At 44.2% G+C, this 144,053-nt stretch overlaps 2 protein-coding genes, 1 long non-coding RNA gene and 1 pseudogene across 4 annotated transcripts; 2 read left to right on the top strand and 2 right to left on the bottom strand.

The window, feature by feature from the left end:
* The first annotated feature begins 20,746 nt into the window (after positions 1 to 20,746).
* Positions 20,747 to 23,230, top strand: LOC136626928 (vang-like protein 1; annotated as a pseudogene).
* A 48,838-nt stretch (positions 23,231 to 72,068) lies between these two features.
* S100Z (S100 calcium binding protein Z) lies at positions 72,069 to 110,926 on the bottom strand. 2 transcript variants are annotated; one of them, XM_066601883.1, is made up of 3 exons: positions 110,840 to 110,926; positions 78,523 to 78,681; positions 72,069 to 72,304 (listed from the first exon to the last, which is right to left on the bottom strand). In XM_066601883.1, exons 1-3 carry the CDS (start codon positions 110,858 to 110,860, stop codon positions 72,146 to 72,148), a joined length of 339 nt encoding a protein of 112 aa, XP_066457980.1. In that variant the 5' UTR covers positions 110,861 to 110,926; the 3' UTR covers positions 72,069 to 72,145. The 2 variants fall into 2 exon arrangements, with proteins under 2 accessions (XP_066457980.1, XP_066457982.1); XM_066601885.1 differs by lacking the exon at positions 110,840 to 110,926 and adding an exon at positions 78,864 to 78,974.
* Positions 110,927 to 116,489: 5,563 nt separating this feature from the next.
* Positions 116,490 to 125,804, bottom strand: F2RL1 (F2R like trypsin receptor 1). The gene is made up of 2 exons (XM_066602862.1): positions 125,659 to 125,804; positions 116,490 to 120,670 (listed from the first exon to the last, which is right to left on the bottom strand). The coding sequence occupies exons 1-2, from the start codon at positions 125,720 to 125,722 to the stop codon at positions 119,598 to 119,600; spliced, it is 1,137 nt and encodes a 378-aa protein (XP_066458959.1). The 5' UTR covers positions 125,723 to 125,804; the 3' UTR covers positions 116,490 to 119,597.
* Positions 125,805 to 125,815: 11 nt separating this feature from the next.
* On the top strand, positions 125,816 to 141,045 carry LOC136627621 (uncharacterized). Its single transcript, XR_010792812.1, has 3 exons — positions 125,816 to 125,899; positions 137,987 to 138,134; positions 139,800 to 141,045. It is a non-coding gene; the product is annotated as an uncharacterized lncRNA (long non-coding RNA).
* Positions 141,046 to 144,053: the final 3,008 nt, after the last annotated feature.

Genomic DNA, 144,053 nt, shown 5'->3' with positions numbered 1-144,053 from the left:
CAATCACCATTGGTCTGTGCACATAAATACTAGCTCCTCTTACTAGAGGGTGCTGGTCATTTTTTATTATCCTTTTCCCACTCAGTACTTGGTGGTTTGTGTCATGCATGCTGCTTGTTTGAGTTGCTTTCCCCCACCTTCCCTGAAGATGGTCTGGACACCTGATCTCTCAGTGTGCATGTTATGCAGGTCCCTTCTCCCTTCCCTTCTATCATGTGCGACCTCCAGATTTTTTTTGTCCTGTATGTTGTCAGGTAGGTGATATCTTATAACATGTTCCTTTAACCTCAGATTGGTGTCTGATGCTCTTGTCCCATGTTTGGTGCGTGGACTAGCTCCTGTGTTATTTATGCATGCATGGGGTTCTGAGTGGGATTTCCTTCTGTTTGTGAGGTGTGCCGACTTCAGATATGAACAATGACTTGTACTATGTATGTCTGAAAGTGTGGACTGCACTTGGTATAAACAGGATCCTGTTCAGTGCATTTCTGAAGGTGTGGACTATGTCTTGTTCTGTGTAGTGTTCCTTTTCTGCTGCAGTCACTTGGTGTGAACAAGGTCCTGTTCAGTGTATGTCTGAAGGCGTTGACTACACTAGGTAGGAGCTGTCCTATTAAGTGTGTTTTGTTGTATTTCCCTTGTCGGGTGTTCCTGCCTGTTACCATATAGGGCAACCACTCTGCTTAGAGGCAGGGTTCCCTTTTAGTGGTTTTAGTTGTCTTGTTAGAGCAGGGAGTCATAAGACAATGAGGTTCCTTGATGTGAACTTGTGAGCTTACTTATTCTGGCCAAAATGCAAACCAATACCTTTTAATCATATTTCTCAACATCTGTTACATTTGTGGTTGTTTATATGCACGTTTGGTTTATGTATAATTGTTGGCATCCATGTGAGTGCAAATTCTTATTCTTTCCCTTTCCCGTTCAGTCATATTTAGGTTGCGCCCATGTAGGTCGTTGTTCCCATAGCCTGCATGGAGTTAACAACGTGTTTTAGTTTTTATTGGTTCTATTTTGGAAAACATTTAAGTTATTAACTTTAACATTTTTGGGGGGTAGATGGGGAATCTAAAAAGCTACAGTTTTGTCATTCTTTTACTATCTTTTAAATGTTTTTTTCTATTATTTACCATACAGAAAAATAAAAGTTAACTTAATTTTTTTGGTTGTTGTTATAATTGAGTCGGTGTCAAATATGATGTTTTTTCAAGAAGACTAATTTTAAAGAAAAAATATTTTTTCATTATTTTCTATCTTTAAACATTTTTTTGTACTTTTATTTTCGTCCTGTTATGGGACTTAAGCAGCATCAATAAAACTCTTTTAAGTCCACTAAGAACATACATAGCATTTGAAAGCATTTTTGCCTGTTAGTCCTCGGTCAGATGGGCGTTTTTTCGCGTGATTTGTGCATGCGATCTGCGCATATATAGAACCATTGCTTCGCAATGTGATCGGTCACATGGCCGCTTTTTATGCGGATGTCCGATAAATTATAGGACACGAGAAATCGCAGATAGGCGCGATCTGCGATTCCTTGTGTTCTATATACGCGCTCAATGGGGCCGGCGGCAGCAGCGCCGACCCCATTGAGAACATATACTACAAAAATCATTCAGGACAGCTATTGAATGACAGCTGAGAGCTGCCCCTGATTGGTCCCTGCGCTGAGCCAATCAGAGGCAGCACTCACTTACCCATTTATGAATTCATGAATGGATGAGTTAGAGCTGCCTCTGATTGGTGAGGGCTGTGACCAATCAGAGGCAGCCCATTCAGCAGGCGGGGATTTTAAATCCCCGGCTGCTGAATACTACACAGAGCAGTTCAGGAGAACTGCCGGCCGGCCGCGGCTGTACTCCGGCTGCAGGGACAAGGTGAGTATATATATTTTTTGTATTTTTACACATTTTAGGATGATTTTCAGGGAAGGGCTTACATTTTTAAGCCCTTCCCGAAAATTCATCCCGCCCTTGCCGGCAGCCCATTGCTTTCAATGTAGCCGGCTGTATTGCCGGCTCCATTGAATTCAATGGGTGAACATCATTCTTCTCTGCCACAGCTGTTACAGCTGTGGCAGAGGAGAATGATTTGTGTAGTATATGTTCTCAATGGGGTCCGCACTGCTGCCGCCGGCCCCATTGAGCGCATATATAAAACACAAGGAATCGCAGATCACAGATAGGCGCGATCTGCGATTCCTCGTGTCTGCCCGTTTCACCAAAAACGCTGCTAGCTGCAGATTTTTCGGCGATTTTTTGGCCCCGGTCACGCGATTTGCGGATGGGCATCCGTCATGCAAATCGCGGCAAAAAACGGTCGTCTGACCGAGGCCTTAGGCTCTGCCTCTGATTACTAGGGTGTGGGGATAAGAGCAGGTAAAGGCATGTAAAAGGAGACTCCTCCTCACAGTGATGTCTGTGGTGACAGGACTAGCGCATCATTGCAGTGAGAATCTTTGAGAAAGCATGAGTGTAACACTATCCACCTGCTTCACTATTTCCCTAAAGTTCATATGAACTCTGAAAATCCCCTTTTTTTCCCAATTGTGTCAGGCAGAGGTGTAACTTGAAGCTCCTGGGCCCCAGTGCAAAACCTGTAACAGGGTCCCCAACTATAATGTATTATTCATTGTACTGGGCTCCCTATATGGATAAGAGAGGCCTTATGAGCCCCCATAAGGCTCCTGGGCCCGGGTACAACCGCATCCTCTATAGTTACGCCCCTGGTGTCAGGCATTAAATCTTTGTAAGCTAACTAACAGAATATACATTTTTTTCTTATCTTTCTTTTGTTTCTTATATTAAAGATTCTACAGATGTGATATGCCATATAGAAGGAATGCAGAGGATTTATGGTTAAGAACTGCAGATGCGTCATCCCTCTATACAATAATGCCTCACAATGGAGGTACTGAAGCTGTTAAAAAGAACTATGATAGGCACTGTAGCCTATTTAAAGTACAGTTTTCCTCTATCTTGTATAGATTATTTACTTCCTCATCATTTCTTTTTGTTGGAAAATGTTTTTTTATCTGGAAACAAAGAACATGGCGATGGGGGGTAAAGTTCGTCCCCTGTTACTCCAGCCTTTTTATATGTAATTTGGAGATGTTTTTCATCTATGGAAGGCCACTAATACAAAATTGTCAAAAAATAATCAAGCGCCTAAAAGAAGTTGTCAAAATAGAATGAGACTTTGTGTGATTGTAACGTTGATATAAGTAAATGACTACAATATCAGAGCAAAAGGATAATTTATTGTAGAAAACTGAACACTTGAACAGAGGCTCTAGTACCCTGTTGTACCGCCTCAAGCTTGGATACAAGATGTGATATGCACGAAAAGAGAGGGGGTCCAGCGTAGGATAAAAATTCTTTCTTTATTGAAAAATCCAGACTTAATCATATAGTCTATGATTAACCCTTTCCAATCCACTGACGTCTGAAGACATTCTGATTGAAGCCTGTGCAGCTCCGATGTCGGAAGACGTCCGGCAGGGTATTTTTACTGTTTATTTTTGGCCGCTCTATTGTTGGGGGCCTCTCCGGTATGTCACATACTGCTGTAATGGCTCTAGCCAGCAGATGGCGCCATTGTAAAATGGCAGAAAGAGAAAGCCCTCTAGGAAATCCTTAATCCAAAATTAGATTGCAAAGGGTTAAGGGTAACATGCTTGCCTGAAACATATATAATGGCATATGCTTCTTGTTCCTCTGTTTGTCTGGATTTTTCAATAGAGAAAAAGAGTTTTTATCCTTATTTGGACCTACTCCCTTTTCCTGTGCATCTGTTGTAGTTTCCAGCCAGTCCTTGCATGGGAGTGATTGCAGAGGAACTGGTTTCTGGTTTGCATTCTTCAAGATGTGATACAGACGTGCATAAAGGCATTCAGGTTCTGTATGGTACCCTGTGGCATATTTGTCCACATGTGTTATAACTGAGCCTCTAGATCATGCAGACTCTTAGGCTGTCGAAGTTGACGACCCAGATGGTCCCATACATGTTTTATTGGAAATAAAACTGGTGACCAGGCAGCCACGAAAGTGTGGCAATGTTGTGGAGGTATTCTTGTGACACCTTTGCTGTGTGCGGCTGAGCATTATCCTACTGGAAAATGCCTCTTGGAAGCCTCCATGAGAGACAACACATGACTGCAGAATGTCCCGAACATATTGCTGAGCTGTCATTGTCCCTCGTACCACTACTAGGGGTGACCGACTGCTGTATGCGATGCCCCCCAGACCATCACACCAGCAGTGGGGACAGTGTGCTGCTCCACAGCAAAAGTAGGATTGAGGTGCTCACCCCTAGGTCTTCAGACATGAACACGGATGTCATTAGTGCCCAAACTAAACCTGGATTCGTCACTGAAGGCAACCCAGTTCCACTCTGTAGCATCCAGTTTTGTTGTTCATGACTTTACTGCAAATGAAGACTACGGTGGATGTCAACAGCAATACATGTAATGGACACCGTGGGACCAAATGTCCTTCAGCCAAAGAACCTGGAAATGGTTTCCGACAGGCATAGCGGCCTGTAACGATGGTACCACCTGTCTCTGGATGGTGGACAACGAAACAGTTGGAGCTGCTTGTGCTTGTCAGAAACTCAGACAATCTTTCCTACTAGTGGTCTGTCGAGGGTATACTCAGCCCAGCCCATGTAGTAAAATTTGATGCAACAAGTTATCTTATCTGAAAACAACAAAAGCTATTTTAGTCAAGGACGACTGAAAAAACAAGGCCATATTAAACAAGGGCATATTACGTGCCACAGTTTAACACGCAATCAAGTTTAACGTAAATAAACGCATTGTCATCTGTACATAAACAACTGTCTAGGGGTCTGGAAAATGGAGAGAGGAGTTGGAACAATTTTTGTTAGTGCTGAACTGTAATAATTGGGATGTAACTTCCATCTGGAGTATTAGCAAGAATGAGATTCACTTCTTTGATCTCACTGTTTTTGAGAAAGGGTAGAAGGGGATATGTGGTAACAATTCCAAAGGAATAGTTACCTTGATAGTGGGAGTTGTCATTATTTCTCTTGGATTAAAAAAATATCCCAAAGAATCAATTTCTAAGGATGAGAAAAAAAATTGTACCTAAGAGGAAGTTGTAGAAGAACAAAAGGGAATGCTTAGCAAATCTTTTTGACCACGGAAATCATGCCTCCCCTTTTGCTAATCCTTGCTCACTTTTAGAAAAGTGGTGAGTGGGATGAAAAAAAAGTTAGTCACAAATTTTTACGCAAGTACAACTTGTTCAAAAGTTTGAGATTTTTTTAAAGCTCGAATACTGATGCAGGTCATTAGATAAATTACATCCATATAGGAGAGATGTCAGAAAAGAAATAATTGTTCACAGATTATGGAAAAAACACTAATAGAGGTGCAGACTATTGTTCGAGAATTATTGTTGGGTCGCAAATAAAAAGTGACATCTGAAAAAGAAAATTTTTTCAATATTACTAGGGATGACGAGAAAGTAAGAAGAATTTTGACATCACGTTGGCATATGTGAGCGATTAAAGAGACCAGGAGTATTTATTTAGAAGGAAACAATCAATTAGATACAAAATGCTCTTCAGTTATAGTAAGATTTCTGCACTGAGGAAGCCAGACACATTAGCTGTATTTTTTTTCCAAAGAGTGTGAGGTCTGCAAAACCCTCAAATTAACAGAGCAGACTGTATTTTGTTAGAGTAGAAAAAAAATAAGAGGGGCATCAAATGAGAGAGAAAATAGAATGCAATTCTGTGGCTGTCCGGTACTGTTAGAATGTGCCTGTCATCTGCGCTACATGGGATGAACGGGGAGACGTCTACGGTTAGCATAATATAATATTTGAACCCACTTTGCAATGGTTCATGGTCCCTCAGTGCTTGAAAGAAATGGGAATTTGCCTCACATGCAGAACCTGTAGAAGCTCTTTTTTATAAGTGGAGATTCAAGGTTTTATTTTGTAACTTTGCAAATAAATACCAGGAGCTTTCTTTAACCCTTTCCAATCCAATTTGTATCCTGGTTTTCCTAGGGGGCTTGCTCTTTTTCTGCCGCTATAAAACGGCGCCCTCTAAGGGCTAAAACCAGTATTGCATGAGGTGACACGTTGGATAGGCTCCGAGAGCAGAGAGGCTGGCAATATACAGTAAGAGAACCCCGACGGACATCTTCCAACATCGTAGCTGTACAGCCTTAAATCATAATGTCTTTAGACGTCAGACAGTGGGTTGGAAAGGGTTAAAAGCTGGGTCCACACAGTGATGTTTTGTCATTCTCCTGAAATTTCCCTGAATGCATTGGTACTGCTGTCTAAGGGCGCCTACCCACTGGCGTTGCCGATTTTCGTGCGTGAAAAACGCAGCGTTTTTCGCGCCTTTTTCGTTAATTTCCATTGACAATCATGGGTTCATTAAGAGAAAAATAAGGAGACATATGCAACTGACAGTTCCTATGTGAAAAATTGCAACGAAACGAAAAAAAAAAACCCAAATGGACAAGAACACATTCTATGCTAATTGCTCTTCAGAAAAAACGCAAAACGCAATTTAGCATCGCAGGAAAAAAAATTGCCAGTGGGTAGGCACCCTAAATAAGAATATCAAGTGCAGGAGGAGACGGCGGGTGAGAACACTGTGGACTTTTAACATTAGTGGTGGATTTGTAGTTACTACCATTGGGAAGAGCAAGCACTCTGTTTAGATGTGCTAATATAGGAGAAAAATGGGTGGAGACGGTACCACTATTCTTGTGATTGGTTGGGGTACTATCATGTTTCCTCCTGAAAATAAGACACTGTCTTATATTAATTTCTGCTACAAAAGAGGCACAGTGTCTTATTTTCAAGGGTGGGGGGTTTATACTTACCTGGTCCGCGGTGTCTGGGTCCCTGACGCTGCTGATCTCTGGCGGCGATGCAGCAGGTTGCAGTGTCTGCTGCGTTCACACAGAACTCTCCTTCTGGCAACAGGGCTTTGAATACCTCGCCTCCAGCAAGTGAGTGCTGTAATTGGCTCACGAGCGCATTGGCTCAGCCAATCAGAGCCAGCACTCGATGAGCCAATCACAGACATTCAGTGATGTCATTCACTGAATGGCTGTAAATGATCAAGCACCGAGCTCTGATTGGTTGGCCCTTGATCCAGTCACAGCACTTGCTTGCTGAAGACGAGGTATTCAGAGCCTCGTCACCAAAAGGAGAGTTCTGTGTCAGTGCAGAGGACATGGCAGCCTGCCACAGCCCCGGGGACCAGCGCAAGGGACTAAGACACCGCCAGCTAGGTGAGTATTGATGTTTTTATTTATTTTTTTGTAATTTGCTAGGGTTCATTTTCGGGAAAGGGCTTATATTTCAAATCCTTCCCCCGAAAATAGGGGGAGGGCTTATTATCAGGGAAAAACGGTAGCAGTGGGACCGGCACTGATCAGACAATTATCCTCTATATATAGTTGCAATCAGAATGATTCAACCCCCCTTTGCAATAGGTCTAGTTGCCCAATTTACAAACTTTCAGCTGTTTACAAAACAGAGAACATTAAAAAGAACTAAGGCCTCATGTCCACGGGGAAAATCAGATCCGCTGCAGATTCTCCATGGAGAATCTGCAGCGGGTCCCTCCTACCCCGCGGACATGAGCGCTGAAAATAGCAATAAATGAGAATTAACTCACCTCCCATCCGCTCCGTTTCTTCTCTTCGCTGCGGCGTCATCTTCTCTGCGTCGCGGACGGATCTTTTTTCTTCGGCTCGGTGGATGCGCATGATGACGCCGGCCGCGATGGAGAGAAGATGGCGCCGCGCGAAGAGAAGAAACTGAGCGTGTGAGTAAATCCCGACTTTTGTCTCCCGCGGATCCGGACGGCTTCCATAGGCTTTAATAGAAGCCCGCGGGAGCCGTCCCCGCGGGAGACCCGCATGAAAATGGAGCATGGTCCAGATTTTTTCATGCTCCATTTTTAAAAAAATCCCTTTTATTGACCATCCGCGGGTATTTATCTACCCCGCGGGTGGTCAATGCATCCCTATGGGGTGCGGATCCGCGGGCAGGATAAGAGTTAAAATCCGCTGCGGATTTTAATTCTTATTTTGCCCGTGGACATGAGCCCTTAGCGTAACTAATATAGCAAGAGGCTTCTCCAAATTCAACACAAAGTGCCACTTTTAGTGACCACTGCAGTCTCAGGGCTCAGTCACATGGGCGCCGATCCGCCCGTGTTTCTGGGCGATAAGACGGCCGTACTGCGTGCAGGCGAATCTCCGCATCACCAGCTCCATTGCCGGACATACGTTCTTTTTTCCAGCTGGTGCGGAGAGTCATCCGCACCTGCAGTGCGGCCGTCTTATCATCTAAAAACACGGGTGGATCGGCGCCCGTGTGACTGAGCCCTCAGAATTCAGGGGGCTGAATAATTCTGAGAATGCAGTAGTCATAAAAAGGGGCATTTTGTGTTGAATTTGAAAAAGCCACTTTTTATATTAGTTGTGTCGAGCCATTTAAATTATTTTTGTTAGTTTTTGCAGAGAACTGAAAGTTTATAAATTTGGCAAATAAACATAATTTGCAGCAGGGTTGAATAGTTCTGTTTGTAACTGTGTAAAGGGTGGATATACACTATAATGCAAATACCAGATAAATAACCATGTTACACTTGATAATGCTGGTAATAATGTTGTGTCCTTGTATCATACAAGCCTTGCAGAGCTAGTTCCATATGACGCAATGTATGTTCCCTGCTTGGTAAAAAACAAAACTCTTCATTTGGTTAATATTTATGTGATGCAGACAGATGTTGGGAAACTGCCAGTTTGGGTCACTGACCTGTACTTATTATGGTGTACCCATTATATTAATTTATATTGTACTCTGTCATTACATCATGGGTAACAGGAAGTATCCATCCCTGTAATCACGAGTTATGATTAGTGTTGTGATTAGAGCTATGCGTTCTAGAAAATACATTGCAAAAGCCCCGGGAATCCAAGTGTTTGTGTGTGTGCCTGTTCCTGAGCATTGCCGGCAGGTGTCTGGATGGTTTTTATATATTAGATATTTTATGAAATTGTTGTAAGGTTTGCTTTGTCACTTTTCATTAACATCTCCTATGGACTCCAGCAGAGGCGTAACTTGAAGCTCCTGAGCCCCAATGCAAAACCTGGAATGGGGCCCCCAACTATAATGCTTTATTCAAAGTACTGTGCTCCCTATATGGAGAAGAGAGGCCTTATGGGCCCCCCAAGGCTCCTGGGCCCGGGTGCAACCGCATCCCCTGCATCCTCTATAGTTACGCCCCTGGACTCCAGGAATGACATGGACTATGGGACTCATGTATGTCACCGTGCTTGCTTATAATGTTCTTCCCTTTAGATTCCCAGACCATGTTAAAGTCATATTGTACAACTTGCTCTGTGACTGGCTTCTTGAATGTATTATTAACCCCTTTTTTGTGCATAAGGGGTAGTTATGGGGATCAAATCCTAGTGCTGCATGTCAAAGAATTTACCAGCGCCCAACAAATTTGCTGTCATAATACCAGTGACAGATGACTAGAGCGTCATATTTCTCAGTATAACTGTATTTGTGTTCTCCGATTCTTTCAATACGTATCTATATCGGGGAAAAAAAGTGTGCATTAAAGGGGTTCTGTCAGAAAAAAAAAATTTGTACTCACCTGTGCATTATGGGGCCGGTCACTGGGAGGCTGCCGCTCTTCTTTCCCTCCGTCAGCCGTCCGATCACAGGGCAAAAGCATGCAAAGTTCCAGCTTCTGCCCCTGCTCCGACCACTGCCGGGCAGCAATTCCTGCCACCCGGGTCAGTGGTCGACCCATCACAAGTGACGCGTTGCCCGCTGATTGGCCTAGCTGCATGCTGTCCTTGGAGAGCCGACGGCGAGTGCACATGCGTCCCCCTTCCCGGCGGGCTTGCGCACTCGCCGTGGACTCTCCGAGGAAGGCAGAGGATAGACACGGCCAGGTCGACGAGAGCGTGCAGGAGTTGCTGGAGCCGACTCCTCATGCGCCAGGTAAAGGGACACTCACACGTGGTGGATTTTCAATACATACCCAAAATCCACAGCATATTTTGCGCTGTGGATTTTGGTGTGGATCCTCACCATTTCATGTGGATTTTGACACAGATCCGCAGTAGGTTTTACCCTTTCAATTGAACAGGTTAAGTCTGCTACAGACCCACATCAAAATCCACACCAATAATGTGGATTTTGGTGTGGAATTTTCACAGTGGAAAATCCACACCAAATCTCCTACCTGTGAATGCACCCTAAGTCTGATAACATTTTATATAAGTGCAAACATGATGTGAACAAAGCCTAAAAACTACCAATATTAAAGAGGTTTTCTGGGACTTAACTATTCAACACCTATCCTCAGGATTTGCTACTGATCAGCTTTTCCCCAGACTCATTGTGCAGACAAAGACCAAAATAGATGGGTCTGTCCACATTGCAGTAGTCCAAGTTGGTATTGCAGGTGCAGTTGTCAATGAAATCAGTCAGTGCAGGCACTTCAGTAACAGAGGTTTTACCAGTGAAATGCCCATGTTAATTGGCTGGATTTTCCAATAAAGTTCACAGTGTCTTTGGTATTGTATGGTGAATCTGTTTTCAACTTATAGCGGTCTGTAAAGATTTAACAGGGTATATTGAAAATATTTTATGCTGAGGCCATTGTAACTTGAGGGATCATTGTGTATGTAGACTAGATAGATAGCTAGATTAGAGAGTGTCACAGCTCAACGGCTTTGACAGGGTCATAGTATACCGACCGTTATGCAGAAACCTACTGGTGGTACAAGGTCAATCCGAGCCACATTATGACACTTTTTTGGTTATACGTTCGTTATCCTGGAGTTCTCCCTTTGTTGATATAGGGTCATTGTGTTAGGTTCTAGTGCAGTGCAGCACCTCACAGGTGGGGGTTTATTGAGCTGGCTGGGTGTAGATTTCTCCAGCCAACCAGTCCCCCAGAGTCTTAGACCCTTGTGCGTTGGGTGCCTGTGTCTCCGGAGGTACTGTTGGTATTAGTTTAATATTTCTCCACCAGAAGTATGGGTGGAGACATTGGTTGGCCGGGCAGAACGCTCAGGTAACGCCCCCAGCTGGGGATTGGCTCCTGGAGACATTGCTGCTGCCAATGTGGGCTCCATCTTGGCAAATGAATGAGGTCGGCTGCAGCACACACCAGTGGCTGAAGGAGGCAGTACGCTGGCAGTGGAGAGCCCTGTCCTTCCTCACAACCCACCCATCTCCATCAGTTATCCACTTAAAGGCCTTGCCCACCATGTCTGGCCTACTGCAGAAGATGCAGTGCGAGGTGGAGAACTGATTGGGCAGCTGTAACCGCCGAACACCCACTGACGGCTGTGGCAGGAGCCGGCTCCTGTCATCATCGGCCAGCTTGCAGCACCGAACACCCACTGACGGTTGTGGCAGAAGGTAGCTCCTGCTGCTGAGAAATGAGAGTCGGCTCTTGTGTGAAGTCAGGTGCTGTCTGACCACTGTCTGTGAAGGTTTACTCAATGTAGGTCCAGGAGCCAATCCCCAGCTGAGGGCATTACCTGAATGTTCAGCCCGGCCAACCCATGTCTCCACCCATACTTCAAGTGGAGACATATTAAACTAATACCAGTACTGTTAGGGTGTACTGCTGGAATCTGTTGTTCTACACGGGTTTCCAGCAGCCAGGTGGGGTTGCTTGAGCTGGCTGGGTGTGGATTTCTCCAGCCAGCCAATTACCATTGGTATGCTGCTCATATAAAGCAACTCCTCTGTTAGAGGCTGCTGGGCTTTCCTCTATATGTTCAGGGTGCTGAATATGAGGTACAGACAGCCCTGTTCAGGGTGCATGGTGTTCAATGTTGTATGCAAATCCCTGGTGTGTTGGTGTGAGCTGCGTTCAGTTCTGCTGTGTTTGTCATTTAGGTCTAGATAGCTTCTTCGGTTCCAGAGCGGGGCCGTCCTTGTTGGGACGATCGCCCCGCATGCATGCAGGTTTCATGTGGAAGTTGTCTCGTTAGAGTAGAGTAGGGACCCGCGAGACAAAGAGGACCCTTGAAGTGAGCTTGCGGGCTTAAGTATCTTGGCCAAAATACGAACCAAAACCTCGCTTTGTATCTATTTACATCAGTTTATGTGTGCAGGTATGTTTGGTCATGTTTTGGGCATTTGTCAGTCAGTGTGTTATGGCTGTCCATGAGTTATGTCCAGTATTTCCATGTTCCGTTGGAGTTTCCCCAGTTCATGAGTGTGAATGACATAGCACATTGATAGTCGTATCTTGAAATTCCTCTAGGTGGCTTGTGTTTTCCATGGCTGGTGAATCTATTTGAGAGAGGTTTTTTTAAAAAATATTTCAGCCACTGCTCTTAGAAGTTGCTGATTTTCATCTCTTGTGGATGAAGCTGGTCTAGTCCTTAATTCCCTAGTTGCTGCCATCCAGATCAGGTTAAGAAGTTTTTCTATCTTAGTGTTATTCCTGCCATTGCTCCTGCTGCCATTAGTTGTTACCATCCGATTATTGACATTTCCTGTCTCTACCTAGGGTCAGTGCAGGTGGCCCATGTTTGGGACATGAGGTTGTCTTTATCGGGATGATGTCCTCATTTTAGGTAAGGTTTCTTTCCCTACTTGGCTGTTAGGGCTAGATTCCCTTAATCTTTTTTCCTTAATTGTGTTTGGTGGTGGTTTTAGTTTTATACATGGGACTTGTATAAAATAACACTGGAGTTTATTTGTCCTGTCTGAACACTGTATTGCGTCCGTGCTGATGCGCGGTGCGTAAACCTCAGTACAGATGTAAGAGATAGATAAGATATGATATACATATTTCTATGCACAGAATGTCTTCTTTATTTTAGACAGTAGTGGAGAACAAGCAATTGCAACCAGGCCCCCAAGGTCCCCCTTATCACCATAGCTGGGCCCTCCCCCGATGCCTCTGTTTCTCTATCCGGCCAAGCAATCAGATCAGACAGACTTCATAAATCATCATTCATGTTGCTTGTCAGATTATGTGGTCCCGAGCGAAGTGTCTGAGGTTTGGGTTCACCACAAACCGAACTTTTAGCAAAGTTCGACTGGTTTGGCATACTCAAGACTACTACTTGCACCAAATTCTGAACTTTAGGCAGGTGCCTGGAAAGAAAAAAAAAAAAGCAAGTTGTGAACATACATTATTTGAGCATCTATGGCTCTTTTAGTATCAAACCTATAGCCCCATTTTCTACAAGCGCAATGCAAATAGTGCTTTTTAAAAAAAATTTAAGTGATCCTCCAATCCTGGACCAGCAAAGATGGCCGAACCGCTTTTCTAACTACTTGATGCACACTGTGCTTTAGTATACATCATTAGTCTAGACATTTCAGGCTGCTTCTACTGGCTAGTGCTGCTGACATGGGCAGCAGTGGTAATCAAAGCAGGTTTAGGGTCTTAGACTAACAATGCATACTAATGTACAGTGTGCATCAGGTAGTTAGAGAAGCGGTTCAGCCATCTTTGTTTGTCCAGAATCGAAAGGTAGCTTTAAATTCATGGCTCCATTGCTATAAGCTTGTACTACTAAGTTATAAATATTGCACAAATGTTCTGCACACTCTAGATCTCCAATTATGGTAAACTCATCACATCTGTCTTTTCTTTCTCATTTTTTAACCCATGTTACCATAGAGATAAAATTGATTCCATCAATTATGTTTTTTTTCTTGTAACAATTGACGCACTTCTATCTTGCGGTGAGCAGTAATAACTGTGGTGGGATAATAATGGCCATAGTGGGAGTTTTTGGTTCGTTACAGATATACTCATGATCCCTCTGCACCATATAATTATAGATGAGAGACTTCTTTGGGGGTCAGTGAGGTAGGCTACATTTATATAATTATATTTGACATGCCCAACCCCATCCCTGAATGTTAGAAGACAGCAGCAGAGGTCTTCAACGGGAGAGGAAAATGAGGGTGCATGTCATATCTCAGTGCAGAAGATAGCCCAAACACAGAGTAGGTTTGCTTTTCATAAGTGAAAGTGGCATGATTTTTGCTGTTGTATAGATTCTTATACAAAGTCCTGTGGAGTCACATGGTAACTTCATAGTTACCCTGCAACATTAGAGTCCTGCGTCGAAATCTGCCCATGGGAACATCTATCTTTACCCGTTTACTCGGGGGGTGACTCTTGGACACTTTACGCGGTTCTGTTTTGTACGGCTTCTTTCAGTTGGATCATTTGCATGTTGGTGTCAACTTTGATAGTATCAAGCCAGGGAGTTCTTTGGATGCCAGGTCTTCTTTTGCCGCTGACCATTCCAAGCATTATAGATGTTTCTAATGAATTATCCCACAATATGTAGCCGAAGTATGAGAGTCTCTGTTTTGTAATTTTGTTTTCTGATGAAAACTTTGGTTTAATGCGGTTTAGGACTGTTTTGTTCATGATCTTGGCAGTTCAAGGAATTCGTAAGAGTTTCCTCTAGCACCAAAGTTCAAAGGCATCAATCTTCCTCCGGTCTGTTTTTTTCCAGTGTCCACCTTTTGCAGCCATAAGTTGTAATTTGGAAGATGATTGTATTGACTATCCGGCATTTCATCGCAATGCTTATGTCTTTGTTTTTCCTGATCTTATCCATGCTTAACATTGAGATGCAATCTAGCGCAATTTGTCATTGTATTTCAGGTACTGATCCTCCATTGTGGTCGACTTTTGATCCGAGGAAGATGAAGTCTTGAACTGTTTCGATTCCTTCATTATTGATTGTTGATCTTTTTTTGTACCTGTTACTGTCATGATCTTAGTTTTGGGAACATCTACAAGCCTCTTAATAGATTTGATGAATCTGTGGCAGCTCCATGAGTAGGACTGAAATTCATGCCAGCTTTGAGCTGAAGTAGGTTTCAACTATACTTTATACCAGATTCTGGCATAAATTGTAGTACTAATCTAATGGGTTGCAAGCAACTATGCCCCCTAATTCTAGTCACCACCCACTTTTTCAAAAAGTGACAGGACCCAGCATAAGCCCCCCAAAAGTTGCTCTAAGATAGCGACTTTTTCATGTTAGAGTTCTAACATAAGATGTGTATTATATATGCCTCATTATATGTACTTAAACGGGTTATACAAAGATTACAAGAGACCCCCACTGCTCCCAAGAATGGGGTCCCATGCCCCCTGTTCTCCTCTTTGAGGGCTTACTGCACCACCCACACTGTGAAGGAGACTGAATGGAGCGCTGGTTGTGCAAACGTGCTGATGTTCCATTCACTTTTAATGGGACTGTGGAGACAGACAAACGGCAAGTGCTCAGGTATTTCAGTCAATTCTATTGGAAATGAATGGAGCGCTAACCACACATGCTTGGTGCTTTATTCATTCTGACATGACTGCATGGGGAGAAGTGACCACCCTAGTTATGGCAGAGTGGGACATAGGGCCCCTTTTCTCAAGATTGGTGGGGGTCTCAGTGGTGACCCCTACCAATCAGTAAGTTATTACCTATCCTGTGGATAGGGGATAACTTGTAATCTTGGTATAACCCCTTTATTCATTCATTTCTGCTAAAAAAAAAACTTGAACAAAAATGAAAAATAATCAATTGAACTGATTCAATATGGCAGTTTTTGTCTAGAATTATACAATCATAGCATTGGAAGGAACCTCCAGGGTCATCGGGTCCAACCCCCTGCTCTGTGCAGGATTCACTAAATCATCCCAGACAGATATTTGTCCAGCCTTTGTTTGAACACTTCGATTGAAGGAGAACTTACCACCTTCCGTGGTAACCTGTTCCACTCATTGATCACCCTCACTGTCAGGAAGTTTTTTTAAAATGTAATGTGTATCCTCCCTTTCAATGTCATCCCATTGCTTCTAGTCTTTCCTTGTGCAAATGAAAATAGGCTTATTCCTCTGCACCATGACAGTCCTTCAGATATTTGTAGACAGCTATTAAGTCTCTTCTCAGCATTCTTTTTTTGCAAGCTAAACATTCCCAGATCCTTTAACCGTTCTTCATAGGACATGATTTGCAGACCGTTCACCATCTTGGTAACTCTTCTCTGAAATTGCTCCAGTTTGTCTATGTCTTTTTTAAATTGGGGTGACCAGAACTGGACACAGTATTCCAGATTAGGTCTGACTAAGGAAGAGTAGAGGGAGATAATTACCTCACGTGATCTAGACTCTATGCTTCTCTTAATACATCCCAGAATTGTGTTTGCCTTTTTGGCTGCTGCATCACATTGTTGACTCATGTTTAGTCTATGATCTATTAGTATACCCAAGTCTTTTTCACATGTGCTGCTGCTTAGCCCAATTCCTCCCATTCTGTATGTGCTTTTTTCATTTTTCTCGCCCAGATGTAGGACTTTGCATTTCTCCTTGTAAATACCATTCTGTTAGTCACCACCCATTGTGCAAGCTTTTCCAGATCTTTTTGAATCCTCTCTCTCTTTTTTCTCTCTCCTCTAATGTTAGCTATCCCTCCTAGCTTTGTGTTGTCAGCAAATTTGATCAGTGTCCCCTTAATTCCCTCATCTAGAAGAAATATTGTACATGGTGACTTTTAGACAATGCACTCCAAAGTATAGGAAAATCAGATGAATTGATATGCTATTTTCAGACACATATAAGTTCAGTGCATATATAATGGTAGGCACCTGATCCCTAGGTGATCCAAAAGAGTAGCGTCCTTATGTCCCTTTCTTCTGCTTTTGGATGCAGATGGATGCCGGAGATGATATGTGCTGCTATGCATGCCAGCAAGGTCTGATGGTTAGCTGATTGGTTCCTGCAATCAATCAGCTGGCCCCATGATTTTAGAGAAAGCGCTGAGGTACTGAAGGTGTTAAGCTGAGCAGGAAAACAGAATGCCTATATGCAAGTGTGAACATATTCTTAGGCCAAAGGTACCTGACTGTATGTGAGTTATATCTGAGGAACTTGGGCGCAACTGACATTGGACAATACACGGACATCCGTCCATGTGCTGTTCAATCTACACGGATGCGCACATTGCATGTGCTTGAGAAAGTACAGGCTCATAAAATGGAAGAATCTGTCTCAAAATGGCCGCTAGATACAAAATGGAGCATTATAAAATGTAAATAAGCTTGTGTGTAGTGAAACAATAATTCAAGCAGAAATAGCTTTAGAGCATGAGATTCGGTACAATGTCTAATGATGTGCCTCTGTTCTTTTTCATGAGAAACAAGTCTGGACACAGTTCTTATCAGAAGAAACCCTCCCACGCCTCCATTCGGAGACTTGGACAAAGGAACTGACTGTACTACAGCCACCTGAATCACAAAGTGAATACAAGGGAGGACCAGGGAGGACCAGATAACGCTGGGAGAAACAGACACTTGAGAACATAACAGATATATTCTCACTACGCTGATTGCTGAACAATATATGATTCCTAATGTTTTTCTAACCCAATAAGATTAACCCCGTGACTAATGATGTATTCCTTTCCTGTACTAGAACTATACCAAGTCAATAAACGCTCAGAGTACGCACGCCTTAAGCAGAGTGAGCTGTATATCTGCCGCGGCTCAACTCTACGTATCTGTGGGAACTAATAACTATAAATTATATAGTTTTTGGCCTCCTTGATGCATCCAGGTATGAACTAATTTGGACCTCAAGACTTGAAAGGTTATGTGGCCGCGCAGCGGTCCTTAACAGTTGGCGTAGTCGGCAGGATTTACTGATTGACTCTTGTGTCACTCATCGGACGACGACATCGGACTGGGAGGACATATATCCACTGTGCCAAACCAGAGGACTGATCAACCTCACACACAGCCCGGTAAGTGTCATATTTATTATATGATGTCTGCCGTTGGTCTGTTTTGGCTCAGTTGATTGACAGACTCCTAGGTCAGTCGGATGTTTGATGTTTGACATCATAGTTGTCATCAGTAAAGAAGTTTACCTCAGGTCTTGAGTGGTCTATGACACCAGGGGACAGAATCTTTTAGGACGTTATAAATTGTATTATTGAGCATACTTCTCAGGGACTTCAGATCCCGGTTGAGAGACGGCTTCGAGGGTTTAGTTTATCGAGCATACTTCTCAGGGACTTCAGATCCCGGTTGAGAGACGACTTCGAGGTTGAGCATACTTCTCAGGGAGTGATTGAGCAAACGGCATCAGACGTGACAATTGTGATTACGTGATTGAGCATACGGCTTCGGACTCCCGGTTGAGAGACGGCTCAGAGTTTAGTTTCGGAACATGTTTAAATTAAGGTACCTGACAGTGGTCTGTTTGATCCTGTCCACTTGGTGTCATGTAGAGGAGGAAAGGAGTATGTGAAGAAAGTCAAGAAGTTATGTGAAACTGTTGGTATAGTCATTGAGCAAAAGGCTCAGGCACTTAGAGATATACTTCCCAATGTGTCATTGAGCATAGGGCTAGGCATACCCAGTTGGTAGTATGTAGAGTCAATAAGTAATGTAAAGTTGAAGTAAGATAATTGCAGTTTCAAGATAGCGATTATTCATATGCTTTGAGTTGAAGACAAAGGAAGGCAGCCCTTCTTCACCATCTGAGGGCACCGCCCCGGCCGTGTCATGGATGATGTTTTTCTCCCCTTTGCTCTGCCCCTAGATGGCCGTGTTGTTATTGGGGCCAATACCAGTCGATATATCTTGATACGTGTCTAGTATGTAGTATTCCTGGACCCTCCCGTCACCATCGCCCAGTCAGGCCACACCTTCGGTGGCCATTTCAGTGCCAGCCATGGCCCAGCGGCCATTTTAGCATCTGTTGCAATAATACCTTCAGTTACCGCTCAGACGTCATCTTAGCTCCGCAGCAGAAATGAGCTGGCTTCTCATCTCCCATCTATGTATGTTTTTACCCGGCATACCAATTCTTTGCACTGCAATGATGAGTGCCTTTTCTGAATTTTGCATAGGGATATTCAAATCCCCTGCATCGCGCCTGCAAACAGCCTTCTCCCGATTATCTGTCTGCAGTCTGTGTTTAGCACCCCCATCCCAAGTAGGTTTGTGCTTAAAACTGCCCACAAATGTAGTTGTTGCTGAAAAAAAGAAAATTAAAAATAGCTGATCTGCAATATCTAGATCACCTATTTCTCCTCCTCCCCCCTTTGAACCAGGATACTCAATTGGAAGAAGAGTAATCGGGTTCAAAGTAGTAGCAACATTGGAAAGAATGAAAAGAGCACTTTGTAGCCGGATCTGACAGGCCAGAGATAAGTGCTTGGGTTGCACTTGCGTGAGTATGCTCCGAATGACATGAGGGGGTGAGGACCACTAGGGAGGGTGTAATCCAATACCAACTCAGAAGGTTTGTCAACGATTGCCTGTACTGTTGCCACCGCACAAACACATGAGGGAGCTTCTCGAGCCATTGGATCCAGCCTCATGGTGTAGTATTCAAGTGGCCGTGGTCGTCCTCTGTGCTTTTGTGTCAACACTGTCGTCACATGGCCAGAAAGTTCAGTACAGAAAAGAGTAAAGGGTAAAGTGTAGTTGGGAATACCCAAGACTAGAGAGCTGCTTCAGGGGTAAGAGAGAAAAGAATGATTGAAAGACAGTCATAGATTGGTTGCATGAGAGAGGAAACCGAGTGGATCCATGGGCGGCAGTATGAAACAAGGCCCAGAAAGGTGCGGACTTTGGCAACGGATGTAAGTACAGGTATGGCCGGGACAGCAGCCTTTTGTTCCTATGTCAGATGTCCAGTTCCTTGGGCTAAGCACTGACCCAGGGAAACAACCTTTGTTTTGCAGAACTGGAGTTTGTCTTTAGAGGCTTTACAGACATTTTCTGCAAGAAAAATTAACAGTGAAATTGTGGCCTGTTGGCAGGCTTCCAGATCTTCAGCACACAAGACCTACATGCGGTAGGTGGCTGACTGACACCTCATCAGCACACAGCGCCTACATCACACAGCGCCGACAGCACACAGCGCCTACATGCGATAGGTGCCTGGCTGACCCTTTAGTGTCTTTTCTGGACTGGAAAAAGAGGGGTGTTTGTTGGAGCAGTTAGTTTACAAAACTCTTCTGAACCGGCACCTGAGGTCTCAACCCGTACCGATCCATCCGGTGAGAATTTGATGGATGCAGATAAGGCCTGTAAGATATCAGTGCCAATAACAGAGACATGAATTACAACAGGGCAGAATAATCTACAAACACCTATTAAGATTTGGAATGTGACATTCTTCAAGCAAATTCATTATTAATCTGATCCTGCCTGCAATGTCTCATCAAATTTGAGGAAACAAAAAACTTTTACTAGCTGCTCAAGATTCTCAACCCCTCCCATTACGTACTTTATAGTGAAATTTATATAAACTCTTCCATATAATATTGATCTCTATATATACAGTACCAATATCTGTATACACTGCTCTCTATACAATAATGCTAATCCCAAGATAAGTAGTATTTGGCATTTAGTGCTTGTACAGACAGTAGTTACCTGGTGATGTCTTTTCAATGTCTCAGTTTTCTTTATGAAGGACATTTTCTGTCTTCTCCTTTGTGTATGTGACGATTGTCTTGGTGATATTCTAAGATAAGACATCACATTATATCGACATGAAGATCGGCCTCTAGAAATACTGAGGAAACTGACTTTATGAAAAGTTAGAAAATGCCTCTGAAATATAATATCTGCCTTTCATGGGTCAGAAGGGTTGCAGAAAGCTCCCTAAGAGCAGGAGCTCTGCTGGCTTCTCCACAAGAACCTGCTTCAAAAGTTTTTTGTGAGCTGAGGACCTTCAACCCTGATCCTTGAGCTGAGGACCTTCAGTCTAGACTCCATGAGCTGAGGTTTTACAACCCTAACCCCGTGAGCTGAGGACCTTCAAAACTGATGCCATGAGCGGAGGATCTTTAACTCTGACTCCATGATCTGAGTACCTTCAGTCCTCACTCCATCGGCTGAGGACCTTCATCCTTGTTTTTGTTCTTCTGCTGTTCGAGGCCACAATCTCCATACGTAACTCACTGAAATGGAAGCTGGATACATGCACAACCAAGATGGAAGTGAGAGGAACCATGATGGACACAAATCTGTTACCATTGAAGAACCAACAAATGAAAATGTATTACCTGCTGAGGACTCTAAAAGACGGGAAGAGGAGGATGAGGAGCAGGATGACAACTGGGGTGAGACGACCACGGCGGTGACCTCTGAACGCAGTGCATCCCTGGAGGAGTTAGTTCCTAAAGGAGGACACCAGGAATTTCAGAGCAGTAGAGCCAATATTCGGACTAAGATGGGCTTGTACATGTTCTGTGTCTTGTCTGTACTCACCTTCCTCACCCCACCACTGTTCATCATGCTGCCCCAGGTTCTATGGGGGTCTGAGCTGGTGCCCTGTGGGGTTATCTGTGAGGGGCTTTATATCTCTGTTGCCTTTAAGCTGCTGTTTATCGCCCTGGGGTCTTGGGCTGTTTTCTTTCGAGAACCTCGATATGTCCTGCCACGCCTAGTAGAGTTCCGAGCCCTCCTTCTTCTGCTACTCAGCCTTTTCCTAGTCTCCTATTGGCTGTTCTATGTGGTGCAGATTCTCGGCCAGCAGGAGCGGAACTTATTGGGTGTGGTCCAGTATACGGTGTCATTGGTGGACACATTCATCTTTATCCATTACCTTACTGTAGTTCTGCTGGAGATAAGACAGCTGCAGCCCTTCTACGTCCTCAGGGTTGTACGAAGTAGTGATGGGGAGGCCCGCTGCTACACTATAGGGAGAGTCAGGTATGTTGCTTCAGAATAGAATAAATATACAATATATGGCTAAATGTATGTGAACCTCTAACCATTACACCTACATGAGATTTCTGGATATCGCATTCCAAAGCCATGGCCATTAATATGGATGTTTTCCCCTTTTGTAGCTCTAGAAGTCCCAACTCTTCTGGAAAGACTTCTTCAAGGTTTTGGGGAGTCCATGAGAATTTGCTCTACATTTGCGCCTTCATGGATGATGTTGGGGGAGAAGGCTTGGCTCACAATCTTAGTTTTAATTTATCATAAAGGTGTTGGATATTATTCACACGAGCATTTTTACGCGGCTATGTAGCCGCGTTTTCATGCCCGGCTGAAGAACGCGACCATCTGAGGCATTGGATTCCAATGCATTCATTCACATGGGAGTTTTGCGCCACTAACAACCGCCTGGCATGAAAAAATAGAACATTTTTATCATGTTATCCCAGACAGGTGATGATTTTGATTGATGTGTTTGACCCCATTCAAAACAATGGGGTTCATATTCGTGCAAGATTTGTGTGTCTCCAAACGCACAAATCTCCCGCGATTTTATCAGCCATTTGAAAGTGGCCTAACGCTTTGGAAAGCATTCTTACTTTGCAACTTTTTTTCCACACCTGCCTAAAACATTTGCACAGCACTGTATATAGAGATCTTTATTTATTGGTTGTGTATCTGGAGTGTGTAGTAGATATTAGTAACTGGTGTGTCACGTGTGCTCAGTCTACAGAGATCCGCACTGTTCATCTTAGAGAATTACTATAAAGATTTTCCAGCTTTTACCCCAAGTCTTCATACCAAGAAACAAGAGCAGAGCCTTGATGGCAAAGGCTTCGAAGACAGCAACATGAGCCAATCGCAGATTCTGATCCCATCATCAACCAATTACAAGGACAGATACTATGCAGATATTGAAATGGAACACAAGATACGCAGACGACGTGCCAGGTTGGTGGTTACTGTACACAGGTCTTTCTCTGAGGTTCAGCGCATGGACAATAGGATAAAGTCTGGACAAGCGATAGATGCCAGAGAGGCCGCACAGAGCATCTTCCCTCTTATTGCCCAAAGCCTGCAGCGCTACCTCTGCTTAACGCAGCAGACTCACCTGTACAGCATGGAGAGTATAATAAAGCATCTCACACTGTGCCTCGTGCACAACATGTCCCCACAGGCCTTTCTGGAGCAGTATCTGCGCCCTGGGACCCAATGTGAATACTCTGGAGCCCAGCCAGCTCTGTGGACATTAGTGAGCGAAGAATCAGTCACACGAAGCCTGAAGTCCAACCTGACATTCTGCTCCGCAGTTCTGACACCCAACTGGTGGTGAGTGTGAGTGCGATTCCCAGCCTGACACTCACTGAGAACTTCATCCCACCAAACTCTCATCGCTTCTTAGTGCAATTGTATCCTCAGGTGCTGGACACCAGCACCATATCTCCAGCATAAAGTCTGCGGCCATGTGTGATGCAGATATTGACTGGGGATAAAAGTGTTTTTTCTCCTTCTGCATGAGACTTTACTTGCTTGTGATGTGGATGCGCAGACTGTGGAGTTTGAAAGAAAGTGTGAAGAAAGACGCAATCAGCCAGTATCAAAGGGGTGGAGCTAGATGATGTAAAAGTACATAATGGGAGGGGTTGAGAATCTTGAGCAGCTAGTAAAAGTTTTTTGTTTCCTCAAATTTGATGAGACATTGCAGGCAGGATCAGATTAATAATGAATTTGCTTGAAGAATGTCACATTCCAAATCTTAATAGGTGTTTGTAGATTATTCTGCCCTGTTGTAATTCATGTCTTTGTTATTGGCACTGATATCTTACAGGCCTTATCTGCATCCATCAAATTCTCACCGGATGGATCGGTACGGGTTGAGACCTCAGGTGCTGGTTCAGAAGAGTTTTGTAAACTAACTGCTCCAACAAACACCCCTCTTTTTCCAGTCCAGAAAAGACACTAAAGGGTCAGCCAGGCACCTATCGCATGTAGGCGCTGTGTGCTGTCGGCGCTGTGTGATGTAGGCGCTGTGTGCTGATGAGGTGTCAGTCAGCCACCTACCGCATGTAGGTCTTGTGTGCTGATGATCTGGAAGCCTGCCAACATGCCACAATTTCACTGTTAATTTTTCTTGCAGAAAATGTCTGTAAAGCCTCTAAAGACAAACTCCAGTTCTGCAAAACAAAGGTTGTTTCCCTGGGTCATTGCTTAGCCCAAGGAACTGGACATCTGACATAGGAACAAAAGGCTGCTGTCCCGGCCATACCTGTACTTACATCCGTTGCCAAAGTCCGCACCTTTCTGGGCCTTGTTTCATACTGCCGCCCATGGATCCACTCGGTTTCCTCTCTCATGCAACCACTCTATGACTGTCTTTCAATCATTCTTTTCTCTCTTACCCCTGAAGCAGCTCTCTAGTCTTGGGTATTCCCAACTACACTTTACCCTTTACTCTTTTCTGTACTGAACTTTCTGGCCATGTGACGACAGTGTTGACACAAAAGCACAGAGGACGACCACGGCCACTTGAATACTACTCCATGAGGCTGGATCCAATGGCTCGGGGAGCTCCCTCATGTGTTTGTGCGGTGGCAACAGTACAGGCAATGGTTGACAAATCTTCTGAGTTGGTATTGGACTACACCCTCCCTAGTGGTCCTCACCCCTCATGTCATTCGGAGCATACTCACGCAAGTGCAACCTAAGCACTTATCTCTGGCCTGTCAGATCCGGCTACAAAGTGCTCTTTTCATTCTTTCCAATGTTGCTACTACTTTGAACCCGATTACTCTTCTTCCAATTGAGTATCCTGGTTCAAAGGGGGGAGGAGGAGAAATAGGTGATCTAGATATTGCAGATCAGCTATTTTTAATTTTTTTTTTTCCCAACAAGATTCTGATCTATTTGAAATAGAATATCAGCATAATTGTCTAGCAGTGATGCAACAAGAAAATTTAAGTTTTAAGAGGTTACTGAAACCCCTGTTAACAATGCATATTTTGAGTTGTTTTTTATAGATGGTCCCAGGGTGAGGATGGACGACTCCACACTGGATATGCAGTGATCACACAACAAGATGTCCTAAAAGCAGAATGCCTCCGCATGTCTCAGTACAAGAAGCAGAACTGAAGGCCCTCACTGAGGCGTGTAAAGTGGCAGAAGGTAAGACGGCAAACATTTACACTGACTCCCGGTATGCATTTGGCATAGCTCATGATTACGGCCCAATATGGAAGGCCAGACAGTTTTTTACCTCAGCGGGACAGCCAATTAAGAATGGTGCCGCGGTGCAGAGTCTCATGGAAGCCCTACTACTACCTGACAAAGTGGAAAGCTCACACAGACCACACAGCAAAGGCAGCGGCCCTCAGGCCGTGGAAGAAAAGAAGAATTTGACAAAAATCTTGGACATTGATAAAAACTTTGGACTTTGATAAAAACTTTGGACTTTGATAAAAACTTTGGACTTTGATAAAAACTTTGGACTTTGATATGCTAAAGACTTTACAGTTACAAGCCAGCAATGAAGAAAAAAGACAAATGGACTAAATATGGGAGCAACAGAACAGGGCGGCGTATGGCAGACAGTCAACAGAACTTGCCTACCACAGTCCCTGTGCCCTGTGATGGCCCAGCTGACGCACAGAAAGACGCACCTCTCAAAGCAGCAATGATTTCGGCGCTTGAACGAGGATGGGTGGCTCCTGGGTTTTCTGTAGCTGCTGCATCATTTGTCCAATTTTGCATGATCTTTGCCGTAAGCAGCAGGGCAGAAGTAAATTTGCCACATAACACTTGCCTAGACCATTCTACCCATTTCAGGGATTGCAAATTGGCTACACTCAGCTCCCACTTGTTGGGAAGTAGGAATATGTGCTTGTTGTTGTTGATGTTTTTCTGGTTGGAGACCTACTCTGTTACCAAAGTAAATAAGCAGGTAACCGCACAGAAGCTCATGAATGAGATAATCTGCAGATATGGGGCACCGGAAGTGATTGAGTCAAACAAAGGTACACACGTCACAGGTGAAATAATGCAACACATCATGTCTGCTCTGGGTATATCCCAGGCTTTTCACACACTCTACCATCCACGGAGTAGTGGGAAAGTAAATCCAAAAGGCAATGGAGGAAACGGGCAAATCTTGAATTGAGTGTCTTCCATTAGTTTTTCTTTTTCTACGGAGGGTACATGCCACAGTGGCCGAGTTTGGGAAATGATTCTCTTGTTAATTTTGTCATAGGTCTCTCCAAGGAATTGTCAATAACGCATTCTGCAGTCTCTGCTTTTCTCCCAGGTCCTACAGACGAGCGTCACACACCTTTAACTGCTGTACACTAGCCCCCTGTTTTAAATTAATACAATCAAATGTACAATAAGACTACACTGAGGGTGAGAATCCAACACCGCATCGTGCTAAGAGAGAAATTGACGATCCAGGTGGCAGGTTTGATCCACATGTATATATATAGATGCAATAGGAGTGCCAAGGGGGGTGCCAGATGAGTTCAAGGCCAGACCCCAGGCAATGGCTGTATGCCTATAATACAATAGAGCGATTTACCCCCATATGGAGCTGTCTCAGCAGAAGCAGGGGTGACCACTCTAGTCTCCCAGCCATTAGAATAGAGTAGCATGTGTGTTGTAGATCCCTTCTGTGTCCATCAGGTCTTCATGTTTAGTTAGTTAGGATTAGTCGTCGGGGAAGGGATTAGCCCTTGCACAGCTGACCAACAATGATAGGTAGGGCATAGATCATAAGCTAGAGATAGGGAAAGCAAACTTTACCCCGCCGTGTAGAAGTCATAAAGTATCGTTTATTTTGAAACAGTTCCTAGGGGGGATTGAGAAAGTACAGGCTCATAAAATGGAAGAATCTGTCTCAAAATGGCCGCTAGATACAAAATGGAGCATTATAAGATGTAAATAAGCTTGTGTGTAGTGAAACAATAATTCAAGCAGAAATAGCTTTAGAGCATGAGATTCGGTACAATGTCTAATGATGTGCCTCTGTTCTTTTTCATGAGAAACAAGTCTGGATACAGTTCTTATCAGAAGAAACCCTCCCACGCCTCCATTCGGAGACTTGGACAAAGGAACTGACTGTACTACAGCCACCTGAATCACAAAGTGAATACAAGGGAGGACCAGATAACGCTGGGAGAAACAGACACTTGAGAACATAACAGATATATTCTCACTACGCTGATTGCTGAACAATATATGATATTTAATGTTTTTCTAACCCAATAAGATTAACCCCGTGACTAATGACGTATTCCTTTCCTGTATTAGAACTATACCAAGTCAATAAACGCTCAGAGTACACACGCCTTAAGCAGAGTGAGCTGTATATCTGCCGCGGCTCAACTCTACGTATCTGTGGGAACTAATAACTATAAATTATATAGTTTTTGGCCTCCTTGATGCATCCAGGTACGAACTAATTTAGACCTCAAGACTTGAAAGGTTATGTGGCCGCGCAGCGGTCCTTAACATGCTAGTCTCATCCGGGAAAAGACACAAAAATAGGACAAGCCACCAATTTTTTCACACAGGCTATAGTGGGATTATGTGCTGTTCGTAAAATACACAGACAGCACACGGCCATAAAATATGGCCGCGTGTCTTTGGACTAACGATGTATAAAGTTATAAAACAATGTGTCACTAATTGATTGAATTATTTCCAAATTTTTGTCACTCTAGAATGAAATTACCATAAAAGAAAAATAAATGAAAAAACAAACAAGCAATCATATTTATTTCTAATTACTCCTGAGGAAGAATAAGCCATAGTCTATGGTGACGTGGGAGTAAAGGGCCCACTTTCCCTACACAATATAATCAAGCAAAAGGATTAATTTTGAAACTCCCATCCATGAACTGATTACTGAGTTGTAATCAAGAATGGACGGCATAAGAATTGTCCTGAAACATATAGAGAATATTTTCTAGTTATTTCACATAATCTTGGCATCACATGAAATATGAATCAACATTTACAATTATGCTGATTGTTATCCTGCACTGTTATGCATCCATTTACATACTATATGTAATGAGTGCCCCGTCGTTATGCAAAATCTTAGACTGAAACTTTGTTCTTGCAATTATAGTAATTGAGTGCAAATAATTAAACCCTCTTCTGCCATAAAGAGAAGAAAATTGCTGTTGATTAATATCCCAGTTAGATCAATAATTTGAGTTATATCCCTGGCAGCATCATTCACGTCATGGTGACTGGTCCCTGCAGAATATTATTGAGCTACTAGATTTATGGTAAGGGGATATAGTGGATGGTGAGTCACATATCAATGTCTTGCAATCGTAAGGTCAGAACTAACTGCGTACATTTGTTCTAGTAAAGCAGCTTGTAAGCTATAATATAACTAATTCCTAAGGACTATATGTGTGGTCAACATTATTGGCACTCCTGAATATTAAGGAAACTCTGTCAGCTACTTTGAGCCCTATAAGGTAAGTTTATGGGGTAAAAGTAGCTGATTCGCTGAGTCTGGGTATGTACGTTTTAGGCCTCATTCGCACAGGCAATGTGTTTTTACGCTGGTTGCATCACGACCGAAAATCGCTGAAGAGTAGCCGTGATTGAGTCCCGATATTAATTAGCGTTTTCTCATCCATTCACACGGGCGTATCGTGTGAAAAATACGCAGCGGCACAGAATTCCGTAGGTCAGCAGAAATCCTCGGAATGACTTCTAATGCTTAAATAGAGCCATCTGTCTTCTTTTCCGAGAGCCGGATGCAGGTAAACACCCTCCCCCTCCCTTTCTTTCAGCTCCCGTAGGAGTCTATGCGAGTTTCCAGCATTTTTCGTTAAGACCTATCTCTTGATGCAGCGCTTTCGCTTTGCAATTTTTTTCATGCACCCGAAAATCGCCCACGTGAATGAATACATTGGAACCCAAAGCTAGGATTTTTTGCCTACATTTTATCGCAGTTAAATAGCCGCTGTGGGAGTGCAGTACACAGAAGGGCCTGTAGAGGGCTGCAAACAGGACGTCTGGTACTGCAGAGAAAGGGTTACCACCTGTGGGTGAAGCAGGGACTAGATAGAAGCTCAGTTTCTAACAGACTCATAGGAGGAAGTTACAGCTTAGCAGAACCAAGTTTGGACCAGTGGAGGAGGAGTGATGCTATGTCAGGCACTTGGAGTCTGAGGTCTGGTGTGGACCAGTTTGAGACCCTGTGGGTGGTAAACCCTGGACTTTGTACATCAATAGAGATGAGTGAACGTACTCGGTAAGGCCGATTTCGCAATTGAGCACCACGATTTTCGAGTACTTCAGTACTCAGAGGCGTCACTCCCTCTCCCCCCCCCACTCCCCTCTGCAACCCCCCGCTCACCCACAGCGCCCCCGAGTACTTTTCACCCGAGTAGTGAAGTACTCGAAAATCGCGGTGCTCGATTGCGAAATCGGCCTCACCGAGTACGTTCGCTCATCTCTATACATCAGCTGTATGATATGCTGAATACGTTTGCCATGCTATATTTGCTCTGGAATAAAACAGGTAGGTGCCAGATTTAACGAAAGTCAAGTCTCCTGAGCCATTTTTTACACATGTGGTAGCCGTGCACGCACCAAGACCTCGGCAATCCAGAGGCTAGTTAACCTTAGCTTTCCACACCGCATAAAAACGCTCCTGTGAATAAGGCCTTATACTTACTATCCCCGCCGTTCCCCCTGTTATCATTGCTCAAACCCACCGCTGCAGTGCATTGAGGTTTGCAGATGCATAGAATGCGATGACTACTTAGCAAGCGCCATAGGGGAATGAAAGGGAAGTAAGTATAAAACTAATATCGCCCAACTCAACACGTCAGCTACTTTTGAGCCTGTAAGCTTAGTTTATAGGGCTCAAAGTGGCTGACACAGTCCCTTTAAGCACACCATATGCAATATCTCCTGAAATAAACTATATAATGAAACAGCTTGGATATACAGTTGCCATCAAAATTATTCAACCCTTTTTACAAATTAGGTTTATTTGCCAAATTGACAAACTTTCAGCTCTTTGCAAAAAACAATCAGTTGCTTTTATAATGTCTTTCTTTAAGCAGTGGGGCCCTCTTGGCCTTTACATGTAGACCCTTGTTTCCTTCAGTGTGCAGCGCATGGTACAGGCTGAAACCACCACTCAGATGTCTCCAGCTCAGACTAAAGTTCTCTGGATGTTGTATATGGTCTCTTTGCAACATTTCAAACCAACTTTCTTGGGGTTTCTTATCAATTTTTCCGTTTTCCACCATATCTTAGAAAGTTCAGACTGTCCCATGAGTAGTAAACCTCTTAGTAAGCTTACAAACTGTTGAGGCTGGGATACTTTAGAGATAGTCTTAGGCCCCCTGTCCACGACCGTGAATTTTCCGTCGGTAAATTGCCGACAAATCACGCAGGCTAAAGCTTTCCATAGCGTTGCTATGGAAAGCGCCGGCCCCCTGTCCACGAGCGGAGAATCATTGCGATTCTCCGCTCGCAGCTGGCATGCTGCGAATTGCCCCGATTCTCCGCGGTAAGCCTATCTGTTAGATAGGCTGACCTGCGGCGAACCGTGTGCCGGCTCCTGCGGCGGAGATTCGCCGTGGGATACTGCAACGCCCGTTGACAGGGGGCCTTATCCTCTTTAATGCTACTTTTAGACAAGCCGATTTATCGTTTGAATGAGTGAATGATAACAGAGTTCGTTCGTTCACTCGTGCAGCCTGTTAAGGGAGGCAGATACATTATTGTTCATTCAAATGAGAAATCTTTTGAGAATCGTCTTTCACATTCGATGTATAAGTGAATGAGAACAACTAAATGAACGCAGTTTAAATTGAATAAGTGAACAAGCCAGTGAGGATTTTTATGCCTCCATAAAATGAACGGCCAGCGAACAATAATCGCTTAAGCAAACGATGAATAATTATTATTCATCATTCAGTCATTGGCTGCATTTAGAGAGAAAGATTATCCTTCACTTTCGCTCTTTTGAAGTATTTTTTTTAAACGATAAGCTGTCTGTTTGAATGCAACCTTATGCTGGCTTCACACGGGTGATAAAATCTCACACAAATATGAACTCCATTCTTTTAAACGGGGTCATACATATGAGCGTTTTTTTACCCTACCCGGCATGGCATTGCGATGTGAAGCTATGTGGGAAACAAATCGCTGGCCCCATTGAAAGCAATGGGAGAAACTCCGCGATCCTCTGCTGCGGCTGTGACAGCCGTGCCAGAGGATCCCTGTATCCCTGAAGTGATGCTAGGCTGTTTTCCCATGAAAACACCTTGCATGCATGGGGATTTCAGATGAATGGCGAGCGCAATATGGGGTCGGGAGTCATGGCTCCATATCGCGCTTGCCCACGTGAAGTTAGCCTTAGACTGCTTGTGCTTGGTGATAACATTGCTGGCCTGCTCAGACACCTCTTTTCTTTGTCATTGTGAACTTTGGCAAATGTTACATAGACAAACAAGAATCCTTCTGGGAAAATGTTCTATGAACATCTCAAACCAAACTAGAGCTCTTTGACAATACATACAAGTGTTATGTTTATAGATAATTAAATGAATCCTATAAAGAACAGTGCACCCTACCTACAGTTACACATGGTGGAGGATCCATAATGTTGTGGGGCTGCTTTGCCGCCTCCAACAATTGAGGCCTTGATTGTGTTACAGGAACAAAGAAATTAGAGGATTATCAGAGCATCTTAAAGTGAAATGTGTTCTTGAGTGTAAGAAAATGACGTTTGAGTCGAAGAAAAACAGATATTCGCATTTTGACTTTCTCTTAAAAAAAAAAAAAAAAGGTAAAGGTGGTAGAATCGCTGAAGGAGAAACATCACCTAGTTCGAGAGTGCTTCAAACCCCAAGAGGAAGGTGTTGATATTTATTATACTCATGAAATAAGAGTACGTAAGTCAATCTGAGGTTATTAAACATCACCCGCCTGACGAAGGTTTTTTTGTTGCATCTTCTGGTGCATGCTACTCACAACACATTTCTAGGCTACATCAAAAGGATTTGTAGCCAAGAACATGTATCTGTTGATGTACCCACAGGTTTTCCAAGAGTAAAATCTATGTCAAAAGTGTCCTTTTTGGGGGGTTGTTAAACAAATTTATCTTTACTAAGGTTATAAATTAGCTAAGAACATGCAAGAGAAGATATAAGTGCTGAAAGCAAAGCCCTCAGTTCAGCCCCATTGATGGATCTCCTATTGAGACTTAGACTGCAATGTCTATATACGGCAACATGTAGAAGCTGTAGAAGACAAATGGTGCCAAGTTTTTAATTAAATCACATCGCAAAAATGATTCCCAGGCCAAAATACATGCATTAAAGTAAAAATATATTGCCCCCCTCAAAGATATTCATAGTCTTTAATTGGTTCTCTGACTCCGACTCCCCACTTTAAATAAAAATTACCAGCCCTATTGACTATCTTTTGTCTTTCTATACTGCTTTATGTAGTTTCTATTATACTGATAATGCCTTTTTGGCTTTGTTCTGGTGCTCATTGTGAGAGTCTTTGAACTTTCCTCTGCAATTCGATATCTTCATGTCTTTGTCTTACACCACCGGGATCAAAAATGCCAAAGAAACAAAGAAGAATGTAGTGTCTGTTGAGAATCTTATATCTTCCTACAGAAATACTTCATAATTAACTGACCATAGGAGCTGAACTTTAAAGGGGTTGGACCAGAATTACAAGTATTCCCTATCCACAGCATAGGGAATAACTTACTGAAAGGTTGAGGTCTCACCACTGAGACCCATACCCATCAGCAAGTTATTCCCTATCCTGTAGATAGGGGATAACTTTTAATTCTGGTCCAACCCCTTTAATGATAATCATCATACATACTATACTAGAACAATCGCTTACAGTACAGCACAGCCCAGTCACCGAGATCAGTAACAAAGTATATGTGCAGCAATTCTCATGACTATGCTTGCCACTATGGAAATGATCATTTTCACTGTTGAAATTTACCATATTTCCCTATCGTGAAATATATTAGAATGTGCTCAGATTGGGAATTGAAAATCTGAGGTTATCTTTTGACTAAATGGTTAGATTGTTCCATAGACGCATAGTGAGCGAGTAGTAGTACGAAGATGACCAGATTTTCTCATGTACCGTTTCACAGTCTGAAAGGATAGCCACCAATTTCTCATTAACCATAATCCATGCCAATATTGTTTTACTAAATCAACACGAACTGATGTTTTCCTCCATGAGCGAGCGATTGCTGTATGTACAGCTAGAAAACAAAAGGATATCCACTTATGAGTGTGTTTGGGGATGTTAGAAATACGTTTGCCCAGTAAAGCTTCCCAGGACGATTTTTGTAACAAAATGTTAATAATGGAATATATAAGGGTGTATACCTGAATCCAGAACCTGTGGAGCCTAGGGCAGTTCCACCAGATATGTAGAAAGGTTCCCTCCCTTCCGCATCCCCTAAAACATAGACCTGACATCCCTGAAAAACATGCTGGAGATTCTTTTAGGAACAAGGTACCAACGCATGAGAAGTTTATAACCCGCTTCGGTAATTGATTTGTTAATAGAAAGTTTTGCAGTTGATATTGCGATTTTATGCCACTCTGAAATTAGCAATTCCTCACATAGTTCCCCTTCCCATCTCCTCACATAAGGGAGTTTGACCTTGGGAGTTATGAAGTTGGAGTACAATTTGGCAATTTTTCCAGGGCCCCTGGCATTCGTGTTACAAAGGCTTTCGAAGATAGTTAATTCAGCCAGATTTTGCCTATTTTCGGTAAGGGCCAATACATAATGCTTAATTTGCTGTAGACAGAAAATCTATGCATTTGGAATGGAATGAACAGCATGAAAGAACTCAAAGTGTCTGAAGACTAATCTATCCATAAAATCAATTATTCTGGTGAGATCTCTGGCTATCCACCATCCAAAGTCGGTTTTGTTTATACCAGGATTACCAAATATATGGGACATAGGAAAGTGTTTAGATGTTAGGCTATATCTATTTGATTTTATAATCTATCCCAGAGAGCCAGGGAGGAAGACAGCTCCGGGTTCAGGATTGCTGTTTTGTATTCCTTTCTATGGCAAAATATGCCTTCCAATGAATTGGGGAAAACTGCCTGTTTCTCGATAGATATCCATTGAGGTTAACTGTGCTAGTTGAGCTGTGTGGTAATTATTAGTGATATTAGGGACCCGCAAGCCTCCTGCACTTCGAGGTGCATATAGGGTAGACTGTTGGATACACCTGGTTTGTTCAACCAGATGAAGGTCAATAATTTAGATTGTAAATGTTTCAAGTCTGCTGCTGGGATGGGAATGGGCAAAGCACAGAAAAGATATAGGATTTTTGGAAGCCATGTCATTTTAATGACAGATTCTGGTTTTGAGCGTGGCCAATGAAACTGCGTACCTCATTGAACTGCACTTCGTATGACTAAGGTGGCTCGCAGGTGGTCATGTGCAGTACAGTTTTCTTTGTATTGCCCACGATGTCGCTTAGCAATGACGCGGATATCCGCAGCCCATACGCCGGGTCAGGCGGCCGTCCACATGGATTCCACGTCACAATATAGCATGTGTTGGGTCCGTATGGCGCTAGAACACCAAGCCATGCATGGACACTTGGCGGCATTCACACTGAAATGCAAAAGCATACACAATACTAATGCTGAGACAGACTATACCACTCCAGGCAATAAAAGATGTAGAATCATGTCCCTTACTAATTAGCAAGATGGTAAAACCCCTGCCTAAGTGCAGAGTAAGTGTCCTGATAAGGACAGCCCCACCTTCTTCACCTAGGACCTGACTATCCCTAAGAAGGCACCTCGGCAGATGCACTAAACACCACAAAGCAACTGTAAAAAATGAACAAAGTAAAAGGAGAGAAAACTAGCAATTAACTAAATGTAGATTGCTTTCACCCTGGGTAGAGGCTCCAACCAGCTCCAAGTACTACCTCCAACTTGAACTGACAAACGACCAAAACATTCACCTTGCATACCTGCACACATAACCAGATGGAATAGCTATAGAATGTGCAAGGTACAGTACTTAAGCCCAAAATCCCACCAACAAGGGTCCTTATTGTCTCGTAGGTCCCTACTCTAACGAAACAACTTCCACATGAATCTTGCCTGCATGCGGGGGGATCGTCCCAATAGGGACGGCCCCACACTGGAACCTGAGGACCTAGCTTGCCCTAGATGGCAAACAATTAGAGATGAGCGAGCATACTCGCTAAGGACAATTGCTCGATCGAGCATTGTCCTTAGCGAGTATCTCCCTGCTCGGCAGAGAAGGTCCGGCTGCCGGCACGGGTGACAGGTGAGTTGCAGCCATGAGCAAGGGGGGGGAGAGAGAGATCTCCCCTCCGTTCCTCCCTGCTCTCCCCCGCCGCTTCCCGCCCCCCACTGGCCCCTGAATCTTTGCTCCTGAGCGGGCAGGTACTCGCTAAGGGCAATGCTCGATCAAGCAATTGCCCTTAGCGAGTATGCTCGCTCACCTCTACAAACAATCCATACAGAACAGAACACAGTTCACTCCAACTCACAAGGGAATGCATAACACAGAACAGGACTGTTCACACCACATGTTCGGCCACCTGCAAATTTTATTTATTAAGAAAAGTGATTATATGTGATTATAATAGTGTATTATATAATGTATGACCAGTTGCTCACACAAAGTGAAATTGGATCATTGTTAAATGTCTAATAGAGAAAATAGGAAAATGATATCCCATTCACAGGTGATGGCAGTGTTGTTCGCAGACATTTTTGTTCCTTTGTTTTGCATAATAAGATCATACACATTGAATTTGTTTGTTTTTAATTTGTTTAAAATTTGCAGTAAATTAAAATATTTTTTTTTTCAAATAAAAATACAGCAATTATCTGCATGTCATCTGCAGTAGCCTCAGGCAGCTCTCACATAGCCCGCTTTTTACAACGTTTAACGTAGTGTTTCAAATGTTGCGTTAAGTGCTGTAAAACGCTCCCATTGCTTTTAATGGGACATCGCAGACTAGCGTTAGAAACGCCATGATTTTTGAGCGCTGTCTGCTCTCTTTTCATGCGTCCCCGCTTGTCTTCTGCATCCATACTGGGTATGGAGAACAGAGCTGGACCGCTCTGTTCTTCATACTCAGCCTGTCATCAGGGAGCAGGATACAGCTAAAACAATAGTATCAGCTGTATCCCGCTGTGAATTCCTGATAAGGCTGATCATTGTCTTTTAGCATGCTAAAAGACTACGATGAGCGACGGGGTAACGAAAACTGCACGATGTAAGTGTAGTTACACACAACAATTATCGCTCAAAAGACATTGTGTCTAAATGGGCCTTTACTTGGATTCATGTATATATTATTTAAATACCAAACTAATAAAAACTAAACTGCAGTGAAGGACTTGTCATGTGTAAATTACATTTGCAGAAGGCCAGATTCACACAAGTGTATGCATACTAACGCGTGCATTTGCCCTGCATTTTTTGCTGAATGGGCGTTGCGTATTTCCATATGCAAGAGTTTGTTTTTTTTTACTGTACCTTTTGCACTTGCACAAAAGCAGGTTCAATTCTCTCAGCCTTTGAAATGGCCAATCAGCTTAATGAGTTCAATATGTGTTCTTTCCCTGTGCAAATGTGCAGGAAAATAAAGCATGCTGCAAATTTTTTTTTTTTTGTGTAACCAAAATGTGATGGCAGAATATGCACATCTGAACAAACCTACTGAAATCAATGGGTTCTCTTCACTGCATATTGCGCAGGCAAATACGCATGTGTGAATCTGGCCTAGGGGTAATTTGTTAAATGCAAAAAAACTAAACACACACACGCTTGAAATAGCCTGCTGTATTTGCATTAAAGAGAACCTGCCATCACCTTGGAGCTCCATAAATTACATTATGGGGCTCAGGCTGCATCCGAACGGGCTACAAAATCTCACTACAAAACATTGTTCATGTGAAAGAACTAGAGATGAGCGAGCATACTCGCTAAGGGCAATTACTCAATTGAGCATTGCCCTTAGCGAGTACCTGCCCGCTTGGAAGAAAAGATTCGGCTGCCGGCGGCGGGCGGGGAGCTGCAGGGGAGAGCGGGGACGAACGGAGATGAGATCTCTCTCCCCCTCTCTTCCCACCTCCCCCCTGCTTACCGCCGCGGCAGCCGAACCTTTTCTTCCGAGCGGAGAGATACTCGCTAAGGACAATGCTCGATCGAGTAATTGTCCTTAGCGAGTATGCTCGCTCATCTCTAGAAAGAACCCATTGGAAACCATGGGCCTCACATTGTAGTGAGATTTTGTAGCCGTGTGGATGCAGCCTCAAAGGTGAAAGAATGAGGACTTTAGGAAAGTATGCTTTTATACTCACCGGGTGCCCTGTTAATGCGCTGTGCCCCTCTGAAGATGCTGCTCACACAGAGTGACCCTTTCAGAATGCTCTGTGTGCGCACTCTGACATTCATCTATGTAGACGATCTTGATCACAGATATTGGTGTCCTGCGGTGTAAATCTGCTTTGTGTGAAAGGTCCCTAATAGGTAGAAAGTGGAGGCAAACGATTGTTACAAGACAGCCATTGTCCACAGGGATTCAAGGGAAAGCACTTTTGATCTGATAACGAAAATCAGTAGTTTTTTCACCTGCAAGTAAAGCCTCAGGCTCGTTAAGTACATATAAATTATTCTCCTTTATCTCTGCTGCTGTGCTCACTTGAACTTCTTTTGCTGAATGTAAGACCTATATCTGCTAACTCCGTTATACTACCTAACCATTGTATTGTTAAAATGAATACATTGACTTTGGTGAGAGGTGTAGTGGGAGAAGGCTGTGAAGGGTATGGCTTTTCCTTAGGGAGAGCACCCAGTGAGGAGACTTATAAAGCTATCTTTGCTCCAAAATTTATGCAAATGTGAAGATGGAACAATACCTGTACAGCGCCACCTATTGAAAAGCAGCATTCTTGCAAGTCAATGTCACATTCTTTAACAAGTCTTGGAACAATGACTGGGAATATTAGTCAGCCAGAGTCTTCTAAAGAAAAGGCTTTATGCTATACTGGGACCAACTCAAGAGCAAACATAATGGAGGATGTCATATATATGTCACTATATCATATATGTTCCTGAGCAGCCATTGAAAGAAGAATACGATGGGATAGCGCCTTGTGCAAATGACAATAGGTAAAAATAATTGGTATTAGATAAATGATAAGGGTAACTTACCCTCCTCAAAGAAGACTGTCACCACACCTGAAGTCCAGGTCTGCAAAGAGATACGAGTCTTGTGCACATAGGCATCCAAGGATAATAGGAGAGCTGCAGGGCAGATCCAAAAATGGCAGTTTTTGGTCAAAGCAACGAGAGAGAGTAGAGAAAAATCCTGCACTCAACGAGAAACGTATTTAGATAGGATTATCCTATCTAAATATGTTTCTTGTTGAGCGTGCGATTTTTTTTTTCTACTCTCTCTCATTGCTTTGACCAAAAACTGCCATTTTTGGATCTGCCCTGCGGCTCTCCTATTATCCTTGGATGCCTATGTGTACAAGACTCGTATCTCTTTGCAGCCATTGAGTCATTCTGCGTGTACTGTCTACCTCAGCTTATTTCAGTCAGGCCATGCATCCACCTATATGTAGAACTATATATTAATGATAGTAAATAGTATAAGTAGATAATATGTACTATATGCAAGTAGTAAGTAGATATTGGGGATGTTTAATCCAATTCTATAAATAAATTGACTTTATGATGGATTATACTAAAAAATTTGAATAAGCTAAAACAGTATCTTGAGTGAGATTTGGTACCAGTTTGGTAATGGACCATACTGGGCTAGAGCTGATGCTCGTTACTAGTGGCTGGGCATATAGCATCAAAGTATGGAGCAGCTGGTGTCTTAGCAGGGACACATTCCTTTGTGAGCCAGCAAAGTGTTACTGGCTAAACTCTGTTGTTGGGTCTTATCACCATCTATCTGTGCCATCTATCCTTCACTGCTTTGGACTTTTGGTGAAATCACCTATAGCAAGGATGACTGGGTAACATTCGAGAGCTGGGAAAAGATTGTTGCTGGCACCACACCTTTGCTTCCTCAAACCAAACTTTTCTAGACATCTAATACAGTCCTTTACAACAAAGTATAGTAACACAGCTTGGATTAGTGGCAGCAAGGGAATTGTAACTTGTCCCTTTTCCTCTCTCACATCTCTTAGTAGAAATCTCCCACTTTTTTCTTCTTTTTGGGCAAACTCACTTCCAGTATTGACATCAGTTTCTTTCAGACGGACCATCGGCAACCTCTTCAATACCTTTCTTTCTCAAAGCATTTTTAACACACTTGGGCACACCACTACATGTGGAGGGTCTTAGGTCATCAAAGGTTGTACTGAAGGCTCCATCAATGTAAACAAAGATGCCTTAATGTGCGGGGAAGGAAGTACAATGGTGCTTACAGAAATAGATTCACAAAGTAAAACAATCAGTCACTAATAAGATAAGTTAATCGCCTCTTGCCTGAGAAGCAGATGTCTCAGAAGCTTTAATGTTCAGAGCCATATGTAGTAAATATTCCCTGTGGAAGAAATCATATCAGATGGAGCAAATGAGGTACAAATGTGTTTTAAAACTGATTATTCTCCTTGGGGATTCTGTTGGAGATAGTAAAATAGCGCTAGTCCATTTAGACTCATAGGACATATGGAGGTCCATTTAAGGTTCTGTCCTATTTATATAAAAAGAACCATATACATCACATAACAAAAGCTTACATATGTGAGATTGGGGTGCGGAAACTAGAGATTACTATCATTTCAGGGAATTGTCAATGTTTCCTGGGGCAGACTTTCTTTTAAATTGATATACTTGAATTGTAAAGAATAAATAACTTTATTAATAGAGTTTGCTGATGCTTATCCCTAATGATAGTCCAGCTCACATATTTTATGACATTTCTGTGGAGGACAAATAATAAATCTGTAAAAAAAAGGCAGCAGCATTAGATGATATCAGATGATAGATACTTGATTGAAGAGGTTTCTCCGTCACCATTAATATACAGTATTTTCCACCTTTGTGTTTACAATTCCATTAAACATATATTTCCAGAACAAGTGATCACCTATAGCTAGAATATAACTTTACAGATTTTTCTTGCACATTAAAGATCCCAACTACCTGCTGATCAAGGAACTGAAAACATGGTCCCGTTTGCTTCCCCTCCCTTTGTTGAGGATGTTAATTGAGGTCTAAAAGATTGTACTCCACAAATCATGAAGAGAGAACCTGTCCTAGTCATATGTCACCACTAGAGATGAGCGAACGTACTCGTCCGAGCTTGATATTCGTGCGAATATTAGCGTGTTCGGGATGCTCGTTACTCGTAACGAGCACCACGCGGTGTTCTGGTTACTTTCAGTTTCCTCTCTGAGACGTTAGCGCGCTTTTCTGGCCAATTGAAAGACAGGGAAGGCATTACAATTTCCCCCTGTGACGTTCAAGCCCTATACCACCCCCCTGCAGTGAGTGGCTGGGAAGATCAGATGTCACCCGAGTATAAAAGTCGGCCCCTCCCGCGGCTCGCCACACATGCCTTGTGAGTTAGCTGAGGGAAAGTACTATCGTGCTGGTGCTGCTGTAGGGAGAGCGTTAGGAGTCAGTGTAGGCTTCAAGAACCCTAAAGGTCCTTCTTAGGGCCACATCTACCTGTGTGCAGGCTGCTGCTAGCAGTGTTTTTTTTTTTTTTTTTCTCAAAATCGGCAGTGCAGAGCATTGCACCCGGCATTAGGGACAGAAGTGGTGCATAGGCAGGTAGAGTGTTAGGAGTGAGTGTAGCCTTCAAGAACCTCAACAGTCCTTTCTAGGGCCAAATTTAAGCGTGTGCAGTACTGTGCTGGCTGCTGTTAGCAGTGTTGCATTTTTTTTTTTCTTCTAAAAATCGTCTGTGCAGAGCATTGCACCCTCCATTGATACTACAGGGACAGAATTGTGTAGGCAGGGCCACAACACAGTTATTGTTCATTGAATATACGCAGTGGGTCCTTCCCTTTGCAAAAAAGGAAAAGAAATTATATTTGGCCTGCCTGTGTCAGTCCTAAGGTCTCCGTGTACGTGTGTGCTGCGTGGACAACGTACAAAAATCAGACGCAACCAGCTACGGTTTACTGCAGGCTTGCGCCATTGTCTTTCCTGACTGGCAAATACCTGCTCTGCTAGAGTTAATAACTCTGCTACACTAAAGTTGTGTGTCACTTTTTCAGGGCCACACTACAGTTCTAAAAGTTATTGTTCATTGAATATACGCAGTGTGTCCTTCCCTTTGCAAAAAAGCGAAAACATTATATTTGGCCTGCAGGCTTGCGCCAATTTATTTCCTGCCTGGGAAATCAAATCACTGGTAATACAGCATGCTAAGGGGTAGGGGTAGGCCTAGAGGACGTGGACGCGGCCGAGGACGCGGAGGCCCAAGTGAGGGTGTGGGCACAGGCCGAGCTCCTGATCCAGGTGTGTCGCAGCCGACTGCTGCGCGATTAGGAGAGAGACACGTTTCTGGCGTCCCCACATTCATCGCCCAATTAATGGGTCCACGCGGGAGACGTTTATTAGAAAATGAGCAGTGTGAGCAGGTCCTGTCCTGGATGGCAGAAAGTGCTTCGAGCAACCTATCGTCCAGCCACAGTTCTGCGCCGTCCACTGCTGCAAATCCGAATCCTCTGTCTGCTGCTCCTCCTTCCTCCCAGCCTCCTCACTCCACTACAATGACACATGCTCAGGAGCGGGAACACTCCCAGGAACTGTTCTCGGGCCCCTGCTCAGATTGGGCAGCAGTGGTTCCTCTCCCACCAGAGGAGTTTATCGTCACTGATGCCCAACCATTCGAAAGTTCCCGGGGTCCGGGGGAAGAGGCTGGGGACTTCCGCCAACTGTCTCAAGAACTTTCTGTGGGTGAGGAGGACGATGACGATGAGACACAGTTGTCTTGCAGTGAGGTAGTAGTAAGGGCAGTAAGTCCAAGGGAGCAGCGCATAGAGGATTCGGAGGAAGAGCAGCAGGACGATGAGGTGACTGACCCCACCTGGTGTGCAACGCCTACTCAGGACAGGTCTTCAGAGGGGGAGGCAAGGGCATCAGCAGGGCAGGTTGCAAGAGGCAGTGCGGTGGCCAGGGGTAGAGGCAGGGCCAGACCGAATAATCCACCAAGTGTTTCCCAAAGCACACCCTCGCGCCATGCCAACCTGCAGAGGCCGAGGTGCTCTAAGGTCTGGCAGTTTTTCACAGAGACGCCTGACGACCGACGAACAGTGGTGTGCAACCTTTGTCGCGCCAAGATCAGCCGGGGAGCCACCACCAACAGCCTCACCACCACCAGCATGCGCAGACATATGATGGCCAAGCACCCCACAAGGTGGGACGAAGGCCGTTCACCGCCTCCGGTTTGCACCGCTGCCTCTCCCCCTGTGCCCCAACCTGCCACTGAGATCCAACCTCCCTCTCAGGACACAGGCACAACCGTCTCATGGCCTGCACCCACACCCTCACCTCCGCTGTCCTCGGCCCTATCCAGCAATGTCCCGCACAGTCCAGCCGTCGCTAGCGCAAGTGTTGGAGCGCAAGTGCAAGTACGCCGCCACGCACCCGCACGCTCAATCGTTAACCGTCCACATAGCCAAATTTATCAGCCTTGAGATGCTGCCGTATAGGGTTGTGGAAACGGAGTCCTTCAAAGCTATGATGGCGGCGGCGGCCCCGCGCTATTCAGTTCCCAGTCGCCACTACTTTTTCCGATGTGCCGTCCCAGCCCTGCACGACCACGTCTCCCGCAACATTGTACGCACCCTCACCAATGCGGTTAGTGGCAAGGTCCATTTAACTACGGACACGTGGACAAGCACAGGTGGGCAGGGCCACTACATCTCCCTGACGGCACATTGGGTGAATTTAGTGGAGGCTGGGACAGAGTCAGAGCCTGGGACCGCTCACGTCCTACCCACCCCCAGAATTGCGGGCCCCAGCTCGGTGGTGGTATCTGCGGCGGTGTATGCTTCTTCCACTAAAGCACCCTCCTCCTCCTCCTCAACCTCTGTCTCGCAATCTAGATGTGTCAGCAGCAGCAGGACGTCGCCAGCAGTCGGTGCGTGCGGCGTGGCAGCACAGCGGTGGGCAAGCGTCAGCAGGCCGTGCTGAAACTACTCAGCTCAGGAGATAGGAGGCACACGGCCCACGAACTGCTGCAGGGTCTGACAGAGCAGACCGACCGTTGGCTTGCGCCGCTGAGCCTCCAACCGGGCATGGTCGTGTGTGACAACGGCCGTAACCTGGTGGCGGCTCTGCAGCTCGGCAGCCTCACGCACGTGCCATGCCTGGCCCACGTCTTTAATTTGGTGGTTCAGCGCTTTCTGAAAAGCTACCCACGCTTGTCAGACCTGCTCGTAAAGGTGCGCCGGCTCTGCGCACATTTCCGCAAGTCCCACACGGACGCTGCCACCCTGCGCACCCTGCAACATCGCTTTAATCTGCCAGTGCACCGACTGCTGTGCGACGTGCCCACACGGTGGAACTCTACGCTCCACATGTTGGCTAGGCTCTATGAGCAGCGTAGAGCTATAGTGGAATACCAACTCCAACATGGGCGGCGCAGTGGGAGTCAGCATCCTCAATTCTTTTCAGAAGAGTGGGCCTGGTTGGCAGACATCTGCCAGGTCCTTCGAAACTTTGATCAGTCTACCCAGGTGGTGAGCGGCGATGCTGCAATCATTAGCGTCACCATTCCTCTGCTATGCATCTTGAGAAGTTCCCTGCAAACCATAAAGGCAGCCGCTTTGCGCTCGGAAACAGAGCCAGGGGAAGACAGTATGTCGCTGGATAGTCAGAGCACCCTCCTGTCTATATCTCAGCGCGTTCAGGAGGAGGAGGAGGAGGAGGATGAGGAGGATGAGGAGGAGGGGGAAGAGACAGCTTGGCCCACTGCTGACGGTACCCATGCTGCTTGCCTGTCATCATTTCAGCGTGTATGGCCTGAGGAGGAGGAGGAGGAGGAGGATCCTGAAAGTGATCTTCCTAGTGCGGACAGCCATGTGTTGCGTACAGGTACCCTGGCACACATGGTTGACTTCATGTTAGGATGCCTTTCTCGTGACCCTCGCATTCAACGCATTCTGGCCACTACGGATTACTGGGTGTACACACTGCTCGACCCACGCTATAAGGAGAACCTTCCCAGTCTCATTCCCGAAGAGGAAAGGGGTTCGAGAGTGTTGCTATACCACAGGACCCTGGCGGACAAGCTGATGGTAAAATTCCCATCCGACAGCGCTAGTGGCAGAAGGCGCAGTTCCGAGGGCCAGGTAGCAGGGGAGGTGCGTAGATCGAGCAGCATGTACAGCCCAGACAGTGCAACAGTCTTTAAGGGCCTGGCCAGCTTTATGGCTCCCCAGCAAGACTGTGTCACCGCTCCCCAGTCAAGGCTGAGTCGGCGGGAGCACTGTAAAAGGATGGTGAGGGAGTACGTAGCCGATCGCACGACCATCCTCGGTGACGCCTCTGCCCCCTACAACTACTGGGTGTCGAAGCTGGACACGTGGCCTGAACTAGCGCTGTATGCCCTGGAGGTGCTTGCTTGTCCTGCGGCTAGCGTCTTGTCGGAGAGGGTGTTTAGTGCGGCTGGGGGAATCATCACAGATAAGCGTACCCGCCTGTCAACCGACAGTGCCGACAGGCTAACACTCATCAAGATGAACAAAGCCTGGATTTCCCCAGACTTCTCTTCTCCACCAGCGGACAGCAGCGATACGTAAGCAATACGTAGGCTGCACCCGCGGATGGAAGCATCGTTCTCTCTCACCATCCAAAACGGGGACATTTCTGCTTCATCAATCTGTGTCTAATATTCCTCCTCCTCCTCCTGCTCCTCCTCCTGAAACCTCACGTAATCACGCTGAACGGGCAATTTTTCTTAGGGCCACAAGGCTCACTCATCTAATTTTTCTAAACAATTTTTATATGTTTCAATGCTCTTAAAAGCGTTGAAACTTTAACTTGAACCAATTTTTCGTTAAACTGGGCTGCCTCCAGGCCTAGTTACCACTTAAGCCACATTAACCAAAGCGATTAATGGGTTTCACCTGCCATCTTGGTTGGGCATGGCCAATTTTTACTGAGGTACATTAGTACTGTTGGTACACCAATTTTTGGGGGCCCTCACCTACAGTGTAATCATAGCAATTTGTATGTTCTTCGCCTCCACTCATTGTACAGAAGTGTGTGTGGGGTTGGCCTACACTTTAGCTACATAAATGTAACTTGGGCCTTGGCTATACTGCAGCTACTGAAATGGAACTAAGACTGCGCTCCCACTATACTGCTGCTTCGGAATTGTTACTGGGGCCTGTCTTGAGTGCTACTATTACTGACATGGAACGAAGACTGCGCTCCCGCTATACTGCTGCTTCGGAATTGTTACTGGGGCCTGTCTTGAGTGCTACTATTGCTGACATGGAACGAAGACTGCGCTCCCGCTATACTGCTGCTTCGGAATTGTTACTGGGGCCTGTCTTGAGTGCTACTATTGCTGACATGGAGCGAAGACTGCGCTCCCGCTATAATGCTGCTAGTGATATGTTAGTGGGGCCTGTCCTAATGCTACGGCTGAAATGTTACGAATTCTGGGCTCTGCCTATACCGCTGCTAATGGTATGTCTCTGGGGTGTGGAAACAGAGGCTTCCCAAAGACATGATGGCGGCGAGGCCATTTCCCACCAACGCGGTTACTGTTAAGGTGCATATAACCATGGACACGTGGAGAGGACACGTAGTGCCTCAAAAACATCCCCCTCCTCCTCCAACAGGGAAAACATTCTTGGCAAATGCCTTTGCATTGGTTCGTCTGGTGGCAGTCCAAGAATTTCACCTTTACCGACACTACAAGAGAGCCCCCCCACCATCCCCCCGCCACGGCCCACTTAATCCTGGCCACATTCCGAAAACCAACAAAATAAAACCGCGCTACTAGGTCCGCAGTCACCACCACATTACCACCAACGCAGTTACTGTTAAGGTACATATTACCAGTCTGACTGGGGCATGCAGAGACACCTTGACAGAATGAATAGTGTGTGGCACATACTATTCCCCATTGCTATGCCCACGTGTGCAGCTCCTGATGGCGGTGGCACAGGATTCTATTTCTCATTGCTTCTGTACAGCATTGTGGGCTATCGCCCCACCACTTTTAAAGAGGGTCGCTGCCTAGCCGTGCCAACCCCTCTGCAGTGTGTGCCTGCGGTTCCTCCTCATGGCAGACGCACTTCTAAATAGACATGAGGGTGGTGTGGCATGAGGGCAGCTGAAGACTGCGCAGGGACACTTTGGTGTGTGCTGTGGGGGGGAGGGGGGGCGGTTGGTCAGCATGTAACCCAGGAGAAGTGGCAGTGGAGTGTCATGCAGGCAGTGATTGTGCTTTGTTGGAGGTAGTGTGGTGCTTAGCTAAGGTATGCCATGCTAATGAGGGCTTTTCAGAAGTAAAAGTTGTTGGGAGGGGGGGGGGCCCACTCTTGCCGCTATTGTGGCTTAATAGTGGGACCTGTGAACTTGAGATGCAGCCCAACACGTAGCCCCTCGCCTGCCCTATCCGTTGCTGTGTCGTTCCCATCACTTTCTTGAATTGCCCAGATTTTCACACATGAAAACCTTAGCGAGCATCGGCGAAATACAAAAATGCTCGGGTCGCCCATTGACTTCAATGAGGTTCGTTACTCGAAACGAACCCTCGAGCATCGCGAAAAGTTCGTTCCGAGTAACGAGCACCCGAGCATTTTGGTGCTCGCTCATCTCTAGTCACCACTCAAACAATAGAAATGCATCCCAGTGATGGAAGATGTCAATATAGTATTAAGAAATTAATCAAAATGCTATAAGGGGGAATACTTTCCAAAAAAAGGGACACCTCATGTCTTTTCAAATGTAACTATTGGTGCACAGAGACATTAATAACATTGGTGCTCGGTTCAGTAATTACAGGTGATATGTCAGTCCAGCCACACTGGTTGCATGCACCAAAGGCCGGCACTGACACTTAATAAATGGGTTATCTTAATGTAGTTTGAATTGCTTTATCAGACCAAAAATAAAAAGGCATTTAAGAAAGTGAGCCCCTAGATGTACTGTAGGTGTGGGATGAACCGAAGTAAAAATAAAGGATAGCTGTATATAAGGAATGGCTTTACTCCAGTCATTTCAGTGCAGCACTGGCCTTAGGTTAGATGGCATCCTTTACAGAATTTTTTTTCAGCCTCCCCTCTTCATAATAAAAAAAAACTATATATATATATATATATATATATATATATATATATATATATATATATTGCACTGATAGGTAATTGTCCTGCATTGTGCTTGTGCAGCAATATAGCAGCATACCCACTCTAGAATAACTCAGTGAATGAATATTGTACCAGAAGGAAGCTCATAATATAATTACAACAGCAGAACCAACTTCAGTACATGGCTACAGTACCAGCACCAAGCTTATAACATAAATACAGCACCAGAACTAAGCTCTAAAATGTATAACATAAATACAATATGAACCAACTTCAGTACATACATACCAAACTCAGAACATAAATACAGCATGATCCAACCTCCAATGATGATTCAACCAGAACCAAACTCAATACCAAAACCAAGCTCATTACATAAATGCAACCCGAGTAACAAGCTCATAGCATAAATACAGTAGTAGTAAGTGATTGTGTTCCGTGAGAACCCCAGGGCTAACAGTAGTGCCTTGGAACATCAGAGTGGAGGAGATAAACCCAGAAGGAGGATGATTAATGTAGCTCCACAGGATGCCGAAGCACAAAAGAAGATCCCCTTCCAAGGCAGACCTAAGGTGGGCAATTGCCCCAGTCTAGATTCATTTGGTGCCCTACCTACAAGCTGGTGGCCAGTGCCCTGTCAGATCGCACAAGTTTCACATAGCTGAAGCTGGCTATGCTTCAGTAGTACAAGGGAGGAGGACATGCAGTGACTTCCCTCCATCGGCTTAGTGGTGGAAATAGAGATTTGTAAATGTTGCAGTGGGTTAGTAGTTCAGAACAGATTGTTCATGTAATCATGTCAAGTGCTATTTTATTGGAACCCATATGTATAGTCATCAAGCTGTCTGGCCTCTGTGGGGTATGTGGAGGAACTCCAGATGTAATTGAAGAGCTCATTTCCAAAACATGTTCAGCCCAAAAGTACTAAAAATGACTTACGCCCATAGATGCTTTGCTTGTAGGCTACTCGATCAAATTGAAGAAATTTATTTAGGAAATTAATTTCCTGTGGTAGAGAAAAGACTGAATCTTGTATTTTTGTATATTCTAATATAATAAACAGTACTCTGTTCTTTGGTTCTGAATAATGATTACATATATTATAACACAAGCTTAGTGTACGGCACTGACAACTGATTGATCAGCTGTGACACTAACCAGAGGAGGTGAAAATATATTCATCGATTCTGAATAGTAATTACATATTTTATCCCCACATAAAGAGGAGAATCTACTCAAGAACAAGATCAGCCCATAGACTCTTGTCTTGGTTAAGCTGAAACCTTTAGTGCTCAATAATAGACAACCTGCATAATCATAATTTTCTATTTGCAGTCCATAGGGACGCATATAATATGCAGAACAAGTCAACAAGTGCGCATCACACAAGTAGATTTGTTGCTCTCCAGAAAACTCTGCAAAATGAGCTGTCATTGGTCAGACCACATATGGTATATTGTGTATAGTTTTGGGCACCAGTACTCAAGAAGGACATATCAGAGCTTGAGCGGGTACAAAGGAGGGCAACTAAAGTAATAAATGTACTTGGTGAACTACAATACCCAGAGAGGTTATCAAAATTGGGATTATTTATTTTAGAAAAAACATGGTTGAGAGGCGACCTAATAGCTATGTATAAATATATCAGGGGATAATACTCTCTCCCATCATTTGTTTATACCCAGGACTGTGACTGTAACAAGGTTTCTTTACCGACATAGAAGGGGGTTCTTTACTATAAGAGCAGTGAGACTATGAAAACTCTCTGCCCGAGGATGTGGTGATGGTGAATTCGATAAAAGAGTATAAGAGGGGCCTGGGCGCCTTTCTTGGGTGATACAATATTATATGTTGTTATCATTAATAACTTCAAAAGGGCTTTTGATCCTAGGATTATTCCGATTGCCAGATTGGAGTCGGGAAGGAATTTTTTCTCTTAAATGGGAAAAATGATCTTGTATCTTATGTTTGGATCAAGATTGGGGGATAATAGGCGGAACTAGATGGACATATGCCTTATTGCACTTACCTGCAAAACATAGGACATGGGTGCACCATAGGTCCGTGGTGCATGTCATTATGCCCTAGCGGGGAGTCGCCTTGTCACTGAACACTGTGACAGCAATGTCGCAGTGTTCAGTGACAAGTGTACTCCCCGCGGGAAGTAAAGAATCCCCTGCCACCCTGCCACAGCTGTGGCAGAAGATTTATTTATCAATGCAGGGCTGACGAATTCCCCTGCCACAGCTGTTACTGCTGTGACGGCTGTAACAAAGGATCACAATGTTCTCCCATTGCTTTCAATGGGACCAGTGCTTCTGCAGCCCCATGGAAAACAATGGGCTGCTGGCAAGCCCTGCAGGGATTTTTGATGAAGGGCTTTAAATATAAGCCCTTCCCTGAAAATCATCCCTAGAATGTGTTAAAAATAAAAAATATATATACTCACCTCTCCTCAGCTGCCGGGGCTCAGGAGCATCCAGCTGTGTCTTTTTCCTGCACTGCTCTGAATCTCTTTCAGCAGGTGGGGATTTAAAATCCCTGTCTGCTGAAAGGGCTGTATCTGATTGGCTGAGCGCCCAGCCAATCACGGGCAGTACTCAGCCATTCATTGAATGACAGCTGAGTGCTGCCTGTGATTGGTCACAGCACTTAGCCAATCACAGGCAGCGCTTGGCCATTCATTGCTTTCAATGGGGCTGCGGAAGCGCCAGTCCCATTGAAAGCAATGGGAGAACATTGCGATCCACTGTGGCAGGGGATTCTTCACTCCCCGCGGGGAGTTCCCTTGTCACTGAACACTATGACAGTGCTGTCACAGTGTTCAGTGATGAGGGGACTCCCCGCTGGGGAATATTTACATGGTAGCGACGGAGAGGTGAGTATATATATAGATACATATATATATATATATATATATATATATATATATATATATATATAAAATATATATTTAAAAACATGTTTTAATTTTTTTTACACAAACCAGAGATGATTTTTAGGGAAGGGCTTATATTTCAAGCCCTTCACTGAAAATCACTGCAGGGATTGCCGGCATCCTATTTCTTTCAATGGGGCTGCCGGCAGCAGCCGCGGCCCCATTGAAAGCAATGCTGCACGGACCTACTTTCACGCGTGTTTGTGCACGTATGTGGGTGCGCTGTTTTGTGTGTGCCTATGTACGCACACGCTCGTGTCAATGCACCCTTACTGTGGGATTAAGCTCTTCAATTATGTGTTAAAATGGAGAAATATGTAAATTTGAAACATAAGAAATGGCCTCTTCTGCATAGTATATAGATTTTATTTATGGTACGTTATCACATAATGATGGCTCAGGTGTGCATGCTCTTGTAATAAGATATCTATAAAAGAAGTGTATGGAGCCCTACTGTGTATCCATATGCTTCATGTGACACAGTATTATAGAGGTATTTTCAACCAGAAGCAGTGATAGAATATCTATGTAATATTGGTGTCTCATTGAGAGACTTATAGTAGCAAAATAAGTGCTTGTGGCTCTGTAATGTGGAGCAGAAGGGACTCTATGTGTCACCATGAAGGCATTGTGCACTGTAATGTGTATCAAAGACCTTGTAGACTGACCAAATCCTGGCAGAGTATTACCAATCATTGCCCTGCATAAACCAGACAGCCATCAGCTGTTAAATGAACAAAAGCTAGTTTGTTGACCGAATTCAACTTTTTGTGGACCCAAAAATAATCGGCATTTCTTTCACAATAACCTGTTTATCTCAGTGCAAGACCTGCAAGAGACACAAGGTCTACCACAGCTAAATAAAAGGGCTTATGATGTTATCACGGATTCAATATCTTTCTTCCAAACAGATATTCTTAACACAAATCACGTCTTCCTTATCCATAAGATCTTTGAGAAAGGCTTTCCTTTTTAAGGCAATCATTTCTAAACTATATCATACACTCACACATGATAATGAATACCCCTCATATATTAAGAGCTGGGGAAAAAAGCTCGACATTTTATTGCCACCAAACGAAATTAAGACCATTTTAAAGAATTCGCATTCAAACTCAAAATCAATCAGATACCAAGGGCTAAGTTATAAAATTATCTCCAGATGGTACAAAACCCCAAAGCTCCTCCATAAGATCAAACCAACATATCCCTCGCCTGTTGGAGATGTCTTAAAGCAAACAGTGCTAGTGGTACACTATCATGTATTTGGTTCTCATGCTTGTCTCTACGCCCATTTTAGCGTGAAGTACAAAAGATCTTTGGGTTTGAAATAATACTTGCACCAAAACTTCTTCTACCCCCATCCAACACGAGGGAATAAAATACAATACTCCCATTCCTTCTAGACGCAGCTAAAGTCTTAATCCCTATGCTGGAAAGACACAACCCCCCAGTATCCAAGAATGGCTCAACAAGGTTTGAACATTAAGTAGCTTCGAAAAAACCCGACTCCTCCGGGATGGAAGAATCTTGCAATACCTTAAAACATGGTCTGAATGGCTCTCCTACTGGAATAAACAGTTCTGATCACACACACAAATGCTTACCTATTTCTCAGTACACCTTCTCAACCAAACACAATTTACTACATAATTTTGATAATGGATCACAAAGCAGAGACCGAAACTCCCCGTTGTCTCCTCCTCACTTTTCCCCTATTAAACCTTGTTTGTTATCTGTATTCTGATTCTTTAATATTGCAAGTACTACATACTACATGTAAGAAATGGAAACCTTTTTGTACTATTACACCTGTAACCCACCTCCCCGTGTTCCTTTCTGTATCCTCCCTAAATACCTTAAATAAAGAATTTAAATATAAAAATAATCGGCATTGAAAATTGAATGGAGCGGAAATGATTGTATTAGTGAATATTTCGATAAATACAGTTTTTATCACCTATATAAAAGGATGATTGGTTGATCCTACAAAAATCCATACTATTGGGTGCGGAATTTGCCTCTGCAGATCTACTGTGGATTTTCCCCAGCGGATTCAATCCATCTGTACATACCCTTAAAGAACTCTAAGAGTTCATGGCCATGTCTACACTTGATAAGCAGGATAACGTCACAGATTTTTGAGCCAAATCGTTTTAGATAGATTTTATGCCATAAAAGTGACGCATAGATAATAAGATGTGGAATATTACTGTCATTTATATGACTGGATCATACAGCGTTGTATAATGTCGTGCTGTACATGTAAAAATATACATAAAATCACATCTAGTAATAGCACAAAAATAGTTGTGCTATCATATAAATCATACAAAGCATACGTCTGAGCATTCCAGGAGGGACCTGATTTATTACATGGCTATCTGGCTCATTTGCTACACATATTTTTTTGTGTTTTTTTTTTTCCTTCTGGGATTTGGAAAAAAACCTGTTATCGTCAGGGGATTAGCAAATTTTCTGTGCCACTGAAGTGAAAATGATGCAATACACAGCACAACTCACATCAAAGGGCTTCCTTCAATGGTCGCTGACGCTCCCCCAGAGCTGTGCTTGAATTTTATTTTAAAGTTGGAGAAGCATTTTTCTCCTTCACTGGAAATAATTTACTTCTTAACAACTTGATTATTTAGAAGCTTTTACTTATTGTCCAGAGAAGAAAAGCTCTGGATATTTCATCTCGGTGAACCTCAGCCTAAAATGGATGGCCTTTGTGTGCCGTAGAGCACAAGATTAATGCTGCTCGTTCCTCATCTAAAAATACACCATCCAGTCAAGTCAAATTCGTCTTCTAGATTATTATCTGAAAAGTGTGATGTAAAATTGAAAAAAAATTGCTGCAAAAGTTATTTCCGTAATTGATTTTGAGCTGGATATGTGCCGTGCTATAAATAGTCAGAATACCGTGTTCCGCTGTTGTTCGTTGTCCGCGGAAGCGATGAGGATTTATTTATCAGGCCGCACGTGTCTTCTTCCGGATGATGAGTGTGCGGAATGTGAGGTACACTACTCTTCCATCCCTATCTGCAATGTAAACCTCATTTTATAACCGCCATCAGATAGTTCTAAATAATGAATCAAACTGCCACGACCAGAAGTGTAAGCAATTGGCCGTCTGTCAGCTGTTGTTCAACTACAATTCCCTTCGGATGAAGGTACGGTGGCTCAGATCCACACTGCATCATAAGCACCCTGATGTTCCCTAGTGTTCTCCGATATACCATGTTGGTATTCATTAACTCCTTAAGGCAGAGGCATAGCTAATGGCTTGTGGGCCCGGATGCCAAAGTTTAGCGTGGGGCCCCCTACAACTTTACTCTGCATCGTTGGGTCTCTTTTAAGAAGCTCATCGCTACAACACTAGCAGGTGGGGCACTGCTAGAATCTTTAAAAAATTAGGCAAAGTCTAAATATAGGGGGTCCCAATGCACAATCTGTAATACGGCCCTACAATCATCCATAAAAGATATATAGTGAGAGATAGCGCCTCCGGGCTGGGTGGTAAGCCGAAGGTTATGAAGTTGCCATCCAGTTGCCATCTATGCGCCAATCTATCGAATTCTGGCAAGTGCTTCTGTCAGTCCGTATTTAATTACTAATAGCCATCTCAGTTCCTACCTCCCCATACTGTAGCTGTCAATATCACGATCCAACACTGACATCATTACTGTGAGGTTCCTGATGAAATGTCAACATCAGACATGGAAACGCGTCAAACCTAGATTAAGAACCATGAACTCAACCCTTTCCAATCCACTGTCTGACATCTAAAGACATTCTGATTGAAGCCTGTACAGCTCCGATGTCGGGAGACGTCCGGCAGGGTATTCTTACTGTAGGTTACTGGCCGCTCTGTTGTCAGGGGCTTCTCCAGCATGTCACATACCACAGTACTGGCTCTAGCCAGCAGATGGCGCCATTGTATAATGGCAGAAAGAGAAAGCCTCCTAGTAAACCCTGAATCCAAAATTGGATTGCAAAAGGGTTAAATTAAGTAATCATTCATGATGTGTGACCTATCATCTATAACATTGTGAATAGACCCGCTCCATAGTTGTACTGAGTGAACATCTGGTCTTACCACTGAAGGCGAGTATTCACTTAATTTAAATATTCGGAGGAATAGTTTTTTTTAATCAAGCTATACCCACTCCGAGTGATTGGGTCAATCATCCATCGACCATCACTCTGTAGTTGGTGTTTGAGCAATACTCTCTCTGGCTATTATATCTGGCAGAGCTTTGATCAATCTCTGCACTGATACTGACTGTTCCAATCTGACTCTCTCATATACTCATCTCATGCGCTTGGACCAATTATATCTAGAGCGAATAACACCTGTGCAGGACACCAATAAGACAACCACTCACACTGCCTCTTGATAATGAGGGGGGTGGCTGCTTGGCGTATACTTCCACACATAGTGGATACAGGGTGCTAGACCATTCTGATATCTGTAGCTCACCATGCAGACCAGCAACCTATTAATGACGCCATGATAATCTCGCAGGTTGCCCTGCACTTCCAACAGTGAACCACATTGGTACTGCCACCCTGGGCTCCCCCTGGAGTCTTAATGCCACACTGCATGTGAATGATAGATAATAAATGCAAGGCATTGGTTGAATGTTGGCCAAGATACATGAGCCCACTAACCACTTCACGGTTCCTTGTGTTGTAGTGGGTCCCTACACTAAGGCCTCATGTCCACGGGCAAAATAATAATTAAAATCCGCAGCGGATCACCCGCACGCGGATCCGCATTCCCATAGGGATGCATTGACCACCCGCGGGTAGATAAATACCCGCGGATGGTCAATAAAAGTGATTTTAAAAAAATATGGAGCATGAAAAAAAATGGACATGCTCCATTTAGGTGCGGGTCTCCCGCGGGGATTGCTCCCGCAGGCTTCTATTGCAGCCTGTGGAAGCTGTCCGGATCCGCGGGAGACCTAAAATCAGAATATACTCACCTGCTCCGGATCTTCCCTTCTTCGCGGCTTGATCTTCTCTGTGTCGCGGCTGGATCTCTTTTCTTCAGGCCGCCGCAGAAGGGAAGATCCGGAGTGTGCGAGAGGTGAGTAATTGCTATTTTCAGCACTCATGTCCACGGGGCAGGAGGGACCCACTACGGATTCTCCATGGAGAATCCGTAGCGGGCCTGATTTTCCCCGTGGACATGAGGCCTAATATACATGCATCACAGAAGGGGAAATGAAAAATTAGAAAAGAATTATATCTGAAATCGGTCCAAGACTCCTTCAGATATCAATTTAACCATCGGGGTAAGAGAGATTTATTTTATTTTCTTTGTGTGTGATATATGTGAGTCTGTTTGTGTAGGCCGTGAGATTTTAACCATTATTAATAAAGTATTGTAGTTTTAGTTTGTCTATTACTATAGATTTGGGTTATATAGACACTCTCTGCCTCAGTCAAAAGTTCTCTTTAAAGAAACTGTCCATCTTTAAATGCCATCTTTTAAAAATGGAATCTAAAGTCTAGAATCTTCTGCTGATTAATATCTTAATATACCTTCCTATGCAAGTGAGCTGTGAAATAATCTTCCACAGCGCACCTATTTGGAGGTAGTTACCCTATGATTCAATATCCAAGATATCATTTTATTGATTATATTATTATATATTTTTAAGAATCTTTCTCATTCGACTTGTTTAAAACTATCATTTTGGTTGCAAGAACTCTAGAGCAAACCGCTGACATTACTCTACTCGTGGGATAAAAGGAGTCACACAAGTTTTCCTACTTTAAAGTAAGAGCATAGTTCGAGTGTCAGATGCGCTGCCGCTTGTCCCCATTAACCTGTAGTTACATGTAATTGATTTAGAAATGTAGGTTTGCAGTTCAACATTTAACACAAATGAGAGTCAGATAAATTCAAGAGTTAAGCAAGAGTCTTTATCCAAAGTCATCATCCAGCCTAACCCCATGAATTTGTTGTCTGACTTACATTATATTGTTAGAGAGGTGATGCCGGAGTATCAGGGTAAAATTTCTAAGTACAGCACCAATCGGGCCCACCCCACTTGCCCCGTTGCCGGCGGTAAAGAAAAAAACACCACACAGGGAGGTCTGGTATCATTCCTCACACGGGACATGGCTGCGCTGTGCCGACGTGCTTTATTACAGATTACATGAGATCTTATACCCTTTGTCCCATCCCCAAGGAGGTGATGGGCTCATAACCATATATGGGAAGTCCGGATTTGCGGACTGAGACAGTGAAAATCATATAACAGTCATTATCTTGATACTGGCGCCTCTGGCTTACGTACAGAAAATCACGTATTCAATTAACTCCAGTGCAAAGAATCACCCACTCAATTCTAAGAAAACGGCCAAACATGTATTCTCCATATATGGGAAGTCCGGATTTCTGGCCTAAGACAGTGAAAATTATGTACATTTGAACATCTTGATATCTTGTTCCAGCGCTTCTGGGAAATCAGCCAAGTACATGCGTCCTTGTGTCTGGTTCCGTATCTTCTCTGAATTTCTAGAACATCTCTCTCAGCCTTCTAAAGCCTTGGAATATCTGATGTAAGGCGACATATAAGTTTTTTTCTCATTTGGAATTGAATAAAACTTGCATATAGGTATAAAAGTATAAAGAACATATGGCAATATATATATATACCCTCACAAACCCCCCTAAAAAACTTAATATGGAGATCAAGCATCAGACTTTGCACTCTTCCTCGGTCGTCTCTCCCTTGCGTCAGGGTTTCTCCACTGCCCGTAAGTCCCTACTCCTAAAAGGGAGGGATCCCTACCTCACCTCAGAAGGAGGCCATGGATTCCCTGGGCTTATTTCCGGGCATCCATACCCTCTATCTGTACGAGTTAACACCCCACAGGGTGTGCCCTCGCCGGAACCTAAGGTCTTCTGCACTTTCCCTAGGCAAATGGGAAGTCCACTGACAGTCCATCTTAGGAGACTGAGGCGGCGCAGTACTAGTCCATCTCTCCATTCTTCTGGTAACGTATCTGGTTGGCATTATCGGAACTGGCTCTTCATCTTTTTTCAAACAAGGGAAACATTGGTGTCACATTGTCCAGTCCCTTACTCATACTCTTTTTGATCAAAGGGATAATACACATACAGGAAATTACATACCCCACCTCTTTCTGCTAAAACCATATCCAGGGCCACTCTATTTTGGAACGACATGGATGCAGTGGGCCCTAACTGGTCACCTAACCCTTGTAAAGTATGCCTGGTGTAGTTTACAAACCTCTGCTGATTGTAATAGATATAATTCATCCAATCTACATTCTTATTAACAGTGACAAAAGCAAATAAGGACTCAAAACCTGCTTTAACCTGATCTCTAGAATTAAATTAATCTGGCACCCCCCTTGGCACTCCTATTGTATCTATGTATACATGTGGATCAAAGTTACCACCTGGAACGTTAACTTCTCTCTTAGCACGATACGGTGTTGGATTCTCACCCTCAGTGTAGGCTTCATATTGCACATTTGATTGTATTAATTTGTTCTGAAACAGGGGGCTAGTGTACAGTAGTCAAAGGTGTGTGTTAGAGGAATTGTACCACATTATAGCATTTAAAGGATATGCAGGATCATTAGTTTTTTCAGTGCGAAGTGTGGATCCAAGTGGGCTTTCCTTCGAGCTTGACTGCAGTTGGGGTGGTGAGCAACATCTGGTAAGGACATTCAAACAGGGTCTCTCGCTCAAACTTTTTCACATAGACCCTGTCACCTGGTTTCAGATTGTGACACTCATCTGTAGGACCTGAGAGAAAAGCAGAGACTGCAGAATACATTATTGACAATTCCTTGGAGAAACCTATGACAAAATTAACAAGAAAATCATTCCCTAAACTCTGCTACTGTGGCATGTACCCTCCGGAGAAAAAAAAAAGAAAAACTAATAGGAGACACTCAATTCAAGATTTACCCGTTTCCTCTATTGCCTTTTGTATCTACTTTCCCACAACTCCGCGGACGGTAGGGTGTGTGAAAAGCCTGGAATATACCCAAAAACAGACATGATGTGTTGCATTATTTCACCTGTGAAGTGTGTACCTTTGTTTGACTCAATCACTTCCGGTACCCCATATCTGCGGATTACCTCATTCATGAGCTTCTGTGCGATTACCTGCTTATTTACTTTAGTAACAGGGTAGGTCTCCAACCTGAAAAGACATCAACAACAACAAGCACATATTCATGCTTCCCAACAAGTAGGAGCTGAGTGTAGCCAATTTGCAATCCCTGAAATGGGTAGAGTGGTCTAGGCAAGTGTGGTGTGGCAAATTTACTTCTGCCCTGTTGCTTACGGCAAAGATCATGCAAAACTGGACAAATGATGCAGCAGCTACAGAAAACCAAGGAGCCACCCGTCCTTGTTCAAGCGTTGACATCATTACTGCTTTGAGAGGTACGTCTTTTCGTGCGTCAGCTGGGCCATCATGGGGCACAGGGACTATGGTGGGCAAGTGCTGTTGACTGTTCACCATACGCCGTCCCTTTTTAGTCCATTTGTCTTTTTCTTAACTGCAAAGTCTTTAGCATATCAAAGTTCAATGTTTTTATCAAAGTCCAAGTTTTTATCAAAGTCCAAGTTTTTATCAAAGTCCAAGTTTTTATCAAAGTCCAAGTTTTTATCAAAGTCCAAGTGTAGTCAAAGTCCAAAGTTTTTATCAAATTCTTCTTTTCTTCTTTCTTCCACGGCTTGAGGGCCGCTGCTTTTGCTGTGTGGCCTGTGATGGCGTTGCCTCTCGCTTCTTTGGTGTAGGAATTGGTGTGAGCTTTCCACCTTGTCAGGTAGAAGTAGGGCCTCCGTGAGACTCTGCACCGCTGCAACATTCTTAATTGGCTGTCCTGCTGAGGTAAAAAACTGTCTGGCCTTCCATGTTGGGCCGTAATCATGAGCTATGCCAAATGCATACCGGGAGTCAGTGTAAATGTTTGCCGTCTTACCTTCCTCCACTCTACACGCCTCCGTGAGTGCTTTTAATTCCGCTTCTTGTACTGCGACATGCGGAGACATTCTGCTTTTTAGGACATCTTGTTGTGTAACCACTGTATATCCAGTGTGGAGTCGTCAATCACCCTGGTACCATCTATAAAAAACAACTCAAAATATGCATTATTAACAAGGGCTTCAGTAACTTTTTAAAACTTACATTTTCTTGTTGCATCAATGCTAGACAATCAGGCTGGTATTTTATTTCAAAAAGATCAGAATCTTGTTGCAAAAAAATGTAAAAATTTAAAAATGGCTTGCAAAAAATTTTTAAATGGCTGACTTGCAATACCTAGATCACCTATGCCTTCTCCTCCCCCCCTTTAAACCAGGGTACGCAATTGGAACAATAGTAGCCGGGTTTAAGTTAGTACAACATTGTAAAAAGATTTGATGGAAGCAGATAAGGCCTGTAAGATGTTAGCACCTATAACAGAAACATGAGTTACATCGGGGAAGAATAATCTACAAAACATCTATTCATATTTGAAATGTGATATCCCTTTAAGTGAATTCATTATTAGTCTGATCCTGCCTGCAATATCTTTATCAAATTTCAGACAGGAGAAAAAACAAAACAAAACAAAAACTTTTACTAGCTGTTCACGCTCCTCACCCCCTCCCTCGTGCAAGAGGAGGGATGAAACATTACTACGTACTATTACATCATCTAGCTCCACCCCTTCGATATTGGCTCCTTGCGTCCTTCTCAGCTCCATTTCAGCGTAACAGTCCACACGTCCACATCTCAACCAAGCAAAGTCCCATGCATGGGGAGGACTTTTATCCCCAGTCATTATTCACATCACACATTCCACCACAGCTTGAGCACGGGTCACTAACTCTCATCCATCCATGCTCTCAAGTTTGCTCCGTCACCCCCTATTGAAGGTGTACCAGTACATACAGATGCACAGACAAAAAAAAGTTTGACAAACAAACATACATCAGTTGAAAAACACCGAGGTGAGTGCTATAATTTTATAAAGTACATAATTCTATTGAGATGAGATTGTGAATGAGCGCTATCTTTGACAAATTATGTGAAAAAGTTTGCTGAGTGACTGAAATATTCTATATTTCTTATCTACTGAAGCTATTATATGCTGTATTAAACACTGAAGTGTTTTAGTTTCTGTGACCCTGAATTTGGAGTGAATTCTGAAAGCCCCCCTTTTTAAAACAAACCGTTATCTCTCCGCGAATATGAAACACAGACTGAATTGTTGTTTTAGCTTAAACTATTCCCTGCATTTTGAAATCATAATTACAGCGTAACATGTTCTTCATTTTCAACCCCTGTATAAGTAAGAATATATGTTTTAGAAATTGCTATATTTCCCTGCCTACTAAGACAGTATAACTAATTAAATTCATTTCAAGCCTTCATTCCTTTACAGCAAGCAGAGATATTATCCAGGGTTATTATTGCATTCTTTCTCTCGCTTCGTTATCTCTTGACCTTGAAGACTAAACAGACTGAACACAAGCTCGCAGCTACATGTCAACAAAACTCTTCTCCCCTAAAAGCAAGCTCAGTTAACTATTTGCACATACAGTATATATATATACACATATATATCCACCTAGTATGGATTATACATATTATCTATTATCTATCTTGTATTATACACATTTTCATCTCTTTCTTTGCCAACAAATCACATGCATTGTAACTTCCTTATCGACTTGCTTGTTACTAATACTTCTCTCCCTTACCTAGCTGCCAATATAACCTTTAATAGACACTCTCCTGACGCCCTCTTGATCACTTACTGTACTTTTCAACATTTCACTTACGGATACTTTCTTAAACTAATAATGTGTACATACAACTTTCTCTGACTGTCTCTCTCTCTCTCCTCCTCCTCCAGCACTATCTAGCAAAACCTGATCTTCCAAGGCACCTCTGGGTCCTAAAGACCTCCCTCCCAGACACCATTTTGTAATCTGCCATGCGGGTCGGTGTCACACATTTTCATTAGAGTTTTCTTACATTTTACAGATTCATCCACACGGCGGCAGCCCTTGAGGGGCTCTGTCTTCTTTAATAAGGTCTTACGCATATTACAACAACAACAATAATAATAATAATAACACGCTCCATAGAGTGCATCCTTCTGACCCGAATTGTCAGCCCCTTATATATGGCAATACAACCGAAGGCATCTTCTTCTTATGGAACCAGTCCCAAAGAGTACATCCCTCTCCTCAGCTAAACCATTAACTACTAAACTAAACTAAAACGGAGGGTTCCTTCGTCAATGGGACCTGTCTTACAGAGTGCTTCCCTCTCCTCTAAACCATTAACAACTAAACTAACCGAGGGTTCCTCCTTCTGTGAGACCAAATGAAAAGTAAGAGGAAAAAAAAATTCTGCAGATACAACAAACAATCAAACAATCTCCACTATCGCTAAAACGCTACGGACTTCAACTACAAATAGACTACAGACTAGTTTCTGGGTGACCGATTGGTGCGCATATCACGGTCAGTGGTCCATGACGGCAAACCCGGAGCCCACACGAGTTACCGTGTAGAACTCTTAACCCAACCCGTCCGGTCACAAACCACAGATAGTCCCTCCTGCTGCAAGACTCTCAGCGTAAAACACAACATAAATATATGTTTGTCTTACCTGGAGTTCTAAGTAAGTTGATCAGGCTCGGTTTGCAGCAGGACGGTTTCTCCGCGGCGTGGATCCGGGTGGAATGCGTTGTAAGCTCCGGTTTTGTCGCCGCACGTTCGGGCACCATTTATCAGGGTTAAATTTCTAAATACAGCACCAATCGGGCCCACCCCACTTGCCCCGTTGCCGGCGGTAAAGAAAAAAACACCACACAGGGAGGTCTGGTATCATTCCTCACACGGGACATGGCTGCGCTGTGCCGACGTGCTTTATTACAGATTACATGAGATCTTATACCCTTTGTCCCATCCCCAAGGGGGTGATGGGCTCATAACCATATATGGGAAGTCCGGATTTGCGGACTGAGACAGTGAAAATCATATAACAGTCATTATCTTGATACTGGCGCCTCTGGCTTACGTACAGAAAATCACGTATTCAATTAACTCCAGTGCAAAGAATCACCCACTCAATTCTAAGAAAACGGCCAAACATGTATTCTCCATATATGGGAAGTCCGGATTTCTGGCCTAAGACAGTGAAAATTATGTACATTTGAACATCTTGATATCTTGTTCCAGCGCTTCTGGGAAATCAGCCAAGTACATGCGTCCTTGTGTCTGGTTCCGTATCTTCTCTGAATTTCTAGAACATCTCTCTCAGCCTTCTAAAGCCTTGGAATATCTGATGTAAGGCGACATATAAGTTTTTTTCTCATTTGGAATTGAATAAAACTTGCATATAGGTATAAAAGTATAAAGAACATATGGCAATATATATATATACCCTCACAGGAGTACATGGTGTATGGATATACTACATAAAGTTCAGTTAATCCATAGAGAGTGATGAGAGGAGTGAACTCCCAGCAGGAGAAATAGTACAATGATCCAGTCTTCGATAATTATCAGAACACGTATTCAGACAGATCTGAGAGTATTCAAGAACATAGAGCAGTATACTGCAGTATTTGTATTGTGTCAACCCTTAAAAAAGAAGCCCCTGTCCCAATTTGGAATCTGAAAATGATTTTTTATGTTAAACATTTATATTCATTTAGTGCTTTTTTTTTTTATTTTCCATGTTACCGTCACTTCTCAGCGGTCAACTTATTAAGATTACAATGTAAGGTAACCCCTCTATTAAGGTACATTCACACATGGCAGATTTGATGCAGAAAAATGCAACGCTCCCATTCACCTGAACAGGAAGTGCAGAAATCCATGCATGGGGTGCATAAACAACCCCACTCAGAAGAATGCAATTGACTTGTAGTTAAAAAAAAAAATCGGCAAAAAAAAATGCCATTTGTGACTATACCCCCATAAGGCTTCCTTCACGTGAGACTTTTTAGAACATTTTTTCAGGCTTGTGAAAAAAAATGCCATGAGATTCATGCTTATTTTGCAAGTGATTTTTGGGTGGCCTTTTTTTTAAATACACACATGCTCTATTTCAGGTATATTTTTCTTCCTATTAGAGAATTCTATGAGAAAATGCTGGGAAAAAACCCTTAAACTTAGAGCATGCTGCATCAGAAATAAATCTCTATGGACCCAATAAAGGCACACAAAGTGAAGAAATAAGGCTTAGGGCGCATTCAGACGACCGTATATCGGCCGCGTATTCACACCGGCCGATATACAGCGTCTCTCTCTGCAGGGGGAGGAGGCTGGAAGAGCCAGGAGCAGTGCTCTGAGCTCCCACCCCCTCTCTGCCTCCTCTCCACCCCCCTGCACTATTTTCAATGAGGAGAGGCGGGACGGGGGGGGCTAATTCCTGGAATTTAGCCCCCCCCCCCCCCCGTCCCACCTCTTCTCATTGCAAATAGTGCAGAGGGGTGGAGAGGGGTTGGAGAGGAGGCAGAGAGGGGGCGGGAGCTCAGAGCACTGCTCCCGGCTCTTCCAGCCTCCTCCCCCTGCAGAGAGAGACGCTGTATATCGGCCGGCGTGAATACCCGGCCGCTATACGGTCATCTGAATGCGCCCTTAAAGCAATGTTCGTAACTTCCTCTTGACCTACAACTAGTGGTGGTGTCACACCTGCATGGTGTTGCCGCTTTTCTGCTCTATTTGGGGAGCAGAAAAGGGGAATCCTCTCAGCTGAACGTCTCTGTCCCAGTACGGAATTGAACAGCCCTGAATGGTGTTTCCGCTCAGCTGCCCGGCTCTTAGATGGAAAAAAAAGCGATAAGTAAACGCAGAAAAAAACACAGCATCTTGACACAAAAGGCCATGAGTGAAACCATAGGGATTTTCTTCACTTTATAAAAAAATATACTTTTACTTACAGTACAAGTGGCATAATTTAGTGAACATAAACCCCCTGCAGCGATCATGTGTCATACTTTCTGAAATCACCACAGCAGCCAGTAATGAGCTGGAGAGGTCATATATCAGTACATCATGTTGTCCCAGACTACTTCAGATTAGACTCTGTAGCTAAACCATAGTCACAGATCACAGCTCTGTCTCAATAAGAGCCAAGGAGCAAGATCTGAGACAGAATATATAGCAGTAATCATCACCTGTAGTGCTGACTTACATATCAATTATGAGCTTCTGACTTGAGAGTTGCATTCAATCACTACAAATAAGGAAGATGGAACAATACCTCTGCAGCGCCACCTATTGGATGGCAGCATTCCTTCAAATCAATGTACGACTTTTTAACAAGTCTGTAAAAAGATGATTGGGAATAGGAAACCAAGCCACAAAACCATACACAGACAGCTATTTCGGGGTGTTTGCCCCTCATCAGTGTGCAGTAGATTTCTGGCTTGGCACTGAAACTATAGTACATATCCCTGGTGTAACTATAGGGGATGCAGGAGATGCAGTTGCACCCGGGCCCAGGAGCCTTGGGGGGCCCATAAGGCCTCTCCCCTCCATATAGGGAGCCCAGTACTATGAATAAAGCATTATAGTTGGGGCCCTGTTTCAGATTTTGAATCGGGGCCCAGAAGCTTCAAGTTATGCCTCTGCTGTATATGCTGGTCACAAAGTGTCCCACTGCTGGAACACTCAGTGCTAATATCTGTGGGGAAACCTGGCAATAGGTCTTCTATTTACCTGCAGCACCACCACAGAGGAAATGAAGCATTACACGGTGCCCATTCAAATCAGTGGGTTGTTTGTGTGATACAGGATAGGACGGCTCCGCCAGAGAGGGACGCTCTTTGCAACCACTCTGGTGCAGAAAGATAGGTCTTGAACAGGGACCACTCAGTGTCTAGGACATCCAGCTATGCATCTGCTGAACTGCATGGCTTGTGAATGACCTATTATTGCGTCTTATGTCCTGTATTTACTGAGTACAAATTTCTCAGATGATCATTTCTTTAGAGAGAAGACAGCGGTATAATTACTGAAACATGTCCGTTACATCCTTGTGCCGTAATCACTCTCCCACAGGGAGCTTTACACGGACACTGATTGCAAATGACAATCTTCAAGCAGCCATTAATAATGATAATAGTAATTAATTACACGGACAACAACAGATTATCCCTTACCAGAATACATTGGGTAATTACATTGAGATGTGAACTATCAGTTAATATTGTTTATATAGAACCCCAATTGCAAAAAAGCTGCGACGCTGTATAAAATACAAGCAATAGAATGATTTGGAAATCTCATATAATCATGTTATTCATGACTGACCATAGAATAGTATCAGAAAGTGAAAGTGGGACATTTTTCCATTTCATTTAAAAATATTAACTCATTTTGAAATTGATGACATCTTAACCCCTTAACGCCCAGTCATACGCCTTTTTACGGCGCCTGTTTATGGGCCTTATTCTGATGCATGTACCTATTTACGGTGCTGCATCATAGCCTGGCACTTTTTCAAAAGTGAGGCCTGGAGAAACCGCCAATGCCCACTCTTTAATTCTTTACATGCCACAGTCAGTGTGTCTGCAGCTGTAAAAGAACTGATAGAAGGAGGGAACGCCCTTTGTCACCCATTGGACCCCTACAATGTGATCACACTGTCCTGATGGGTTGATATGGCACCTGGAGGCTTGATTATAGCCTCCAGGTCTGCCAGCTACGGTGACCTATGAGGCTCAGCCTCTGACTGAGCTTCATAGGCTTTATAATGCCCTGCTATACTCAAGTACAGCAGTGTATTATAAGAACAATAAAAGACAGTGATATTCAAGTCCCCTATTGGGACAAAAATAAAAAGTAAAACAAGTACAAAAAAATAGAAAAAAAATTAGAACATCAAAACCCCACCTTTCCCCGTTTACTCTGTTAAAAAAAATATATATATATCACTCAATCGATTGCTGAATGCTGTTATTGACTGTAGCCCCTGTGATGTCCTGTAAACTGGGCGGGACTGCAGCTGTAACAGAGACTGAAGCGGGGGACCAAGCAGCCACGTGGGACACCGTGGGAGCAGGGAGAGGTAAGTATATCACCATTTGTTATTTTACTGCATGGGAAAAAGGGTTATCCAGAGCTCTTACAACTTGGACAACCCCTTCATATGAAATAGAAAAATGTCTCACGTTCAACATCTGATATGTGTTCTATGTTCTACTGTCTATAAAATATGGTTAGATGAGATTTCCAAATGATTGCATTCTTTTTTTCTTTACATTTATTTACATTTTATGCAGTGTCCCAACATTTTTGGAATTGAGTTTGTTTTACTTGCATTTTTTTTATCATTCTGCACGTTAGCAATGAAATAATTTATTATATCTATATTTATTGATTTGTTGGATGAATCTTACTAATGGGTCAAAACATTGCTAAAGCCTCAATTATTTTTTTCAATAATTCAATTACAGTATTTCATTATAATATATTACATTTACCTAATAATTAAGGTGAACCTGTCACGTTCCCAGAGCAGCATATATTAAGTTATGGTGCTGTTAGAGAGTGCAACAGGGAGCCGGGAGATGTATTTTTTTATACTCACCCGCTTCCACGATCTATCAGCGCTCCCCTCTGAAGTCTATGGGAGAGCATGTGCACGGGACTCTGAAAAATGGCAGATATTGGTGCCACATGCCAACTTCAGAGGAAAACACTGCTGGATCGTGGGAGTGGGTGAGTATAAAACATACCTCACCCGTCCCTGTCAAATCCGCTAACAGCACCATAACTTAGTTTATCGTGCTGTGGGGACGTGACAAGTTCCCTTTAGGGCTAATGCCCACGACCGGATTTCTGCCTCCTTTGGAGCGTCGGAAATCCGCTGCGTTGTCCCACAGGTTCTATTGAACGTAATAGCTCAATGTTCACGCTGCGGAATTCCACTGTGGAATTCCGCAGCATGAAAGAAAACGCAGCATGTTCTATTTGCGGCGTGAATACACGCGTCCGGCTTCCATTGTAGCCAATGGAAGCTGGCCGCCACGCTATACTTCTGTTGTTGCACAGCCGAAGTATCGCGTGAATATGCACTCCGCCCACCACCAGCGGCGTCATCCAGCACTGCCGGCGCATCACGCGCTGTATAGCGCATGCGCGATGGCCCTCCCTGCGAGACACGTACAGAGGATCCGGAGTGGTGAGTATGGGGGTTTTGGAGGGCACCGTGGCAGACTTCACTGCGATATTCCGCTGGCGGAGTCCGTCACGGCTGTAGACATGAGGCCTAAAGTACAACCCCAATTCCAAAAAAGTTAGGACGCTCTGTAAAATGTAAAGAAATGTAAAGAAAAAAAAGAAACAACGTAGCAAAATTACCATTTGGGGTCATCAAACCTTGTATAGCAGGGGAGTCAAATTCATTTTCACCGAGGGCCACATCAGCATTATGTATTTGACCTTCACAGCACAAAAAAATCACAAGCTTTTCGTCTGAAGGATCCCTAAAGTCAATTGAATTGCGTAAAGTGGCAGTGAACTTACCTGTGTGAACGAGCTCTAAATGTAACAGCTCATGGCTGTGGAGCTTAATGCTCTATGATGGGGTTTCTCCCCATCCCCCTTTTTAGCACTGAACTTCCTACCTTGGAGGGTGGCTAGGGTGCCTGGGTAGGGCTGTCTGAGTTGTACCACCACCACTGAGTTCCTGAACAGAGCGGTGTGGAGGTACGCACCAGAGCTCAGAATCCAAGATGGTACCCACTCTTTGTGTTGGCGCCGCCCCCTGTGCCAAGCGCTGGCTGCGTTTTCCAAGGAAAGTAGGGAGGAGATGGCGTAGAGGGCCATATTCGGTCCGCAGGCCTTGAGTTTGATGCATTTGTTGTATATGTTGTTAAAGGTGTTAAATATTAATGATGTCTCCTTAGGATATGTCATCAATATTAGAGTGGCAAGTGTCTGACTCACTGCACCACCACCAAACAGCTGTTTGAAAATGCTGTGGCTTCATCTTCAGCCACGTTCAGTCATCACACGGCCTTTCTGAAGCTTAGTTTCATTTAAGTGAATGCGACTTAGCTGCAATGCCAGGCACAGCCACTACACGATGAATAGCACTATGCCTGAGCACCATGGCTCTTTCAAATAGCTGAACAGTGGGGGGTGCAGGAAATTAGACCCCCATTGATCTGGAGCCAAGAATAGGTCATCAATATAAAAGTACAGGCTACGCCATTAATATTATCTATAAATATGCTTTTTGAGATGACTCAAAGCATTGTACAGTATATGCATCTATATATATATAAAGAAGTGAAGTCTGACCTGCAGAGATCTTTGTATTTAGCCCCTGAAGGACCAGGGCGTTTTGGTCTTAAGGAACCAAACACTTTTAAGGGATTTTACTGGCCTATTTTTTTGTTTCTTCAGCTATCAAAGTTATTTTTGCTGCATTTTTTTCTGTGACAGGTAGGTCTTTTTGTTAATCTGTTTTTACTGGGACTTTTTTCGTTTTTTAGTTTTATTAGAGATAAAGCTTCTGCCTTCCCCTCTGGGTCATCGACTGACTAACAGGAGCTTTAATTCTGTGTCATATTTTACTATTGCCTGGGATTAAAACTCAAAACAAAGTGCCGTAGGTTTATGGTGTTTGGTCCGTAAGGGGTAAAATCAGTTTCAAAAACTCTCTTAGATCCTAAAGGCACGGTTCACAGTTTTTCCGTCCAGAGGCTTCCAGTGTTTTAATTCCACTTTGTAACAAATCAGAGCTATTTTAAAGTGAATGGAAGTTCTACTAAGTTTATTGCATCATTTGCATAGTCATTAATATTCTGCTTAACCCATTCACTGCATTTACTGTAAAGATCCCCTGACAAGCAATTTAAGCACAATTTCAAGAATAGGAAAAGATTACTTGCCTGTCATTGCACTACTGTAGCATCACCTGTGCCTATGGCACAAGGGAACCGTTCCTCATGGGTGAACTTCCTAAGGTTTAACTCATTTACTACTAGAGAAAACTGATTTATGTTAATATATTCTTTTTATAACTATAAATCCATTCAGATTTTCAGAATATTTCCACATTAACTGCCAGCTTGTAGAGTAGAATCGAGAATAGAATGTACGAGGGAGTACCCAAAAGAAACTAGAATCCTCTTCTGGTGAGAGGGGCGTTACTAGCACAGGCTTCTGTTGCTCGGTGAATGTTTGAGGCGGTACGCCAGCCGATGTCGTTGAGGAAGGTTGTGTTTGGCTTCAGTGATTTCTGTTTTTTTTCAACAAGTCGTTCAGTTTTTTGCCTATTTTGTGATGGCGGATTCATACAACACGTGAAGTGAAAAGTGAAAACAATGCTCTTTGGTTCCTTTTGATATGCACTAAGAATTTGTAACACAGGGTCAGACAGTTAAGTAAAGGTTTTATTTGAAAGTTGACCGGTTCTTCTGTAATGACAACGCACTTGCTCACACAGGGCGAAGTGTTAAGCAACTTTTGCCAAAAAACGTCATAATGCCCTTGCCTCACCCTTCATCTTCACCCGATCTCACTATGTGCAACTTTAAAAAATTTCCTCAGGTTAGAGACCTCAAAGGAAAGTGTTTTGCTGATGTTAAGGAGGTAAAAAAAATGACACAAGTACTAAAAGACATGAATGATGACGACTCTAAAAAATGCTTTCAGCAGTCCGAAAAACTTTTGGACACGTATTGCTTCAAGTGGAGAGTAACTATGAAGGAGACTGAAATTTCAAAATGTACAAATAAATAGGTTATTTTTAATAAATGAATTCTGTTTCTTTTGGATACACCCTCGTATTTAGGTCTCATGTACATGGCAGTTTTATGGTTCCCTATTGTACACCTGTAATAGTGCACCCACAGAGGTGCATGGAACCCTACTGTATCTCCACATGCTTCTGATTTCCAACAGAGGATACATTTTTCTCTGTCCAACCAATGCTTCTTGGGGAGAATATCTCTGACTTCCAGCACCCAATAGGACCTTACAGCAAAACATGGAGACCCTGCAGCTGTAATACTAAACCATAGGGGACTCTGTGATGTACTGCACTGACTTTGCCATGTGCATAAGGTCTTAAAAGGACTCTGTCACCTACTTTTAGCCCTATAAGTTAAGCTTATGGGCTGAAAGTAGGTGACCTATGGAGTCCAGGGATGTAAGTCTTATACTTACCTTCCCCATTGTTCCCTCGATGTGAGTGCTGAGAGCCGCCGCTGAATGCATTGAGCAGCAGTGCAGCTGCTTGACCTCCACTTCAGTCATTTAGGAACTGACTAGACATCCGAACTTAGGATGAGTGGGGGTCTGACCCCCACTGATCAGCTAGTTATCCCCTTTCCCATGGATAGGGGGTAACTTTTTCCAACTGGAATACCCCTTTAAACTTATAAAGGAACGGTTTAAAATTTTTCCGTAAACTAATAATTATATCAATCAGCTATAACATTAAAACCACCTGCCCTCCCACACCCAGAGATAGCTGAACGGATGAAAACGTTTAAACATAAAGAATGTAAAAGTGTGGAGAATGTGAAAGGCAGCCTAGAGGGATTGAAGATCTACATGCCTTAAACATCTACATAAACACTAGGGAGAGGCGTCCTCACAGCTAACTTTCCTACAATACATTAGACAACTTGCCAACACATTCTCCACTGAATACCAGGTAACTTGTTTATGGTTACCCCCTTTCCTATGTGAAGCCTTATAATTCCCCCCACTGGAATCTAGGCAACTGCTACAAACAGCAAGAATGTTCCTGCTATATTGCCATCTGCTGTCTTCTAGCTCATTGTTGGGACAGCTGTAATGCAATTGTCCCACAGCTGATTCATTAATGTGGGTCAGTTGACCACACTGCTCAGCCTAGGCTGCTTTGGGGAAGAGTTATTTATTGGCTAGCCCCTCTTTAAATAGTTATGCTATCTGCAGTATGTTATTGGTTATTGCAGTACCCATGTATATTAAAATCCAGTAGTCCTTGTTTAGTTCTAGTACCTTGTTAGTGTAGTACCTTTTGTTAGTGTAGTGTTGTTCCTATGGTTTTGTCTTGTTTTCTTACCTTGTAGTTTTTGTTTGCTCTTTCCCTGTTTTTCTGCCTAGTCTTGTTACATAGTTTAACTTTGTATTCGTTTTCCAATGTCCTCTCGTTGTTTCTGAAGGAGAGGGTTTCAGATAGTGCTGCTGTGAGGGATATCGGAAGGTTACTCAGGGACAGTGGTGCCTGGTGTTAGAGTCAGTATCAAGGATGGATTAGGCAAAGACTTAAGGAGGGTTAGGTATTGCCAGGTTATGATTTCTGTTTTCATGTGCCATCTGTCCCATTAACTGACTGTCATCATCATCCAGTTACCAACGCTGTTCTATTCCTCTCATCTACTGGTAAATTCTTAGTCTTGCATTTGTGTGTCCTATTTGTTTTGATACATGCTTATATATTTTATATTATGACTGTCTGGTTGTTATACAGTTTTGCTTTACTGTAAGTCCCAGGGGTATCTGCATACAGGGAGACACCATTAGTACCCAGGAAAGGCAACTGCTATAGGTGACGTCAAGTTCTTCATTAAGTGTCTAGCCGCATGCTGAAGCTATCAATTGTAGATAGCGAAATGCGTTGCCTATACCCTTTATTAAATAAATAATTTCATACTTACCTAGCCTGGATCCTTGGAAACATGCTGGACAGAAATTATTTTATCCATTTGGGTCAAATGCCATTTTTTTCAGTGCAGGCAAACCAGAATGCTCTGGCTGCTGTGATAAATTACTGCATCCCAAATGGCATCTGCAAAAGTAAGAATAAGTTCTAACAATGGTAGATGGAAAGATTTTACTAAATTTGATTGTAATTGCAATAATTTGTTTCCAATCCTCCCAGAACAATGGCACACCACTGATCTTAGCTAATCAAGCAACTGCAATGACAGAAATGATGGGATTTAGTATTTATTAAAACAATTATTGACATGGTATATCCATACTGTTGATGCTTTTCTCTGTTATACTTTGGCAATCGCTGCCTGCTGGAGTCACAATCGTAGCGCCCAAACAATATTTATTTTCCTTTTTTCCTCAGCTGCTCTTCAAAGAAGTCATTGCATGCCACGGTCAGGGCTGCCACCAGTACTACGAATTCATTGAAGTCAACTTCGTTGTCTTTGTTGGTGTCCAGATCGTTCATGATCTTGTCGACCAGCTGTGGATCTTTTTGACACTAAAAGTAAAAAATAATTAAAAGTCTATGAGGTTAGCTATAATTTGCTTGAAATGAATGTCACCCCATGAACACAATTTTATGGGTCCAAAATGCTGTGCTGAATATATTCTAATACAAATTCGTATATCGTATATCAGTTGGAGCTCAGTCTTTCTGATATAGAGCTCTGTATCAGAAATCCTCTATATACACTAGACATAGATTTATAGGCGTTCTAAGACTTTTACTATTGACCTGTCTTCAGGATAGTTCGTCAATAGTTAGAGATAAGCGAACGTACTCGTTTCGAGTAATTACTCGATCGAGCACCGCGATTTTCGAGTACTTCAGTACTCGGGTGAAAAGATTCGGGGGGGGGCGGGAGGAGGCGTGGTGGCGCAGGGGGTAGCAGCGGGGAACAGGGGGGAGCCCTCTCTCTCTACCTCTCCCCCCCATTCCCCGCTGCAACCCCCCACTCACCCACGACGCCCCCCGAATCTTTGCGCCCGAGTACGGAAGTACTCGAAAATCGCGGTACTCGGGTGAAAAAGGGGCGTGGCCGAGTACGCTCGCTCATCTCTATCAATAGTTGATTGGCAGGGGTGCACCGCTCAAGATCCTCATCAATCAGCTGATTGCCCAACCAACTGTCAGTACGGACAGCACTAGAAATAGCATTTTTAAAATTACAGTGCCCCAGTTTAGTACTATCGACACAGCTGTCATTGAATTCAATGGGACCTGTGCCTTTAGTATCAAATGGTGCTGCTGAAATGTTGACTATGCTATTTGCACTGGCAGTAGGCCAGGCGATCAGTGGAGATCCTGAGTGGCAGACTCCCACCGATCAACTATTGATGACCTATTCTATGGATAAGTCATGAATAGTATAAGTCATGGAAAACCTCTTTAAATAACTAAATTCTGGCTGCCACTTGGGGGAGCTTAGATACTTAATGCACATTTCTTCCACATTGAGTGCTGTATTAAAAACAAAAAAAAAACACTGCAAACTCAAAAAACAAAAATGCTGTATATGTAGTAGTACTCTTTTAAACTTCACTACAAACTTTACTGTATTTTTAGGCAACTGCATTTTTTACAAAAATGCTGTAAAAAAGCTCCAATGAAAGAACAGCTGAAAAACTCAAAATGTTGTGTAGATCCAGTCTTGTATAGATAGTGCAGTGCACTTATCAATGGAAGCCCTGATAGTTGGGTTGGTACAGGTACAACTTTACCTACAGATAGAAATTCAATTCATGCAAAACTGAACGAAAACTTGTGAAAAAATAGCATATTATCAGTTTTCTGCTGCACTTTTTAAAACTACTCTCTAATCACAAACAAATCAAGATGGCTGCACCACTTCTGTGACTCCTAATGTACACTGTGCATAGGTAGTTCATTTGAAACCTGAGATACTACACTCTGCTCTGATTGGCCATTGTTGTTAATGTGAGCAGTGCTGACCAATCAAAGCACTGTGTAGTGTCCAAGACCAGTGCTGATTATAGGTTTGATGGTACCCTGTGCAGAATTATTTTTGTGGCCCCACCCTTGAAAAAAAATATATATATTACACTTAAAATAGTCTGCCTGTATTTTTCTTCTGGAGAAAGCTACAAGGTAGCAGCATACCTACACCAGAACAGCTAAGTGAATAAATACTGTACTAAAATCAAGCTCATAATATAGTATATCCCCACAACCAAGTTCACCACATAAATACAGGACCAGAACCAAGCTCATAACATAAGTATAGCACCAGAACCAAGCTCAGTACATATACAGCATCAAACTCAGTACATAGATACAATACCTGAACCAAGTTCATAACATAAATACAGCCACAAGACCAAGCTTATAACGTAAATACTATAGCAGAACTAAGCACTTGTCCTGCAGGGCTGCTAATAGGCTGAGAGCAGCGCCTTGGAATATCAGAAAATACCAGAGAAGCAGAGACATAGCTAGAAGGAGGATGAGTCATGTAACTCCCCAAGACCCTGCGGCATGGTGGAAAAAGATCATCTGTCTGGGTGGACCGAAGGGGCTGAATGCCTCCAGCAGGGGCATAACTATAGAGGATGCAAGGATGCGGTTGCACCTGGGCCCGGAAGCCTAAGGCCTCCCTCACACAGGGCGTTTTATACAGCGTTTAGCGCTGCCTTTTCAGCCCAGCACTAAACGCTGTACAACACTCCCATTCATTTCAATGGGGCTGCTCACACAGGGCTGAAAACGCAGCGCCTTCCAACGCTGCGCTTTGACAGCGATGCAAGTCCTATTTTGGGGCGTTTTCAGCCCTGCGTCGCCCATTAAAATGAATGGGCAGCGGTTTTAGCACTGCTGAAAACGTGGCAACAATTGGTGCCGCATTTTGGGCAGTGTTAACCGCTCGCCGATTTTCAGGGTGAGGGCTTGCAATAGAAGCCCTACCCGAAAATCTGTCCCAGCTGGCTAGGTAGAGAGAAAAAAAGAAAGTTAATACTCACCTAGCCGCTGCCGTCTGAGTCACGGCCGCTGGTCTCTGCCGCTGATCCGGGCTTCCCCTGCATTCACAAGTCTATTGCCGTAGGCCAGGTTTGAGAACCCCGCCTCCGGCAATAGAGTGCTGTGGTTGGTTATCGGCACGCTTGATGCCCAATCACAGCCCTTCATTGACTGTCTCAGCCAATCAGCGACGGCAAGCTCTGATTGGCTGAGACAGTCAATGAAGGGCTGTGATTGGGCATCGAGCAAGCACGAACAACCAATCACAGCACTCTATTGCCGGAGGCGGGGTTCTCAAACCTGGCCTCCGGCAATAGACTTGGGAGTACCGAGGAAGCCCAGATTAGCGTCAGAGACCAGCGGCCGCGACCCGGACTGCAGCGGCTAGGTGAGTATTACTTTTTTTTTTCTTTTCAGAATTCTTGGCTGCTTTTTCAGCCGAGCTGAAAATGCAGCCAAAACGCTGGCATAAAGTATGCCAGCACTGCTGAAACGGGGCAGAATCTGCAGTAACGCAGCGTTGAAAAACGATGCGTTTCTGCAAACGCCCTGTGTGAGGGAGGCCTTAGGGGGCCCATAAGATCTCTCTTCTCCATATAGGGAGCCTAGTACTATGAATAAAGCATTATAGTTGGGGGCCCTGTTACATGTTTTGCATTGGGGCCCAGGAGCTTGAAGTTACGCCTCTGGCCTCCAGCCTACATCCACCTGATGTCCCCCCTACAAGTTGGTGGCTGGCGCTGTGCAACCGCACAGATCACACATAGCTAAGGCAGGCAATCTCAGGTAGTCACAGAAGTGGTGGGGACATATTGGTTTGTCCTAGATCAGAGGGTCACTTTAAATGTCTAAAAATGAAAGTGAAAATTTAAAAAGTTCCAAAATAATGCAAGAATAGTAATAATACAAAATGCAATTACAATAAAAATAAAAAGTGAAATAAATATTAAAAAGTCCTGGTCTTCAAGCACCACTAGCTGTAACCAGCTTTTGATCGTGATAGTACACTACTGCCCATTCCAAAGTTTATATCAAGCTACTGTATGCTTTAAATAGATGATTTTCTTTACCACCCTATAAATCATCTAAAAAATATAGGAAGAAAATTGACTTTTCTATAAAAAAAAAGTTACTATTACTATATCAATTCTGCAAAAGTTGTCCTTCACTTCCAAAACATAATACAATGGCTAAAAGGCAATTAATTTGTGGTCCAAATCAATTCACGTCAATGCCTAGTAATGAATGAGCCGCTAGTGAGAATGACTCATAAGTATATGTTGTCAGAAAACATGAGCCATGCACTGTGAGTAATGGAAAGTTCTCTTTACAGATCAATAGCAATGCTACTGCTTAGTTAAATGGAAGCAGAAAATGCTACAAGCAAGATAGAGCAGATTTTAGTTACACTTCAGTCTACAGCTGGATGAAATTGATAGTGTTGCTTCCCAAGAGGCTCTGAGGCAGCTGAAGAACATTTTCGCATACAGTATGCGCAGGTTGGAGAGGCGCTGTCTGCCAATGGCAGCAAAGTGTATTCAAACCTTCCTCGCATGGCGTATAAAATAAGGATTTTAGCCGAAGAATTTGCATGTGGCGACTGCTGCCGTCTTAGGTGACAGAACAATGCAAAGTGTGTCACGCAGGAATGAACCCCCGCATTATACTCAATGCGACCTAGGCTTTCTGTCTCCGCAATAGAAAACCCACATGCAAATACTGTAGTTATAGCATATTAAAGAATATTGAACTAAACCGTCGTAAACCATCATGGGATTTTCCTTTCAAATACAGAATTCCACTGTTTTCTATTTTCAAGCCAAAGGATTCAGTTACGAACACCTTAGAATATCCCTCATTGAGAAAACTGACCAAACTTAATATTTAGGAAATTACGGTATAATATTACATTACGCCAAATTTACTGACCGACCGATCATATTTGATCTTTGTAGATTTCTACACATTGCAATGCAATGCGGGGAAAAAATCCTCATGTGTATGACCTGATTCAAAAGAATGGGGTCATATTTGCGCGTCTCGCCATGTACACAAATCTTGCGTAATTTTATCGCCCGTGTGAAGCTGGCCTAGCAGCTTATTTACATGTGCAATATTTCAACCTGACTGCACATGGACAACACACTGACCCATTACTGACAATAGAGAAAAGAAAGCAAAGCAACAACATAAATGGGTCAATGTAGCCCAACAGGTAGTCATGAAAGTATATCTATGGGTAATACTGTGAGGTAAGGCTCACCCCCCAGAGATCCAAACAGGTAAATATTCCAGCAGGTCAGGGTAGATGATAGAACTGCTTATTAGAGATGAGTGAGTATACTTGCTAAGGCACATTACTCGAGCGAGTAGTGCCTTAGCCGAGTATCTCCCCGCTCGTCTCTAAAGATTCAGGGGCCGGCGGGGGAGAGCGGGGAGGAACGGGGGGAGATCTCTCTCCCCCAGCTCCCCGCCGCAACTCACCTGTCACCTGCGCTGGTCCCCGAATCTTTAGAGTAATGTGCCTTAGCGAGTATACTAGCTCATCTCTACTGCTTATCCATGAATTCTTGAAAGATGCCAGGTAGATCCAGATATATACGTTTATTCTAACAAAAGCAACTCTACGCATTTCGGGGTATTACAAAGTCCCCCTTCCTCGGAAAATTAAGAAGTTAAAGCATACAAAAACACAAGATTTACTTTGACACTTGACACACCAAACATGTGGAAACCTCTCAGGTTTATAAAAGTAAGCTTTTTGCTTGTCTTTGTTTCATATCTTGAGGAAGAGGGAATTTTGTAATGCCCCCTAAATTCATATGAATCACCAGGATAATCAGCTCCATCAGCTACACTAACCTATTCGGTGCCTGTCCGGATCTCTTGGGTGGTGAGCCTTACCTACCAGTATTGCTTCCTCCCATAGATGTACTTTCACAGTAACCTGTTGGGCTACATTGGCTCATTTATGTTGTCTTTTTTCCATTCAGAGCATTATTTTGCTTTGTTTTCCCTGTTTGGGCTGACGGTTGAAGAGGCGACTTTCATCTATGGTTTATGATTGGGGATATCCCTGGACCATTTAATTTTCAGATATTGGGAAGAAATATAATTTAAAGATCTTCTTGGATATGGTGAAGTCTGTTGCCCTCTATTTTCTAAGGTATTGGCACCATTGAGTCCCTATTCCCATTGTGTTTTCCATTACAGAAAATGAGACTAAACAAACGTGCGTATTTCTGCACGGGATTTATATAAAATGCAGCATGTCCTATTCTAGTCCAACTTCTTGGATGACCGTCACTATTCAAGTCAATGGGTGTGAAAAAAACTGACTGCACATGTTGGACATCCCTGTGGGCTCAGTTCGTATTACTGATCATTGCTTAACAATTCTAGAAAACAAATGGACACGCTTCATTTTTTTCACACTAGAAAAAAAAAGGATGACACAAACTCCAAAAACGGGCAAACACAATGCATACAGATGTCACACAGACTTACATACATATTAAAATTGGTCACTTTTTCTTGCACCGAAATTGGACATAAATATAGTCTATAACTATGTTCACATTTGCACTGGAGGCTCCCTTAGAGTCTTATATTTGTGAACAGAGCCCAAGATCAGTATTTGCATGCCAAATCTTCACACCGTAAAAATCTAACCCTTTAAATGCCATGCCATATTTCGAATTCTGCTATTGCAATGAGTATATTTCTCTGTGACTACTTACAGCAAGAAAGTCTGTCAGCTCGCTCTGCAAGAGTTGCTTTAGTTCTCCTTTGTTCAGCTTGTACTTGTCACCTTCTTTGCCGGAATAATGGTGAAAGATCCGGATCATGGTATCCATGGCACCTTCCAACTGGGTAGTAGGCATGATAAAGATGAGTGTCTAAAAAGGGTGAAAGACAAAATATTGAGGGTGGAGTGAGTACATGATTAAAGGTATCCTAGTTCTGCTCCACCTGCATTAAATTTAATTTGCAATATGGGTAACTGAGGAAGTTATTCTTCAGATGGAATTCAAGCTGTGCAAAAGGCAGAGACAAGAGACAAACAGACTAATCTTCATACCTGTGCGTCCGCAGCAAGAAATAAAACAGAAGAGGATAAGTAAGTAGAGAAAATCTCCGTGGCTCGATTATTTATACTGTCCGTTTTAACCACAGGTATTCCCAAAATGTAAAAGCTTCTGGATCACCAATGAGGACAGGTGAGAATCTTGCGTCAGTCCTCACCCAGTGCTGATTGGTTGTTGACATAATGCACTTTCATCACCTGGATATTTGAGGAGTTGTAGACCTAGTATAGCCGTCATACCTATGACTGCCTGTAGTACCTGGCGGGGAGGAGACATGTCACTCTATATCTGGTCATTGCAGCAGGTAGGAAGTTATTGCAATTAGTTGCTAGGAAGCTCAGGCAGAGGAAAATGGCCAAAAATAAACCTGAGTAAGAAGGGAATACATTGTAATTGGTACTTTTCTCCAGGGAGAGGGAGGCTGCACACATACAATATGATGTTTCATCTTACATTTCAGGTAAAATATCCAATAATAATGTATTCAAAACATTTATATATCTTTTTTATTTTTTTTTTGCACTAAAATTAATTTTATCTGTAACACAAAACGTGATGGGGACCGTGTAGTATGTAGTGTAGCTGTAGGACAACTTAGATAATTATATAGACTGAGCACAAAACAATTATCAAGCTTTAGAAATTACGGGGGGGGGGGGGGGCTGGCCTGGCACGGCCATGGTGGAGTGAGGACGCTGCTCTCAGAGCTCCCGCTCTTGGTGGTGCCTTCAGCCACCACAGCATGCATTTTACAGTGAAATAGAGCCACCATGGGCAGCAGTAGGAGGAGTCGCTCACAGCAGCACCTGCGAGCGCAGACAGAGCCTCCTGCCAGCCGGGGGATCGATACTTTTTCCATCGGCGGGCAGTGGGCTGCGGTCTGGTCACAGACGAGGAGAGGAGTAAGATGGCACCGGCAGCGTGCGGTAGGAGATGCCGCCGGCAAAAAGTGCATCAGTGAAGTGGCACTCAGCAGACTGGAGCTCACCCCATCTCCTCAGCGCTGACACTCCGGAAGACAGCAGAGGCACCGGAGACTGCAGCCAGCAAGGAGGCAACAGCTGCGGTGCTTCCAGATCCTCAGTACTTATCCCCACATGGCAGGCTGCAGCCATAGCGCTGGGGCATGAAGAACTGTTCTATAGAGTCTGTGGGCAGGAGAGACCAGGTATGATTGTGGGGGCAGATTGGGGAACCCCTCCACAACCATCAAGAGAGGGCTCCCACCCTGGTCACCCCCCAAATCTCCACCAGCTCTCCTCAGATTTGCCTGCTGTGCCCAGCCCAGAAGGACTACCACCCCCAGCCTCCTCCACTCCACAGGCTGTGTTTAAGGGCCCCTTGGCAGCTCCCTCATAGGCAGCCCATGCTCAGCCTGCCTGACCAAGCCCGGGACATTTCCCACCCCCCTTGGACTTTCCCCCCCTCCAAAAATCTCTGCTATAGGCTCATTCACCAGTCGTAGCTATTCCTCACCCAGACGCTGCCATGCTGAGCAGCCAGGGACCAGAGATACAGCAGGGAGAGGCGCAGCCATCAAGCAGGTTGTGGGACACTCCCTCTACTTCATCTCAGCGATCATGATCATATGATGTCCAAGTTCTGTAAATTGAGAGTGCAGCTGCAGTCTATTCCTACTAGAGAAGACATGGTAGCCTATGTCTCACACCTAGAATCTGTGTACAAGTCCAAAATTTGCTCTGTCCATCAGGATGTTCATCACCTGGGTGAAAGGGTCTCGACAACTGAGGGTGATGTTGCTTCTCTTGCCGATAAAGTGGAGTACCATGAGCCCACTCTGGCCACCGTATCTCACCAGCTACATTATCTGATGGACTCTATTGACAATGAAGAGAACCGGGGGCGCAGGAACAATATCCGTATCATAGGGCTCACTGAAGCTATAGAACTCCCCGGGTTGGAAGAAACTGTGCGACAAATCTTCAACGATTTACGGGGGTCCCCCAGATGCCTTTTTAGAACTTGTAAGATGCAATAGGGCTCTCAGCCCATGTTCCAGAGATCCAGAACACCCGCATGATATGGTCTGCAGGGTCCATGGGTTCCAATTGCCATTATGAGGGGAGCTCGAGAGCAACGGGCAATACTGTATGAGGGGTCACAACTTCAGATCCTGCCTGACTTTTCCAGAATCACCCTGGCCAAAAGGAAAGCTCTTTGTCCACTACTGGAGGAACTCGCGTCCATGACATGGCTTACAGCTAGGGATTCTGTGGTGAACCGTCTGCAGGTTCACCACAGAGGAGTCACGAGGCAGCTGAGACATCCTGGTGAGGCTCCAGTCTTCTGCAAAGCGCTTTGACTCGCTGTGATCAACATTGCAGGCTAACCCACCTTGCCCACCTTACCCATCAATAAACTCCCTCAACAACCGCACAAGGTCCCTGAAGAAGACGTCGATGTCGGGAAGGGTTGAGGCGATGATCGGTCTCCATCGGGCTCTCCACGCAACTGACCAGCACAGATTAAAGGAACTCTGCCTTCACATTCTTCTGACATATGTATCATGCTGCCAGTATCACTATTATATTTACTGTTTATCAGTGAATGCTCTTTAGTATGTTGTACATTGATGCTGCAGTTGTCTTGTGGCGGGCTGGGGGGCACCTTCTGGGGGGGACACTGCGCCTTTGATAAGCGTGTCCTAGACTGGGGGGCCTGGGACTATCTTTAGGTCACTCCACGTGCAGTTCTTTCGTTTGTTTTTACTACCCCTTCACTCTCCCTTCTTTGGGGTGCAGGCATCCCTCTCACTTTTGGGAGTGGGCGGTTGTGCGCTCCAGTTAAGTAGCGGCTTCCGTCCTCTTCGGCTCAGCTGCCACTACCATGGTTTTAGGTTCACCCAAGTAACTGTCTTTTGTATTACCTGTTGCTTTCCCTATCATTGTTTGTTCCTCCCCTCTATCACTACCCCCCTCCTTTTTCTTTTTTTCCCCCTTTTTATTTTTTTTGTTCTTTTCTGAAACCCTTTGTGGCCTCCGCCGTGCTATAGCTGCCGTCACCCAACATGTCTAAACTAAATTTCTGCACCTTTAATGTGCGGGGTCTAAATGTGGCGCAAAAGAGGAGTCAGGTTCTGTACCATTTACGTAAACTAAAATCTCATGTCTCATTTCTCCAGGAGACGCACTTCCGTGCAGGGCATTTTCCAGGTCTGAGAGATAGGCACTTTACAGCATGGTTCCACAGCACGAATACGACAACTAAGTCAAGGGGAGTGTCGATAGCTATCTACAGAGCAGTACCTCATGAGCTCCTGGACACAATGACTGATCTTCGCACTCTTGCGGCATGGTACCTCGATTATTTTATTCTAAATATAGTAAAAGGGGTTTTTGAACTTTTATTCCTTTTTTTTAATAATTAGAACAACTTTTTTAAACTTATTTTTACTTTTTTTTTTGTCCCCAAGAACCTGCGATGCTTTGATCACTCCTGCAGTATGATGTAATATGATAAACATTACATTATACTGTGGTCTGACAGGCATTCTATCAAGCAATGCCATAGACACCGCTTGATAGGAATTCTGCTATGACAGCCCTGGGGCCTTTCAGAGGGTCACCGGCTGCCATGACACCCGCACAGCAACCCACAATCTCATCGAAGGGGACATATGGGACCCCCGAACATAGGATGGGGCATTTAACTGCAGCTGTCAGAATTGATGGCGGCATTAAAGAGTTAACAGCTCCAATGAGCCACACAGCTTATCGGAACTGTTGCGAGCGGGTGCCAGCTGTAAGAAACAGTTGGCAGCCGTGATGTATGGAGCGAGATTACCCGCACTCTCCCTTCATAACACCCTGAACGTGCAGGACATACTGTACGTCCTATAGCACTAAGGGGTTAAAAAGTTGCATATATTCCAAAATGGTGCCAGTGGAAACTGCTATTCGTCCCACAAAAACAAGATCTCACACAGCTACGTTGGAGGAAAAATAAAATTCTTGCCCGTGTGAATACACCCTTAGAAAAACATGTCTGCATACTTTCAAACACAGTGCCATACCTGTCCATGGACATTGTCTCGCATTGCAGCGCTGCTATGTTTCTTTACTGCAAAACCTCTTTGAGAAGTAATACAATGTTTCCCAAAAATAAGACACTGTCTTATATGAAATTTTGCCCCATAAGAGGCACAGTGTCTTATTTTCGGGAGGGATGTATCCTCACCTCGCAGCCGGCATCTGTGTCCCCCGCGATGATCTCCTAGGCGCTGTGGCAGGCTGCTGTGTAATCCTCCCTGCTATCAGAGGATTCTCTCTCAGGTAAACGGGACTTTGAATTCTTCTGGCTTCAGCAAGTGAGAGCTGTGATTGGATCGAGCTCCAGCCAATCAGAGCCGGTGCTCGATAAACCAATCACAGCCATTCAGTGATGCCACCTAGTGTAGCTAGGGCTTATTTTTGGGGAGGGCTTATATTTCAAGCCCCCTGGAAACCAGGGTAGGGCTTTTTATCGGGGTAGGCCTTATTTTCGGGGAAGCACAGTATGGAGTCCAGTTAATTGTCCAGTGATTGAATACCTCCCGTCCCCCTCTTTCAAAAACATCTCAAACTATTCTGAGTATTTTTTCTCACTGGAAATATACTTGTAAACTGTACACTGCAGTAGCTCCTTCATACATTACATAATGTGTCTACAATAGAAAACTGGTAATTCTGCATAGCCGCGGGTTAATGTATATACTGATTGTAACGTGACAAGCAGATCGTGTATGAATTCCCCCTGGAATCATCAAGGCAAACTTGCCTTATCCCCAAGTGATTCTGTTACTAAAAGAGGAGCCATCATGGGAGTATCAAAGTAAAAGTAGAATATTACTGTACAGATGTAGATGAAATTGTAATCTAGTATCGCACATATCACTAGTGCTGGCTTTGTATTAGATGGCACCCTGTGCGGAATTTCTCTCTACCATCCTCCCCACATCATAAGAAAAAAAAATGATATATATGGCAAGTAGTCCATCTGTACTGTGCTTGTGTAGAAAACAGCCAGACACCCATACCAGAACAACGCAGGTCAGGTACATTCTCTTCAGTATATACACAAGGAGGTGAGGTAGATTCTACTCAGTATATAAACAGAGATTAGGTAGATTCTCCTCTGTATATATACATAGAGGTGAGGTAGATTCTCTTCAGTATATATACATAGAGCGGAGATAGCTTCTCCTCAGTATATACACATAGAAGAGAGTTAGATTCTCCTCAGTATATACACATACAGGGGAGGTAGATTCTCCTCAGTATATACACAAGGAGGTGAGGTAGATTCTCATCAGTATATAAACAGAGATGAGGTAGATTCTCCTCTGTATATACACATAGAGGTGAGATAGATTCTCTTCAGTATATAAACAGAGATGAGGTAGATTCTCCTCTGTATATATACATAGAGGTGAGGTAGATTCTCCTCAGTATATCCACATAGAGGTGAGGTAGATTCCCCTCAGTATATCCACAAACAGGTGAGGTAGATTTTCCTCAGTATATACACATAGTGGTGAGGTAGATTCTCCTCAGTATATACACATAGAGGTAAAGTAGATTTTCCTCAGTATATACACATAGAGGTGAGGTAGATTCTCCTCAGTATATACACATAGCAGGGAGGTAGATTCTCCTCAGTATATACACAAACAGGTGAGGTAGATTCTCCTCAGTATATACACATAGAGGTGAAGTAGATTTTCCTTAGTATATACACATAGAGGAGAGGTAGATTCTCTTTAGTATATACACATAGAGGTGAGATAGATTCTCTTCAGTATATAAACAGAGATGAGGTAGATTCTCCTCTGTATATATACATAGAGGTGAGGTAGATTCTCCTCAGTATATCCACATAGAGGTGAGGTAGATTCCCCTCAGTATATCCACAAACAGGTGAGGTAGATTTTCCTCAGTATATACACATAGTGGTGAGGTAGATTCTCCTCAGTATATACACATAGAGGTAAAGTAGATTTTCCTCAGTATATACACATAGAGGTGAGGTAGATTCTCCTCAGTATATACACATAGCAGGGAGGTAGATTCTCCTCAGTATATACACAAACAGGTGAGGTAGATTCTCCTCAGTATATACACATAGAGGTGAAGTAGATTTTCCTTAGTATATACACATAGAGGAGAGGTAGATTCTCTTTAGTATATACACATAGAGGGGAGGTAGATTCTACTCAGTATATACACATAGTGGTGAGGTAGATTGTCACAACTATGTGTATGATTAAAAAAATGTGCTGCAAGGATGTGCAAAATATGTGTGACCAAAGCTCCGTGCCCATTGCTTTTAATAGGGCCGGTGCTACAGCAGCCGGCCCCATTGAAAGCAATGGAATGCAGGCAACCCCCACAGTGATTTTCGGGGAAGGGCTTGAAATATAAGCCCTTCCCTGAAAATCATCTCTAGCTTGTGTAAAAAATATATGCTCCTCTCTCTGGCGCTTGACACTTGGCTCCCCAGCACTGTACCAAAGTTCTTTCTTTCTGAAAGCGTTGTGACTAGAGATGAGCGAACGTACTCGTTTTCGAGTAATTACTCGATCGAGCACCGCGATTTTCGAGTACTTCCGTACTCGGGTGAAAAGATTCGGGGGGCGCCGGGGGGCGGGGGGAGGCGTGGCGAAGTGGGGGGTAGCAGCGGGGAACAGGGGGGAGCCCTCTCTCTCTCCCCCTCACTCCCCGCTGCAACCCCCCACTCACCCACGGCGCCCCCCGAATCTTTTCGCCTGAGTACGGAAGTACTCGAAAATCGCAGCGCTCGGGCGAAAAAGGGGCGTGGCTGAGTAGGTTCGCTCATCTCTAGTTGTGACCAATCACAGGCAGCGCTCAGCTGTCATTCAATGAATGGCTGAGCGCTACCTGTGATTGGCTGACCGCTCAGCCAATCAGACACAGCAATTTCTGGAGGTGGGAATTTTAAATCCGTGCCTGCTGAAAGAACTTAAGTACAGTGCTAGAGACCAAGCGTCAAGACACGACAGCGGCGGAGAGGTGAGTATATATATTTTTTTATTTTTTACAGCAGCTAAGTATGGTTTTCAGGGAAGGGCTTATATTTCAAGCCCTTCCCTGAAAATCACTGTGAGGGTTGCCTGCATCCCATTGCTTTCAATGGGGCCGGCTGCAGTAGCTACTCTCACGTATAAAGTAGCCCTGTTAGTAGCAATTACATCAGCTGGACGAGTGGGAGAGATACAGGCCCTCTCCCATAAGACTCCCTATATGTTGATCCATCCAGACAAAATAGTATTTAAGCTAGTTCCCTTTTTTCAACCCAAAGTCCTAACTGACTTTCATAGGGGGCAATCAATAACTCTCCCTTCCTTCTACCAGGAACCTGGAACGAGAAGGAACAATTTAGATGTCAGGAAGGCAGTACTAGCTTACCTAGAGGCAACACATTCCTTCAGAAATGCTGATAACCTCTTTATTCAATTTCAGGGCCCGGACAGGAGAAAGGCTGCTTCTAAGGATACAATCGCCCAATGGGTCAAACAAGCTATTCAGGAGGCCTACAATTCTCAGGGCGTTTTTCCCCCTGAAGGACTGATAGCCTACTCCACCAGGGCCATAGCTTGCCTCCACTGAACTAGCAGAGCCGCCATGTGGTCTAACAACCATACTTTTGTAAAACATTATAGACTAGATCTGGAGGCCGGTCAAGATACGGCCTTCAGAAGGAAAGTTTTACAGGCGGTAGTCCCACCCTAAGCCCTTCCTTTTGATCTGGTATTCCTCCATGTCTATGCGGTCATGATCATAGAATCATATCATAGAATAGTAGAGTTGGAAGGGACCCCCAGGGTCATCGGGTCCAACCCCCTGCTCAGTGCAGGATTCACTAAATCATCCCAGACAGATATTTGTCCAGCCTTTGTTTGAACATAGGAATGACAAGGGGAGCAGAGGATTTTATCCTACCATTAATTCCCTATCTTGAAGTCAACATGATAGCATACGAGCTTTCCCTCCCCGCCTGTACGTTCTTCAAACCTTCCCACATGAGATTAACGTATCTGTTTGTTTTCTGTTTAAAGGTGTTTGAGCACAATAAGGAACACCCTCTGGTTAAGGACGTAGTCACTGTAGTTATTTGGGACGCACTGGTGATGGGGGGGGGGGGGGGTACTTTAGACTCCTGTAGAGTCAGGAAGCAGAAGAGTATAAGAGGACAACCTCCATGTGTATGGTGTCATGATGACTTCAAGAAAGGGAATTAACGGTAGGATAAATTCCTATGATTTTTGTATGCATTTGTGCACCTAAGGCACCATAGGAGTCTTGCGCACCTGATCCCCCCCAATATTGCATGGGGATATCGATAACACCGGGGATTAGGTTTCACAGCCTGTTTAATCATGTGCAGGAGTGCCCTGTGCAGATGTGAATGGTTCCCGGCAGCGCAGAAGGTACAGTTAAAACTCTGCGCGGTGATAGTTGCGCTATCCGAAGCGTATCTGCGCCTACACTTGTCTGCAGGGGCCCTTGGTGATGTCATAAAATCTCGCAAACTCACAGCAACTAAACATTGTATATTTGGTCACTGCATTAAAGAATAACAGCAACAAAGATTTCCCGTGTGAAGCCAGCCTTATCATTACATGGTGGATCTTTCTTGGCTATTATGTGTCTGCTTCTGGGGGCTATCATTAGAATAGATGAAAGAACAATAGGTTCTGCGACAGATCCAGTCTTACAGACAGTTGTTCATGTCCTGGATTTGTATTCAGCTGGGATTTGCAAAGATGGATTAGTGTGCGCCAGTTATAGCGATGTAACTTAGCAGCAGGCTGCACCTTGTATGTACACATTACCTGTGTGTTCAATCATGTGAAAGTGTTGGGCAGAATAGAGACAGAGGAAATCTGGGATAACTCGGTCCCATATGTCTTATGGATAACGGACTGCCATCTGTCCCAGGTCATGTCATGTTAAAAATTCACTCCAACATATATATGAAAAGACTTTCTGCTTAGCAGGAACCTGACACCAAGCTAGAGACTCCATAACAAGTCATATTACAAACATGGTAACCTGATGTATACACGCACGACAAACACTGTGTTCTGTACACAATTCTGATAAGAGGCATATGCCTAAATTGTATGTAGGAGTATATATGCATAGGACCGTATTTACAGCTTATGTGGCACTATACATCAAGGCTCAAAAGGTCTGCATCTGGTCAATAATAAAGTCGTAAAATGTTCATAAAAATTCTTAAAAATAATACACGCCATGAAATATTTAAAAAAGTGCCATGTAGTACTTAGTTGTCATGGCCACCAGCTGCAGAGTGACTATCGGGTCCGGGTTGACATCAATTCAGGGTCACGTTGGATTTTGAGTGTCCGGGGTGACGTCGGATTTGGGTTGTAAGAAACTTTGAGACTTTTTGCACCATAGACATCAATGTAAGTTGCATGCAACCTCTGCACAGATCACACAGCATACCTACAACACTCACCCACAATGCTCCTTCTTAAATACTGCTGTGTGTATGCCGAGAAGCAAAATTACACTATCTTAGGGCTTATTCACAGTAGCGTATATCCGCAGCTGTTTTCACGGCCAGCCGATATATGCTACCATCTGAGCTGTCTTCCCCCTTCCCTCACTTGCTCTCTGTCTCTCTCCTCCTCTCCTGCTGTTTGCAATGGGAGGGGGCAGAGCTAAGCTTAGTTCCGCCCTGCCACCTCCCATTGCAAACAGTCGGATGGGAGGAGAGAGGCAGAGAGCCGGTGAGGGGGAGGGAAGGGGGAAGACAGCTCAGATGGTAGCGTATAGTGGCCGGACGTGAAAACAGCGGCCGATATACACTCCTGTGAATAAGTCCTTAATTTGCACACTGCATTGTGCCCATGTCTAAGATAAAAAACAAACAGTGGGGCAGATTTACTAATACTGTCTAACTGAACAGTGCAAACTTAGACTAGGCAGTCCTACAATGCTCTGCTGAATAGTAAATCTGTTGAATCTTTAGGCGGTCTACTATCAAATTATATCAGTTGGTTTATTTTTACACCAAAATGGCCCCAAAATTTTGCACAATTTTTGGTGCACAATATTGGATTTAGATCTTGCCCCTTTTTAAGAAGCCACACCCCATTGTCGGATGAGACCTAAAAAGTGCACAAACCTGTCCAAAAACACATAAATGTGGTGCAAACTCTGTAATGATCAGCTGATCATTCCAGATCCGGCTCTCGGCACTCCAGCACACAGCTGTTTTTCTCAAGAGAAGCTGCAGTCAGTTTGGGGAAATGTCGCATTACATGGCGGATATTCAGTTGAATGAATGTCCATGTAGCAATACAACAATAGTTTGAGTCCTCCAGAATGGGAGCAGCTCGTACATAGCGCATTTCCAACCTAGCTCATACAGAGAGGTTTTGAGTGGCGGGAGTAAGGACGTATAGAAAAGGGTTTGTCTACATAAGAGAATCCCGTTTTGATTGGCTGCTTGGCATCTCAGTTTATCACAGTTGAGCCTCAGGAAACTGCAATCTAGTGAACACATTTCCTCATCGTTAATAGATACTTATACATTCATTTTATTCACATTTTATATACTTCCTCTTTTCTTCTTTTACTTGTATTAGGAATTACAAGGTTGATTCTTAGACTTTCATAAACGAGAAGGAAATGGCCCAAAATAACTCATAGGAATATTGTATGATGAAAGTATACAGAAAATACCTTTATACATAATATCTGATCTGATTCAACTATTTCAACTACCTGAGGCTCTGTGGTGTATACTCAGGGGGCAGCCAGTCGTGCCTTTCAGTTCTAGCCATTTGGGATTTGGAAACAGAAATATTTTTTGTACAAATCCACGATAAAGAGAATGTACAATTTTGTATCCATCTTTTACTACTCCAATGCATCTAAAATAAAAACACAAGCAGCTTTGCAAATGGCCCTGCTGAGGGCTCCCCTATTTTGCTGATCCCCAGATGCTGGACACAAGAAACATGTAAATTGCACTTGACCATCATTAACTCTTGACATTAATATTAATTATTATTATGTAGACACTTAAAGGGGTTGTCTCGCGGCAGCAAGTGGGGTTATACACTTCTGTATGGCCATATTAATGCACTTTGTAATGTACATCGTGCATTAAATATGAGCCATACAGAAGTTATTCACTTACCTGCTCCGTTGCTAGCGTCCTCGTCGCCATGGATCCGTCTAATTTCGCTGGCTTCTGGCGTTTTTAGACGCGCTTGCGCTGTGCGGTCTTCTGCCTGGTGAATGGGGCCGCTCGTGCCGGAGAGCTGGTCATCGTAGCTCCGCCCCGTCACGTGTGCCGATTCCAGCCAATCAGGAGGCTGGAATCGGCAATGGACCACACAGAGCCCACGGTGCACCATGGGAGAAGACCCGCGGTGCATCGTGGGTGAAGATCCCGGCGGCCATCTTGGTGAAGGAAGAAGTAGGAAGAAGGAAGACGTCGCAGAGCGGGGATTCGGGTAAGTAATATATATATATATTTTTTTGCCACATCCCTTGGGGTTGTCCTGCGCCGAACGGGGGGGGGGGGGGGGGCGCGAGACAACCCCTTTAAAGGAGGTTGTATTTGTGCATGGGTGGAGGATTTATATTGGACATACAGTACTGTGCAAAAGTTTTAGGCAGGTGTGGAAAAATTGCTCCAAAGTAGTAGAAATAGAAGTGTTAATAGTTTTTTTTGTCAATTAACAAAGCGAATGAACAAAAGAGAAATCTAAAACAAATTAATATTTGTTGGGGCTGCCCTTTGCCTTCAAAACAGCATGATTTCTTATATGTACGAGCATTGCACAAAGGATTATAGTCAGGTGTATGATTAACCAATTATATCAAACAGGATTATGATTTAATGATGTAGGTTGAAACATAGTCATGAAATGAAACAGAAACAGCTGTCTATGAAGCTTAAAGGGGTTGTCCGGCCAGAAACATCATGTCTCATTACTTCTGTTTGCCCATTTCCATGCACTTTGTAATATACATTGTGCATGGAAAATGAAGCAAACAGAAGTTTTGGACTTACCTTTAGGGGTGCCCCCCCCTGTGTTGACCCTCGGTTGTCCTAGGTTACGACAAGAAATCTTCTGCATTTCTTGTCGGGCCGGCTGCAGCTCTCGTCGGCGCTGGAACGCTCCTCTTCCCTTCCGCGCATGCGCAGTCCTTCTTTCTTCTGCCGGGACCGCGCTCTTTACCTCTTCATCGCAGCGGACGCGCGCCGCCGGTCGGCGCATGCGCAGTACACTCACTTCCTGGTTTCATATACCAGAGCGGAGTGAGTGTCTGCCTGCCGCTGTCGGGACCGTCGGGACTTTAAAAGTATGTGAAAGGGGAGAAGGGGAGTAGGGGAGAAGGGGAGAAATGTTGGAGAGATGGATGGATGGATGGATGTGTGCACGGGGGGGGGGGGGGGGGGCAGTGATGTGTGTGTGGTGTGCACGGACCGGCTGACAGAAGTCCCGGGGGAAGGGGGGGGGGTGTGGAGTGGGAGAGATCGATGGATGGATGGATGGATGGATGTGTGCAGGGGAAGGGGGGGGGGCAGTGATGTGTGTGTGGTGTGCACGGACCGGCTGACAGAAGTCCCGGGGGAAGGGGGGGGGTGTGGAGTGGGAGAGATCGATGGATGGATGGATGGATGTGTGCAGGGGAAGGGGGGGGGTGCAGTGATGTGTATGTGCATTGACCCGGCTGACAGAAGTGTGGGGGGGGGGTCATTGTGAGAGGGGCACTATGAGGGCATGTGTGTGTGGGGAAATGTTTTACTTTACTTTAGCAGGGGGCGGGGCCTGGGCGGGGAGGACTGTAGAGCAGTTCAATAGAGGTGGGCGTGTCGTGGGCGGGGCTAGGACGTGAGCTGAGGGAAATCCTGCCTTTTCATGTCTTACTACCATCGGGAGCGCGCACAAGAGGGGGGGGGGGGGCGCAGGGCATGTGAGAAGGCAGCACAGAGGCGCCATCTTTGAAAACTGCAGAGAAGATCAGTCTAAGGTAATAAACTGACATTGCAGCTGATCTGCCGGCCAGTTTGAGCCCTAGTATGCTGTCTGTTACTATCCTTACTGAAAGGGAAGCAGCAGCATTATAAAAATTTTTACCCTGTGTGGCCGGACAACTCCTTTAATACTGGGTGAGGAACAGCCACACTTTACTACAAGGTGAGGTTGAGAAAGACAGTTTCATGTGCCAGGTCATACACCATGGCAAGACGATAAGGCAGTTATGCAGCATTAGTAAGGATTACTCCAAGTAAAGATTTTAAAGCAGACTGGGGTTTCAAGTTGTGATATTCAAACTCTTTTGAAGAAACAGAAGGATTTAGCCAATATTGAGGACTATATACATAGTGGCCATCCTAAGAAACTTAGTGCATCTGATGAAAGACACATCATGCTTACTTCCCTTCGAAATCAGAAGATGTCCAGCAGTGCCATCAGCTCAGAACTGGCAGGAACCAGTGGGACCCTGGTACCCCATCTACTGTTCAGAGACGTCTGCCCAGAAGTGGTCTTTATTGAAGAACTGTGGCGAAAAAGCCATAACTTTGCTGTAGAAACAAGGCCAAGCAGCTATGCATGAAAACATAGGAAATGGGGTACAGAAAAATAGCAGCAGGTGCTATTTTTTTTATTTAAAAAAATGAAAAATCTGTGTACTGCTAGTTTGCCCAATACATGACGTTTATATTCAAAAATGTGATGTTAGCCTTAGGCATTGCTCTACTAGATGCCTATTATTCCTAACAATTGAGGAAGTTAAAACAATTCTATAGTTAGGCCACTTTTCACATGGCCAAGAAAATAGTGAGAGATTTGTGTGTTGTGAGATGCACAAATCTCGCACCAATATGAACCCAATTCTTATGAATGGGGCCATATACATGAGTGGAATTTTCCCACAGTGCAATGCGAAAAAAATCGCAGCATGTCCTATTTTTGGGTGTTCCCTCGGAAGGCCTCTTCCATTGTTTTCAATGGGGTCGTGATACGATGCAAGGTTTCCTATTGAAAACAATAGGAAACACTTGCCAATCTTCCGACGTGCGTGAAAGAGGCGCTGGAGGATCACTACGTCCCAGAAGCGATGTGAGGCATTTTTGACACAAAACAGCCTTGCATCCGTGAAGAAATCTCACGTTCCCAAGTGCGATATGGGGACGAGTTTCACAACTAGATATCGCGCCCTCTGGTGTGAAAATAGCCTTGATAGAATAACTGACTTCCATTGGGAGATCACAGCTGTATTGATATCCCAACTGATGTCAAAAGATACAGAAAAATGGCTGGAAGCGCCTTTAATACTGAATTTATGTTCAGAATTAAAAATTGGTTGATTAAAAATCGAAAACTTACCGACTTCCCCATAATTTTGTGTTGCCAATAGCAACCAATCACAGCTCAGCTTTCATTTCTTACATTATGAGGTAAAATTAAAGCTGCGCTGTGATTGGTTGCTATGGCCAACGCAGATTTTCTTTTGGACAGCTCTCATAACAGTGCAGTGCTTGGCTCATTTTTGTGGCCCACTTTGTATATTCCAGTTCTGATATGCATAAAATCGCAGGGTATATCACCTAGTATTATATATTAGAGAGTTGCCTATTTGGAAATCACAGCAGAATCCTTTGTATGCCCCATTCAGTACACCGCCGGCAAACCCAGACTGTATATAGCACCACCTTTCTAGATTTGATGAGTTGGATGCTGGTAACTACCTAGAAGAAAACTGAGTCAGTACAATATATTTCCGGGTAAGCGGCAACCATGGCTACTGGCAGACGGAGCTGAGCTCATCCCTGCTGGTTTTCCACCTATGGAAAGCATGAAGACACCAGGGACAGGCTGAGGATTTTCTCCAGTGAGTTCAACCTTTCCTTGTTATCCTACCTTCATATGCGCGCGAAGCAAAAGAGAAAGATAAAGTAGCACAAGAAAAACTTAGGCAAATCTCTGCCAACTAGTTATGTGGCCGAAGGTTGGTCAACTCCCAAAGATGCAAATCTCCATGACATGAGGAGTAACAACCTGCAGAGCTGACTGACACTACTATGGGCCTTTATGCATCCGGCGCAATGCTGCAGCTCCTACTTGGTAAAGGTTTGATGATGCTATGCAGGAGTCATTCTGTAGGATGAGGTAAAGCTTAGGGTGCTTTTACACTGAGCGGGAAATCGTTCGCAGAAGCAAATAATTGCATAATTTGCTCCTCTGATCAGGTGGTCAATTTAAGCCCTTAGTGATGGAACCAAATTTTGGAAATCTGACAGGTGTCACTTTAACAGAATAAGGCCTCAGTCACACGGGCGTTTTTTCCCACGATTTGCGGATCGCATGATGGATGCGCATCCGCAAATCGCGTGACCGGGGCCGAAAAATCGCCAGAAAAAATCTGCTCCTAGCCGCGTTTCATTAGAAACGGGACGGAGCAGTGCAGCGCTGTCCAGCACATTGAATTCAATGGAGCCGGCAATACAGCCGGCTCCATTGAAAGCAATGGGCTGCGGGCGATCTCACGTTGAATTTTCGGGAAGGGCTTAAAAATATAAGCCCTTCCCTGAAATTCATCCAGAAATGTGTAAAAAGTAAAAAAAAATATACTCACCTTTTCCCGGCAGACGGAGTTCAGCCGCAGCCAGCCGGCAGTTCTCCTGAACTGCTATGAGTAATATTCAGCAGCCGGGGATTTAAAATCCCCGCCTGCTGAATGAGCTGCCTCTGATTGGTCACAGCCCTCACCAATCAGAGGCGGCTCTCACTCACCCATTCATGAATTCATGAATGGGTGAGTGAGTGCTGCCTCTGATTGGCTCAGCGCAGGGACCAATCAGGGGCAGCTCTCAGCTGAATGACCGGAGAACTGCCGACCCTCCGCCGCTGAACTCCGTCTGCCGGGACAAGGTGAGTATATTTTTTTTAACTTTTTACACATTTCTGGATCAATTTCAGGGAAGGGCTTATAATTTTAAGCCCTTCCCGAAAATTCATCGTGCGATCACCGGCAGCCCATTGCTTTCAATGGAGCCGGCTGTATTGCCGGCTCCATTGAATTCAATGGGCAAACATCATTCTTCTCTGCCACAGCTGTTACAGCTGTGGCAGACGAGAATGATTTGTCTAGTATATGTTCTCAATGGGGTCGGCGCTGCTGCCACCGGCCCCATTGAGCGCATATAGAGAAGAGAACAGGAATCGCAGATAGGTGCTATCTGCGATTTCTGTTCTATAATTTATCGGACGAGCGCATAAAAAGCGCTCATGTGTCCGATACCATTGCAAAGCAATGGTTTTATAAAGTCGCACATCGCATGCACATGCGCAGATCGCACGGAAAATCGCCCGTGTGACCGAGGCCTAACTCAGTAAAGGTTTTGCATATTCAAGTGGTTCTGACATTGTTTTTTCGCCACATACTGTACTTCATTTAGCCCCCCTGCACACGGGCGGAAATTCTGCGGCGGGATTTCCTGCAGAATTTCCGGCCCTGGACGCCTGCATAGGATTGCATTGCAAAACCCAATCCTATGCAAATCGCGGCATGCTCTATTTCTGTGCGGGTCTCGCAGAGTCCCGCACAGAAATGTCTCTCCCAGCGCCCCGGCTCCGTTCTGCGCATGCGCCAGCTGGCCAGCAGCCGAAATAGGAAAGTCCCGCAGCACACCTAACACATGCACTTCAGTGCAGAGGTTCCAGTCTGTATATGCCAAGCCACCTGTGGGGTCATGAACCAAACCCCAAATAAATGCAATGGTATCCAAGGAGGCGGCAGCATCAACGGTGTAGAGATTATAAAAAAAGGGTTTTATTGCTCCATAAAATGGCCACGTTTCGACTTAATCTAAGTCTTTTTCAAGCTGGCCAGCAGCCGTCGCATCAAAGAGCCAGAGCCACGGGGGAGGTGAGCACCGCACTGGTCCCTGCAGGCAGCCTTAGGTGGTAAAAATAGACTGATAGAATTGTGTATATTTATTAAAAGTGCCAAAATTGGGAAAATTTTTATTTTTTTATTTTTTCACATTTTCAACTGTAATATCTCAAATATGTGCAAACATACTGTACAAAGTTTTGATAAGATATATATTTGCATCTGTTTACTTTATTTTGGATGCACTTTAAGTTTTTCTTCAACCATTTAGGAGACATACATATTTACTGAGGGGAGTCATGAGTATTTTGCCCCTACAGTTTTTTTCAGGAGTTAATGCAATTTAGAGGAGAAAAAATAACATTTTGCAAATATGTCATTTTATAGACATGTTTTTGCTATAGTGCACATGAAAATGAGGATTTACACCCCAGAATGGATACCCCTGAAAATTACAATTTTCATTTTTTTGGCAATTGTGTAATCTTAAGAACTGTTTTTTTTGTACAGCATACATATGAATGAAGACTTTCACCTTTGTCCTGTGTTCAGAAACATACCCAATGTGGCCCAAATCATATGTCCATATGCACAACGGGGCCCAAAATTGAAAGGAGCAGACGGTGGCTTTCAGAAAATAAATTTTACTTCAAGGTGCTTCAGACTTTTTCCCACTTTTAGAGCCCTTGGGCAACCAAAACCATGAAGAACCCGCACAAATCACCCCATTTTGAAAACTAGACCCCTCAATGGATTCATCTAGGGGTGTACTGCAAATCTTGACCCCACAGTTTTTGGAAGAATCCAAGCAAAGCAGAACGAAAAAATTACGACTTTCATTTTTTTAGCAACTGTGTCCTTTTAAATCAGTTTTTTTTGTACAGCACACATATGAATGAACACTTTCACCCCAAAATGAATACCCCTGTTTGTCCTGTGTTCAGAGACATACCCATTGTAGCCCCAATCTGCTTGTGGCCGTACTCTTCTGTTTGGCTGCACAATGGGGCCCAAACCGAAAGGAGCATCAAACTGTAACTGTTTTTGAAGGTTTATGTGATCGCCATTATCCATTGGATAATGGCGATCACGTGACCGAAAACCGCTTACCGCGGCCCTCAGTCACTGCCCCAGACTCTCGGCTACCTTTAGTGGCCAAAAGAAAGGAGATTTTAAATTTCCCGACCCTCCCCAGCTTCTGCGCTTGCGTCTGCCATTTTGGCGACGGGCGATTGCGCTGAAGCTGGGGAAAGGTCCGCGGATAAAGATCCTGTCGGAGATATTGACGGAGGAATTAGGTAAGTAATTTCACCTCCCCTCATGGATCAGATCTGTGATGGTAGGTGAAACTATAACTTTTTTTACTTTTACGTGATCGCTGTTATCCATTGGATAGCAGCAATCATGTGACCAATAACCACATACTGCGCCCCCCCCCCCCCCCCATGAGATCTCCAGCCTCTTGTCTAGGTTTGATAGCCAGGAGCTGGGAAATTTTAAATTACCCTGGCAATCTGCGGCTTCTGCACATGCGTCCGCCATTTTGGATGTAATCAGTTTATATTGGAGAGATGTATTTGGCAAAAAGCACGAGAATTCTAGCAGAGATTGTGCCAAATATGGACATTTTGGAAATGTGTCTAAAAACAGTGTAGCTAAGAGGGGTCATAAAATAAAGGTACGAAGCCCAGAAGACCAACGAAGGCATCCTGCGCTACCTGGCACCAAGACATTAGCAGCAGATCCTTTAAGTCCAGATATTTTTACTATGGCAGAGCTGCTGTGTACAGCGTTCAGTGTGTCTGCCTGCGTCGCTACTATGCTTTTAGTGCAGTAACAACATAGACAAAGCAAGCCGATGACGTCACCACTTTCACTTTCCCTCCTGCTGGCATAGAACACTATGTGCACAGCGTTCTACCACATTTTTGACAAAGTTGAAACCGCTCCCCATTCATTCCAATGGGTGATGCATCACGTTTAAAACGCTGAAACGCCTAAAAATAGAACAGACAGCGCACATAAAACGTGGCGGCAGGAACACTTCGCTTTAGCGCTTGTCTGACAAGTCCCATTGAAATGAATGGAGGCGTTTTACATCGTTCAGCGCGGCTAAATGCTGTAAAAACCGGTCTGTGCGAGAGCAGCCCTAGGGACCTTTCACAAGAAACGGATTTAGTCATCGTATATACTGTACATTCCTGCGTCAGTATATTATATCTATGGGGCTCATATTCTGCGCCTGTTAAAATCCACGCGTCTTCACTTCAAAACTGCAAGATTAAATTCCACAACATGAAAAACGTTCTGCAAGACGTTCATCATAACGCATTCCGATATTAAAAACGTAACACAATCCACGCTGATTGATAAAATCCATATTTGCGCTGTGTCCAGTGGACAATTCCAACCTATATGAGAGGTCCCTAAATTGTGAGCTGGAGCCTCTATGGAATCAGACTTTTTTTAGGGTGAAATCATATCTCTTTAATGCAGCGGGAAATAAATTCATCTTATGGAGGCACACAGATTGAATATGACTGCATAGCGCTGGACCGTAGAGACTCCATGTGTCAATGTAAAGGCACAGCCTGGTGGCTTTGCACAGCAGGTTTAGTATTTGCAGTCGGGCACATTTGTAATCTCTCTATGGAAATAATAGGATGGAAAATAAATAAAAGAGTCAAAATTGGAATATACTGCACTAATTTCTGTCAAAATTGTTCTGTTTAATGAACTTGTTCCTATAATTTTGCATGTGTTTCTGCTTAACAGTCAATTTATATTTGATGGGCCTTTTACACTTTCTGAATTGTGTTTCTCATACATTATTATTAATCCATTGTGATTTGTGTTGCTAACTTTTGCTTTTCTGCTTGTTCTGTTGTAGCTCTACTGCTCCCCCTACTGTTGGCTTCAAGGAGTGTTGGTGTAATGTATAGATTTATACAATAAGGGATTCTATAAAATACAGATTATAGTAGTATCCATGCTTCATATATAATGTAACCGTCTTGAGATCTTGCCATCACATTACTGCGACAACTATGGCTTCAATCAACTAAAATGCATCTTGAAATCATTTTCCACATTGTTGAATAATTTCAAAGTCATTTCAAATTATGGTTCCATGACCATTTTTCCATGAGGAAGAGAGAGAGGAAGAGAGAGAAGGAGAGAGAGAGGGAGAGAGAGAGAGAGAGGAAGGAAGAAAGAGAGAGAGAGGAAGGAAGGAAGAAAGAGAGAGAGAGGGAGAGAGGAAAAGAGAGAGAGAGGAAGGGAGAGAGGAAAAGAGAGAGAGGAAAGAAGAGAGAGAGGGAGAGAGAGGAAGAGAGAGGGAGAGAGAGAGAGGAAGGAAGAAAGAGAGAGAGAGGAAGGAAGAAAGAGAGAGAGAGAAAGGAAGAGAGAGAGAGGGGGAGAGGAAAAGAGAGAGGAAAAGAGAGAGAGGAAGGGAGAGAGGAAAAGAGAGAGAGAGAGAGAGGAAGAGAGAGAGAGTAAGGAAGAGAGAGAGAGAGGGGAGAGAGAGGAAGGAAGAAAGAGAGAGAGACAGAGAGAGGGAAAGAGAGAGAGGAAGAGAGAGAGAGGGAGAGAGAGAGAGGAAGGAAGAAGGAGAGAGAGAGAGGAAGAAAGAGAGAGAAAGAGGAAGAGAGAGAGGGGGAGAGAGGAAAAGAGAGAGAGAGGAAGAGAGAGAGAGGGAGAGAGAGAGGAAGAGAGAGACAAAGAGAGAGAGGAAGAGAGAGGGAGAGAGACAAAGAGAGAGAGAGGAAGAGAGAGGGAGAGAGAGAGGAAGAGAGAGAGAGACAGACAGAGAGGGAGAGAGAGAGGAAGGGAGAGAGAGAGAGGAAGAGAGAGAGAGCGAGACGGAGAGAGGAAAAGAGAGAGAGAGGAAGAGAGAGGGAGAGAGAGAGGAAGGAAGAAAGAGAGAGAGACAAAGAGAGAGAGAGAGAGGAAGAGAGAGAGAGACAGACAGAGAGGAAGAGAGAGAGAGAGGAAGGAAGGAAGAGAGAGAGGAAGGAAGAGAGAGAGGAAGAGAGAGAGAGACGGAGAGAGGAAAAGAGAGAGAGAGGAAGAGAGAGAGAGGGAGAGAGGAAAAGAGAGAGAGAGGAAGGGAGAGAGAGAAAGAGAGAGGAAAGAAGAGAGAGGGACAGAGAGAGGAAGAGAGAGGAAGAGAGAGAGGAAAAGAGAGAGGGAGAGAGAGAGGAAGGAAGAAAGAGAGAGAGAAAGGAAGAGAGAGAGGGAGAGAGGAAGAGAGAGAGAGAGGAAGGGAGAGAGGAAAAGAGAGAGAGGAAGGAAGAGAGAGAGAGGAAGAGAGAGAGAGGGAGGAAGGAAAAAGAGAGAGAGAGGAAGAAAGAGAGAGAGAGGAAGAGAGAGAAAGAGAGAGAGGGGGGGAGAGGAAAAGAGAGAGAGAGAGGGAGAGAGGAAAAGAGAGAGAGGGAGGAAGAGAGGAAAAGAGAGAGAGGGAGAGGAAGAGAGAGGGAGAGGAAGAGAGAGAGAGGGAAAGGAAGAGAGAGAGAGGGAGAGGAAGAGAGAGAGAACGAACCAAGAAAAAAAAAAAGCTCGGGACCCGGCGTCCCACATACAAAAATGCTCGAGTCTCCCATTGTAGTCAATGGGGTTCGTTACTCGAGTAGAGCTCTCGAAGTTTACGAAAAGCTCGACTCGAATAATGCGGACCCGAGCATTCGGGTGTTCGCTCATCTCTACCTGCTACATATAATTAAAACAAATGGCAGAAGGTCCACCAAAGTGCTGGAAAAGTGTATAATTAACTGCACGGATGTATCTTTTTTTTTTTGCTTATCGTATATAAAGCGGAAACTATAAAACCTTCATGATTTAGATCCATATGCTGATTCACTAAATACCTACAAGACTAATGAGCCGGAGCGACCAGCAAATGTACAATACTTTCAAACTCTTTATTAATGTTTCTTTGGCCGGATTCACGCTGCTGTTATTGCGCACGCAAAAAGCTTCGAATACCACTGATTTGAATGGGTTTACTTACATGCACAATTCTGTCATACAAAAAATACGCAGCATGTTCTATATTCTTCAGCATTTGCTTTAATTGAATAAAATTACCCGTTTTTGACACCGTAACCTGGAAGCTGCCTTCTACTTCTTTTGATGATCTATATGGTTGGGTAATTAGGATATATTCCTACAGAGGAGGTGTGTATCCATGCTCTTCATACATTTCATCTCCGTTGTTTGCATATTACCCAGAGGAGCATAAATGGCCTTTTAAGTCTCCTCACTCACCGTCCAGGTGCTCTCCCTAAGGAGAAAAGATAGCGTTTCTGACCCCCATCCCAGGCCTCTCACTAGCAAAGTTAGAATCCTACCCTACACTGATGAAATGCCCTGAAACAGCTGTCTGTACATGGAGTCTGACTTTGCTTTCAATTCCCAGTCATTGCTACAAGACTTGTATAAAGAGTCTAAGGCTGCATTCCCACGAATGTATATCGGCTTGGTTTTGACGCCGAGCCGATATACATCATCCTCATGTGCAGGGGGGGGAGGTAAGGATGGAAGAGCCAGGAGCAGGAACTGAGCTTCCGCCCCTCTGCACTATTTGCAATGGGGAGAGACAGACCGGGGCGGGGCTAATTCCTGAAACTTAGCCCCGCCCCTGTCCCGCCTCCTTTCATTGCAAATAGTGCAGAGGGGCGGAGAGGAGGCAGAGAGGGGGCGGGAGTTCAGTTCCTGCTCCTGGCTCTTCCATCCTTACCCCCCCCCCCCCCCCCACACGAGGACAGCGTTTATCGGCACGGCATGAAAACCGAGCTGATATACGTTCGTGGGAATGCAGACTAACATTGACTTTAGGTATTGCTGTCTTCCAATAGGTGGCGCTTGGGAGGTATTGTTTCATTTCCCTTAACATTTGGTGTGCTGTTCAGCTTTCTTTATGGACCTGTGATCATTGGATATAATGGTACTGTAATTAAGTATATAGGGTGGTGGAGCTGATGTCTGCCGGTATATGGCCACTGTATGCGCCATTGCAGATTTACTGCTGCATTTGCATTACACACTACAAAGGGGCCTACTGAGACTCTTTCTCCCAAGTACCCACGTAAACCTGGAGCTGGCCATGTTCCTGACATTACACACTGAACACACTGGTAGCTCATTCACAACTGCAAATGTACATTTCATTTTTTTGCTTCTTTCTTTAAAAAAGTAATTAGATGAATACATCTCAGAAGGAAGAGGAAGCCATGAGACAAGCATTACAATGACACCTTACAGTTATTTTCATTAAGGGTTAATAGCTATACACATAATAACCACAAGGTGTCATCACAGTAATATATAACATACAGTCTATGTGAGAAGTAGTATCAGATAGATTTATCTGCCATTGTGCATACAGAGCCAATATCATCAACAGAGATGAAACCCTTTACATTAGTCCCTTCCCCAGTGGGGCGCGCCATTTCATTTTCCTGATTTCAAATACATAGTAAAGTCGATTTCATAAGCAGATAATTAATTTCAGTATGTTTTTTGTAGTGTGAAAGGAAACCCAGGCACATATGAAGGTATAGCCTAGATCAGAGATGACGGACCTTTTAGAGGCCACGTGCCCAAATTGCAACCCCAAACCCACTTATTTATAGCAAAGTGCCAACACATCAGGAGCGGGGCTTATCACAACATATGATTTTACCTCCATTGTTATAAAAAGGACAAGGCCGCTTCAAAATAGACAGCGAGGAACACACTGTCTTTTACCTAGCTGGAGGACAGGACTACCATTGGTGCAGAGGCCACTGTTGGGGTCACTATTACTACTGAGGCCACTATGGGGGGGGGGGGTCATTATTACTACTGAATCCACTATAGGGGACACTATTACTACTGAGGCCACTATGGGGGTCACTATTACTGCTGAGGCCACTATTTGGGTCACTATTACTGCTGAGGCCACTGTGGGGGTCACTATTACCTTTGAGGCCACTGTGGGGGACACTATTACTACTGAGGCTACTATGGGGGACACTATTACCACTGAGGCCACTATGGGGGTCAATATTACCACTAAGGCCACTATGGTGGACACTATTACCACTAAGGCCACTGTGGGGGACACTATTACCATTAAGGCCACTGTGGGGGACACTATAACTACTGAGGCTACAATGGGGGACACTTACTACTGAGGCCACTGTGGGGGGACGCTATTACTACTGAGGCCACTGTGGGGGACACTATTACAACTGAGGCCACTATGGGGGTCACTATTATCACTGAGGCCACTATGGGGGATATTATTACTACTAAGGCCACTATGGGGGGACACTATTACTACTGAGGCTACTATAGGGGACACTATTACTACTGAAGCCACTGTGGGAAACACTATTACTACTGAGGCCACTGTGGGGGACACTTACTACTGAGGCCACTGTGGGGGGACACTATTACTACTGAGGCCACTGTAGGGGGACAATTTTACTACTGAGGCCATTATGGGGGTCACTATTATAACTGAGGCCACTATGGGGGACACTTTTACTACTGGGGCCAGTATAGGGGACACTATTACTACTGAGGCCACTGTGGAGGACACTATTACTACTGAGGCCACTGTGGAGGACACTATTACCACTGAAGCTACTATGGGGGTTACTATTACCACTGAGGCCACTATGGGGGACACTATTACCACTGAAGCTATTATGGGGGTTACTATTACCACTGAGGCCACTATGGGGGTCACTATTACCACTGAGGCCACTGTGGGGGACACTATTACTACTAAGGCCACTATGGGGGGACACTATTACTACTGAGGCCACTGTGGGGGACACTATTACTACTGAGGCCACTATGGGGGGCACTATTACCACTGGGGTCACTATGGGGGACAATTACCACTGAGGCCAATGTAGGGGACACTATTACTACTGAGGCTACTATGGGGGACACTATGGGGGGTCACTATAACTATTGAGGCCACTGCGGGGGACAGTATTACTACTAAGGCCACTATGGAGATCACTGTTACTACTAAGGCCACTGTGGGGGGACACCATTACTACTGAGGCCGTTGTGGGGGACACTATTACTATTGGGGTCAATATAGAGGACATTATTATTACTGAGGCTACTGTGGGGAACACTATTACTGCTGAGACCACTATGGGGGACACTATTGCTACTAAGGTCACTATGGGTGACACTATTACTACTGAGGTCACTATGGGGGACACTATTACTACTGAGGCCACTGTGGGGGACACTATTACTACTGAGGCCACTGTGGGGGTCACTAGTACTACTGAGGCCACTGTGGGGGTCACTAGTACTACCAAGGTCACTCTGCATGTGGCAGCATACCTCAAGCGAACTTGTGGTATGTTTACACATGGCAGAAATACTGCAGAATGTCCGCAATGGAAACTTCCGTGTCAAATTACGCAGCATTTTGACTGGAAACCAGCCGCGTATCTGCAGCTGTTTTCGTACTATGCGGCGCTCCCCTCACTTCTTCCAAAGGCTTCACGTTGGCAGCGCTCTCCGACTTCTGGGTTCCCAGTGGTCTGGTCTGGCGCTGGTCATGTGATGATGCTCAGGTGAGGCTATTACAGGCTGCTGGGTAATGGAAGTTGAGGAGCGTTGGCACTTTGCAATAAATTAGTGGGTTTTGGGTTGCAGTTTGGGCAGTTGGCCTCTAAAAGGTTTGCCATCCCTGATCTGGGCTATACTTTCATATGTGCCTGTGTTTCCTTTCACACTACAAAAAACATACTGAGATTAATTATCTTCTTATGAAATCGCCTTTACTATGGATTTGAAATGGGGAAAATGAAATGGCGCGCCCCACTGGACAAGGGACTAATGTAAAGGGTTTCATCTCTGTTGATGATATTGGCTCTGTATGCACAATGGTAGATAAATCTATCTGATACAACTTCTCAGACATCCTGTATGTTATATATTACTGTGATGACACCTTGTGGTTATTATGTGTATAGCTATTAACCCTATATACAAATAACTATAAGGTGTCATTGTAATGCTTGTCTCATGGCTTCCTTTTCCTTCTGAGATTTACTCCTCTACATACGTAAAAAAAAAGAAGATAAAGGTGTGAATGAGCCACCAGTGTATGTAGTGTATAATGTCTGCAACAGGGACAGTTCTAGATTTATGCAGGCCGAAAGAGTCTCAGTAGCCCCCTTTGCAGTGTGTAATGCATGCGAGGCCCGGGTATAGACACCAGCTCTACACAGGTGTCTATACCCGGGTGTCTACACAGGTGCAGACCATGTATTTGATTACAGTACCGTTATATCTAGAGATCTCAGGTCCATAAAGAAAGCTGAACAGCACTCCAAATGTATGAAGAGTATGGATACACACCTCTTCTGTAGAAATAATCCTGATTACCCAACCATAAAGATCATCAAAAGTAAAAGGCAGCTTCCAGGTTACGGGACAAAAAAAGGTCTTTTTATTCAAATAGAGCAAGTCCTCTTTTCTTCTGTATTGGGCCCAGAGCGTCATGACAACTTCTCCTGGCCATAACTTGTCTCTGTGGGATTTAACACACAGACATCTTTGGCTCCTTGCTTTTCCATCACCCTCCCTAACTTATCTACACCTTTATACAATCTCCCCTTCTATATTATTTTTTAAATTCAACATGCTTCAAATTACAATTGGGGGAGCCCAACTACTGTGCCGGACTCAGCAGCCCAGGCCCCCCCCTGTGACCTATCTCTAGTCACCAAGTAGAGTGGGCCTACCCCAGGCTCAGTGGGCCCCTGGCATCTGCCTGGGTTTGCCAGGTGCTGACATTGGGCCTGGTCAGGAATAGAGTTGGAAGTAAAAAGAAATAAAAATTCCAACAAAGTCTTTTATCATACAAGTAATATGAGCAGCGTGGGTTAAATGATATGTTAATTTTTTTTATAGTATTCTTAAATACAAGGACACATTTTTAAAGTAAGGTCCATTTTGAGATTGCCACCAATGGAAACTGGCAAGCATAACAATGAATGCTCAATAGCATTACACGGCAAAGGAGCAAGCTGTTGGCCATGTGGTTACAGTCAGATTTCTGCTGTAAAGTATATATCTAAATGCTGTTAACTGCAGCAAGCTGAAGTTGGCAGAAGGGTAGCTCGAGCGGTTACACCAATTCTAATTGTGTTACGATGGTGGCTACTCTGCCTGGCGATTGTGGCTCGTGCCGCAGGTAGATTGCAATAGGGCCCTTGCTGGGGTCATCTGTAGTTAGTGTAGGTTCGATGTGACGCCAGTGCCATTTAGTGTTATGCCTCGATAATATAAAAAGTCTAGTTCCAAGTGCTTGAGTGATACCAACTTACTTCCACATTGGAAAACAAGTTACAGTCCAACAGACAGTAACTAATGGCATATTTTTCTTAGTTCTCTACCGGAGACAGAAACGGGGTGGCCAGGCTAAGTTATCTTGCGGCTGGACTATGAGGTTACTGGTGGAGGAATGGAGGGAGTAGTACAGACTCTTTTGTAAACACTCTGGCTCTTGACTGAATGGGGACAGGTTAAACTTATGATTGCGTTGGCTGAATTCTTTCCCACTGACAAGCTGACCTTCCCTGGCAATAATCCCTCAGGGCAGGGTTGCAGACGACTGAAGAAAACTTCCCCTTTTGTCCCGCTGTTCTCCCCTCCTGCTGACTACACGACTAGACTTCCTCCAAGGCTTGTTCCCAGGCTTAGGCCAGGCATTCTCCAGGCCTGGGCCAACATAGTCTCCTGGCTCCCCTCTCCACTAACTTCTGGAGAGACTGGTCAAGAACCCCCTAAACCCACCCCTGAGCTGTCTCTTATACCATCCCCACTAACCAATCCTGGGTCAAGGGGAAATCTCTCTACCCAATCCCAGCCCAGGCTAGGCTGTGATTGACAGAGAGGGTTAGAGTGAAATCTGCAAAGTCATGCAGAGACAGACATTAACTGTTTAGTGACCAGACATGACCAATACACAAAGACAAGTGTTAGTACACATACCTTAAGACATAGACAAACATATACACATCACATGAGGTAGCTAGTCAAGTGCTGTGGAGCCCCAACTCTGGGCCTCTACACAGCTCTGACAAGATGGCTGCCCCCATAGTCATCTACAGACAATAGACTAAAAAAAAAATCTATAATCAAAAAATATAAACAGATTAGAAAAAGTTTAACTATCTGGGTTTAATTAGTAAAAACAAATATAGATGACATACTTCCCCTTAGGCTGGATTCACACGAACGTATATCGGCTTGGTTTTCACTCCGAGCAAATATATGTCGTCCTCATATGCAGGGCGGAAAGGATGGAAGAGCCAGGAGCAGGAACTGAGCTCCCGCCCCTCTGCACTATTTGCAATGGAGAGAGGCGGGACGGGGTGGGGCTAATTCTCGGAACTTGGCCCCGCCCCGTCCCACCTCCTTTCATTGCAAATAGTACAGAGGGGCAGAGATGAGGTAGAGAGGGGGCGGGAGCTCAGTTCCTGCTCCTGGCTCTTCCATCCTCCCCCCACCCCTGCAGATGAGGACGACGTATATCGGCTCGGCGTGAAACCCGAGCCGATATACGTTCGTGTGAATCCAGCCTTAGGCCCAATGTCCACGGGCAGATTTGAATTGCGGAATCCGTGTGGGACACCTGATCCGCAGTTCAAGCCGCCCATAGAGAAACAGCTGAATTAAAGCATGCAGATTTGATTTGCTGACTTTTTGGTCCAGAAAACAAATTACAGCATGTTCTATTTCAGTGCGGTTCCCGCATGGACAGCTTTCATTGAAGCCAATGAAAGCTGTCCAGCCCATCCACAGTACAGATGACCCAGAAGAAGTGGACACCGCTGCCTGCATGCACAGGTAAGCAGGGTCTCCAGCTGCGGTCATGAGGAGGATTCCGCACACGGAATCCGACCCGCCTGTGTACATGAGTCCTTAAGTAGACAAGAATACAAACCTCCTCTTATGTCCTAATCCCCCGCTCCCCACCCTTTCCCTAACCTGGAGGACATAACCTCCAGCCTAAGATTACGCATCACATGCTTGTATTCTACTTTCAAACTTCTCTTCATCATAGTCTGTAATTACAGATCAAGAGCTACAGCAATGTCCTCCACTATAAATACGTCCCTCTTCTGTGCAATTTACTGTCAGACGTGGGAGATATAATTTAACTAAGCACATAGGTAATGGTAGGTTCGGAACCAAATGACTGAGTAAATTGTACAAAAAATAATGACGTCCGCTACGGAAAGGGAAGATGGTGAATATTAGACTATTGCTCTTGGGGACAGCAGTTGTTCATGGGTGGAGTGACCTTCTAATTTAAAGCGGTTTTCCAACTACTTAAAATTGCTTCACAACGACTCTGTCCTTCCTGGTTGCTGCTGACTAGGACATGTGACTGCTACAGCCAATCACTGGCCACAGCAGTGACCTTCTATAGACATTGATTGGCTGCAGCAGTCACATGTTCTGGTCAGCGGCAACCAGGAAGGACAGAGTGATTGTGAAGCAATTTTAAGTAGTGGAAAGACCCCTTTAAGGGAAGGGAAAACAGCGGTGCACCCTACGTTACTTTGTTTAAGGCCTCATGTCCACGGCACATGCGGGTTTCCACAGAGGAAGACCTGTGAGTCAGCGAAGAAATTATTTTTAAATGCTTGCCAGCGATCACAATTTTTTTTCCACACAGATGCACTGCGGATCGTATACGCGGGGAAAAAAAAAAAATTCGCAATCTGCCCCCCCTCCTTTCTGCTTAGTCTCCAAGCAATCACAGAGGTATCAGCCTACAAATCCGTAACGTATCTGCAATTGAATTGTGGATCGCTCACTTTTATAGAGACCAGTGGAGCCCATCAGCGCGGAATCCACGGTAAGGCCTTAGTCAGACGGGCGTTTTTTCGTGCGATTTGCGGATCGCATGACGGATGCGCATCCGCAAATCGCGTGACCGGTGCCCAAAAATCGCCCGAAAATCTGCTCCTAGCCGCGTTTCATTAGAAACGGGCAGGAGCTGTCCAGCGCATTGCATTCAATGGAGCGGCAATACAGCCCGCTCCATTGAAAGCAATGCACTGCGGGCGAGTGAGGGATGAATTGTCGGGAAGGGCTTAAATATAAGCCCTTCCGTGCGGCCGTACTGCAGTGGGTGTGAAGAGGGTGTGAGTCAGACCTGCCCCCTGATTGGCTCAGGTCTGACTCACACCCCCTTCACACCCACTGCAGGCCGGCCGCGCTGAACTCCGGCTGCTGGGAGCAGGTGAGTATGTATATATTTTTTATTTTAACACTTTTCGGATGAATTGCAGGGAAGGGCTTATATATTTAAGCCCTTCCCGACAATTCATCCTGCGCTCGCCGGCAGCCCATTGCTTTCAATGGAGCCGGCTGTATTGCCGGCTCCATTGAATTCAATGGGCAAACATCGTTCTTCTCTGTCACAGCTGTTACAGCTGTGGCAGAGAAGAATGATTTGTCTTCTATATGTTCTCAATGGGGTCGGCGCTGCTGCCGCCGGCCCCATTGAGCGCATATAGAGAAGAGAACAGGAATCGCAGATCACAGATAGGTGCGATCTGCGATTTCTGTTCTGTAATTTATCGGACGAGCGCATAAAAAGCGCTCATGTGTCCGATACCATTGCAAAGCAATGGTTTTATAAAATCGCCGGACGCATGCACATGCGCAAATCACGGCAAAAAACGCCCGTCTAAGGCCTAAAATGGAGCATGCTGCGATTTCTTTTCCACACAAAACAAATCCGCATGTGTGCACGGAGATGCGGACACTCCATGCTTTCCTACGGGCAGCTTAAACTGCGGATCTGCCATGCGGTTGCCAAACGCAGATTTCGCAAAACAAATCCACCCGTGGACATGAGGCCTTAGGCAACGCAGTTTTCAGACTGCAGGTATGTTTTCGGTCTTACTGCCTTGCAATTCTCAGTAAGACTTATTACATGCACTGGAACCATATTATTAACCCTTTCCAATCCAATTTTTGATTCCGGTTTTTCCAAAAGACTTTCACTTTTTGCTGTTATACTGCGGTGCCATCTGCTGGCTAAAGCCAGTATGTGTCAGCGAGAGAGGCTCCGACAGTGGAGTGGCTAGCAATAGACGGTAAGAATACTCTGTCGGACATCTTCTGACATTGGAGCTGTACAAGCTTCAATCAGAATGTAGGAAGACGTCAGACACTGGATTGAAAAGGATAAATACCATGGTTTACCACCCGGTGGTGGGCCCTACACCGTAGGGCCCTTTTACACTGAAGGATTATCGCTTTGATTGTTGCTGGATGTGTGAAAGCACAAGAGTGATTATCGCTGGGTCGGTTGTGGGGCACTTAAGCTCTCAGCAATCATCCTGGTGAAAGAACCCAAAATCTATGATTGGCGTGGATTCCAGCAACTGGATTTCCAATGATCAGACCTCTGGTATGAAGTCCTGTATATGGGAGGTTTAATTCAGCTTTTTTTTTTTTTTCCTGAGCTAGTCATTTAGCGCCACCCATCTAGGAGAGACATCTTTAGTTTCTTCCTTTCTGGCCACTCTCACACAAGCGTTTTTACAAACGCTGCATCTTTCAGCATTTTTGTGAGTGTTTGCCTGCGTGTTTAGTGCATATTTTGTGCAGTTATAACGCAGGCAAAGTAAGCTGATGATGTAAAAACCCACCTGTGTGAGAAACACCTGAGGGTGGTTTCACAAGGGCGAGAAAAATCACGTGATTTTCGCCTGATGCGAGAGTCAGTGAAAAAGCAGATTATGAAACCAATGATTTTCAATGGTTTCCTTCCCATCTGAGATGTTTTCATTCATGTGATATTGAGAGAACCAAAAAAAAAATCCAGCATACTCTATCTTTCTGTGATGTTTCCCAATAGAAGCTTCTTTTTATCACATCGCACAAAACATGCGTTTTATATAAAGATATTTTGATAATTTTCTGTATCAATGTTATGTAATAGATATTTCCAATAAAAAAAGTATTGGTAATCTATTGTGTATGATGTAATAATCTGTACATACCAAGGAATTACCATCCTGCATGTGACTGCCAACAGTTTCTAAAGCATATGAAACAGCTGTTCCCGTGTCGCTCCTCTCCACGCCCTCCGTTAATATAGCCCTTAAATAACGTCAGCAAGAAAATGATATAAGCATGTAAGTGTTTACACACATCTCTACGCGAGGGAAGAGTGAAGTCTGCAGGGAACTAAACACACTCCCTAGGGGTCATCATGAGACACAAGTCACGCTGAAGACGTGGCCATAAAATAGCAGCAGAAAATATTTGCCTAAAACATCTATGTTTAATTAGTTCTTGTCCGTGATGACAGTGCACATATGCAGGGATCTACCATTAGGTCTTCCAAGAGAGCCCTTTAACCCTTTCCAATGCAATTTGTATCCTGGTTTTCCTAGGGGGCTTACTCTTTTTCTGCATCATAATGTCTTCAGAGGTCAGACAGTGTATTGGAAAAGGTTAATCCCTTGCCGACGCAGACAGTTGGGGTCTTCAGGTTATTTCAATTTTTCATAACTTACCGTATATACTCGAGTATAATTCGACTTTTTCAGCACAAGAAAATGTGCTGCAAAAAACCCCCTCGGCTTATACTCAAGTGAGGTTAAAAAAAAAAAAAAAAAAAAAGCAACTCAATACTCACTTATTAGCCAACTGCTGCAGAGATTTAGGGAGCAAATGGAAGGAAAAAACAGCAATCCACTATAAGGCTGGATTCACATGAACGTATATCGGCTCGGTTTTCACGCCTAACCGATATACGTCGTATCTCTCTGCAGGGGGGGGGAGGCTGGAAGAGCCAGGAGCAGGAACTGAGCTCCCGCCCCCTCTCTGCCTCCTCTCCACCCCCTCTCCACCCCTCTGCACTATTTGCAATGGGGAGAGGTGGGACGGGGGCGGGGCTCAGAACTTAGCCCCACCCCATCCCACCTCTTTTCATTGCAAGTAGTGCAGAGGGGCGGAGAGGGGGTGGAGAGGAGACAGAGAGGGGGCGGGAGCTCAGTTCCTGCTCCTGGCTCTTCCATCCTCCCCCTTCCCCTGCAGAAGGGGACGACGTATATCGGCTCAGCGTGAAAACCGAGCCGATATACGTTCGTGTGAATCCAGCCTAAGGCTGGATTCACATGGGCGTATATCGGCCGGGTTTTCATGGCTGGCCGATATATGCTGTCCCTCTGATGCATTGGTTTACAATGCATCAGTGCACATGGGCGTATTTCCATGGCGTAAAAGCGCCCGGCCTGCCAAGATAGTGTATTTCGGCCGGGCGCTTTTGCATCGGCTGCATAGTCTCCTATGGGAGTCCATGACAGCTGCCGGAGAAGAGAGGGAGTTTAGAACCGTGACTGCTAAACTTCCACCCCCTCCCAGTGCTGGCTGCAACAAAGGGCGGAGAAGGGGCAAGAGCTTAGCACACTAGCTCCCGCCCCGTTTCTCCTCCTCTCCTTGCAGAGAGTCGGTGAGGGAGGGAGACCAGTTTAGCGAAGCTAAACTGTCTCCCCCCACACAACGGCATTGCGGGCTCGGCGTATATGCGCCGAGCTCAGGCCATCTGAACAGGCGCACAAACGTTAGCTTTTTGCGCCTATTCACGTGTTTTTATGGCGCCGGCTGGCACATGTAAAAGACACCAACAGCCGTGTGAATAAGCCCTAAAACACGTTAAATCGACTTTTCACTGTAATCACAGACCTGCAACCAAATCTAAATAGGGTGCTTTAACCCCTTCCCAACATCTGTTGTTGTATTGCTTTTTAATAATACAGCAGAAAAGGGGCTTGTTCTAAATTTTAAAATATTTTTTAACATTACCTTAAACTTTTTTAGCAATCTTTTTTTCATCTGCTAAGGGACTTGATCATGCAATTACTTGTATAATACACTGCAGTGTCAGTATTGTAGTATATTATGCCTGTCATATGTGCCAAGATGGCCTACTGTTGGTTGCTTTAACAATCTAGTCATTCCTGAGGTGTGGACAAGTTTTCCTGGATAAGTGAAAAGTTAGAGTCTAAACGGCTGAGGAAGACCCTGAATGATCACTGCTCTTGCCAGTTGGATATCTACAGAGAACATCACCTCTGGATACGGGAGGTCCCCCTTGGGACTGAAGACTGCTGATTAAGAAACTATCATTTTGGTAAGCCCAGGAGACAGTCCATGAGTTGGCCTATTTTAAAGCACAGGAGCAATAGGGATGGCTGTTAATGCTTAATTTCCCAACAGTCATCCTAAGTTTAGCTTTGAGAAAGGTCAGACTGTGTGATTGTAGGAAATCTACAAGAAAGCTGGGTGCTATTGTTTCCAGACAGACTTCTAAACTGGGTAGTAAAAAAAAAAAATAACACCCAAGGACAATACCAGACTGCATTTATTGTTGCTTACTGTTGTAACAGGAAAGGTGAATTGTTGGCTAAAGAAACGGTGACAGAGTAGGTCAACATATACTGTCCTGTATACTTCCTAGGTTTGTTATTTTAGTCTCTGTTGCACATTAATTGCTATCAGCAGGATGCATACGCGACTGGTCATTAGTCCTTATACAAAATAACTGCTAATGTGGTCTCTCCTTTTCCTCATTAACTAAAAACTGATCTTGCTGGTCTAGAGTTCCGCTCAAGAAAGGGTTTATGGCAGGGATAGTTGTACTGGAAAGGCCATTCTAGTCACTAACAGAAGGCTGAGCATGTAGGGACAGGCTTTATGGAATTTTCCATGCAAATTGAATAGAGTTGAAAAACCAGTACTACATATAATATATGTGGAACCAAAGCATGCTAACCATTTGTATGCTAATGATCTGACCAGGACCTTTCCATATAACTTACCCAAATGCATAATTAGGAGGGAGTGCAGAATTTTTTTAAATTGAGGATGTTTAAAAGGACAGAACTATAATTTGTGCTTGATGTAGCTTTCATTCATTCTCATCTTGACTACGATTTGGACACAAGCGCACATCACGGATTTTGGTGTGAGTTCTTACCACAACATTCACTCATTGCAATAAGTAAATTCCAAAAGTAAAAGCCACTGCATGCCCCCATTTTCCTGCGGTGTGCGCACAGACAGCTTCCATTGAAGTCACTGGAAGACATCTGACCCTGTAGCCCATCCAAAATGGATATTGCGAACGGGCTGCAGATTCCGGGGAAAAAGCAGGAGTTTTTCTTTTTTCCCTTAATAAAATATAAAGTGCTGCGCGTGTCCGCGACCATCCACGGTACGGAAAAGACAAAACGACAGGTATGCAGGGTCGCCAGGCCGCGGTCAGAGCTGGAATCCGCTGTGGTAACTTGCGTACGGAATCTGGCTCTGCCGTATGCAGACGCCCTTACTTATCACAGCTTTCGCTGGAAACATCCTTTGGATAAACCATCTTGGACCCACAGACTGCAGCTGACATGACATGTGTGAAGTGTGATATCAGATTTAACCCTCTCCAATCCACTGTCTGATATCTAGACATTATGATTTAAGGCTGTACAGCTCTGATGTTGGAAGACGGCCATCAGGGTTCTCTTACTGTATATTGCCAGCCTCTCTGCTGTCAGAGCCTATGCAATGTGTCACCTCATGCAGTACTGGCTTTAGTCAGCAGATAGCGCCGTTGTATAACAGCAGAAAAAGAGTAAACCCCCCTAGGAAAACCAGAATACAAATTGGATTGGAAAGGGTTAATCATGTTTACTAGATGTATAGGATAGACACTTGTCTAACAACTAGAACGCCAGAGACACAGGTGTGGGGGCACACCCTCTAAAATCTGCCCAAAAGAGAAAGACTTCTGTACCTTCTAGGTTTTGTTTCTCTTGCGCAAGAACCTCACGCGATTATGCAGACAGTTAGCACATACTATAAACTTATTCTATAAATACTTACCGTATATAAATAACTACCAATATTTACTGTTCAAGAAGGTGACACGTAAGAGTGTAATAAGTAGGTATCAAGTTCATTTAATATACTTATGTAACATAATTAAGGTTGATAATTACTTCAATTGTTAGTAATTATAGCAGATCCTCCGCCTACACCTACCAGCCGTGCTGCACAAGGCGGCAACAGAACCCGCAAGGAGGAGGCCTGGCACCGTGCTCGAGGAAGCTTATAATAAACAGTGCTCATGGTATAAAGCTTGTCAACAATCATAGTAGTATCAGTCAAATTATTACGGTATTTTGTGCATTTGCATAAACAGACTTTTCTCGTTTTGCTCAGCAACTAGTCTAAAACAGACATTAGTTTTGAGTTTAATCCTCTTCTCATTGACTGCAAAGTAGCCATTATTCTGCACCTAGGAGGTAGTTGTGAAAAAAAATAAAATAAATAAAAAACATTTCCTTCGGCCCTCAATGAAATTGATTCAGCTAACATCAGTATTTGTGCAAAAATTAAAGACAAGAATAAAGCCACCAAACAGATCCCTGTCTATTTGAATCCACCCCTGACATGTCCTAAAGGAGTTTTCTAGGACTAAAATATTGATGTCCTATCCACAGGATTGCTCATAAGCATCAGATTGGCAAGTATCGGCTGCCCAGGCCTCCTGCCAGTCAGCTGTTTAAAGAGGCTGTGATGCTCGGGTGTGCTCCGTGCCCTCTACAGGGCAGCAATGTCATTCTCATTTATCACATGGGATTGATATCAGACATAGCCACTATGAAGTGAGCCACTATGAAGTGACCCAAGCTGTGCCTGGTATGTAGTGAAAAGTCTGCAGCACTTGCTCAAGCACTGCGGTCCCTTTGAGCAGTTGACCAATGGGGCTTCCAAGTGGTAGACCCCACCGATCAAATATTGATGACCTATCTTAAGGATAGGCCACCAATAGTTTATTTCCCCCCCAAAACTAAGGATTTAACCATAATCTGACCAACATTGTGATATTTAAAATGTTATGCTGCTCATACAGCAGGTCTTAAGGATATACTTTTATACTTACCCGGTTTCCACTCACGAAGAAGGGGGGGGGGGGGGGGATTGCAGCATGCTCCCCTTTCCTGCGGTGTCCGCACAGACGGCTTCTACTGAAGTCAATGGAAGCAGTCTGACCTGCAGCCCACTTATGGAAGTCAGCATGCACATCTCTCTGCAGGCTGTACACACACAGTTCTCTATGGGAGTGAGCATAGAGCCTGCAAGGATGAGACCCCTAATACTGACTTCCATGGGTGACAGCATGGGAACAGGGAGCCGGGTGAGTATAAAAAGTACATCCATGGACTTATTGGGACCTGTCCTCTCAGCACCACAACTCATAAGAAGTTGAAAGGGAACCTGTCACCACCTAATAGACAAGATATGGGCAGAGCAGTGCTCAAGTGGTTAGCACTGTTCCCCTAGGTCTGAATCCTTGCCAAGGATACTATTTACAATGAGTTTATAGGTGTCTCATATTTATGTGAGTTTCTACCAAATCACCCCGATTTCCCCATACACTGCTAGATTTGTGCCAAATCTGTCAGACAGGGCTCCAGCCCCCCTTTCCTGACTGCTTATCCAATCTGAAATCTGATTGGACTACTAGATAGGAGCATTCAGGAAATGAGAGAGAAAGGGATCTGTCTGATGGAAATGAGCAGCTAGCAGTGTATACATGCATGCTGCAGACGACCAAAAATAAATAAAAATTGTACAATTTAGTTAAAACCAATTGCAAAATGTTTTATTTCATAAAACACATAATTAAATATACACATGCCAAAGGTGGCCAATCCATGACGTTTGGGTGAACCAAAAGATTTGTAAAATACTCGAAGCAAGCTTAAATATTTATATATACACACATAAAATGATTTGCATGCTAAATACAGAAATATAAAACATCAGTGCTAAAAAGATACTGCTCAAACATCAACAGTTTATAAAAAAGTAATCTCATCATTCTATATTACAACTCTTCCCCAATCCTCAGAGAGGCAGTATGAGGTTGCTGAGGAAGTGGAAGTGCTTTGATACATATGATAGTCTCTTCTAGCACCTTAGAGGTAGAACATCCTGCCCTGTGACCGATGTCTGCTTGATCAGGAGGAGATATGGACTCCAAGTGAAGAGTATGAAATATGGTCTCGCCTAGTTCACCATATCTGATGGCATTAACATGAGATCAGGGGTGACACAGCCGGCCATAACAGTATCCCCAATCTAGAGCCCAGGGCATAAAGCATTCAAGCTCCGTTATTGAATTCCCATTTGATGGCAGACATTAAGTTTAATTACTTGGCTGTACTTTAACCTTCTGGAACCTTTACGAAGTACAATGGGTTTAGCTTAGTTATTTCAATGCCTGAAGGCAGGGCACATTATCATTTTCAGGCATGTGGCACGGATACCAAAATTCAAGGCCGCAGTACAGAGGAGCTTTGTGAAATGCCTGAACTATGAAAGTCAACCTGACAAAGACAGATGAATGTCACCAGGAACACAAGACAAAGCAGTGCATACAGTAAAGGCTCCACAAGGGTAAGCAAACTATGAATAAAAACAAAACACTTGGTGGACAACAGACCTAGAAGTTGCGTACAACTTTGGTGGGCACACTTCATTTGAATGTATGTATTTTGGGCTGACAATCATTTTTGCAATAAGGCTTAGTTAAAAATGTTGCATTGTGTCTTCTGCAGCTTCTACATACCACGGAATTTAGCAAGTCGCAGTCTAAGGGTGGTTTTACATGGGACGGCTGTCCGAAAGACTATCAGTCCTCAGCTTTCACACAGGAGTGATGGTCGTTCAGGAATAGAAGCAGAGCGCATCACAGATCTCTTCCGGTCGCCCACCTCCATTCATTGTGAACAGGCAGTCGTTCAATGATGAACGACTGCCTGTTGACACTGAGTGATTAGTTGCTCACTAGTCGCTTCGTTTCTGTGAGCTGAAATAAAGCAACTAGCGAGTAATAAATTTCCCATGGGACGACTATCGATCAAAATTGTTTGAGTGATGATCTGGCTGATAGTTGGCCTGTGTAAAAGTGCCCTTAGTCACAATAGGAGATCTGTCAGTGAGGCTGGACTGAACTTTTTATTTCCCTCTGCTCTCATCTCCTACACTTTTCTATCAGTTAATTTATGACCAAGTTTCTTTGTTGTCGTCATAAATTAGCTGATAAAGTATAGGATAGAAAAGATAAGGACTGAAAAATAAGGGCAGTCCAGCACACTGACCTACTGACAAACTGCAGTTTCTATATGTAGTGATATGTATAAGCTGCAGAAGACAAAGTGCAATTTTGTTTTAGTAAACTGCATTGTAAAAATGATTGCTAGCCCAAAATACATGGAAGTAACCCCACCACCACCCTTCCCAAAAGGTGTCCATAGTCTTTAAGGCATCACCCTTGGTATCACATTGTAGTAAAGATTTCCATCATATTTAGTTTATGCTACTTTTAAAAATGACTATATTTAGAGAGTCCATTTATCAGGTAGGGGTTTTTTAAATGAAAACTGGAACCGATGCTTATAAAAAGGGTCCCTAAAGCAACTCCAGATATAAGGTCAACCTGCTATGAGCATACTTGCCACAGCCTGGCAATAACATATGCATGAGGACACATGCTTTCACCTTCATTATTCCACAGAGCTCTAAACTGCTATGCCGATTAGTTTCTTAATATACAGCTATAGTGCTCAAAGAGCTAAAATTGTAAGATTCTGATTGCCTGGCTGTGGCCACCACCAGAGTGAACGCAAAGGAGTTATTCAGCTTTTAATTTTTTAAAACTGCTATTTGCATAAAACTAAAAGAACCAACTTACCTTACCGTTTCCCTTGGAGACCTAAAGAATCATGGGAGCTCTGGTTCTGCCGTTTGCAAGCAGTCAGCATGTAACTACTGCAGCCTACCAGTGCCAGCAGCGATTATGTGCCGTACTACTGGTATCACAGCTCAGTGATGTCAGGAATTAAGCATGTGACCACTGACGAGCTTCAGCAATCACATGCAAGACGTAAATATTGGTTCTATTCTTCCTTTATAGAAATGATAGCTGGTTTTAATCTTTTTTTGTGTGCAAAAGTTGGATAACCCCAAGAGCTCAAGACTCCCATATATTAAAATTTAGTTGTCCGAACCCACCAATAATGGCTGAGCCAGACGACTTTCTAATGTTTATGGGTACGGCTCCCCCCCCTCCCCAACAGATAAGGGGGCATTGTTCGTGGGACCAAACAAAAAAAAAAAAAAGGTAGGTGGAGGGCACCTTCACCAGATACTGTTCTAACAATGAGCTAAATAAAGCAGTATGAACGACCTAGTGGCGGGTGCAGTTGGCCTTGTTTATGTAGGGAGTTTACAGCTCTGTATGGAAAAAATAATATTAAGAAATTAATCAGCACGTTGACCTAATAACCATGTTGCAAAAAGATGGCTATTCACTTTTAGGCTCAGTTCTTACAAGCTTAGGGAGTCAGGTTCTCCTCAGTTTTTGGAACGGTTCCTAGAAAAAGAAAGAAGAGAATGTTCTCTCTTTTGGGATCATTTTCAGTTTTCTGTTTAGAAATACAGAAAAGGAGAACAGATCCCACCGCTGCCAGTCACAACCGGCCTTACTAAGGTTACATGGTTTTAGAGTACTTCCCCACAACACAATGCTAAAACACTTGCATTAAAACCCATGTAATAACAGTTTACTTGGGAAAGGTCTCATTAGAAACTCAATTGGTACATGACCAGCTTCCCTGTGCTGGAAGGAGCCACTTTCTCATACAGAAAAGCCGAATACTACCGAATCTTCAGTTTCTACAGTGTCAGACTTCAGCAGCTACTGGTTTGTGTGTTACTGGACGAACTGGTGTATGTATTGCTCTTCCTGGAATATTTCATGGAGCTAAATGATATCCGCATTCTCTCCACAGTCCGGACACTCCGGCAGAGAAACGTGTTCTTGACGTGTTCTCTAAAGTCTTTAGATACAAAGTAGTAGACAAAGGGATCGATACAACTGTTCAAGGCAGAGAGACAAAGGGCTACAATGTAGTACGCATAGACGTTACCAACATGGGTTTCCTTTATAGTGGCATAGTTCACCAAAAGCAAAATGTTACTGGGTAAGAAACACACCAAGCACATAACCAGCACGGTAACTATCAGCCCGATGGCTCTCCTTCGCTTTTTGCTGATGGCTTCATCTGTGATCGAGTCATTCAAGGTTTTAATCATGAATGCATAAGCCACCAACATCAGAGTAGCCGGGAAGAAAAACAGCCCAATGGCAACAGAGAGGAAGTATCTGAACATATCAGTAGCCAGAACCTCAAGTGGTAAGACATCATGGCAGACTGTGATATTGATGTTGGTGACGTAGACAGTCTGAGAGACCAGATACAATGGAATGGTGCTTAACGCGATTATGATCCATATGGCCACTGATATAATGAGTGCAATTTTCGTTTTCTTCCTAGTGTGGGAGATAGGATTAACGATGACCCAATATCTCTGGACACTTAGACACGTGATGAACAGTATCGAGCAGTACATGTTGCCGTAGAAAAAGCCCACCAGTACTTTGCACATGGCTTCTCCATAAATCCAGTTGTTGCCATTCAGATGATATGAAATCTTCAGTGGAATCCAGATAATGAACATTAAGTCGGCCAGTGCCAAGTTGGCCATGTAGATCACCGCTGGGTGCTTCTTCTTTGTCCGGGAAAAGAATATCCATAGTGCAATGACATTACTTGGTAATCCGATAATAAACACGATGATGTAAATTACAGGGAGGAAGACTCTTGTTAAGCCACCAGTCAGGACTTTTGTTGCAAATTCATTCACTTCGTTGTTCTTTGTGGCAACAAAGTTTCTTCCCTGTTTTTGGGTACCATTTGTACCTAGAAAAAAATAAATAAAAATTAGAAAATACAAGGCTAGTTTTAACTCTGGCTTCCAGAACATATACTCTATGCAGAACAATTAATAAAAAGGTCTTAGAAAAGAATGGTATTCTGATCTATCCTTTCCAATCAATTCTGTTGGATGTTAGTCGTATACCTTAGAAGTGGAGTTAAGCATACAGCAATGATGCAGAATATTAACGCTGCTATTACAAGCTTTTCCTCCAAAATTTTATGTTCAGACAATTTTTTTAGGCTGGGATCACACGGGGCGGATTTGTCGCGGAAATTCCATGCGGAATTTCGCCGCGGCAAATACGCATGCGGCCGCTAATCCCGGGATTAGCCAGCCATATGGACGAGATTTCTCAGAAATCTCGTCCACACGGGACAGCAAATCCGCTGCGGATAAGCCGGCAGAAGCCTCTATGGGAGCGCCAGCCGCAGCGGAAGAGCGAGCGGCTGGGCCCTTTCAAAGCCACCGCGGGTTTTGCAGCGGCGGTTCTCCCGGCGGAAATCTCACGGTTTTTCGCTGCGGCCAAACCGGGAGATTTCCGCCGAGAATCCGCCCTGTGAGAACCCAGCCTTATGGTTGTGCATCGTGGTTTGTAGCACTGGAGTAGCTCTCTTTAGATCCACATACACTGGAGATCAAGACTTGCTGAACCTGTTTATGTTGGCAATTACCAATCATCTAATGTGTATGGTGGCCTCCTGACTCATCCCTGACAGCAGGAGGCGATGGAGACATGAAATCGGGCAGCTGGATTTCAACTACCAATCCTTTTGCTCCAGGGAGATAACCTGCTGTCTCCTTGCCATACACTGGGATAACATGGTTTTCACTCTTCACCTTTCCAAGTGGGTTACAGTCTTCGCTAAGAGGCCATAAACTGTTACTTGAGTTTAGCCAGAATATTCAAGCTGACATATCCCCTTACACTAACATGTCCACACAATGAACAGCAGCAGCCCCAGCTATGGGAGTCATGTCCAATCCTGCTCTTGTTCCCTTTTACTTAGGTCACATGTGGATTAACCCCTTAGTGACTGCCAATATGCTTTTTTACAGACCTCACTAATGGGCTTTTAATTTGCACAATACATCTTTTAAAGGCGGTAACTTGGCTGACTGACAGCCAGGCTTCCTGCTGTAACCACCAGGAGCAGAGGGAACTCAGACCCTGGCATTTAACCCCTTACATGTCACAATCAATTCAAACTGCAGTATGTAAGATCTTTCTGTCACTTAGGACACCCGACAGTGTGATTGCAAAGTACCAATGGTTTCCCATGGCAGCCGGACACCTGACAAAAGCCTCCATATGTCTACCACTTAATTCAGCCCAATAGGCCCCACCTCCTGCAGAGTCTAATAGGCTTCTGCCATAGGCCAAGTAGAATGCACTACATATGTCAAGGCTCATTTACATGCAAAGACAATCTTTCAAAGGATTGAAAGATTGACAGTTTCAGCTATCGTTTTGCATAAAGTACTAATGGCCACTAATGCCCATTACTACTTTATCAGCTTTATTTGCGTGCAAATGAGCCTCCAGGAGCTGCTTGCAGAACTCAGCAGGCGGTCTCACAAGGGCTGTCACGGGCTGCCAGAATGAATACAATGTTATCTCCTGCTCCTGTGGAGAGCACAGTGTGAGGTCTGAACAATGGTTTTTAAACGCCCCACAAAAAAAAAAAATAATTTGTTCAGATGAGAAGCACACGATGGTAGCATTTACACACAACGCATAATCCTAGCAATTCATCGATCACATCTTCAAGTCCCCATGCGTTAAATTGACTTTTTTTTAAGTTAAAAATAAAAACAATTAATACAAACCCCCTCCACACATTTTTCCCCTATAAAAACTCTTTAAATGCGTAAAAAACACCTGAGAAAATGTAACAAAAGCAACATAGGTATTACCGCGTTTGTCATGTAGATTTGCGTAAAAAGTTTGGGACTTGACAACAGAATTAAGGTACAGAGCCCTCGCTAAATTCCACAACTATGGTGCCAGCATTTTATCACTGGCCCCTTACAACCATTTCAGCTGTTATCCATTCAGGTCTATTGCTTCACCATTACAATAAATGCCACCAGACAGCACACTCCATTATACACTGTTAAAGGGGGCTCTCGAAAACAACCCCTGTCCATATGGCACATTATTGCACCCTCTGCAAGTCAGAATGAAGTGCCAGCCTGCCATTACATTTAAATGGCCACCACAGGTGCCTGGCCAGAAGGCAGCTTTCCCTGATGATATTCACCCCCAGGGGTTTAGGGCCACATACAGTCTCGTCTCCTACAACACGGGTCATAAGTCAGAGCCTTACCTAATGCCAGCCCTCCTTATTCTGCACCGCTGGAAGCAAAGGCTGCATTTACAAGTGTAAAGGTAGTTCTCAGAAATGACAAACATTGGAATAAATAGTCTTACGTTATGTCCTAACTGAAGGAACTCTTTAACCCTTTCCAATCCAATTTCCCTGCCCCCAGCACACTCCTCAGACAAAGAAAGTCGAAACAATTATCTGCACATGTAAATGGACGACGTTAGAAAGCAAGCAACTCGTTCCAACAATTAATTGCTCCAAAGCACTATAAGCCACATCTCTCCTTCTCAGGTTCACAGAAGCTTGCAGATACCAGGCACCACCTGCCTCTATAAGCTGGGTAAATATCACCTGAGATAGCAGTTACTGCGTATGATAATTAAGACATTTAACCACAGCAGTAAAATATCTATTAAAAGTCTTTCCCCGGATAATTTTTAATAGTTAATTACATTTTATGCTAAACGATAATTGTACAACATCCTCCAGTAATGAACCCTTGCCAGGCTAGCAGGGTGCAGGACAGATGTATGACCGGTCCTCCTAGTGGTGGAGGGGGCTTCACAAGTGTCCTACAGCGCTCCTCCGTAACACAATCTACGTTCACCTGTCAGCGTGTATCTCTGTATTAGTAGACCAGTAAATATGGCCGCTGATACTGACATTTGAGTTGATTTTCCCTTCGCAGTGACATGTTTATAAATCTTATCTTGCCAATTTCTACACAAACAAGAACCTTTGACAAGGGTTGTAAGCTTGTGTATTTTAGCCCAAATATCAACCAATAACTACTGTACTGATGAATAAAAGGTATCATTTTTGCAGTAAGCAGTCTGGTTTGGGGGAGCCTGTGGCGCCAGTCCAGTGTGTTCCACTTTGAGGTACACGACAACCTGCCGGGCTTCATCATATGTGGAGTTATTAAAGGGGTTGTCTGAGTAGAGAAGCTTTAAGGGGCTGGGTATGCTATAAAAAAGGAATACTTGCCTCCCTCGTTCCCCCGAGAAGCAACAGAGTGGCTCTGATGAATTTCCTACTGCGCTGTTAAGTTAGTTCCACATGGGCGATCATGATTTTGCCGCAAGAAAATCACGTCTGTGTTCCCGCATTATAAGCGTCAATGCTATATTTATTTATTAGAATAATATCGCATCGCTGTCACCCGCAATATAACAGCACGATTTATTATCACGAAAGTCGATAAGACTTTCTAATGTTAAGAAAAAAAAATTTAATTAAGTCGTATCACAACGCAAGTTTGTGTGTTGCGATGCCATAGAAAAGGAGGCTCCATAAAGAAACATGGGAGAAAACAACAAAAAAAAAATATAACCACACCCCACACCGCAGAAAGAAAGAGCATGCCACAATTTTTTGTTCTCACAACATTGCATCAGTGAAAACATCACTGATGGGAAAGCAATCATTGGTTTCATTTTTACTCACGTCACACGATTTTATCGCCCGCGTCGAACCTTTCTTAGAAGTCAGCTGACCGATGCAGCGGATAGAGGCTGCAGTGTCGCCTGCCGTTCTCCTGGCATCAGTGCTCCACCTCTTGGGCAATCTGATGCCAGGAGTTCAGGATGCATTTTGGCTATGTACTAAGTGTGGATTTGTTCGGCACATAACAGGCAGCAGGGCCAGGGAGTCGGAGTCAGTAGAAATATATCAACTCCGGCTTATAAAAATAAATGTAATTCAATGCAGAATCCGTTGCATATTTCCTTTCACAGAAATTTAGAAAAAAGTTTTGAGATGTCCTAAAGATATGTTCTAGTCATCAGAATCCATTACCAAACCATAACACTAACGTATCACTTAAACCTCAGTCATATATGAAGGGGGCTGGGAAAACCAAGGAGTTGGAGGCTTGACTTTCCTTCTCCACAGCCCCGGGAAGCACTGCGTATTTTACGTGGCCAACTACTATATAATGTGTCTAATAGGGTTTACTGCACTTTTTTTCCCCACGAACATGAAAAAAAAAAAAATATCAAGTCTGAATGTCCAAATGTAAGTCAATGGGGTTTTAACGCTTTTGTGAGTGCGCCCTATATAGAACAATCATGGCTCTGTAAAGCCAGAGACAACAGTCATTCCAATGCAAACACTCACTTGAAAGGCACTTTGGACCGGTTGTCCACTGCAGACACACCCTGCGACAGCGGAGGGTTGGAGGCAGCTCGGTGTATATAGCAGACAGGCGAATCTGCCGCACTGCCACCGTAAATCACATGAAGGCGTGTAAATTGGGCGGCAGACCGTTTTGTTGTACATTTTTACACCCCGCGCAAATCCACACTAATGGGATCTAGTGACTACAGAGCAATCCGATCGGTCTCTGCTGAGGGGGATCCATCCAAACTTCTGGAAATAAGTGACTATACTGCCTCTCTATAGTTATGGCGGAGTCAGGAAACACACGCATGGCACCTGACTGCAGTAATACAATAGCCAGCCAACAACAAAGTCATTGTATTCCCTTCTAACAACTTCCTGTGACCCGCCAGAGTTGTCAGAAGTCTCCATTCTGCCTCTATATACCAGGTGTGTTCACAGGTGAGACAATAGGGATAGTGAAGCCCCAACCCCCACTAGGAGAAGCCCCAGCTCTCCACAGGGCACCCCCAGTCACTTACCTGACACCAGCAGACCGCAGGCAGCCCAGACAGCAGCACACAGCAGGAGCCGCCGGACCCCCATCCCGCTGTCACACCGCGCACCGACTAACTCCGCCGACAGCGCTCAACTCTACGATACCCTGCCGCCTGACGCCAGCGCAGACCACGCCCCTCTAAAGGTTTCGCTGAAACCAAGGCACCTGAGCGACTGCCCTAACCACACCCCCGCCGGGGAGAGTGCTGTGACGTCACCCCGCAGGTATGTCAGGTCCGAGAGCGGAGGATTGTGTCATGAGGTCAGAGAGGTCACCGGGTGACGACCGAACAAGGAATGTTGTGTCAGTGGTGAGACGGCAGAAGCATGGAGGAGTAGCGTCTACACCAACCTGTGACCGTCCAGCTGTTCTGGGAATAGTTTTGCAACAGCTGGAAAGCAACATGTTGGTGACCACTGTCACCTTGGTAACCACTGTGGCAGACTAGTGATAATTGTTCTGTTCGCTTCAGCTTTGTCGCTTACCTGAATAATATATAGTTGACTACGATATTCTATACTCCAGATGTAACGGAAAGTCAGCTCTTGTAACACGCACCTCAAAGTAGCGCCCGCTTCACAAATACAAGCCACATGACCGTATTTGCGCACATAATATGCAGTGAATGGAACCCATTGATTTTATTGAGTTCGTTCACAGCTACTTTTTTTGGTTGGCTGAAAATATACGCAGCATGCCCTATCTTGGTGCGTATTACACAGCGAAATAGCCCATAGAAGTGAATGGGCGTGCGCAAGTGTGCAGTAAATACACAGGAAACCTGCATATTCACTAAAAGAAATCAACGGGCTTTCGTGTGTAAAAAATGCAGATAGTAAAAATGATCTTTATTTGTATAGCGCCAACTTATTCCGCAGCACTTTTGAAGCACGGGGAAGCTCAATCAGGACGGGGTGGGGTGGTACAGGGAGACATACACACGGAATTAGCGTATTTAAGTCCATGAATACACTGCGTGTTAACGGGATGAAATACACAATACGCCTGTCTGAACGAGACCTCAGGGAATGCTCACACGGCTGAATTCATCGTGGAAGAATTTTTAGGTAAATTCCGCCTGAAAAATCCACATCAAAATCTGCATTTTTGACAGATATTCGCGCTGAACTGCATGCGGAATTTGCCCTGTTAATTGGAAAAATATGCGCAATTTCGATGTGGAAAATCTCGTTTCCACGTGTTTCTGCATGAAGATGTGACATGCCACTTATGTCAGGTAATAAAAATGTGAAGCCATAACCCAAATTTTAGTTCCACTTTTTAGACAGCTGGGTAATATAAATAAGCCTCCATGCTTTTTCTTGCCCCACACTTTGACCCCTTTGCCCTAACTTTGGTGTATGATGTTGGTGTCATGGAATCTTAGGCTACAAATATCTTTTATCTTACCAAGAAAATAACATACACAATAATCTGAATCTGGATTAAAAAGGCCGCGGCATTTATTTAAACTGGGTTAAAACATATTAAATCTCATAAAATATATAAAATGTAGACTCAGTCCGTCCACCTCGAGTCTACCAAATATAATAAAATCAAATATAATACAGATAGTCCCCGACTTGCGAACATTCGACTTGCGAATTTCGCTAGTTGCGAACAATCTGTTCTGCACAGTATGACGTAATGCTATGGCTCCCGCCCCCTAATGCTATGGCATTACATCATGCTGTGCAGGGACCGGAGAGGCTTCTATCAAGCCTGATAGAAGCCTGTCCGGTCAGATCGCGGTTGCTGGGCAGCCGGGGGCCTTCTGAAAGGCCCCAGGGCTGTCTATGCAGAGCGCCTAGCAAGCCGTGCGCTTGATAGGCACTCTGCATAGGCAGCCCTGGGGCCTTTCAGGAGCTCCCCGGCTGCCTAGCAACCACACAGCGTCCCGCGATTTCATCGTGGGACGCTGTCCGGGCCCCCTGAACGTCGGGTGCAGGCTGTTTCTTACAGCGGGCACCCGGCGGCAGCAGTTCCGACGAGCCGCGCCGCTCGGCGGAACTGTTAACACTCTAAATACCGCTGTCAGAGCGGTATTTAAAGTGTTAACAGTTCCGACAAGCGGCGCGGCTCGTCGGAACTGCTGCCGCCGGGTGCCCGCTGTAAGAACAGCCTGCACCCGACGTTGTATGGAGCGGGATCCACCCGCGATCCCCTCCATACTACTGCTTGTTCGACTTGCGAACAAAACGGACTTGCGAACGGGCTCCCGGAACGGAACCTGTTCGCAAGTCGGGGAGTATCTGTATAACCTGTAGACTTAGTCTTGCATACTCCAGTTTACAGCACCAAAGTCCTTTTAATAACCTTTCTGTCCACCCGCAGGAGGCAGGCGACATCCCACCCGGCCATGCTCATCCTATGACATGCCCCCCCCCCCCCACAACCGCCGCAGCCATTTCAATCACATTTTGCAAATTCATGTTAAGAATGTCAAGAGCAATATCAGATAGATGTACCTGATCCGCCCTGTAAAACCCAGGAACGAACCCTTCCAATTCTCTGTGACGAAATGAAAACCCCCCAATGGTTGACATCCATCTCTCTAGAGATCTATTCAACCGTCTTCTAATCTTTTCCATAAACAAAAACTTGGGGAATGACCAAATTTTCCGGGGTATTATTTCTGATAACACTATTCTGGTCCCAGGAAACATAGACTTCGTTTTCCACAGCTCCTTTCTGATCTCAAGAATCAAGTCGTATGTCTTCAGCCCTCCAACATCATTTCCTCCTAAATGAATAATCAAAATGCACGGCATCGGCAGCATTGCCTGCTTCTCGAGCAGCAACGATGTCAAGGAGGACCAAGACATACCCCTGATTCCACACCAATAGATCTCATAAGAAGATGTATCCAAACCCAAATTCCCTGAGTAGCAGCGGCTTACCGCCCTCTGATGGGCCCAGAATATAAAAGAGTGTCCTACAATCCAAACTATCTCTCTTTGAGAACCTAAAAACAAAAATAAAATTAAAAAAAAGAACATTACAAGGCAACATCATTGGTCCGAACATATAATTGAAATCGATTTGATTCCCATCTACCGATAATCTTAATATGCTCTTTGCTGAAACCCAACCTAGCTGCCTCTGTGGCAGCGCCAATTCTAAACAAGTGCGATGTCACTTTAACCCCATTGCAACCTGCCTTCTTAACACATTTCTTTAGCACACTTACAAATTGAAATCATGACAGCGAAGATCCGTCCACATGGCAAAAGAGCGATCCCATCTTTTGTGGACGAATCCTCAAATACCTTTGTAAAGCTCTGACCGGGCACAGGTTAGCAGAGGGATTCTGAAACAGCTGAATCCATATCCCTCTGCCTAACAGTCTTTGTATGTTTTAAAAATAATTTCACGTGATTGCCCTGATCAAACACGTCAGACACCAATAACGGTGAGCAAGTTACCTTGGATTGGGACAAAAATTCACCACATCTCAGAGCTCCAAATAAGCCACTAAAAAGGCACAGTGAAATAAAATACTCTCATACTCTGAAGTGCAGAACCGCCACTAACTTACTCAATAAACTAAACATGATGGCCGACCTCTGATCTGCGGCAAAAGCAACCGTTTTAAAACCGTGAGTCAGAAGCTTAATTTGCTTATATGAATTAATTGGCGTTACATTCAACCATTTCTGAAGGATATACCTGCCAAAAGCTTCATAACAGAGTTATAAGCCAACCCCGACTTAATCTTTGAACATAAAAAGGAAATGCAAACATTCACATCTTGTGAACTCTCATGTACTGCCTTCTCCTTGCAAAAACATCTCTAAGCTTCCCAAGCTGCATTATACTCCAACCAAGTCTTCGGCGCTACAGATCTGGACAAAAGCTGAAAAATTAACTCAGCATCAGGGCCCAGAGATATTCGGGACATTTCACACCAGTTAAATCCCCTTCTGGTGCCAGCTCGCTGAAATGCAGCATCTGAAAGCAAGATAAAGTAGGGACTGAAACCTCCTGTTGACTAAGACTGCTCTGTGCTTTGACAAAAATGTTGTACTTTAAACAAGCCCACACTAACAGTTTCAGCAGTCTTGTAACCGCCTCTGATTTGGATACAAAACAATTCAATGCTAGTACAACTCCTCTATTATCAGAACAAAATAACAATCTACTATTACACAACTTTTCACCCCACAGATACAATGCTACTAGAGATGAGCGAACGTACTCGGTAAGGGCGATTTCGCAATCGAGCACCGCAATTTTCGAGTACTTCACTACTCGGGTGAAAAGTACTCGGGTGCGCTCTGGGTGAGCGGGGGGTTGCAGCGGGGAGTGGTGGTGGGGGGGGGGGGGGGAGAGGGAGAGAGAGAGGGCTCCCCCCTGTTCCCCGCTGCTACCCCCCACTCCCCTCTGCAACCCCCCGCCCCACAGCGCACCCGAGTACTTTTCACCCGAGTAGTGAAGTACTCGAAAATCGCGGTGCTCGATTGCGAAATCGCCCTTACCGAGTACGTTCGCTCATCTCTAAATGCTACTACTAACGGGAAAACTTCTAACAACACTGCATTCTTCAAGAAACCTTTTGATAGCCAAGATTCATGCCATTCCTCAACAGACCACTCAATCAGCAGCCCTGTCGCATAACCACTTTTCAATTTTCCTAATCTTAACTTCAAATCCTGTGTCCGGCAAAAACTTGCTTGCCATGCGGTGTGACCATTAAAATCAGTCAGAAAGCTCAACCAGATGCTCAGATCTTCCTTTATACCTGCAGTTAATCTAACATGCGACGAAGGTGAAACCAACCCTTTCATCGCCGAAAATAAACTTCTGACAAAAATTCTACCCACTGGAATTACACGACACGCAAAAGCCAACTGGCCCGCCATTTTCTGTAGCTCTTTCAAAGTAACTTTCCTCTTGCGCAGTACACCACTGATCAAGTTGCACAATCTTTCCACTTTCTCAGCCGGCAGACGAAATTCCATCCTAATGCTATCAATAACTATCCCTAGAAACTATAGCTCCACACAAGGCTGAACTGTCTTCTCATGAGCCAGCGGGATTCAAAAAAACTCCATCATCACACAAAAACCTCTCAAAACCTCAGCGCATTTGTCACTTTCTGGATGACCTATAAACAAAAAGTCATCCTAATAATGCATAATACCAACTAAAGGGAACTCCCTGCTGACCACCCACTCTAAGAACGAAGAAAATAGCTCAAAATAGTAACAAGACAGCCTAAACCCCATGGGTAACGCCATGTCAAAAAAGAAAAACCCATCAAACTGAAAACCTAAAGAGTTAAAGCCAGCTGCACACACCGGAAGCAACCTGAACGCTGCCTGTATATCAGCCATAGCCATCATGGCACCTTGACCAAATCTCCTTAATAAAACTAATGCTGAATCAAATGAAGCATACTTCACCACTGCCTGACCCCCATCTACCTCATCATTTAAGGAAGCATTAGGGGGAAAAGACAGGTGGTGAATGACCCGGAAAGTATTTGCTTCCTTATTTGGCACTAGACCTAAGGGAGATAACCTGAAATTCTCAAAAGGAGGACTACTAAGTGGTCCAGCAACCCGGCCTTCTTGAATCTCCTTTAGGATTTTATCACGCACCACATCTGGATGCAACTTGACCGAACTTAAGTTTTCCACCCAATTACACCCGGAGCCTTTAAAACCTGGGATAAAAAATCCGACTCGAAAACCTTCTTCAATGAGTTGGGCCCTCAAGCACTCTGGGTACCGTCCTAATCACGGCAGCAGCCTTCCCAGCCTCACTGGGGTTGAGGCCTTTAACATGCAAATCCGTCGTACCAACCTGAGAGCTGGCTGCTGCAGCCTTGCGAAAGCACTTTACCACAGGGTGCAATCCATTACAGAAGGAGCACTCGTGCCGGTACCTGCAGTTCTGAAGCCATTTACACTGACTTTCATTAAATGCAAAGCAATGTCCTCTCTTCAGCACCGCCCCTGTTGTGGATTGCACCCTAGGAAAGCTCTGCTGCCTCGGTGGAATCATTAAGCTCAGCCACAGACCCACATCTTTGACTCCCCATTTCAAATTGGGGTATATCGCCAGCTTTTGGCGAAACGTTTCATCGTAAGTAAACCATGATGATCCACCAAAGCTGCGATATGCCTCCAATATAACGTCTATATGTTGCAGAATGCCTGCAGCCTTAACCGACGACTTCTCAGATAAAACTGCAGCATAAATGCAACACGCCTGCAACCACACATTGAAACTCTTGGGGCGCTTCTTTTCTTCCTCTTCTGATTTTGCAGCCTCCTTGCCTGATGGTAATAGTGGCAAGAGTTCCACAAACTCTCCGCGCCAGATTTTCTCCTTAGTGGCTATTGGCTTGGCAGGTGAAACCCCAGCGGGGACAGCTCACAGGGCAGAGCTTCTTTAAAACACTGTGAGCTCACACCGCCTTGTTAACCGTCAATGGGACCGCTGGTGCAGCTATCCATGACACTGCTGGGGACTCATCCTGCACAGTTAACCCTCTATTTAACTCCACTGACTGCTGCATCCCTGAAGAACCAGCCTGTAATAACCCTCTCAGGGTCAGCAAACACTATCTAATGATGCTAGCGTATTAGCAGACGCCAGCAATGGCTGCGATAAACCTTCGTTGCCAGAGGGCAGCGAAAAACACTGCCCTCCAGAAGTCTCACCACCACTGGAGCTCGCCGCTGCTGTCATCTGGATGGCTGGCCCTTCAGCTGCTGTGGAGCCCAACGGTGTCCTCCTGGAACTGTCCTCCGCTGGCTTGCGACGCTGTGGGGAAATTGATGGAGAATAGCGCCTGCTGCTCTTCCGTGTGCGCTTACTCCTAGCGCGGGTCTGCATCTCCACAACACCTGGTACTAAAGCTTCCGGCGGGCATCCAGTCAGCCGCTCTGACGCCACCTTCCTTCCAGACGACCTCTTCCTCGCACTGGACGATGCTGCAGCACTTCTGGTGGAGTCCCTCCGGGGCAAAATGACCGCTGATCCGGTACCTCCGTCATCCTCCGGCTCACTTGGCTCAGAGGCTAAAAGGGAGATATCCTCCAGGCTGGCAGGTAAGGCAGACACACCTGCAGCAGGAACTTCCAGGCAACGTCTCAGCCACTCCTCACCCCCTGCAGCCTCCGCTCTCACTATCAGTTGCCTCAGCAAGTCCTCCATCACACAGCTGGCAAACTTGAATGCTGTGAGGAAAACTGTGACAGGATTCTGCAGCTCGACTTAATGATATCTCCTCTCTTCTTTCCCGCTCAAACCTCCATCAATCACAGCCTGTTGCTAGGCCTTTGCCTCACAGAGACATTCTCTCCTGATAGGTCACTGCCATTATCTTCTTCGCCAATCATTCTCTGTCGCCAGGCTTCCCAGCTTCCATAGCAGACTCCTCATATTATAGCTGAGCCTAGAGTGACTTAATAAAAGCAGGTTAGAACCCCCCCCCCCCCCCTCATTCCCTATACAAACCATTTCCACCTACCTTTTATTAAAGTTACTAACCCTTTCCGCCCCCAGATTCCATGAGGCCTCAGTCCCCTAGCGTACTTCTGCCGTACATTAGATGACACACACGCTCACCAGTGCCGTAAAATCATCAAATGGGAGTTTAATACATTCAGGGACTGTCAGGCGGGTTGAAAGTTACAATGTTAAGTCTATGGGCGGCGCTGCTGTGCTTCAGGCATACGCTGGAATGAGTGAAGCGTTGCTAAGCAACACAGCATACACTGCCCAACAAAGAGCGATAGAGAGACAGAATGAGTGAGCGATAGAGGCAGTGAGAGATAGTGTGACAGAGAGAGCAGTAGAGAGACAGTGAGAGAGACAGAGATAGCGATAGAGAGAAACAGACAGAGAGCGTAGAGAGACTGAGAAAATGATAGAGAGACAAATAGAGAGATATATAGCAATATAGAGACAGAGAAAGCGAGAGAGCGATAGACAGCGAGTTTCCATGTAAGTTCCACCTCAGATCACAATCCCCGGCTTCCTGCCGTGATCTCGGGTGCAGATCCGCACGCAGAATTTTCCACTGTCAACGAGCAAAATTTACATGTGGAATTCCGTGTCAGCATCAAGAAGTGACAAGTCAGTTTTTGGTGTGGAAACTCATGGAAATACGATTTTCCACATTGGAATTCTACACGGTTTTGGCTATTGACCGGGAAAATTCATTCTGCGGATCAGCAGTAAACACTGCGGCAGAATGATGCGGTTTATGACGCAGGTTTTTGAGTTGGAATTCATGCCGAAAATTCCACGGTGAATTCCGCTGTGTGAATATACCCTTAGGCCTCCCTCACGCATGCGTTGCGGTAAGCGCCGCAATTAAGTTTAGTTTTCGTCCGCAGCAGCTTTCAGCACTCCTCATCATTGATAAGGATAACAGTGATCCCGTGACCGGCAACCGCATACCGCGGCCCCCGGTGACATCTCCCTGCTCTCAACAATGCTTGACTGCTGGGAGCAGAGCAATTAAAATTTTCCCAGGTCCTCCGGCCTTCTGCGCATTCGCCCGACATTTTGACGTCTATCACGCGTGCATAGAAGGCGGTGTCAGGTCTTTGCATGACCAGATCGCCGCGGGATAACACGGACACCGGAGGTGAGTAGTTTCAGATTTCGCCACGGATCCGATCCGTGAGGAGAAATGGTACTTTATTTAATTTTTCTTTAACTTTTATGCGGTCACCGTTATCAAATCGTATTACTAGGAGTCAAAAACCGCTGCCCCCGATGACATCTGCAGGCTCTCGTCTACCTCTGGTAGCCGATAACAGAGAGCTGTCACACACACAAACCCCAGTGCTTTAGACTACAGGGTTGGAATTTTTTACGGCTCTGTAGATTTAAGCCCAGATAGCCATGACGTGAAAACACGTATTGGTGGTCACTTAGGGGTTATTATACTGAATTCAGAATAAATCCCTGCATGGTTCGGGTAGCCGCCTCAAGGTTGACTCAGCCTTCCATCCTTCCGAGGTCGGTAAAATGAGTACCTAACTTGGTGGGGGGGGGGGGGGGGGGTAATAAATAAATTGCCTGAAAGCGCTGCGGAATAAGTTGGCGCTATACATATAACAAGATTTATTTATTATCTATTTAGTATCTCATATACCAGATGGATATATATCTCTGATCAGTATGTAATCTATCCCGCCTACAGCGATCTTTGTTAAAGCAAATAAAGTGCTCATTGAGCGCCAAGGTTATCGAACAGTACAGCATTGTTTACATGCTAGGTGTGGCACGTCACTTCTACTGAAGCGTAGCAAAAGCTGTTTTTTTTTTCCCCAGCAAACTCTATGATAAGAGTAATACAGATATAAAGGTGATACTTTGTATATTTGCAGAACATATCTTTGTTTATATTCAACACATTAACCTATCTAAATAAAAATCATGAGTGTTGGAATATGAGGAGGCAAAAACAACCACATGCCTTCTGAAAGAGACAGGTAATGGCAGCCATTGGGGTATGTCACTTTCCTGGCAGCACTGCCACTTAGGACGGGCTCACACGAGCATATCCAGCAGTGTGCAGGCTGTGAGATATATGTGCATGGCACGCAGTCAGTACGCAATGACATTGCGTACCGGCTGCGTGTCACTCATCACCATGTGCTATCTTGGCGTGTATGCGCACGTGATACACGTCAAAATAGGATATGCTGCGATTTTTCTTGCATGCAGATTTTGCGCAAGTCATGTGAGTGGCAACATCGCTGCCTGTGGTATATTGGTACAGCAAATTACACACGCAAGACCTAACCTGCTCATGTGAGCCGGGCCTTAATTCTAGCAATTAGTCAGGGGTCACAACCTAATGACAGGCCATCAATTTGTTTTATTTTTCTCCCTGGAGAAGTAGATCCTCTAAGCAACTATCATTTTTGCACTGGTTAGACTGAAATGCAGAGTCTTAGGGTGGCTTCACATGAGCATGTTTTTGTGCGTACATATGTGCGCACCCATGTACGTGCAAAAATGAGTGAATGCAGGTCCGTGCATTGTTTTCAATGGAGCCACGGCTCCCTGCATTCCTTTTCAGGGAAGGGCTTTACATATAAGCCCTTCCCTGAAAAAGAAAAATTTAAGTGTAAAAAAAATAAATATATACTTACCTGTCCGCCACTGCCGTGACCCCCGCGGGGATGAAGAACACATCTGCCGCATGCGGCAGATGTTTCCTTCATCCCCGCTAGTTAAAGGAATTCCCTGCTACTAAATCTGCCGCATCTGTGACAGATGCAGCAGTGGAATTCTTGAATTCTCTACCGCAGCTGTCACACATGTCAGCTGCGGTAGAGGATTCTGCTGCCGGCAACCCCTTCAATTGATTTCAGAGAGGGGCTTTAAATATAAGCCCTTCCCTGAAAATCCAGAAAAAGTGGTTTAAAAAACAAAAACATACTTACCTACCTTCGGCTGCCGGGGCTCAGCTGCGTCTTCTCCTGGCTGTCCCCGCCTCTCTAGTGCTGATCTATCAGCAGGCTGGGATTTAAAATCTCCGCCTACTGATGAGCGGATTGTGATTGGCTGAGGTGCTCAGCCAATCACAGCCAGCTCTTGCCGAATGAATGCCGTCAGATGTGGCAGATGTAGTAGCGGGGAATTCTTTTAACTAACGGGGATGAAGGAAACATCTGCCGCATGCGGCAGATGTGTTCTTCATCCCCGCGGTGGTCACGGCAGCAGTGGACAAGTAAGTATATTTTTTATTTATTTATTTTTTTTACACTAAAATTTTTCTTTTTCAGGGAAGGGCTTATATGTAAAGCCATTCCCTGAAAAAGAATGCAGGAGTGTCGGCAGCCACGGCTCCATTGAAAGCAATGCGTGCATTCCCTATGGTGCACGCATGTCCTATCTTTGCAGGCACAAGCCTGTAAAGCACGGACATGTGAACACACCATAGGGAATGCATTGTTGCAAATAAAAGCGTCTTTTTGTGCGTGTGAAGCCACCCTTAGCGTTTTGCTATTCTTGACCCTTAACCCCCATAAGTAGGTATGGACTATCCCGGTTAGATTCCCAGGCTGCAGTCTGCAGCATACTCACCGATTGGCGGCAGGTGTGTTGAAGAACTGTAGTGAGGTCAGGAATTTAGCAAGGAGTCATCATCAAACAATCAGACAGGATTAGGCAAGTCAGAGGATGAGATGGAATATAGTCAGGAAACGGCCAGAAGTCAATAATAGGAGTGGAACCATAGAAACCAGAAGTCAAAATGGGCAACGCAGTAGAGTAATCCAGGAACAAGGTCAGGGCCAGGAGTCAAAATAGCAACAGGAACAACAGCAGAGTAAGGGCGCGGGCAGACGAGCGTGTATACGGCGCTGAAAAACGTTGCATCGTGTATACGTTCCCATAGTTATAGCCATCATCTAGTTAAGTAGTGCACACGAGCGAATGTACGTCGCGTAAAGTCGCCGATGTCGAAAAAATACGTAGATACGCGACGTTAATACGATAATGGTGTACGAAAACGGAGTTGGCGACGTATTAGCGTAATACTTTCAGAAAACAGTGTATTGCAATTAATACTGTTTACAATTGTTTAGTCCTTGCAGCAGGTGAGAATTGTCGATGCGTAGCCGAAGTAGCGGCGCAAGTGTTAACTACTTAATTATACAGACACCTGTCGTTGGGCGATGGTAGCAAATAAAAAAGTGACTGGGCTAGTAGTGTAGCTTGGGCTTCAGAACGATTTCAGTGCCTGTCGCCTAAAACGCATTATGAATAAATTAATCCCCGCCGTCGAGGCACGTCCACCTCTGTGGGAGATCAGGCACAGGCATTTTCGCAATATAGCGAAAAAAGAAACGTCGTGGCGAGAAGTTGCCCAAATCTCCCACGACCTGGAATGGAGGTCTGCAAGCCAGGAGCAGCGTGCGAAGTTTGGTAAGTCCGAAAAAATATTGTTTTTTTTAAATGCTTTGTGCGCATAGCCTGTGTAGATGCTGCGGTGCAAACTAAACAAGACTTTATTGAATTGAAAGAAAAACTAATGCTCTCGATTTCCTGGTTTGGCTGCGCTAATTTCTCATTAGCCGTTGCGTGTGTTTTAAATGTAATGTTAACAAATTGTCGCAACAAATGCGCATCTTTTTTTTGCCTTATATACACACTTTGAAATGCAAAATGGTCATTGAAAATGGTGTATGCAATTGTTTGTCTTTCATGAATGATACCGTTTGCACCGTTAACACTTGCTTTACATAGTAGTCCTGCTTGTTTGCTGTATGTAGATTTATAGTTCAATGTACAGCCTTGGTTGAAAAGTATTGTTATCTTTTTAAATGCAGTTGCCGGTGTGCAACGCCGATGGAAGTCAGCGCGAGACCAGTATCGGCGAGAAGCACGCATGGCGCATACTTCAACGCATAAAGGCAAAAAGCCTTACAAGTATAGCCACCTTCTGGGATTCTTGGACGTTTTATTGGATGTTGGCCCGTAAGTTGTCTGTGCATATTGCATGGCCTTTTGGATTTGTATATCAGCATTATGTTGTATTGCTTGTAGCCCCACAGTTTCCACTTGTAAAAACACAGACACAAGGCTGCAATTTGCATAAGACCAAGATTGTGTACGTTTATGTTTTGCACAGCTATGGCGAAACATTAAAGGTTAGCACATGCCTCTATTTTAAAAAGGTTTTTGCACACTTTATTGCTAGATGCAATTACATGTTTGCATAACTTTTACATACGTTTATGCGTTAGCAATCTTCGCTGCTTGTTGCACATGTTCATACCTGCAATCCCAAAATGTAGAACTAACGTGGGTCAATTGTGAAGGCACATAGCGCAGTGTTAACAATTATAATCACCAGAATTCAATGGTATACAATTTTTTGGGGGCCGGAACATTTTACAATTAACAAAAAAAAAAAAAATGGGATGTTTGCAGCTACACATAATGGAATGGTGTGTAGTAACTGAAGTGGTGGCATATGCTCTGCTTACATTTACCAAACAACGTCCAGAGTGTACCAAGTATAATTGTGTTGTGTAACACGGCAAATTGTCTCTGTGTCCACCTTATTTGTTTTAGTACAGTTTTTTTTTTTATATTCTGAAAAGCGTCAGTAATTCTTTTTGTGGATTTTGGAAAAGCCTTGTACGACATTGTTTGTTTGGTTTATCCCCTTTATATTTGCAGGATTGGTTTTTTTTTTTTGTTTTTTTTGGCCTATTACTTTACTTTCTATCTAAACCTGCAGTCAATAATAACTTTCGTCTACATAGTACATACTTTGCCAAATTAATATAGGGAACTACTGGTACAACTTAAACTGACCAGGTGTGCTTTTGCAAGCTCACTTTGCTATCTTTTTCGTAAAACATGCAAACTATACGTGTCATGCTGTGATCGACAACAATAGTATGATTGCATTTGTACAGTAGTGTTTTGCCTTCTGCACTAATGCGTGCTTAAATTATTAACACAACTCTAACATCTTGAAGTGTCGTATCCCACTTTCAACATTACACATTGCAGGTGCATTGTTAGACTTTCTGCAATTGTGTTTCAGAAGCAATGTGCAGTTAAGTTGCTTTGCACTTTACTTTATTGGCCACCATCACATAATGTTAATGTTACTTTGATACCACTTGTGCAAGTAATATGGCAATCGACTTTGATGTAGCCTTCTAGTACTTTGCACCATTTTGTTTTCCTTTTATGTGGACTTACTGCCTATTAGGGGTGCAAATATAGGAGTGTAAGCGTTCACAGTCATGTTTTATGACTGCACTGTTACATATTTGACACCAAGCGCACAATGCTACTCGCATACTTACAAGTATGACACTTGTTTGCTTGGACTGTTGCACTTAGGGGCAAAAAACTAAAACACACAATGCCTAAATAATGGCTATGTCATAACAGCATTACATAATACAAAATGTGAATAGCTTATCCTGAGAACCACCCAAACATTTGCACCTTTGCTGCAATGACATCCTATTGCTCAGCGCCACAACTGTAGTCTTATATGTACGTGCTTTGGTGTTGGTTGAATAGATAATAACACAACTTTGATGATGATCATTTCTTTCCTTTTTAATGCCTTGTTCTAGACTGATTTTCTAACCAAATTTTGTCATTTAACTTTAGAACAACATCAAGTTTGCCAATGAGGAGCCAAGACTCTGATGCGACACAACCCAGGAGGCAACAACAGACAAGCAATGTACTGCCCAACAGCCAAAGATCCAGAGAGAGTAGGCAGACCGTAACGGAGGAAATGGGCAGTGATTTTACAGATGAATCACAGGCCAATGTAAGACCAGCTCGTCACCAGACTCGGGAACAAGGCACTAGCCCACCACCATTGGAGGAACAAAGAAGGAGCTTGTCACCATGCTCTCGGGTTGACCAGGCGGTGCTTGGGTATCTGCGTGGGCGGCAGGGTGCGGATTGGGCGGAGCTCTATTGCGCTTCCTTGGTACCCAGTTTTCGCGCCCTGCCGCCACACATGGTACCCAAGATGAAAGTGGCCGTGGAGACTCTATTTGAGTCAGCATTGGGCACTACTCCAACTCAGGAGTGTTTTTGGCTGCTGGCTCAGTGGAGTCTCCACGGCCGCGGACGCTTTCAAAACAGGGCAGTTTTCTATTCCACCGCCTGGTCAACCCGTCTCTCATGAAGATACAAGCCCGAACCCTGCTTCTGATTTTTCCCCATTCCTGGACAGCCTGCTTCAGGAGCATTGTGAACCCGGTAGGCCGGTGGCCTCAACAAGTGACGTTCCCTTAAGCAATGTGCCAGTGTTACCAGCAGCTGAAAGTATCAATATACTGCCCCAGCAATTGGATGCTCCGGAAAATCCAGGGACAAATGACCAGTGTGTAGGCTCAGCATTAGATACACAATTGCCAATCACCAATGCTGGCAAAAGAACCCCGGAACTTTCAGACACCGTTCCCCATGTTGCCATGGTGGAAAAAGTGAAGTGCCTCCGAAAAAAGGCTGCAAAAAAGCCACATGCTCGGTATGGCCGGAGCGAATGGCGGACTACTTCTTCAGATAATGACACAAGTGGTCACAACGTTTCAGAGCCAAAATTACAAGCAAAAGAAACATATGCTTCAAAACCAGTGCCCACTGCAGGAGCGGGTGGCACATTACCTTTCCAAACCGTTGTGCCATCGTCAGCTGCGCTGTCCGAACAGCCAGGTTGTTCGCGAGATGTCCATACATTTTTTCACCGACAACGCAAGTATTCCAGGGGAAAAAAGGACACTTATTGTACTGCCAAAAAATATAAAACTCAATTTCAAAATATGTCCGACACTGAATTTTTATCGGATTCAGATTAATTGTACAGCTACACACTGTTGGCCTAATTTCTGAATAAACTAACATAACCAACTTGCATATTAACATTGTCGATGGCTGTAATGTACATCATGTGCAGCGTGGCTAATGTGCCAACGTTCGCACTTGCATTATAAATCTCCTTTGGCACTTTGGATGATTGTGTTGGAAACATGAATGAGAATGAAAATATTTACGTATTGCTTTAATTCTGGCTACCGTATACTTTTCTAACTGAAATGTGTATTCTATCAATAATTTAGATGTAAAATAGTTTTTATGTTTGCCAAAGGCTTCTCAGTTATGCTTATTTCCTTACATGTATATCTTTATTTTAATGTCTGAACATTGCACATACTCTTATTTTCTACAGTAAATTTAACAAAGGCAGTTAAGTCCAACTATTGATTAGGAAAACTAACTGTGTGGACCCTGACTAAAGAATATATAAAATATAACTTTTATTTAGACAATAATTAAAAAGAAAAAAGAGAAGAACATACACACATATATATAGTGGATCCGATAAATCCGGTAAGTAAAATTAATACCACTGTCCGTAGACAAAAAATAGACCAAACAGTCTGAGTAAAATTATTATCCAGCCGTTTAGTGTAATCGGTCTATGCAAGAAACTTGACTGACTCGTCAAAATCTATTGCCCACATGTCATTCTAATCAGGAAGTGACATGTGTCCGTCAACTGGATGTTATAAGCGTGATCCAAACTCGACTCAGTAGTCAAGTTGGTTGTGCACACGTCGTTCTAGTCAAGGGATGACATGTGCCGACAACCCAAAATTTACAAGCGTAACCCAACGCGTTTCTCCCACGAAGTGGGTTCATCAGGGGTATCGATACGCTAGTGTCAGAAATATACTGGTTGATGATTACCAGTCAGATACTGGATAGTGGTTCCAAAAGATAAAAATTATTGAAGCCTCAAGATATCCAAAGCTGTACAGATAAATACCACGTTGGATATCGAGGAGTCAATGAGAGTGGATCTGTCAGTTCAAGTGACTACAACCATCCTGTTGCATATATGGTTGTTACCAGGTAAGATATATCGCCTGACAGGTCTAGAAGGACCCAATTCCTATGATGGTAAAAGTAGGAATAGGGTACAGGTCAAAAGCACTTCTACCCTTTTAGGTATAGTTTAGCCGGTATAATATTCCCCGCTGCAAAAAAGGATTTTCGCCGTCAGGCCAAAATATACCCAGATAGCAGGATTTTTGGCAATCAGGTCAAAAGATAGCCAGATAGCATATCTAGAGCTTCTCAAGTTACTGCTATTCTAGATATCTATCTGAGAGAGCCCAGTTGTTTATATGATAATCGCTCGAACCCTCAGATAAAGTTTCTAAGACCTATAATAGTCCCTCGATAGAGTGGTCCCTAAGTCAGAGCATTCAAACAAACAAACTGAAATCAAATAAATAGAAAAAACGGCGGCATGTCAGCCCTGGTGGTGGACTGACAGCATACTAAACTCACAGCTCCCTGAGCTTTAAATAGGAGTCATACAGCTCCACCTTGTATAGGAGAGTCTAAGGGTGAGCCAATCACAGTTGTGTAGAGGGCGTACCTGTGTCAGTCGTTACCATGGACACCAGGACGTTGTTGTTTTCCCTTTAGCTGCATCCTAGCTCAAAACACATGTCCTGCAGTATGTGGACAATGCAAGTGTCTATCTAATGTGAGCCACCCACAAGAAATGGTTATGTAGTCAACACGATCATATAGAAGAGATAGTGTTCCTAACGTGGTCGTATAGGTGCATGAGCGCGTCATTTCCCGGCGTCTGTATAAGGCCGTTACCATGGCAATGATGACGCGAGGATCACGTGACTCAGCGCGTCATCAGTACTGCCGTGGTGACTGTATGCATCCGTGACCATGGTGACGGTGACGCGAGGATCATGTGACTCCATGCGTCATCAATCATCTGGACGGGAGGGGGCAGTACCCTCGGCACTGCGGCGCTTGAGCGCTGTCAAAGCGAGAAACAGAAGAAGGTGAGGGCGATACAGGAATCACCACAGAACTTAAACACAGCTTGATAAGATCGGAAGGATGGTGCGTTAGACACAGTGGCATAGCGGACTTACGTCTGATACCGGTAGCTAATAATTTTTCAGGATCAATAGATCATGTGACGAAACACATCATAGTAATCGTCACATGACACAATAAAGGGCGGGTCTAGAACGCCGGGGTGACGGAGTATATGTTGATGTCATTATAGATTGCATCAATCTGTGTAGATTGCATAAAACTCATATCCTCCTTGCATCAATCTGTGTAGATTGCATGAAACTCATATCATCCTTGGGACACAGTCACCAATAATTGGTATAAAAAATCATTGTACATGTCCACTTCTTCTTATAGTTCGCCTGCTGCTACACAGTAATGTGATTAGCAGGGAAGTGTTTTATAATTGTTTTTTTAAAAATTGGCCAGAGGCCAAAGCAACTATCTGTTATATTCTTAACGACCACATCGTACAAATAGATAGATCAAACATAACCAGGTTGTGTAGAGCTACAGGTTGGACACCAAGACATGTAGTGATCTCTATATATTTGTGTCAAATGGACACAATCATAGACATATAATTCAGTATGTTATGATGAACGCGGTACTGAATATACAAGGTGGGGGGCTGGCCATATTACAATGGCACGTACCAAAGGGTAAAGATGAACCTGACCGTAATACAACATCAGGATGATAAAATGTAATGACCGAATCGTGGAATCGTGTGTTCTTCCAATATTCGATTACTCTGTTAATCGTGTACGTCAAACACACTGACATGCATGAATGCCTCAACTAGATAAATCAGTTGAAGGACAGTTGTTCATTAAGTCCATCTGGAGAAACAGAGCGCATCCGAAAGATCCAACTTGCTTCTTTTTGCAAGAGAAGTTTGTTGGTATCACCGCGTCGTCCATCCGGACGTATGCTCTCGATACCTTGAAAGTGAACCTGGGTTTCGTCCCCCCCATGAGTGTCCCACATGTGTGTGGCTAAATGTTTTGG

Source organism: Eleutherodactylus coqui, chromosome 5, assembly GCF_035609145.1.
Source record: "Eleutherodactylus coqui strain aEleCoq1 chromosome 5, aEleCoq1.hap1, whole genome shotgun sequence".
In the NCBI taxonomy this organism is placed as follows: Eukaryota; Metazoa; Chordata; class Amphibia; order Anura; family Eleutherodactylidae; genus Eleutherodactylus; species Eleutherodactylus coqui.
The sequence above is the reverse complement of the archived record's forward strand: the minus strand, read 5'-3'. Positions and strand labels throughout refer to the sequence as shown.

Excerpts from the sequence above, each read along its gene's own strand:
- F2RL1 (XM_066602862.1), bottom strand. The coding sequence starts at position 125,722 with ATGGGGGTCCGGCGGCTCCTGCTGTGTGCTGCTGTCTGGGCTGCCTGC. Across the intron at positions 120,671-125,658 it reads CTGCGGTCTGCTGGTGTCAG|GTACAAATGGTACCCAAAAA; the intron begins GTAAGTGACTGG and ends ATTTTTTTCTAG.
- S100Z (XM_066601883.1), bottom strand. The coding sequence starts at position 110,860 with ATGCAGGATGGTAATTCCTTG. Across the intron at positions 78,682-110,839 it reads TGCAGGATGGTAATTCCTTG|ACACTCATCTTTATCATGCC; the intron begins GTATGTACAGAT and ends CACCCTTTTTAG. Across the intron at positions 72,305-78,522 it reads AGCTGACAGACTTTCTTGCT|TGTCAAAAAGATCCACAGCT; the intron begins GTAAGTAGTCAC and ends TTTTACTTTTAG.